This window comes from Rana temporaria, chromosome 2 (genome assembly GCF_905171775.1).
Source record: "Rana temporaria chromosome 2, aRanTem1.1, whole genome shotgun sequence".
NCBI classification, from domain to species: domain Eukaryota; kingdom Metazoa; phylum Chordata; class Amphibia; order Anura; family Ranidae; genus Rana; species Rana temporaria.
The window spans coordinates 204941994-205069824 of NC_053490.1; the positions used below are offsets into that span (position 1 = coordinate 204941994).

At 43.3% G+C, this 127831-nt stretch overlaps 1 protein-coding gene across 1 annotated transcript; it reads right to left on the reverse strand.

Moving 5' to 3' along the window:
- Window positions 1–6105: 6105 nt before the first annotated feature.
- Window positions 6106–104584, reverse strand: JADE3 (jade family PHD finger 3). The gene is made up of 11 exons (XM_040336293.1): window positions 104304–104584; window positions 69127–69186; window positions 55596–55681; window positions 34973–35130; window positions 33929–34119; window positions 31017–31228; window positions 30322–30489; window positions 23233–23349; window positions 21376–21849; window positions 18506–18623; window positions 6106–7791 (listed from the first exon to the last, which is right to left on the reverse strand). Exons 2-11 carry the CDS (start codon window positions 69173–69175, stop codon window positions 6914–6916), a joined length of 2451 nt encoding a protein of 816 aa, XP_040192227.1. The 5' UTR covers window positions 69176–69186; window positions 104304–104584; the 3' UTR covers window positions 6106–6913.
- Window positions 104585–127831: the final 23247 nt, after the last annotated feature.

A 127831-nucleotide genomic window follows, 5' to 3' on the forward strand; every position in this document is an offset into this window, starting at 1 on the left:
AAAGCTGATATTTTAAGCATCCCTGTAACTGCAAGAATTTGCTCAGTTGAAAAACAACACTTACAGGCAGAGGCGTAACTATAACCTTCAGGGCACCAGTGGTAGAAACTATAAAGGGCCCCCTGACCCCACAGTGGTGACACACCAAGGCTCGGTCGCAAGTGCAACCTTTGCGACCAAGGTAGTTCCACCACTGGCGTTGGCAGTGTTTTTTATTTTTGTTTTAATATTTCTTTAGGAGCCCTGTTGGGAAGTTTTGGTGAAATATCAGAGGTCTAAATGGAGACCGAGAAAGGAGATTAAGGACACAGCCCTCAATCTACATCTCTGCAGCCTCAGCTGCACAGAATGAATGGACAGAAATAGCTCTGTACAGAGCTTCCCGTTCATTCACAAACTGAAGCATAGTAAGTTAACTAAGCTTCAGTTATGAATGAACACAGAGTCAGTGATTGGTACAGATCACTATTAAGACAAGCAAGGGGCCGGTAAATTTAAAATTTCCCATCCTCCCACCCCGACAGATCCCCAGGGGATCACAGTGCGTCATGTAGAGGAACAAATCCCCTCTATTTTCCTCCTGCAGTCGCTGAAAAGATGCCGATCTGCTGCCCCTCCTATCCAATTGCGACCCCGGCACGTACTGCCCTGCTTACTGGCCAAATCACCAGATGAAAATAGAAGCATAAAAAAGCACCTAAGAATTGGTAAGATGCAATATTAGGGCTTAATAGCACTTAAAGGCAAAACTGTTTTTTACATTTTGGAGTAATGAAGGGTTATAGCCCCTGACATTTTTTTTCATCTGTGTCTCATTGGGGCAATTTTCATTCACTTCGGGTCCAATAAAAATCCCTGAAAAGTGAGAGAATGCCTGGTTGTCACTCCAATGGAAGACTTTTCATCTTTTACTGTTGTGGGGACAAGTAAATATGACAAATAGGGTACAAAGGTCCCCAACGGGGGTCAGACAGAAATAAAAACCTGATAGGTGTTCTAACCAATGTCTACTCTATCCGAAACAGTTTTGCCTCTAGTTATACTTTAAGTATGCCCAAATGACTATATTATCTCTTTTATGTCTAATGGAAGATACATCCACTACAATATGCTACTTAACACCTCAAAGTACATACAACAGAATGTCGCAAATGTTCCCGTCTGAGACATAGGGAACCATAAACAAAACATTTTGTTTCTAAAGATGGATTTTTTCTGCAACTCAACTGGGCTTTTTTATGTCAGTATAGATGCAAAGTTTATTTAAAGTGCAATTCTGGTCAATTGTATTTTCAACTCTAAATGAAGGAAGGGAGGAAGAGTTATTACTGTGAGAATCCCCGTTTGAGGTTTCCCTTAACATCCAATCACAGTTAGAATGTGATCACAGACAGAATGTAACAGGAAATCTCCCAAACAAGGTCTCAAACAGTAGTAAAAACCTTAGAAGCTGTAGGTAGGTGATGCAGGATCCAAAACGGATTTCGGTCCTCCGTAAACCAAACTATTAGGCCACAATGATTTTAGCTAGGCAATTCTCTAATACAAAGGCCTCAATAGCATCTCAGGCAACACCGGAAGTCCAATAAAAACATTTTTATCAAAGACATTCAAAAAAGTTAACAATTCAACATGTTGCAAATGCTATAAAAGGTCCTCTATTAGAGCGAAGGTTGCTGGTTTATTTGGAATCTTACTGGTTAATAAGGAAGTTAAATCCTTTTTTGATCTAAAAACACACTTCAACAGTTAGTTGAGAAAGGTCAATAAACCAGCGGCTGAAGCATGTTTTTAGATTATAGGAAACAGTCTTCATTTTATTCCCTATTATCTAGTAAGTGTCTAACAAACCAATGTAGGCCCTGATAAAAGGGGAGCCTTATAGCAAAGTGTGATGAAATATCTACACTGATCAGCCATAACTTTATGATCACCCAATATTGAGTAGGTTCCCCCTTTTACTGTTAAAACTGCTCTGACCCATCAAGGCAAGGACAACTCTAGAACTCACAAGGTATGCTATAGTATCAGGCACCAAGCCATCAGTAGTAGATCCTTTATGTCCTGGACATTATGAGGTTGGGTCTCAATGGACTGGACTTGTTTTTTCAGCACACCCAACAATGCTCAATTAGATTGATATCTGGGGGCCAAATTAACAGCTTGTGTTCCTCAAATTATTCTTGCAGTGTGGAAGGGAGCATTATTCTGCTGAGGGACGCCACTGCCATCAGAATAGTTTCCATGAAGAGGTGTACTTGGTCACATATTAAAGTAACACTCACATGAATGGCAGGACAGAGGTTTCCCAGCAGAACATTGCCCAAACCATCACCACACTGTTGGCTTGCATTCGTTCCATACTGCATCCTGGTGCCAGTCTTCCCTTAGGTAAAAGATGCACATGCACTCAGCCATCCCCATGATGTAAAAGAAAACTTAATCCATCAGACCAGGCCACCTTCTTCCATTGCTCCGTAGTCCAGTTCTGATGCTTATGTGCCCACTGTAGGCTCTTTTGGCTATGGACACAGGTCAGCATGGGCACCCTAGAGCAGGCTGTGACTATGCAGCCCCACACACACAAACAAAATGGGATGCCAATTTTTTCTGCTTTTAAACTATCTGCTTCACGGACAACAAGTTTACTTGCTGCCTGATACTTCCCCCTGACTTTGATGCCATTGTAATGATAATCACTGTTATTCACTTAACCTGTCAGGGGTCATAATGTTATGTCTTCCAATTTTTGACTCTTTTACTATACTTCCACCAAGAAATCCTAAAAAAAAAAAAATCTTTATGCATAGTGAAAAAGAAATAAACGTAGATGCAGCACACAAACTATCTAAATATAGGATAGAAACAAAAATAATGAACAAAAATATGTGTACTTCCAAAGCCCGGCATGTATAACTCAATGTGCCAACAAATAAAGGAAACTTCACCACTCATAATAAAATAAAGTAGTAATGCATATTAACCACTTCCAGGCCGTCCCATGCACATATACTGCGGCATTTGGGATTATTATTATTTTTTTAACCAAAAACTTAGTGGAATACATATTGGCTAAAATGGATGAAGCGATTCGTATTTTTACGATTGTTTTAATTGGTCAGTCCTTTTTTTTTTTAGCACAAAAAATTTAAACCGCAAAGGTGATCAAATACCACCAAAAGAAAGAACCATTGGTGGGAAAAAAGGACAATTTTATTTGGGTACAGTGTCACACGACTGCACAATTGGCAGTTAAAGTAATGCAGTGCCGTATAGCAAAAAAAATGGCCTGGTCATGAAGAGGTGTAAGCCTTCCGGAGCTGAAGTGGTAAAGAAATTTCAGTGCACATGCCAATATGTTTGAAAGATTATAAAAGTGAAAGTTGGTGACACTCTGTCATTGTGAATAAAACCGCATACAGATGACTTCTTCCTATGCTTTGCACAGGAACTGTACTTTGCACAGTACTGCAGCCGCTTACTAGAATAGCATGATCTCTGTACATTAAGAGATCATTAGTGCATATGATGTTAACAGGCCAACTGCTGTTCCAGTGGATTCAACATATGCCCCAACGACATTTCGCACAAATACAAGGCATGTCAGCACCAGACGAGCGAAATGTGAAAGCCAGCTATGACACGATAACCATAAACGCTATATTCTTTATTTGAAAAAGGAGGTACTGTATTTGCTGGCGTATAAGACTACCTTTTACACTTAAAAAAATGGCCAAAAAGCAGGGGTCGTCTTATATGCCGGGTTAACTGCTCGGATGCCTGCTGGATGTGCAGTAATACTGTATGTAGCTTCGGGTACATACAGTATATACCGCTTAGCCAATTCCAGTGAGCGACGTATTCAAATGAATACAGAGCCTGCTCGGATTGGAGTAACAACCTCTGCCAATCTGAACAGGCAACATACAGTAGCCGGCTCGGATTGGCTTTGAGAGTCAGAGAGGCGCAGGCTAATGATGTTACAGCCTCTGCCAATCCAAGCAGGCTTTGTATTCATTAATAGAATACATCGCTCGCTGTGTTTGGCTCCAGCAAGAAGGAAGAAGAATATGGCTCCAGAAAGAAGGAATATGAAGCGTCGGAAGTCTCGGAAGGGGGGTCGTCTTATACTGTGAGTACAGGCAAAACATCTTAAAAAACTGTAAAATTAGGGGGTCGTCTTATACGCCCGGTCGCCTTATACACCGGCAAATGTGGTACTTGCAATGTAAACTGAGAGACAAACATGTATTGCCTTCCGCAGGTGTGAGGACATGATTATGCCAAGCCCAGCGCATTTCATCTGGAGGACACAAGGTTTTGGAAGCACAGCTATTTTTGGCAATATTAAAAACTTCCTTCAACTTTCCCACTCTATCCACAACATGGCGGTAAAGATGTAAGTTTAAAAACAAGCATGTCCCAACACAAATAAAAAAAAATGCCAGAATGAGCCATATCTATGTAACTAGCTATTAAACACCTAACTACTAAAAATACAGCACCTTTGGCATTAAGTCTTTATGTTAAATATTTTTTTTTAAATAAACTAAATGAATGAAAAATTTAATATAGGAAAAAAAACATACTTTGCAAAAGTAAACAGTCTTTGCATCATTTTCAAACCTGGACTGCAGAAATGACAAAAGATGGCTGGTTGCTTTAAACTGAAATAGTTTTTTTTATAATATACTTTCTATAAAGAAAATTCGTAACCAGTTTGCTAATTAGATCATTGTAAAAATTTACAAACATTTAACATTTAGAACATGTTCACATGTATTATAAAGGAAGTTGCATAGCACTTCCTTTATGTTTCACTTTAAAAGTAAAATGGTGTACCTAAGCTGACAAAACTGATGCCGATGCTTTAGGGCAGTGATATTTATTCATTCTTTCTGGTGGGTCCCATTAGGAAAAAACCAAACTGCTCAAATGCAACATTGTAATGAGTAGCCCAACGATCTACAGTTTAGCAGACATCCGTTTTGATTTAAAGCGGAACTAAACCTAACTTGTAGAAAACTGCAGGCAGGCAACTCTTTATTACAGAAGAGACATGCTGTGTTTATTCTGCAAGAATACACACTTACCTGCCTGCTTGCAGTTTTCTATCAGATGCACACCGAGGTGCACTTTCCCAGCGCACTGTGGCTGGGCCAGAATGACTGACTTCCGAGTGCATGCGCAAGACGTCTTTCCCCACCAACTGATCAAGAGGCCAAAAACCAGGCACCCAAGGAGAAGAGAACATTGGCTGGCAAGTGATATAACCATTGCATTGCTGGAAAATTGAGGGGAGTATATTCCAAAGTTTAATTCTGCTTTAAAATGACTATACTTGCTGAGTGATGCATGAAAAATGAAAATATGGGCCAAAATGGACTAGTTTAACACACCAAATTTTTACTTGAATGAAGAAGGTATATGTAACAATACAAAAAGGAGTACTAAAGTAATAGTACTAAAGGTCTAAAGTTTTTACTTTAATGCAGGACAACCACAAGCTTTTGAATGAATGAATGACTTGTATAGCGCAACTCATGCGAACTGAATCGCCTCTGGGCGCTTTTTCCAGCCAGAGTCTGCTTGGCTGGTGCGGTCATATTACCCTGTAGGATCGTGACACGCTTGGGACACACAGTCATACACACAGAGTTGCATACTTCCTTAGCACCCTTTAGCCATCACTATGGGAGACAAGACTAGACAGAGTATTGTCATTTAAAGCAAAGACAAGTCCCCAGTGACCTTTGTGGAGAAGTCTGTGTCCTGGTAAAATATGGAGGAGAAGCAGAACTGAAGCAGTTAGTGGATGACTGCGGTAAAGACAGCATGACCCATTTTATTAAAAGTGGGTAATTATCTGCTCTTGGACTTGTTTTTTCCCTTCTTAGTGAAACTGACTGACACTTAAACTCTTTGCAAAAGTTCAGTGAGAGAAGAAAACCAGAAGCAAGGTATTTTTTGTATACCTTATGGAGTGGAGGGTGGGATAAAGTTGTACTCTAAGACCAGAGGGAAGAGGAGTGAGCTACATCGAAAAAGACTTTTGCTGTGCATCCTTCAAAGGCTCAGCCCTGAATTATAAACAGCTTATGGTTCACAGGTGGTTTTCAAACATGGCAATCATATTACACTCCTGACAAAAATTGTGAAACACTGTACTTTGGTAACATGAATTTGCAGGGAAAAGACTAGGCAAGGTAGTTAGGAGGCTGCAGGAACAGCAATCGGTCACACAATTTGATCAGGTCAGGCTCTTTCTGTAAACAATATTGTAGTGTTTAATGTTGTAAAGACTCAACAGTGTCTTTTTTTTTTAATCTTCATGATGATTTTCCATGCATCTGTTCCATGCTATGCTCCTGTCTTCTGTGTACCGGATGATGATGATGCATAATAGACAGCTACCCTTTATTTCTGTAAATAATAATTGGATGTTGGCCTCTGCTACTTGCCTGGGTAAAATATTTACAGGTTCATTGCACAACTAGCAATTTTTGTACATAGGCCTTAAAAACCACAAACTGAAAGCAAAGTATTTACAGAAGCACTTGATGCTTTTACCCACTGGCTAAGAGAACTAAAAAAAAAAACATGTTACAAATTATACAGGGCTTTTTAGCCACATAAATTAAGCAAAAAGTATGTATTCCTTATGAACATTTCACTGGTACAAAGAATATAAAAAAATCTTTAAGATATTTGTGCATATTATTAATCCAGTTGTACTGATAAAAAGGATGAGAATGCTCATTTTGACAATTAAAATTTTCAGGAAAAACAAACATTTTAAATAAAATTATTAAAAACATATGCTTTCTCTGTATTCCACTGGGGGGTTCACAGACCCACCTTTGGCATTTAGATATGCAATAGCACAAATTAATGTCTCTTCCCAACACGATTATCACCTCTGACCTGAACTGTGTGGAATCATGTTCTTTTTGATTCTACTGCGATTGCTTTTTTTTGAGTCTCTGCTAGGGCTTTCATGACTTGGGTTGCCTCTCCGTACTCGTATGTGGTCTTTATTCTCATCGCTTTCAGCTTCAGAGTCACTTAATTCAAGGTCAGGACAATAGCCATCATTATCTTGGTAAGGAGTCACAGATGATGGACATTCAAGAGGCTGTTTATTCCACAAGCGATCTTTTGTAGATTGTCTCCTTTGAGGTTTTTCACAACTTTGAATATCTTCCATGGTCCTAACTAAGCTATTTGTTGCTTCTTTGAATGATCTATTAAAATGGTCCAAACTGGATTTCCTAAAGCTACTCTGGCTAGTCAAATGACATAAAGACTCTTCACTGTGAAGAGTTTGGCTTGAGTTGTCTTTCTGGGATTTGTCTCCATGCAAAAGTCCATTCGATTTTTTTGACTTTGAAGGCTCATGCTGAACTTTCCCACCTCCGTTTGACGATTGTCCATGGATTACAGCTTGTAGGGACAAAGGTTTACCTGAGCTTCTAACTCGTGATGTTTGCTGTAAACCTGGGGCCTGAGTGTCTGTCCGAGAGTTATTTGTGCCGAGCAGCCCATTGCTTCTTTGCTCAGAGACATGCCTAGTATAGTATTTGGTACTAGGATCAGGTGACCCTTGCTGTAGTACTCTGCTGCTGCCATGAGAAGAACTTTTTTTCTTTACAAGAAGACCCGATCGGCTTCCAGTTTTCACAGAGCTGTTTTTACAGTCTGCTGGGGGGCATTTTGGCATTTTTAACTTTAATGTAATTCTAGGAGGAGGGTAGAACAGTGTATTTTCCAGTGCACTTGATAAAGGTTGCCCTAAAGATAAAAACATATATATATTAGACAAATGCTCTACTGAAATAGAAACAATACGAATGAGAAAAATTGTAGTGTTATAGATTAATAAGTATTGCCTGCAAAAGGCTACATCTGGCAAAATAAAGCACAGCTCAGTTATGGGTGGACCCTAGTAGTTTGTCTCACGTGAGGTCTCAAAAGCAAAGAAACCCAACCACAGCTTCAATACAACGTGGTTTATAATTTAAATGACAGAGATGGTTATAAACCCTTTTTATAAATCGTTCTAACTAAAAGCATCATTTAATTCAAGAGGTTCGAGAGCCGATAGATTGTGAATCCTCTGGATGGATTTGATCTAATAAAGATGCATTTCTTTGCTCTAGAGCAGGGGTGTCAAACTGGCGGCCCTCCAGCTGTTCCGAAACTACAAGTCCCATCATGCCTCTGCCTGTGAGAGTCATGCTTGTAACTGTTAGCCTTGCAATGCCTCATGGGACTTGTAGTTTTGCAACAGCTGGAGGGCCGCCAGTTTGACACCCCTGCTCTAGAGTAATTACCATTGAATGAGAGAGGAGGTGACAATGACAAGTTGCTTTTACAGCGAGAGGTACAGTGGATTTACAATCTATTGGCTCTCAAACCTTCTGGATTAAAATGATGCTTTTAATTATAAACCCTTTTTATAAAAAGAGTTCTCTCTCTGTCATTTAAATTCCTCCTTCCCACTCTCTTGATCTACTCCCCCCAAACAGGCCATTTGAACCCATCTCAGGTCTAAGGTGGGTCGCTTTAACAAATTCATTTAGCAATTTGAAAAATAAAATAAGCTGAGATGATGTGCCTTTTGTTTGGCTGAAAAATAAATTTGATGGAGGGGGGCGAGAGAAAGAGAAAGAGAAAGAGAGGGGGGCGAGAGAAAGAGAAAGAGAAAGAGAGGGGGGCGAGAGAAAGAGAAAGAGAAAGAGAAAGAGAGGGGGGCGAGAGAAAGAGAAAGAGAAAGAGAGGGGGGCGAGAGAAAGAGAAAGAGAAAGAGAGGGGGGCGAGAGAAAGAGAAAGAGAAAGAGAGGGGGGCGAGAGAAAGAGAAAGAGAAAGAGAGGGGGGCGAGAGAAAGAGAAAGAGAGGGGGGCGAGAGAAAGAGAAAGAGAGGGGGGCGAGAGAAAGAGAAAGAGAGGGGGGCGAGAGAAAGAGAAAGAGAGGGGGGCGAGAGAAAGAGAAAGAGAAAGAGAGGGGGGCGAGAGAAAGAGAAAGAGAGGGGGGCGAGAGAAAGAGAAAGAGAGGGGGGCGAGAGAAAGAGAAAGAGAGGGGGGCGAGAGAAAGAGAAAGAGAGGGGGGCGAGAGAAAGAGAAAGAGAGGGGGGCGAGAGAAAGAGAAAGAGAGGGGGGCGAGAGAAAGAGAAAGAGAGGGGGGAAGAGAAAGAGAGAAAGAGAGAAAGAAAGAAAAAGAAAGAAAGAAAGAAAGAAAGAAAGAAAGAAAGAAAGAAAGAAAGAAAGAAAGAAAGAAAGAAAGAAAGAAAGAAAGAAAGAAAGAAAGAAAGAAAGAAAGAGAGAGAAAGAAAGAAAGAAAGAAAGAGAGAGAAAGAGAGGAAGAGGGAGAGAGGAAGAGGGAGAGAGGGAGAGAGGGAGAGAGAGAGCAGAAGTGGCTGCATTGTTGTATGAACTATATGTCCTGTGAACATTTATTCATTCTTAAAGCGGAGTTCCGGCCACAATTTCACTTTTTAAATATAAATACCCCTGTAATATACAAGCTTAATGTATTCTAGTAAAGTGAGTATGTAAACTAAGGTCTGTTTTGTTAGGTTGTTACAGCATTTAGACACTTTATAAAATAGAAATTGACTGGGGCCATCTTAAGTGTGGGCATCATGAAGCCAGACTGTATCACTTCCTGGATTTCAGCCTTGCAGATCTCGCACATGCTCAGTGCTGCACAAGCAGTGTAATAGGTTTCAGATCAGGTTTCAGCACCTGTACTGTCCAAGTCACATGATTCTTTGAGACTGGGGAGTGCACAGACTCCTGGAAAGTTACACCCACTACATTCCCAGTCTGTGTGGTGTAGGTTAGGAAGCTTAAGCACCTAGGTGCAGGAAGTGGGAAGATTAACTATTCTGCCTAGCAACAACACTTTGAAGGCATCTAAAAAAAAGATTTTTTTTCTTAAAGGACTAATGACATTTTTTTTAAACTACTGATGTAATGTTATATTTATGGGTGGAACTCCACTTTAACCGCTTCCCGACCGGCTCCTGTGTGTGTGTGTGTGTATGTATATATATATATATATATATATATATATATATATATATATATATATATATATATATATATATATATATATACACACACACATACATTATATATATATATATATATATATATATATATATATATATATATATATATATATATATATATATATATATATATATATATATATATATATATATATATATATATATATATATATATATATATATATATATATACACACACACACACACACACACATATACACACACACACAAACACACACAGTGGGGATCGAAAGGTTGAGCACCCCGGGAAAAAAATTGTATTAATGTGCATAACGAAGCCAAGGAAAGATGGGAAATTCTCCAAAAGGCATCAAATTACAGATTAGACATTCTTATAATATGTAAAAAAAAGTTAGATGTTATTTCCATCATTTACACTTTCAAAATTACAGAAAACAAAAAAATGGCGTCTGCAAAAGATTGGGCACCCTGCAGAGTTAATATCTTGTACTGCCCCCTTTGGCAAATATCACAGCTTGTAAACGCTTTTTGTAGCCAGCCAATGGCGTCTGCAAAAGATTGGGCACCCTGCAGAGTTAATATCTTGTACTGCCCCCTCTGGCAAGTATCACAGCTTGTAAATGCTTTTTGTAGCCAGCCAAGAGTCTTTCAATTCTTGTTTGAGGCATCTTTGCCCATTCTTCCTTACAAAAGTCTTCCAGTTCTTTGAGATTTCTGGGCTGTCTGTCACGCACTGCTCTTTTAAGGTCTATCCATAGATTTTCAATTATGTTGAGGTCAGGAGATTGTGAAGGCCATGGCAAAACCTGCAGTTTACGCCTCTTGATGTAATCCCCCGTGGATTTTGAGGTGTGTTTAGGATCATTATCCATTTGTAGAAGCCATCCTCTCTTTAACTTCAGCTTTTTCACAGATGGCATCAAGTTACCATCCAAAATTTGCTGAAATTGTATTGAATTCATTTTTCCTTCTACTTGTGAAATGTTCCCTGTGCCAATGGCTGCAATACAACCCCAAAGCATGAATGATCCACCCTCATGCTTAACAGTTGGACAGAGGTTCTTTTCATTAACTTCTGTGCCCTTTCTTCTCCAAACGTACCTTTGCTCATTCCGGCCAAAAAGTTCTATTTTAACCTCATCGGTCCACAGAACTTGTTTCCAAAATGCATCAGGCTTGTCTATATGTTCATTTGCAAAGTTCAAACGCTGATTTTTGTGGTGAGGACGTAGAAGAGGTTTTCTTCTGATGACTCTTCTATGAAGACCATATTTGTACAAGTATCTCTTTATAGTGGAATAGTGTACCACAACTCCAGTGTCTGCCAGATCTTTGAGGGATCGTGCAGTCAAACGTGGGTTTTGAATTGCTTTTCTCACAATCCTGCGAGCTGTTCTGTCTGATATTTTTCTTGGTCTTCCAGATCTTGCTTTAACTTCCACTGTTCCTGATTACTGCCATTTCTTAACCACTTCCATACAGGGCAGTTATACACACATCCATACCAGGCCTATTCTGGCACTTCTTTCCTACATGTACAAATCATATTTTTTTTGCTAGAAAATTACACAGAACCCCCAAACAGTATATATGTTTTTTTAGCAGACACCCTAGGGAATAAAACGACGGTCATTGAAACGTTTTATCTTGCACGCCATTTGCGCAATAATTTTTCAAACGCCTTTTTTTTGGAAAAAAATTGTTTCATGAATTAAAAAAAATAACAAAACAGTAAAGTTAGCCCAATTTTTTTGTAAAATATGAAAGATGATGTTACACCGAGTAAATAGATACCTAACATGTCACGCTTTAAAATTGCGCACACTCATGGAATGGCGCCAAACTTCAGTACTTAAAAATCTCCATAGGCAACGCTTTGAATTTTTTTACAGGTTACCAGTTTAGATTTACAGAGGAGATCTAGTGCTAGAATTGTTGCTGGCACTCTAACGCACGCGGCGATACCTCACATATGTGGTTTTAACGGCGTTTACATATGTCAGCAGGACATGCGTGTGCGTTCGCTTCTGCGCGCGAGCTACTGGGGACAGGGGCGTTAAAAAAAATATATTTTTTTTTTTTTTTACATATTTATTTATTTTTTTACACTTTTTTTATTATCACTTTTATTCCTATTACAAGGAATGTAAACATCCCTTGTAATAGGAATGTGTGCGACAGGTACTCTTTATGGAGAGATGCGGGGTCAATAAGACCCCACATCTCTCCTCCAGGCTGGAAAGCATGAAATCGGTGAAAAAAAATTCACCAATCTCATGCTTGCTGTTGCTTAGTCGCAATCGCGGCTTTGTTTACTTACGGGGACCCGGGCGTGACGTCATAACATCGCGCCCGGGTCCTCCGACGGTCATAGAGATGACTGGTGACCATCTGGTCACCAGTCATCTCTATGCTTCCTGCGAGCGCCGGACGATTCGTTCTCCGGGCCCCCGATGGCACGGGAGAGCCCGGAGAAGCACCCGATGGCGGCGGGAGGGGGGGGGGATGTCCCCTCCCGCCGCCTGTAAGAACGATCTAGCGGCGGAATCGCCGCTATGATCGTTCTTACGTTGTGCAGAATCGCCGGCAGGAGAGAAGGATATCTGAATGATGCCTCTAGCTGCAGGCATCATTCAGATATCCACCCGGAAAGCCCAGGACGTCACATGATGTCCTCCTGGATCGAGGAGGGGTTCCTGCCGCCGTCATTTCACAATGACGCGGTAAGGAAGTGGTTAATTACATTCCGAACAGAGGATATTGACACCTGAAAATGCTTTGCTATCTTCTTATAGCCTTCTCCAGCTTTGCGAGCATCAACTATTTTCAGTTTTCTAGACAACTGCTTAGAAGAACCCATGGTGCCGATTGTTGGGGCAAGGTCAGATGAGTCTGGGCATTTAAAACCTTTGAGATTGACATCACCTGGTCTTCCCAGATGATGATTGAGAACAATCCATGACACTGGCAGGTCTCAGCTTTGCAAAGGGGGCAGTGCATGCTATAAATTCTGCAGGGTGCCCAAACTTTTGCAGATGCCATTTTTTGGTTTTCTGTAATTTTGAAAGTGTAAATGATGGAAAAAAATTCTAACTTTTTTTGACATATAAGAATGTCTAATCTGTAGATTTCCATTTTTCTTTCCTTGGCTTCGTTATGCACATTAATACAAATTTTTAAATGGGGCGCCCCAACTTTCAATCCCCACTGTATATACGGCGGCAGAATGGCTCTGCTGCGCGAATTGCCGTATATATACACTGCAGCTGCTTTAAGAGACATAGCAGGCGCACGCCCGCTGCCCGGCAGGGGGGGGGGGTGCGAAAACCGCCGGCCATCTGCAATTGTGGGCACGAGAACAGGAACAGGGATTTGTGTGTAGATACATCAATCTATCTTTGCTCCCAGTTAGTCCAATCTCCTCAGTTAGAACACACCTAAAGAACACACACACACACACACACACACACACCTAACCCCTTGATCTGTCCCTGGTGTTAACCCCTAACCTGCCAGTGACATTTATACAGTAATCGGTGGCTATTTTTAGCTCTTATCGCTGTATAAATGTCAATTGTCCCAAAAATAAGTGTCAGAGTTGTTCGCCGCAATATCACAGTGCCAATAAAAAAAAAAAAAAAATCATTGCTGATCGCCGCCATTACTAGTAAAAAAAAAAAAAAAAAAAAAAAAAAAAAAAAGCCTAAAATCTATCCCCTAATTTTGTAGATGCTACAACTTTTGCACAAACCACGCAATATATTGCGATTTTGGTAACCAAAAATACGCTGTTCGAAAAAATTAAAGGAACACTTTTGAATCAGAACTCCTAGAATATTGATCTGGTCAGTTAAGTAGCAGAGGGGAAGGGGTGTATACAGAGGGGGTTGTTAATTAGTTTTAGCTGCTTTGCTGTTGATTGAAATTAACAGGTGCACTAGATGGGCAACAATGAGACGACCTCCAAAAGGAATAGTTTTTCAGGTGGAGGTGTCCGACATTTTTTTCCCCCTACCCAACTTTTCGGTTTTTCACTAGTTTTGCATTTGGCTAGGGTCAGTGTCACTACTGGTAGCGCGAGGTAATACTTGGACCCTATAAAGGTTGCACAGGCAGTCCAACTCTTTCAGGATGGCACATCAATACGTGTCATTGCCAGAAGGTTTGCCACGTCTCCCAGCATAGTCTCAAGAAGAGCATGGAGGATTCTTGTTTATAGCGCAAAAAATGTAAAACGCAGAGGTGATCAAATACCACTAAAAGAAAGCTCTATTTGTGAAAAAAAAGGACGTAAATTTATGTTTTGGCACCTTTAAAGTCCTGATTTTTGCCATTGTTTCTATTTATCAAATGGAATGTGGTCCCCATTTGCGGTTTTTAACTGCCCTTACTTCGATTTAAATATTTAAACACAGACAAATTAAGTGTGAGTTTACTTTCACTTTAAGACAGTTGTATTACATCTGTTAATTCCTTAAATAAAATCATGAATAGGATTTTCCTTTTAAGAAGAAATGGCGAAACCTTTCCATTAGAGTGCTGATGCTGAACTAGGGCGTTAAGGGAGTCATTATGTTTGAATCCCTGCCAATTCCAATCCAAGGCTGCTGGAGTGCTCAGGACACCTTTTGGAATAGTAAAAGGATGAAAAGCTTCAAGCACCCTCTGGTGCCCGCTATTCTGCATCACTCTACTAAAAATTAAAACATTTCGGGCTTAAGACGCCCATAAATGGAGCAATTTTCTTTCCTGAAACTACGGGCTCCCTCCCACAGAGGGATTGTGTTCTCACAGGGGGGGGGGGGAAGAGACATCCTCGCTGGGAGAACACAGTGATTGCGGTTAGAGGCTACAATAGCCACTAGCAATAATGGCATGTAAAATCCAACAGGCTGGTTGTACCCAATCAATACATGCCCATACATGGTTCGAATCTCGATCAATCCCTGCTGAACCAGTCTATGGTCAGCTTTAGTTTACACATGCGATTGCCTTTGCCACCTAACTGCCCTTCTGACTGCAAGTGTAAACAAGCCCATAGACATATGAGCACAAAGGGTTGTACAAAAGGCAGCATCAAATTCATCACTTTCCCAACATCCTGACTTTAAAGCTGAAAACGATGACAACCATCCCGGTCTTCTGGGACTTGCCTGCTATAATCTGCCTTTACTTGCAAGCACAGCAGTTGTCGTTCTGCATCTCTCTATCTATATAGCACATTGAATGTACATACACGCACATGCACACACTAGTGATCTGCATGTAGAGTGAACCTAGGATTTGGGAGCAGACATTTTTAATCAAAGAAACGTGCAGGTGCTACTATTAGAGAGCTATGCAAACTATCAGGCCTGGTTCACACTAGTGCGTTGCTTTTTTGAGCTGCGTTGTCGTTGCAAATTTCTCTAGAGGGTGTTCTGCAGATCAACTGCGGTTTAGCTGCAGATCAGGTGCGAATTTGGAGACCTGGGAGAAGTTCCGGGTGAGAGGAGAGTGGGGGAGAATTGTATTGAGCTGAATGAGAGAAATTCCTGCAGAGAACTGAACACATGTGCGAATTAGATGCGTACCCATAGAAGATAATGGGACTGAATTTGCACCTGAGCCGCACCGCAAGACATAAAAACCGCATGCGGTTTGGAGGCAATACGCAGTGCGGATGCATCGCACATATGTGAACCAGCCTCATTGAAAACAATGTATTTTGAAATGTCCTGCGAATTAGATGCGGTTTAAACCGCACTCAATTCGCATAGGTGTGAACCTGGCCTCATGGTTGAACAGTGACAGATTTTATAACTCAGACACCCATGTGTATTAAAGTAAGGCAAGAAAAAAGTTAACCTGTACACATGCAAGCAATTTTAAAAGCTTTAGGAAAATGACAGAAATATAGGGAGTCAAAACAAAAGAAGTGTGTCTAGAAAACCAATAGAAGTTAATTTTCCCAATATTCAGCTAACAAAGTGACCTCATATAATGGCTTCTGTAACTGCAAATTTACATATCCTACCACAACCTTTACATAGAGCATCTGGCAGAGGTCTTAACAGAGCTAAACTTCTACTACAACCACACAACTCAAAGAAAAATGTCAACACACACACACACACACACAGCTGTGCTACACCTGAAATCATTACCACTTTCTGCTACAGCGGGCATCACTAAATGGAGGCCCGCGGTCCGCGTCCGGCCCGAGCTGCTGCTCTTTCCGGACCGCGGCGATCGCGCCATTTAGCCGCCGCTTTTGTCCCCAGCCTCCTCCGCTATTTGTTAGCAGAGAAGAGGAGCGGACGGCGGGACAATCCCGGACCGTGGGCGGGACCAGAGAGGTAGCTGCCTGTTAGATGGAGGTGATTGGTTGCTAGGAGGCGGTCCTAGCAGCCAATCACCAGTTCGCCGGAAAGTCAACCCGACAGCTCCCGCGCCTTCAGTCCACGACTGTCCCGCCTCCCGCCCTCCGCTCTGTGAAAGGTAGGAGTGGAGAGGGAAGGGAGGAAAATGTATGAAAATGTTAAGGATGGGGAGCGGGGCAGTGCTGTGTGTGTGGAGGGGGGTCATGTAAAAATGGCATCATGTAAAGGGGGCAGTACTGTGTGGGGGGGTATGTGATGGGGGCAGTACTGTGTGTGGGGGAAGGCATATGTGATGGGGCAATACTGTGTGGGGGGGGAATATGTGATGGGGTCACGTAAAGGGGCAATACTGTGGGGGGGATATGTGATGGGGCAATACTGTGTGGGGGATATGTGATGGGGTCATGTAAAGGGGGCAATACTGTGTGGGGGGATATGTGATGGGGTCATGTAAAAGGGGGCAATACTGTGTGGGGGTTATGTGATGGGGCAATACTGTGTGGGGGATATGTGATGGGGGTCATGTAAAGGGGACAATACTGTGTGTGGGGATATGTAATGGGGCAATACTGTGTGGGGGGGATATGTGATGGGGCAATACTGTGTGGGGGGGATATGTGATGGGGCAATACTGTGTGGGGGGGATATGTGATGGGGGTCATGTAAAGGGGGCAATACTGTGTGGGGGTTATGTGATGGGGCAATACTGTGTGGGGGATATGTGATGGGGGTCATGTAAAGGGGCAAAACTGTGTGGGGGATATGTGATGGGGGTCATGTAAAGGGGGCAATACTGTGTGGGGGGATATGTGATGTGGCAATACTGTGTGGGGGGATATGTGATGTGGCAATACTTTGTGGGGGATATGTGATGTGGCAATACTGTGTGGGGGGATATGTGATGGGGGTCATGTAAAGGGGGCAATACTGTGTGGGGGATATGTGATGTGGCAATACTGTGTGGGGGGATATGTGATGGGGGTCATGTAAAGGGGGCAATACTGTGTGGGGGTTATGTGATGGGGCAATACTGTGTGGGGGATATGTGATGGGGGTCATGTAAAGGGGCAAAACTGTGTGGGGGATATGTGATGGGGGTCATGTAAAGGGGGCAATACTGTGTGGGGGATATGTGATGTGGCAATACTGTGTGGGGGGATATGTGATGGGGCAATACTGTGTGGGGGGATATGTGATGGGGGTCATGTAAAGGGGGCAATACTGTGTGGGGGGATATGTGATGTGGCAATACTGTGTGGGGGGATATGTGATGGGGCAATACTGTGTGGGGGGGATATGTGATGGGGCAATACTGTGTGGGGGGGATATGTGAAGGGGGGTAATACTGTGTGGGGGGCATATGTGATGGGGTAATACTGTGTGGGGGGATATGTGAAGGGGGGTAATACTGTGTGGGGTGATATGTGAAGGGGGACAGGGCTGTGGTGGGGAAGATGTGAAGGGAACAAGCAGCTGCGCACAAAATGAGGTGCTGCACAGAAAACGTGAATGCACTAAAATGCAAAGTGCAATTTTCTGCACATGGAACTTGCATGGTACAAACGCATCATGCAGTTTCCATGTGGCTGCCTTTTTAAAAAGATGCCAGGACCTTTTCCCAGCAGAAACACAGGCGCAGCAGCCCATTCAAACAAATGGTGTGTCGTGCCTGCACCCCTGGGCTGCAATGTAAAGTATTGGGGTAATCGCACAAAACTGCGATGCGGACCTCGGCTGGAAGAAAATTTTACTAATCGGACCTCCATGAATTTTAATTCAATACCCCTGTGCTACAGTAATATGCTTTATATTTATAAAAAAAAAAAAAAAACAACAGATTAAGATTGCTAACCCAACCCTTGGCACTATACTTGAGCCCATTAGTCTCAACAAGGAGAACTGTTTGGACATGATGGATCTAACCTATGTAGACAGTAAATAGTTCTCGGTACGGATATGTTGCAGAAAACCTTCTATAATGCTCTGCAGGAAGTGTCAATTATCATCCAGTTTAATCAATTCACATTAAATTTCCACCCCACACTCATCTCATTTAGCCTCATTAATGAATAATGAAAAGTAGATCACCTCCAGCTAACTCTTTATTTACAAGTTGTACTTCAAGATTGAAGATTTGCTCATGGATTTTGCTGTGTGAGAGTTTCAGCTTCTCTCTTCTATTCACCATGTAGCACAGATTCCTAACCTGTGAATAGGAAAAAAATAAATAAAAATATGTGAAGCGTTTTTATACCATATGCTCTATATTATCACACAAGTAGTAGCAATTCCACTGAAACAGATCCACATATATAAATACACACTGTAAAGTCAGAAGACTAACTTAGCCTGCCCATCTGTGGATAGTGGTTTGAATGGAAAAAAGCCGAGCATGCAAAATATGTAGGCAGCTTGTTTTACCAGGGATGCAGCATAATGGTTTTCGGAAAAAAAAATTATGCTATATCGGTCCTCAATTGCAAGTCTTGGCAACTCAGAGTTGCGTGGCTTTGAGGCCTTCAAGTATAATGGATAGAGTGGAGAAAAAGGGGGGGGGGGGAAGCTTCCAATTGGGAAACTTGATCTTAAAATTGCAGGGATTTTCTCCAACTTCCTGTTTTGGCTATGGGACAGGAAATTAAGGCAAATCTCCCCAAATGAACACAGACGGCAAAAAAAAAAAAACACAACACATGCGCACACACACAAACAAAAACCTGACGGGTTATGAACCTCCCTTACTCTATCAAAAATGAGAAAAAATAAAAATATATGCCTATTGTTCCACTTCCAACCTTTGTGTGTTTTGGACATAGACACAGATTTATTTGCTGGCTTTTTTTATCCTTGTGATCTACTGTAGGAGGTTCAGACTATAAAATTAGCATATTAGCACAATTTGGAAATCTGCCTTCTTACATAACCTACCTCTTAAAGTGTACTCTTCTCAAGGGAGAATAAATTGAGTTTAGTTAATATTTCCTCCTAGCATAAGATCTCCGTGTTTCCAATTAGTTTAGTTGCCCTTCTCTGCACTAATTCCAGTACTACAACATCCTTTATGTGAACCGGCACCCAAAACTAAACATGTTTAAATGGTAACTCCACTTTAGTAAGAAAATAATATTAGCAAAAATAATATTATAGCATATACAAATGCGACAAAAGCCATATTGTAATTTAATGTTATTTAAAAATGATCTTTCTTTTTAAGTCTGCAAGTCTAAGGGCTCTATCACACTTTGCGGACCGTTTCTGGGTCCGCTCCGTGTGTCTCCGCCAAAGCTCAGCGGGGATCCCCGCTGAGCTGTCGGCGGATAGAGCGGTCTCCGCACACAGTGCAGAGACCGCCCTGTCTCTGCTCCGCTCTCCCCTATGGGGGATCGGATGCAGACGGACCGTCTGTCCGTCTGCATCCGATCCGTTCCGCCGAACGGAAGAAAAATAGGGTTTCTTCCGTTCGCAAAAGCGGATCCCGACGGATGCTCCGTCCGCTAACGGACGCGATTCCATAGGGATTCATTACAAGTCCGTTAACGGACTTGTAATGAACGGACGAACGGTCTGCTCGTGTGAAAGGACCCTAAGATGCAATGCAATATGGCAGCCTAGAGGGATTCTGTATCCAGATGGTATACAGAACGTGACCCAGAAATGTAATTTCCCGCTTGTATGATTGGCTTACTGATTTTCCCAGAAATCTGCACCAACATACAAACCACATTTTAAGCATCCCTCCGCAACAAAATGTCATTTTCGGAGTCGCACTCAAAAGGTAAATCATTTCCATTCTGCAAAGTAGAACTTTGGCCTCCCATGAAAAAAAAAAAGTCAACCTAATGCAATTGTGTGTAAAGGAGCAAAAATGCTGAATTAATACTGAATTCAGAGCAGAGTAGTCATCGTCATGTAGGCTGTGCCCGACTGAACTAGAGTGAAATAAAAAAAAATTGCAGGGGCATAGCCATCAGCATTGTCACGGTTGAATTATAAGCCTGCATCATGTCAAGCAACACATGCCAAAACCTTGCCCTGCCCACTGCTTTCGGGATGGGCAGAACCGCCTCTGTTGCTGAAGACCTGTAAGCTGCAGTGTAGAGTGGGGGAGAGGCAAATGTGACACAAAAGGAGGATTTGGCTCAGTTAGGGAAGGTTGTTGGTTGTTTACTTTAAGAGGTTTGTGCCTCACAAAGAAACTGGCCTTGGACTGTCAAACGGGAAGCTTTAGTAGTATTGTAATATAATCCCACTCTAGTATAAATCAGAAGAAGATCTGAGGCAGAGTGTAGCCTTGTAAGTGGAATAAAGCCCTTCTAAAGTTAAACACATGTTTACTTTGAACGTTAACCATTTTGCTACATAAGTTGCATCAATGTAATATTTTAATAAGCAGACTGTTATATTTTAGGGCAAATATATTGGTGTGCACAAAATTACATAAACGTTGCATTGGGAAAAATGACAGTAATGTTTCTCTTTTATTTTACTATTAGCAAATAAAAATAAATAAATAAAAAAGTGTATCCAAATTAAGGCTCCATCTGTATATATATATATAAAAAAAAAAAAAAACACACACCACACACATATTTTAGGTGCAACTTCAAAGCTAAAAGATAACGGGCAGAACCAGACCAGTAAAAAATGCTCTGTGACCCAAATGGCTAAAGATCAACACAAGCCAAAACTTATGGATAGAGTGGGTAAGGGTTAGAATGTACGCAAGGTCTTTGTCCATCTGCATAATTTTTAATTTACAGAAAGAAATTAGAGGAAGGAAAATCACTTGCACAGGAACACACAGACCGCTTTGAAAACCTGATGGGATTTTTAATCCTTCCCTGCTTTTTAAAAACTTTAAATATGAAACAGCATGCAATGTAAAGTGCGAAAGGAACATTTTCATAAGCTATTAACTTTAAAAAAAAAAAACTCATAGCTGTAAAAACTAGACTCACTCTCTCCAAGTCTTGTCTAAGGTGCATGAACATCCTCATTCTTGTATGGATGCTGTCCTCCTTGGGTTGTAACAAGCCATTCTGTTCCTCCTCTTTCGGAGGCACCAGTGGCTTGTTGAAGTTGCTTTTACGTTTCAGCAGCCAAAAAGAGTAAATCAAGTCCACAGTGAGTTTGGGAACTCCTAGTTCAGCTGCCACAGCATCCACGTTTACCATAGTGTAAAATTCTTCTTCTAACTCTTTTAGTTTCTGGGCACGGAGGCTGGTTTTCTCACTCTCGCTTTGTCTGTTGTCAATGACTGGTTTGTGAGAATCTTCCTGCTCCCCTTCTGAGCAAAGTTTGTTCTTGCTGTGCTTCAAACAGTAGGACTTGAACTTAACTTCGTCTCCTTCATCTAAAATGGTCTTCATGTCCAGAGTGTGTTCGAATGCACAAGTGACATGAAATGCTGTTATGCAGCTCTTAACTGAACACTAAAAGGAAAAAAACACAACTGATTAATTATAATGCAAGTAGCTTACAGGAGCATAAACTCAAGATACATTCAAATGAGACAAAAGTGCATGCGTGTGCTGAACAATTAAAGTAGATGTAAACCCACCTCTAAAATACCATGTAAGCTTTAACATGTACCGTAAATATACTGCAATTCCAAAATTAGTTTTCAATTTTTTTTAATGCACACTGAATTTGTTAATTAAAACCGTGCATGTTGGACTTGGATCATCCAAAGTTATTTCCGCTATTATCCATTTGAATGAAAAGTTTTCATTTTCAATAGAAATGCCTCCGTGAACATTTGTAGACGATATCTAAACTTTCAACTTCTACACACCAACTCAGGTATCAGGGCTAATCTTTCTCTGGATACAACAAAATATTTTGACTGTAGAGAGATCTGGGGGTAAATTCACCTAGCTATAATCTGGGGGCAACATTTTTACCCAGCTTTATTTTGTGCTCGCTTTATAGCGCAACTCCAGCCACAGAAACTTTCATTTTTTTTTATCTTAACGTGACACTAAACTAGATCATTCTCCAAAAAAAATACATAAATATGTATTGGCCTTGTAGCCTATTAATGAAATTGTTGCTTGCGTTGTTTTTTTTGCCTCCTTAAAATGTCCTATCTGAACTCCAAAATGTCATTCTCACATAGGCCAAAAATGCAGCACAAAAAAAATTCTCAATAAATGATATCAAATTATGAGCGAGCAGGCAGGGCAATGAGACTTGGTTTCGGATGAAGGTCTGATTTTATCATACAAACTTCAATAGAATACATTTTTTCACTTCAATGCAAACAATGCCATTCTTTTACAACTTTGGGAGCTCTCTAAGCTCCACTGATCAATTTTGATGTAAAGTGAGGAGCTGCACTTCTGCTTCTCACTGCAATGAAGTGGTGTTTAACATCGTCTCCAGTTCCCCACTACCCAACCTGTCCTGCCATTTATAGAGCATAGCACAGTGATGACTGTGCTTTGTGAACGGCGCAGCAAAGTGAGTAAGGTGGTAGCACATCACCAGAATTGGTTAGAACAATTTGAAAATATGATTTTAGCCAATGGTAATATTTTTGTTTGAATTTTGTCATCTTAGAGATTTGAATTGCACATTGTTTTAGTAACCAAGTGCAAAACGCAATATCCTACAGAAGTCAATAACTGTTTTTTACTGCAGGATATTGCTTTTTAGACCTTTTATTGGTCAATCGGCTGCAATATATTGTTACTTCTAATTTGTTTGCATCCTGTACATCTGATAAATATATGTATGGCAGATAAATTCATGAATTGTAACTTGAGGGCAGGGTTTACTCTGTGGCACAGCAATTACAGATACAAACATCTTACTTGTATGCATGCTCCAGTCTTCAGTTTACAGAGACTACAGACCAATGCCCAGCGACTGGGAGGGATGTGAGAAACCTTAGTTATTGGCTCCATCCTTTCAGGGCACGCAATGCTCACCTGGATAAAAGAATGAGTGTTATACCGCAAAGAACTACAGGCAGTACTAAATGATGCATATAAATTGAATCACCAAAACCATTCTGCAAGCGTATTATATACATGAATTATTCTATATTTCTCTATGGGAGTTTTTTTTTACGCGCGCAAACAAAAAAATTGGTAAAAAGTAAATGAACTTTAGGTTCACTGTTCACCCCTGCTGCTGCCATAGAAAAAAAACAGACTCCCCAAAAATGCCTAAATGCCTCCTGAGACAAGGTCCATCCAAGACCTACCAGCAGTTCTCTCAATCTCTTTTTCTTTGTGCTTTTTTGTTATAACAGAGGACAGGTACTGTGTCAGGAACAGACACCACTTGGCTGCCCCTTCCTAAACTGCAAATCTGCCCCCTCTGACTCACACAGAATCTGCCCAAAACTTGGTTTAACCGATTGCTGCACGACGATCTACGTTGGCAGATTGGCATGGCTGCGCAAAAGGGCGTACGTCCCTCCACCATCGGTGGATAGCGGGGCGCGCAGCAGATTTAGCAGGTCTGCTACTGCCATACTATGGAGTGTGGCAGTTGACCTCAGTTTTTCACTGCAAGGTGCATTTGAAGAAAGAAAATAGTTTTGTATGGGGGGGGGGGGAAGAGTACTTTTCATTCCAGGATCTATATAAAGAGCGTACTTATTTTTCACAGATATTAGTCTTTACCCTCATCTCTGGGGAAAAAAGACTGAACAAAGTACAGAAGAAAGGCTAAAGCCTATCTTAATTCAGATTAGTTTAATAAGGTAGCTTTCTTTGACGCTACTTCTGCAGCAGCGTTTAGTGTCGGTCAAACCTTGTGCATCTTTGCATTTATTTTTTTTGCAATAAAAATGGTATGAAAAAAAAATGCCTACATTCACATGTCCTCAATGAACACAAAGCTGTATGTACTAAAAAAAGAAAAAAAAATGAAAAATATATGCCGTGAGATTCCCGACAAGAAAATCTAAATATGTCTAAGTTCACAGGTCAAGTAAACTTTTGCTTTACAAAAGGACTTCCTCTGTGCTGTCAGAACTCTGAAGTACCAAAGCAGGTAGGTATTTGCAAACTCCCATTTCACCATAGTAGGTTTTTCTGGCAGAAGGCAATTATGTATATTCTTCCTATACATAGAACTGGAAAGTTTTCAGTGGGCTGCAGAGGCAACGTAGAGTGTCACTATGAAGGTACATAGGTTTCCTTTAAAGTGGTTGTAAACCATGTTACACCACTTGTACCTATAAGACAGACCTGTAGGTACTGTAAATATCTCATACTTGCATGGTTTAGGAGATATTTACCATATACGCAGTGCTTCATGACTGGCGAACTCCCGTGCGCATGCGTGGGAGTGACAGCGCGGATCTTGCCAAACAATGTCGGAGCCCGTAAATGTGGAAATAACTGCGGGAGACATGTTGCCGGTCAGCGTGTGCGGGGCTGCTGCAACAGCTTCGATCTAATGTAAATATTTCATAATGAGCGAATATGCAATGCATACTAGCTCATTATGCCTTTGTCTTAAAGGCTTCCCCCCCCCCCCCGTGTTTACAACCACTTCAAACGGTCGTAAAAGTAGGATTTTTGTACTCACCTTAAAATCATTTCTCTGAGTTCATGGACAGACACAGCAGCAATTTAACTTAGGGTATTATCCTCCTTTCTAGGAGATTGACTAGGCAGAAAAACAGCATGTTAAGTGTTAAACACTCCACAGAGTATAGTACCTCCCAGGGTGCGTTTCCCCTGGGTACATCCCCCATTCTCTGCTCTGCAGCCTCAGTTCGTAAACAAGCAGTACAAACAAAGGATGCAACGCAGCCTCTTTTGGATTCGCCGGCCGAGGACACAAGGATGGAAGAACAATGTCCTCATTAAGGTGAAAGGCCGAAACAACCTTAGGAAGGAACGACGGCTGCGGCCGCAGCACCAACTTATCCCTGTGGATGACCAAGTAAGGAGCCTTGCAAGACAAGGCCGCCAATTCAGACACCCGATGTAATTGCCCCCAGAAAAACCACCTTCTGGGAAAAAGGCAATAAAGGGATCTCCCTAATGCCCTCAAAGGGAGGCTTTTGAAGCACCGAGAGGACTAAATTCAAGTCCCACGGAGGCAGTGGAGGACGCACAGGAGGGGCCACATGCCAAACCCCCTGCACAAACGTACGCACCAGAGAGTGCGCCGCCAAGGGTCGCTGAAAGAAAACAGCCAAGGCCGAAATCTGACCCTTAAATCGTATTTAAGGCGAGAGCCTGATGCACTCCACGCTGTAAGAACAGCAGAATCCGGGACATCACGTACGCACGGGGGTGGATATTCATCTCCTCACACATAGAGATGTAAGCCTTCCACGTACGATGGTAAATCTTCCGGGAAGTAGGTCCCTCAGCACCTGGCTCTCAATAGTCACGCCGTTAAAGCCAACGACTAAAGCAGGATGAAAGATGGGACCCTGCGACAGAAGATCCTCTCGCAGTGGCAGGCGCCACGGAACTGCCACCAGACGCACCAGATCTGCGTACCAGGGATGGCGAGGCCAATCCAGAGCAATTAGGATTGTTGGTATGCCCTTGGCTTCCACTCTGCATAGCAGACGAGGAAGAAGCTTCAGATGAGGAAAGGCGTAGATTAGGCGATAGTGACCCCACGGTGCCACCAACACGTCCGACACGTCCGCCCACGGGTCTCTTGACCTGGCCACGAACCGTGACACCTTCCGATTGAGTCGGGACGCCAGAAGATCCACGTCTGGAGTGCCCCATTTTAGACACAGACTCTGAAACGCATCCGGGTGTAGCGACCATTATCCTTGGTCTAGCGTTTGCCGACTTAGGTAGTCCGCCTGCCAGTTCTTTACGCCCGGAATGTAAACGGTCGAAAGAGCCGGAACGTTCTTTTCGGCCCACCGGAGGACGTGAGCAACTTCCGTCGCTGCAGCCAAGCCCCTTGATGATTGACATACGCCACAGCCGTGGTGTTGTCCGACTGAAACCTGACCGGGCGGCCCTGCAGTCTCAGAGACCACTTGGAGAGGCACAGCCTGATCGCCCGGTGTTCCAGGACATTGATTGGCAGGCGGGACTCTTCCCGAGTCCAGCGGTCCTGGGCTAACTGAACACCCCAGACTGCCCCCCCCCCCCCCAGCCGGAGAGACTGGCATCCGTCGTGACCACCATCCAATGGCACGGCAGGAACGACTTCCCGGCCCGAAGTACTGGAGATGTCAGCCACCACACTAGGGAGGACCCGACCAGGCGACTCACCCGGACTTGGTAATCCAGAGACGAAGGGAGATTGTCCCAACGCGACAGAATTTCTCTCTAACACACGAGTGTGAAATTGAGCATATGGAACCGCCTCGAAGGAGGCCACCATCAGACCCAGAACTCACATGAAAAAGCGAAGCGACAACCACTTCTGGGTCGCCAACCGCTGCACCGCAGCTCGCAGTGTCTGTAGTTTCTCCGTGGGAAGAAAAAAACTCGCCTCCGAGGAATCCAGGACCAACCCCAGGTATTCCAGACACTGAGACGGTACCAACAACGACTTCTGAACATTTAGCAGCCAACCGAATTCCCGGAAGGTCTGGAAGGTGATAGACACATCCACCTCTAACTCTGAGCTTGAAGAAGCTCTCAGGAGAAGGTTGTCCAGGTATCCTACAATAGCGATCTCAGCAGGGCCAGAATCGGAGCGAGCACCTTGGTGAAAACCCTTGGCGCCGAAGCCAGGCCGAAAGGGAGGGCCACAAATTGAAAGTGGTCCTCCCCGACAGCAAAGTGCAGAAATCTCTGGTGCTTTGCACATATGGGCATATGCAAGTACGCGTCCTTGATTTTAAAGGACGCCAGGAAGTCCCCTTGATGGAGTGCCGCTATTACAGAGCGAACCGACTCCATCCTGAACTTTTGCACTCTGACAAAACAGTTGAGGGCCTTGAGATCCAGGATTGGACGGACCCCTTCCTTCTTGGGCACTACAAACAGATTGGAGTAAAACCCCTGAAACCGTTCCAGTAAAGGAACCGGCACGATCACCCCCTGACCAACAGATCCTGAACAGCCCCAAACAGGGCCTCCCGATGACCCGGAGGAAACTGCAGGTTGGAAGGAAAAAATTTGTTTGGCGGACAAGAGAGAAACTATCTTGTACCCAGAGGAAACTACTTCGCAAACCCACCGGTCAGAAAGAAGAGACATCCACCGAGCCGCAAATTCGCGAAGCCGGCCCCCCCACCCGAGACGGGCGGGGGAAAACCTTCATGCGGAAGCAGGTTTTTCCGCAGGCTTGTTGGGCTTGCGGAACCAGGGGCGCTTCTGCCCTTCAACGGGCGCCTTAGCACCCTGGGAACGTCTACCTGCCGCACCGGGCAGACGAAAAAAACGCTTGGAGGCGGTAAAGGAGGGCCCCGGCCTACGGCGAGGCTACTTATCTTTTCCAGATTGTGGGAGCAGAGTGCTCTTGCCTCCCGTGGCATCCTTTATGATGTCATCTAGTCCGAAGGGGCTTGATGCTGCTCCAACTCCTGAAGCAACAACTTTGCCCGTTCAGTAAGTGTCTGTGACACTAGAGCCCCGGCCAAGACCGGTCTCACTGCCGACCCCACTACTGTGAACATGGACCTCAGCTCTCCTATCTGCGGGGTCCTTGAAAGCGGTAGCCCCCTCCACAGGTAACGTGGTAGCTTTGTTCAGTCTGGACACAGGAGGGTCCACTGACAGAGGAGAGGTCCACTTTTTCAGGAAATCCTCCTCAAAAGGGCAACGGACCGCAAAGCATTTTAGAACAGAAAAAAACTTTTGCGGCCGATCCCATTCCTCGTACAAATTTTTTTCCAGATAAGGAACACAAGGAAACACTTTTGCAGTGCGGGCCAGCTTACGGAACTCAAAAGGGACCGACATCTCTGATGTCTCCGCCGAATCCTCCATTTTCTGAGTATCCCGCACCGCAGTGATAAGAGCTCCCACTAGCGCCCTATCATGTGCTGACCATGAAGCAGAGTCATCCTCCCTGTCCGTGTGGACTAGGCCCACATCCTCTGACACCTCGGAACCAGGGCTTGGAGCAGTAGCTGGGCCCGATTCCATGTCAGAAGCAATCCCATAAGAATGCGGAGGGGGGGGCGTTTTTACCCCCCCTCTGGCCACGCGCCTCTTCTAACCAGGCAACAAACGCCTCTAGGACTGCCGTCATAGCATCCACAGAGGCCACAGGGGCACTAAGGGTTAACTCTGGCATGTCTGGGGGAGAAGCATCCGGTTTGGACGCCATGCTGACCCACCCTTTTGCCACCCTTGGAATGCAAGGCAAGACCCACAGGCCACCGTCCCGGCTGCAGCAGAGAACAGGGGACCCCCCAGAGGACTCACCACCCGACCAGGCCTGTACTGCTGCTTTCTGCCCAAGAGCGCTGCTCCGTGCTGTGCCGTCCCTCAGGAAGTGTGCTGAAACCGTTCACGCCGTTATTTCAGCCGCTAGAGGCAAAAACCCCTTCCAAAATGGCTGCCGACATGCAAAAAGAGCATGTGGGCTACAAGAAAATGTCCGAGCTCCAATAAAGGAGCCCCCAAAATGGCAGCCGCGATTGTGCAGTAAAACAGCAGAAACATCAGCAAACACCCGGGACCCCCGGGCAGGCCCCCCCCTGCACACGGCAGCAAAGAATAGCACCCTTGATAGCAGACACAGCCCCCAGCCACAGGATGGAGCCCCCCAGGCAGGAATGCACCAGCCGCACCTCCCTGTATATAGCTCACCGACCACCCCTGGAGCAACGGGGCATGTCGTGGACAGCCCAACGCGTAGCTAAAGGCCGGCACACGCTCGATGGCTGAACTTGGGGGGACTACAAGAATCGAGGATCCAGCCTGTCACCCAGTCGGCAGTTGATTGTAGATCTCAGGATCCAAAAATGCAGGAAAACAAAAAAGAAAAGCAAGAAAATTGCAAAAAAATCCCCAGAGCACATGGGCCCAGAGGAGCCATGTTATTCTCCTTGATGGACAGAAAAAAACGGAGGCTGCAGAGCAGAGAATGAGGGATGTACCCGGGGGAACCGCCCCCTGGGAGGTACTATACTGTGTGGAGTGTTTAACACTTAACATGCTGTTTTTCTGCCTAGTCAATCTCCTAGAAAAGAGGATAATACCCTAAGGTTAATTGCTGCTGTGTCCGTCCATGAACGGAAGAGAAAGGCTAAAAGTTTAGCTTAATGCATTCTCAACATTAAAGATGAAAAATCTTTTATGTACAACACCCCCCCACATATCTGAGCCCGATCTCGATCCAGCGATGTGCCCAAGACCAGCAGCACTCCTCTCTCCCCTCAGATTCAGGAACAGCTACAGGAGCCACTGGATACTGCCAACCATTTAAAGTCAGTGAGCGGGGAGAAAACCCAGACATCTGCCCCCATAGCAAAGCCAATGCAAAGGGGCAAAAACTGAAGAAGAGGAGCACACAGCACTGGAGGGGCACCCCAGAAAAGAAGAATCAGGCTGCTCTGTGCGAAACAATTGCACAGAGCTGGTAAGTGAACCATGCTTGATATTTAACAGAACCTTTACAATCACTTTAAGGAGAAACAAATCATCATACATTTACTGTTAAAAAGGATATTTTGTATTTTCATTTATTTGATCAAGTGTCAGAGTGCTGTGCTTTTTAAATTATATAATTTACCGGTAATACAATTAATTCAAGCTTAAAATATATGCCTAATCAGGCTTTACACCCAATGAAGTAACCCATTTTTTTCAATAGCTTGCATTGCAAGATTTTTGAGCTTTCAAATAATTGGTCTTGTATAAACTCCAGGTCATCTGATATAATACACATTGGGGTGGGCAATTTCTAAAGCACCTAATATGAAGCAGGTCTGGCTATGTCTCTAGCAATGAAGAATGAGCTATATAAAACAATCCAGAAGAGAATGGGCAAGTTTTTACCTCTGGTATCCATAGAGCACAGCTTACATGTGCCCATTTTGTACCAGTTCTTGTAGCTTTCATGGCTCCACCGCTCTTTGGGCACAAAATACATTGTGGGTGAATACCTAAAACACACGTTCGACACAGCCAGCTTCCTTCTGGGACCTTTAGGATGCCATAACATGCCTTTGAACAAAGAAAAAAAAAAAAAGTATTGCATTCAAGCCCAGCATAAAACCTACATATTGTTGTAGCTCCCCCTGATTATGTGATGAATGAATGTATAGCCATACAAAGACACAACCCCCCCCCCCCCCCCCGTCCCATTCAAAATAAACATTACAGTAATCAAAGGAAAGTTGATATGACTTAACACGATACAAAAAAGTTCCCTCCTCTATCGCCACAATAATTTAGGAACATTAACATCTTTTACAAAGAAAGAAAAAAAAAAAAAGCATGTGCTCCAGTCCTGCCAACAATTTCTGTACACAGGTAGCTGAACCACATTGCAGAGACACTGATTACGCCAACTGCACATATGCGAGATCACCAGCAAAACATGATCCACTGATGGGACAAGTTTATGACACAGTGTTGTAGGGGTCTGGTATTTAGGTATTATAAATGTGTCAGTAAATTAACCAATATACAAGGTTCTAAACCATTACGCATAAGGTTTCCATGATTTTTAAAAGGCACCTCTGAATCACCTGGTGCACACAGATGTTGCAACTATCACAGAACACCATTTCATTGCCTTCCTCACTGTCTGGGGAGCGGCAAACATCACAGATGACATCCTCATCATATTCTATGCCCAGTCCCTCCTCTGTCTCTATTGCATGATTCATGTTTTCATGACAATGGCGTTCCAGCACTTCTAAAGTCTTCTCCATAGTGTTCTCATCCACTGGAGTGCAACCTGTAGTAAAAACAAAAAGAAATGATCAGTTCACTGCTCAACCAATAATAATTAAAAGCAGTAAAAAAGGAGAGATTACAATAAATCTAATTATAAGGAGCCTAAAGGAATGCATCTAATGGCACTTAAGAACAGTGCTGGATAATGCATAGCGCAGACCACCGTAGCCATCAGTCAACTGTACTATAAGATAGGTCCCATGTGTCCATATCGATTCTCAGGCTGATTACCTAAATTATTTATAGAGATGATCGGATTAGTGGCCTCACTAGTGAACTACCAGTTATGTTGTACCAAATGTTAACTGACAAAATCATATCTCTGGTGGCTACCACTAGTTAAAGCGGTGGTTGCCCTAAAAATAAAGTTTTGACATTGCATTTGCTATAATAATTACAGTTAGAATCGTCTGGTTTTATGTAAAAAATACCTCCGTACGTAGCGTTTGTATTATTCGTTCCCACCGCCACTTCCGGGTACGATGCTGGCGGTGGGCGTTCCTTATTGATGGACAGGCATCCGACCGACGCATCCATCGTGTCACGAGATGCCGAACGTCGTTGCGCATGCGCCGTATAGAGCCGCACCGACGTTCGGCTTCTTTCGGCATCTCGTGACACGATGGATGCGTCGGTCGGATGCCTGTCCATCAATAAGGAACACCCACCGCCAGCATCGTACCCGGAAGTGGCGGTGGGAACGAATAATACAAACGCTACGTACGGAGGTATTTTTTACATAAAACCAGCCGATTCTAACTGTAATTATTATAGCAAATGCAATGTCAAAACTTTATTTTTAGGGGAACCACCGCTTTAATGCCCAGTATTACGGTTACTCTCTTGCTGTGGGAATCCTAGACAGGTGACAAACTACCATGAACATGAATGCTCTTGATAACACCCATAAACGTGACCTAATCATAAAAATCAATGATCAGGAGTGGTATCCATAGGGAAGTTACAGCAGGGGAAACAGCTTCCCACAGAACTACTGGTCCAGTGTTAGCAGTGACAAGGTTTTAGTAGGGATGGACCAATATATCGGTCATTGAAAATTATTGGCCGAAAATAGGGTTAGTAGTGTGTTATGCCAATAATAATAAAAAAAATAAAAGTCTTGATAATGGCCACCGAAAAACGAATGCGTATTTTACCAAAATTTTCACTGCATCAAACACGCAAAACTGGTGCTTTTTGAGGCTTTTCCAAAGCATTTCAATGGGGATGTGCGTTACTCTGCAACTGAAACACAACGGACCAGTGTGAAGGCATACATAGAATTTAGAGGGAAGCATTTTTCTTTTTTTTTTATGCAAAATCGCTTCAAAAATGTAATTAAAAAGTCGAACACCATTACAAAAAAAAATGATTTTTTTTTTTTTAAAAACACTGCATTTCGGTTAAGCGCATCCTGAAATTTTGGTTTCGGTCCTAAATTTTCATTTCGGTGCACCACTGGGTGTTAGTTAATGTAAACTACCTTATGCGTGTGGTGTTTGTAAGTTGTATTTTTTTTTCCCAAACATTCTGTTCAGACAATGAAATATAGCAGTCAGTGCAAGGATACATGGAGGCTGTGGAGAGTAAAGCGCCTTAAAAGGAGTTGTAAAGGAATGGTAGACAGAATAGTGCAACGATTCTGTTAAACTAGTAAATACCTAATAAATTCCTTCATCTAGATCACCTCCGGCGTTCTAGTTTCTGTTCTCTCACTCACTTCCTGGTTTGCGGTGCTCGTTCATGTAAGAACTACATTTCCCACTATGCATTGCGACACGCCCAGTAATTCACACCTCCTTGAAGTCTCTAACACGTAGAGAGCGTCCTGCCACACAGATGTAGTTCCCAGGAGGGGGTGAGCACGTTACTGACCACCGCAGTAAAGCCTCCCATCACAGTGGTCAGTAAAATCAGACAAGCAGGAAGTGAACAGAACAAAGACGAAATAGAGCAACTTCTGAGTAAAAACGAACAATGAGGAAGTGAAAAGAGGAATGTCTGCAGGTAAAGGATGCTTATTATGAAAAAAAAATTCCTTTACAACCCCCTTTAAAGGAGTTGTAAAGGTTTGTATTTTATTTTCTAAAACGGTTCCTTTAAGCTAGTGCATTGTTGATTCACTTACCATTTCCTTCCATTTCCCCTCTAAATGTATTTTTTCTTTGTCTGAATTTCTCACTTCCTGTTCCTCCTCAGTAAGCTTGCCCCCATCATCCGAGCCGTTCTAGCTGGGGGTTAGTCAGCGTGCTTGCCCCCTCCCTTGGGACTACATCCCTGCGGGGAGATGTGTTCACAGCGTCTCCCCTAAGGGATGTAGTCCCAAGGGAGGGAGCACGCTGACTAACCCCCAGCCAGAGCGGCTTGGATGATGGGGGCAAGCTTACCGAGGAGGAACAGAAAGTGAGAAATTCAGACAAAGAAAAAAAACATTTAGAAGGGAAATCGAAGAAAAAAGGTAAATGAATCAACAATGTACTAGCTTAAAGGAACCGTTTTACGAAAAAACAAACAAACACCTTTACAACCCCTTTAACAAAATGTAAAAAAGGATATCCAACTTTTATGAGAAAAAAAAATCTACAGCAGAATTTCAGCATTCAAAGACATTGAAGGACAAACTAATCCTTGAGCTGCAGAATCCCAGACTGCTAAACAAGCGCACACACAAAAAAAAAAAACCTTTGTGTCCCATACATACCCATATCTACAAGTTCAAGGTTGCACTCTTGAAGCCAAAAGAGGTCCATATCATCAAGGTCATATCGGCACATGCTTTCTGCTAGTTCCAGAATGTTTACATATCCAGGTTCTGATGGCTCCTGCCCTGAGCAATGGATGTACTTTCGTGGACGCGAGTACAGCACCTCTTTTACCTTCTCAGCAATGACCCTGTAGATGAGATGCAAAAGTTCATACTATAGTATATTCAGACTATATTTACAAGAAAGTATTGATATTTTTAGCTAAAAAAATATGCAAATTACGCAAACTCTCACTTAAAGCACAACTTTACCTATACCAATTTGATAAATAGTTTTTTTTTTTTTAGCAAGGAACATACATTACGCATTAATTATGCTACCAATGAACAGTGCGTGCTGTAAATTTCCTCCAGCATTGCTTCAGGTACTTCTTGTCGGAGGCTGACATTTTGAAGAAACCCAGAGCCACTGAGCAGCAGTACATTTTTGGCTGTGCGTTTCAGCACAATGCCTAAAAATATAGAACTACTGAGGCTGTGCAGAGCAGGGTGATACAATGTATTACTGAATTATAAACAGATTAGGCACTTATTTTTAATGTTTTACATAGCTTCAACTGCAAATGGGGATAGCATGAAGTAAACTATCAAAAGTTCATATTATGACTACTTTTCCACTTTAACCACTTCCGGACCGCCCACCTCACATATACTGCGCCAGGGCGGCCCGAACTGTACATCAGTCCATGCATTAGATATAGCGGCCACTGCGTGAGCTCGTCCGTGGGTTAGGAGAGGCAGAACGGGGATCTGCCCATGTACACAAGGCAGGTCCCCGTTCTGACAGGGGAGGAGAGAGAGATCAGCTGTTCCTAGTGATCAGGAACAGCGATCTCTCTCTACTCCCAGTCAGTCCACTCCCCCCCCACAGTTAGAAAGCACCTATGAACACTTAACCCTTCAATCACCTTTAGTGTTAACTCCTTCCCTGCCAGTGCCATTTATACAGTGATCATTGCATTTTTATAGCATTGTTCTGACCTGAGAGAAGGTTGTGGGATAGTTTCTGGACTAGCTGGAACTTGAACACCTTTCTCCCACTCCTGCTTCCAAGTGTCCACAAAATTGTAATAGTCATCCTGGTTGACATGTTGAGAGTCTGGAATCTTCATTGCACTAATTAAGTCCTTTCTGAATACCTAAGACAAATAAAAGACAAAGGGTTATTAAGTGAACAGCAATACGACAGCATTATGTAACAGATGCATGAAATCAGAAGGGTAAAAAGCACTGGTGTTTCTAATGGCAGCCTTTTAAAACAGAAAGGTAATTTTCTAGTGACCGACTTATAGAAATATATACCTGGTTACAGGCCCTCCTTCAGTTTCCATATACCACCATTATTAATAGATTGACAGCCATGTACTTATGTGGCTTAGTACTTGAATTTACTACAGATTCTTTGCTTCCTATAGGATCGATAGAACAAATTGTTCCCAATTGGCAACAGCATTAATCAAGTTTAACAAAAAGTATTGATATCTAGAAACGTCAACTTTTTGTTAAAAGGAAACCTTAAAGAAAAAAAGAAAAATCAATAGACCAACTAACCAACCAAAGTAACAAGACTTATCCACTGACCCAAGAGATGGAAGTCAATCTTATGAGCCTGACTTTCCAACAGCTGCATGCTTGTTTGAGGCCAGAGACAACCAGGAAACTAATATTTTCAGGACCTAGTCAGCAATAGCATGTTAAAAACATCTTTAAAATTGATGTTTGTGAAGCATGGTGGCCTACAGCTTATTTCAGCGCTAGAACTTCATTATCCAGTTTTCACAAGAGACAATTTGCTTGTCGAGTCTATACACATATTTTTTGAATTGCTGCATGTGTATATTAAATTCACTGAAAGCTCCTTTTCTCAGAAAAGCCTGCCCCACCTCTACCTAGAATTGAAATTTTACCCCATCCAGTCATCCTTCCACAGTTACTATTTTGCCCCTGCCTTTTAGTTATAAGTTATCACATGCTAGTCCCTGTATCTTGCATAATTTGTAACTGTACTGTGCAAGTCCAGCCATAGATGGTTAGAATCTCGGCCCCTTCGGCAGGAACTGTATTGGGCAGTCTCAATGTGCCAAGTTGATCGATCGCCTTAGGCTGGCCATACATTATACAATTTTCTTGTACAATTTTCCTTTATATTTACCAAAACCATATAATATGAGGTCTAACCTAAACACTATCAATTTGTATGCAATCAAGCAGGTCATTGCACTACATAGTTCAAGGTAAATCTAAAGGAAATTGAAAAAAAAAAAATAAAAAATGTATAAAATGTATGGCCAACTTTAAGCACTGCTGGAAATGTCTGAGTGCAGGGACAGCCCTGGTAATCTGTACTGCAGCATTGGTCAATGGTAGAAGTGTTTCACAAAAAAGAAAATAAAAAACACACACACTCTTTATGTAACCATCTGCCAATACGTCACAAAGACATGCTGCATATAAAGCACTGAACACGGACGGATACAATGGGAAAATAAACCAAAGCATGAAAAGCACCTCAACAGCTATTCTGTAGGCAGAAATTTAATTAATATTTTTTGTAGAAAAAAAAAAAAACACAACAAAAAAACAATTACCAGTTCATACCAGCACAGTGGCAGATAAAAGGTAGACGTTTATTGGTTTCATTCTGGAGGAAGACAAGTGTGTCCTCTGAGATAGAACAGCTGCTCTTGGCAGATGTCCCAGACTTGGCAGAGTATGCACCAACATGTCTGACACTTGGCATGATGCACCACCAAGTGGGAATGGAATATTAAACATAGTCCTGAATGTACAGTATATGCTTTGAACATTCACGAGTATGCTGTAGCAGTTATTTAACAGCTTACAAGTAACAAGTCACTTGTAACCATAAAATTACTAAGAAAATGTGTGTCAACTCCATTTCCACCATGGTAAAAAGATCACAGGCTCTTAACCACTTAAGGACCATGCCTCTTTCTGAGATTTGGTGTTTAAAAGTAAAAAAAAAAGTTTTCTTTTTGCTAGAAGATTACTTGGAAGCCCCAAACATTATATATTTATTTTCTTCCAACACCCTAGAGAATAAAATGGCGGTCGTTGCAATACTTTGTCACACCGTATTTGTGCAGTGGTCTTACAAGTGCACTTTTTTGGGGGAAAAATACTTTTTTTTTAATAAAAAAAATAAGACAACAGTACAAAATTTTTTTTTATATACAGTATTGTGAAACATAATGTTACGCCGAGTAAATTGATACCCAACATGTCACGCTTCAAAATTGCGAATCTCGTGCTAACGATCGCGGCAATACCGCAGATGTGTGGTTTGAACAACGTTTTGGAATGGCCGGTCGTGGAATGGTGACAAACTTTTACCCTTAAAACTCTCCATAGGCGACCTTTAAAACAATTCTACAGGTTGCATGTTTTGAGTTACAGAGGAGGGCTAGAGCTAGAATTATTGCCCTCGCTCTAAAGCCTTGTACACACGATCGGATTTTCCGAGGGGAACTGTATGATGGCAGGCTGTTGGCAGAAAATCCGAACCGTTTGTATGTTCCCCCGGACAATTGTCAGATTTTCTGCCAACAAATGTTGGATAACATGCGTTAAAATTTTCCGACAACAAATGTGTCTTGTCGGATTTTCCGATTGTGTGGACACAAGTCCATCGGACAAAACCCCAAGGTACAAACACGCATGCTCAGAAGCAATGCTCACCATAACACAACATTAGCAGAAGTTTCCCAAAGCCGAAAAACCACATAGTTTTGTGTTTCTTGGCCAACAATTCCTTGCCGTTTGTATGCAATACAAGTTCATGGCCAACGCCCTTCGGACAAAAATCCTACGCTTTGTTCAATGGAAATCCGATCGTGTGTACGAGGTTTAACGGTCGCGGCGATACCTCACATGTGTAGTTTGAACACCGTTTTCATATGCAAGTGTTACTCACTTATGCAATCGCTTCTGCACGCAAGCTCGGCGGGACGGGTCGCGTTTAAAAAATAAATAAAAAATTCTTATTTTACCTTTTATACTTTTATTCCTATTACAAGGAATGTAAACAGGAATAGGAAAGAAAAAAAAAAAAAGAAAAAGCATGACAGGACCTCTTAAATATGAGATCCGGTGCTAAAAAGACAATAAAATGCAAAGTCCCTTTAAGAGCTATGGACGGAAGTGATGTTTTGATAGATGCATATCTATGGTCAACATAAAATTCCTGACAGTTCTTCTGGAGGAACTGCCCAAAGTTGATAAAATAGATTTTTATTTTTTTATCAAATTTTATTTTAATAAAATGCTTTTGGATCAAAAATTCTATCTAAAAAGATAGTTTTCTATTTAAGATACATTAATTTAGTTTTTTTCAGTATGAAATTGAACTTAGTTATGTAGCATAAGGCTTTATATGCTGCAATATTTACATTTTTGGTAAACTCATAAATGAATCCAAGCTCTGCAAGCTGAGATAACCTGCACTACCATGGATGCATTCACACAATTTCACAGTGAGATAAAACAAAGGGAATTTTCCTTTATCCCATTGTTGTGCAAATTTGTGTACACTACAAACTGTATGATTGAATCGGTTCCGATATCACCAATTTACTAACCTGACAGCTTATTCTAAATAGGAAACCTTAATTTTGTTTGCAAATATTAAAGATTCTAACAACCAGCAAGAATAAGTCCTTACATTTAAAGAGCACCTGTCATTTCAGATTTATCATAGCAGCGGCTGTTAACGGGCATCCACTTAGCTGCTGCTGCCACATCCCTCACCTTGTTGCGTCACTGCCGCATCACTAGCTGTCCCATTAAAGTGAATGGGACCGTCGTTGAGTCAACAGCAGTTTAGAAGAGCGACCGCTGCAGGACAGAGATAACAGTTGATCCTTGAATGGAAGAACTAAAAGGTGGGACTTTGATTGAAGCACACTACTGAATTATATGAACCAAATAATAGTAAAAATGATTTTATTAAAAACAAAGAGGGCATGACATATACATAGTAAGATAATGTGATAATACTCATGGGTTTCAATGATAACAATCTAGATATTACATAATAGTACATGATTAGTCCAACATAACACACATGGTAATGTATAGTGATTGTGGGTCTCAGTACATAAAGTCTAGAGCAGGGGTGGGCAATTATTTTTTCGATGGGGCCACATGAGAAACTAAAAATATTTTGGAGGGCCGGGCCAAAAGGCTAAACTCAATACTGCATAAAATCAATTGTATTTCTTTATAAAAAGCAGTAAATATCATTGTTGGACAACTGGTACGAGTACTTGTTATAGTTAAACAATAAAAAAGTGAGGTTGCCTTACAAGAAAACATTTTTAAAAACAATTATTTCCCAAAACAATGAAAATTTTTCACTATTTGTGACTCATATTAGTGAAAATTTCCAATCACGTTCACGCAAACACATTTTGAGTTTCATTTACTGTTGGAAAGAGGTTCTTAGCATTCTCAAGACATAATGCTGTAATAATACTGTACTTATACTTATATATACATTTTTTTTATACTGTACCGCTGTACCCTATTGCTATGTGTATATATAAAGTACAGTATTTAATACAGTACAGTATTAAAATATATATATATATTTTTTAATACTGTACTGTATTAAATACTGTACTTTATATATTCACATAGCAAGAGGGTACAGCGGTACAGTATAAAAAAATATGTATATACAAGTACAGTGTTCAATACAGTACAGTATTAAAAAGTAAAATATATATATATATATATATATACATACACACACACACACATAGCAATAGGGTACAGTGGTACAATATATATATATTACAAACCCTCTCTTTGAAGAAGCAACAAGATAAAGGAGATTCAAGTTGAAATTGATTGATATTCTTTACTAGCTAACAAAAGTTATTAGGCAAAATCAAATGTTAGGTTTCTTCAAAGAGAGGGTTTGTAATATATATATATTGTACCACTGTACCCGTACCCTATTGCTATATATATATATATATATATATATATATATATATATATATATATATATATATATATATATATATATATATATATATATATATATATATATATATTTTTTTTTACTTTTTAATACTGTACTGTTTTAAACACTGGGGCTTGTAGTTCCCCATCCTCTGAAGAGACACAGGTTGGCAGTTGCTGGGTGAACCCTGCCTCTTGGGTCTGTCTCCCTGTCCCTCAGCTGTCAGCAAAGGGGTTTTAGGGTTGTAATATACATGGCATGCCATGGGTGGACTCACCTGTGTATTACACCGGAATGACATCTCACACTCACAGCGTCTACTCCTCACATTCACGCCGCATGGATTGCTCCTCACTGGCGCGCGGAAAGGCAGCCGACGTCATCTGATGTGACGCCAACTCCCTGCCTGCGCCTGCACGTACGGCTCAATCCGTACTCTGCCTACGGCCCCGCCCCCCCCCCCCACTAGCTGCTGGCCGGCCCAGCCACTGACTAGCCAGGAGGAGGAGACGCTGTGAGATGTCACTAGGCCCAGCCACTACCGTAGCTAGCGATCCGCGGGCCAGATTAAAAGGTCCGCCGGGCCGTATACGGCCCGCGGGCCGTAGTTTGCCCAGTCCTGGTCTAGAGAGTACATAATAGTACATATTTGTCTCAGGTTAACAACCATAGTAATAAATCTTGGATATGTGGACCGGCTTTGTAGTGGTAACATATAGACAGAAAGGTAATAATATATTGGTTCATTAAAGTAGAATGTTGAAATATAGATATTAAGCATATACACTGTGACACATTATCATTTAACAGGTCTAAGCATTTCGTGTTCACTTTAACACTCGTCAGGAGCAGATACACAGTATGAAGGTATCTATAATAGAAAGAAATATGCCATAGTAATAAGGTAGTAAATGTTATAGAAAACATAGAAAAGAGGGGGAACAACCAAGGTCCTGATCACTCTCACCTAGTTGGTGAGGATGGTGTTGAAAGGAGGGGGCAGCTATGAAATGATGCCTTTCATAGCTGCCCCCTCCTTTCAATACCATCCTACTATCTTACCCATATACTACAACTAGATGAGAGTAATCGGGACCTTGGTTGTTCCCCCTCTTTTCTATGTTTTCTATAACGTTTACTACCTTATTACTATGGCATATTTCTTTCTATTATAGATACCTTCATACTGTGTATCTGCTCCTGACAAGTGTTAAAGTGAACACGAAACGCGTAGAGCCGTTAAATGATGATGTGTCACAGTGTATATGTTTAATATCTACATTTCAACTTTCTACTTTAATGAACCAATATATTACCTTTTTGTCTATATGTTACCACTACAAAGCCGGTCCACATATCCAAGATTTATTACTATGGTTGTTAACCCGAGAAAAATATGTATTATTATGTACTCTCTAGACTTTATGTACTGAGACCCACAATCACTATACATTACCATGTGTGTTATGTTGGACTAATCATGTACTATTATGTAATATCTAGATTGTTATCATTGAAACCCATGAGTATTATCACATTATCTTACTATGTATATGTCATGCCCTCTTTGTTTTAATAAAACTATTTTTACTATATTTTGGTTCATATAATTCAGTAGTGTGCTTCAATCAAAGTGCCACCTTTTAGTTCTTCCATCCCAATTATCTGGGATGGAGGCACACTAGCTATTGCCTCATTTTAAAAGTCCCAACCTTAGCCTTAGGCTCCTTTTTCAACAGTTGATCCTTAAAAAGTATTTAAATAGAGTTAATTTAAAACAAGCCTTTTTACTAGAAGTTTAAATCGAGTAAAAAACAAACAAACCTTTGCATATTATGGATGGAGGAGTTTACTTGGAAGAAAGGTATGCAGAGTGTTTCATAGCTGCTGCTGTACAATGCCATGTGGTAAGATATAAAACAAAACACAGTCGCACTATGGAAACGCACACTAGGGAAAACCTGCTTTCTGGAGCCTCATGTAAAACACTGGATAACCGTCATGCTCAATTACAACATCCCTCAAAGTGAACAACTTCTGAATAACACATGAAAAATACTTTTAAAATCAATTTAATTAGTACTTTATAGCAACCATGTGACCATGATTAAACTTGTCATAAGTACTAAACCAGGTATGTCTTGTTGGCTGCAAAGACAACAAATCCCAGTTGAGACTTCTCTTGTTCTAGTTAGAAAAGTAAAGGAACAGTCTGATTTACCACGCCTTGAAAAATGTCCTTCTCTGAAGAAGCTGCCTGGCAAAATGCATCAAGATGCAAAAACATGAGGATCATCCGAATAAGGCTTAGTTCATAAGCAAGTGTTAAAAAGCCCTACATCTTAAGTTCAGTGGTATGTTATCCAAGCAGGGTACCCTATTCTAGCTATTATATGTATGTATGCATGTGTATAGGAGTTTAGGTGTTCTTTAAACAGAGTGCACAGACATCTGAATTTTAAATGCAGGGAATTGGTCTAAATAGCACATAACGGCTATACAAGAAACCGATTAGTTCTCTGATAATCTGGTATGACTACTTGTAGCTCAAACCTATAGGTTATGTGGTTCATCAAATATAATATTTCTACTGCTTTGGAGGGTGTATTAAATCCTAGTTGCAAACTCCTTCTTTAAATCACTGAAGTTTTATTCATACAATGTGATAATGCGAGGTCTGTGGAATGTACTGTATGTACGATTCACCAACACACACAGTATTTGCTCCATCATTTTCCTGAACTCCAATGTAAAGAGCCCGCACTCTGATGTCAACCATAATGTTTATTCTGAAACCACCGGCTTCCGCACAGTCCCTACCCTTCGGTATGCCCCTCTGATGCGTTTCACCCGGATTGACTTAAATCTTAGAGATCATTTCCCTACAGTTGACCAGCCTGCAGACTGAATGGAAAAAGTCTAACAGAATCTTCCGTCCACGCTACACAACGGAGATAGACAAATCTTCTGCTGTGGCTATTGTATTTTGACAGCCAATCCCGAGGCCCTGAACAGTGAGTGCATGTGACTGGATATAGGTGCTCTTCAGACAATATTTTTCCCTGGGCTCCTTAAAGTGGATGTAAACCCAATTTTTTTTTTTTTTATGTCACAATGTAGAGTATAAGATTTCCTATCGTTTGTGCCCAGTCTTGCCACACAGAGTTAATCCAGCTCTGAGCAATCCTCTTATTGTTCAGTGAAAATTAACAGACTTCCAGATAAAACCCTGTCCAAATACAAAGTCCATTCCTCTCGCCTTGCTTTAAATGACATGTTATTTACATATCTAGCTTGGACATGTTTATCATATGTTAGTTATGCTATGTTTATCATAATATGAGGTGATCGACAGTTCATTGTATATTACCAGGATGTTTTATGTGGGGGAGGGGTGGATTTCTCACTTTTTATACTGTGGATCACCTCATATTATGATATGGTTTACATCCACTTTAAGATTTTCAATTAAGGGATAGCGGGTGGGAGGCAGGTGACAAGGACACCTACTGAGCAAATGTCACCTGGTTCATTAGGAAGGGCCAAAATTCATTTTGTGTATGGACAGTTTTAAAAGTGGTTTATACATAACTAGTACAGTAGTTATTAAACTGTGAGCCAGACTTGATTGTTCGACACAGTGGGAACTTTATTTACTATCACACTAGTTATTCCTGAGTATATAGGTGCAACTTGCTTGACTGTTGCATAGACAGGACAGGTATTTATAGATTACAGGGGAATATACATAACTTTTGTGCGCTATAACAAACATTTTAATTTCAAAGTATTTTATTTTGAGGTAACAGAAAATACATTCCAAAGCGACAGCAGGTGTAAAGCTAAGATCTAAAATGACTTCAGCCATACAGATGAAAGAGCAACGAGCGTACACAAACAGGATAAATAATGGAACATCTGAAAAGAGAGTACCATGGTGAGATTAATGTAAGGGAAGAGTTCCATGTGAGCCGGGCGATGGCATCTCCCGCCCCCCCCGATACCCCATATGGGAACTGTACCGGGTAAAGAGTCCCCAGCACCCAACCACACCAACTCTGTCTAGGAGGGCGAGAAAAATCGCCATGGTGAATATTATCCTTAAAATAGAAGAAAGAGAAAAAACAAAACAAAAACAATACTCTGTAATGGAGAGATACTATAAGGCAACATGTCGCTCTTGCCTGTAGACTGTCTTAACAAAAAGGAGGGGGTAAAAAGGGAGGGAAAGGGGAAAAGAGGAAAGGAGGGGATAAAAGCCAGAGTAAAGGGAAGAGATAGGGGGGGGAGAAAGAACGATAGGAGCATCAGACTGGGCGCACATAAAAGATTAAGCTGAGAGAGTGTTGGAGTTCAGTGGGGTACCCACATAATTAGCCCAGGATTCCCAGATAGATTCAAATTTACTGGACGTATCCAGTAGTATGCTGAAGAGCTTCTCCTGTGCCATTATCCAAGAGACCTTCCTGATTACCGCTGGGAAGGAGAGTTTCAGAGTTTTCCAGGCTTTTGCCACCGAGAGTTTAGCCCCTAGAAAAATGAAGTGTATTAGCCGGCGGGAGGCCTTCGATATTTTAGGGACATAGGCGTTGAGAAGGGCGACCATTGGGGTTCTGGGAATCTGGCATTCCACAAGCCTGTCAATCATATTGAATATTTTTTTCCATAAGGATCGTATTCTGGGGCACTCCCACCAGATGTGGGACATCGTGCCTATAAGCTGGCATCCTCTGAAACACAGAGGATCAGCTGTAGGAAAAAATGGAGGCAAATCTAGAGGGAGTATAATACCATCTGGATATAACTTTTAGACTTGCTTCCATTAAAGTAGTGTAAGATGCCTTTGAAGGAGTTGAAGCCTGCCGTCTGCCAGACCCCCAGGTCCCACTGAAATTGAAAATCGGATTCCCAGGATTGCATGTAGGATGACTTAGTAGATGTGGAGACAAGTGACGAATAGACCATCGAGATCCCTCCTATAACAAACATTTTATGATCCAATGTGCTTAAGAAGAATGAAGACTATTGTGATCAACTAAAGCATGTATTTAGCCATTAAATTTTCCAGGTCCCCAATTCAAAGCAACTTTAGAGCACTGCAAATTAAAACGCTGCTTAATTTCTTACATTCAAAGTAAATTTCACCCATCCATCCATGTCGCCATGCTTTATTTTATTGAGAAATTCGTTTGAGAAACACCCCCTAGCATTTCTAGCCATGGTGGTCATTTTAGTATGTCAGGGAAAGTAGGAGGCATAGACCACTATAGTATAATCCTTTTTCTATTGGTGTTTGACATCATGTCTCACTGTATACAGCTTTCTGAAGCAAATAGTTTATGTAAACCTAATGCAAAGTTTTACCTGGATTTCCAGCCAGCTAATAAAAAAACACACACACACACACACACACACACACACGAGGGATCCGCAGAACCCATATAGATCTACCTATCGATCTATATCACTATTTTCTAGTCCACCGATTTGATCCTTCCCAAAGCCTGTTTATCATCAACTACAATACAGCAACTCTACTAAATATATACAAACCAAAATTAACCTACTATTTGATACAATATTTTAAGTAGAAAGTTGTTGTCTCGTTTCTAACCTAGATTAAAAAGACTTTATCACCAACTTAAAGGGGGTTTGAAAGGTTTGTTTTTTATTTTCTAAATAGGTTCCTTTAGGCTAGTACATTGTTGGTTCACTTACGTTTTTCTTTCGATTTCCCTTCTAAATGTTTTTTTTTTGTCTGAATTTCTCACTTTCTGTTCCTCCTCAGTAAGCTGTTTTGGGTGACTAACCACACAGGCAGAACGGCTCGGATGATGGGGGCAAGCTTACTGAGGAGGAACAGGAAGTGAGAAAAAAACATTTAGAAGGGAAATCGAAGGAAAAGGGTAACTGAACCAACAATGCACTAGCTTAAAGTGGTTGTATAGTAATTTTTTCCACATTTACCTACAGGTAAGCCTATAATAAGGCTTACCTGCAGGTAAAAAAAAAAAAAATCTCCTAAACCTTTATGGTTTTGGAGACATTCCCCTTGCAATGAGCCGCTGACAGCAGGAATCGTATTCGCGCACAGGGGATTTTTGGTTTAAGGCCCGGCAGACGCCGGACCTTGCTGGAAAGAAATCTCCCACGCACATGCGCGGGAATGACGACATTGCGGCTCCAGCCACTCACAGTGCCGGAGCCGAGATACCCGGACGACACGCCAAGGCAACATGTCAGCTAACTCGGAGTGGACCAGGTAAGTTACCGAAGCCTCGTTCCAAGGTAAGTATTTCATAATGAGCTAGTATGCAGTGCATACTAGCTCATTATGCCTTTTGCCTTACAGGTGACCAAAAAGAAAAATTATAATTTGTTATCCGACTAAACAACCGCTTTAAAGGAACCCATTTAGAAAATAATAAACAAACCATTACAACCCCTTTAAAAATATTGGAGGTGAAAGTACAGAAAAATAAAGTACTGTATTTATTGGCGTATAACACTCACTTTTTTACCCTGAAAATGGAGGGTAAACTGTGCCTGCGTGTTATACACAGGGGGCTGTGGAAAGTTTTTTTCCTGAAACTTCCCTCTTAAAGTTAGGGTGCGTGTTATACGCCAATAAATACGGTAATTTAACCACTTGCTTTACTGGGCAATTAAACCCCCTTCCTGCCGAGACCAATTTTCAGCTTTCAGCGCTCTCACACTTTGGAGAAGAGAAGGGATCACCGCTCCAGGTGGGTCACTATGTAGAGATGGACTGACTCAGGATACCGTGGGTGCCGGCGATGCACTGGCCATGCATAAGATACAAAGAAAGAGGATGGATAGCCGCACTCCAATGACCAAGCGGTTGTCTTTTATTCAAAAAAACACAACAAGTACATCACTTCACAAGGTGCAACAAAGGAACAGGTAGATAGCCGACACGTTTCGCACTGAGCTAGTGCCTAATCATGGACTCTCACACTTTGAATGACAGTTGCGTGGTTATGCAACTCTGTACCCAAATTACATTTTTATAATTGTTTTCACACAAATATAGCTTTCTTTTGGTGGTATTTAATCACTGATGTTTTTTTTGTGGGGGGTGGTTGGGGAAACAAAAAAGGGTGAAAAAAAAAAAAGTTTTTTTTCTCCTTCATTGACGTGCACTGATAAGGCTGCAATGATGGGCACTGAAGGGCGGAACTGATGGGCAATTCTAGGCGGCACTGATAGGTGGAACTGTTGGGCTAAGGTAGGTGGCACTGTGGGCACAGATGAGGAAGCCACAGCTTCCTGTGTGAGGGGCCGATGTCCTTCTGACAGAAGCCGGTGATCGGCTTTTTTTTCCCCTTACGCTGACAGTGTGATAAAAAAAAAAAAAAAGGGTTAACGATCTTCTGTTTAGATCACGTGATCAGCTGTCATTAGACACTCGCTCCTTTCATTCATTAGATTACAGTTTTTGCAATCATTAAGATTTATATTAAGATTTCACACACACATTATCTAGGGCAGTCGCATGCTGGTGCAACCTGCCTAGGAGTGCCCACTCCATCAGATTGACATCCACCCATAAGGGCATTTAATTGAATCCCAAGAGTTAGTCCACTGAGCCATCAGAGTTGAGGGTGCTATACTGAGTACTAAAGCAGGGTGCTGTGATGTTTTAAGGAAGCTAGGTGGTACCTTGCCAGTCTCTCCCACAAGTCATAATCTGTTTGCATTACATATACCAGCACAGTAACCCAGGGATGGTGTAACTAAAATTAAAATAAGGCCTGCCCCCCCCCCCCCCCACATATTCCTGTCCTCTCCCCTCCTCTCCTTTTTCTTCTCGCCTCCCCTTCCTCCCTGTCTCCCTCCCCCCACCCTATCCCCTCTCTATACCTCCCCTCTTCCTTGATCTTCAGTTGTGTTACACGTTACTGATAGCATAAATAAGTACGAAACCACTGTGTAAGTCCAGATAGCTGGAATTTTGTACACCCTCTTTTCTAATGCATTTGAACTGCTGCTACGTTTTGTATTGACCTTTTATGAAAATAAAAAATTGTTATTTGAAAAAAAAAAAAAAATTTTTTTAAATAAGGCATCTAATAAAATAAAAGGTTTAAAAAATTCATTAGCATGCTAATAAAGGGGGAGGAGCCAGGAAAGGAAAATATAACAAGATTGAACTTCAACATTGTGGGTGTTTCAGGTTATTAGATTAGTGTTGCTTTCAGCCCTGGTTCCCACTGGTGCGTTTTGACATGCAATTTGACAGTAAAATTGGCAAACGGTGCGACTCCGAATCTGCAGCCCTGCACCGATTTCAAAAAGTAGTTTCTGTACTACTTTTTGCGATTTACATTGACATCTGCACAGATGTCTCTGAATTCAGCTGAACTTGCACGGCTGAATTCCCATAGCGCAGTGTGAACCTGGGCTGAAAGAGAATTAATTGCAGTAAGCGAAGAGGATCAACAAGTCACAACACTGTACATCACTAAAAAGAATAATAAATTGTGTACTTAAGCGCTGATATGAATCCAAAAATATTACAAAATGAACAAATGATTAAAGGTGAAGATATTCAAAAAGTGTTCCGATATCACCAAAGTGCTAAATTAATAAAGTAATATTGTGCTAAAACCAATCTTCCAATATTGCACAAAACCATATAAATTACCAATGGCATAAAAAACAGTAAATATGAGAATAAATACAATAATGATGAGTGATGAATAATAATGTAATATGCACTGAATATTAACTCCTGTGGTGTAAACCTTTAAACAACAATACAAATAGTGGTGCAATTATATATAGACAAAACCATAATAATAGTCCCAATAGGTGCTGGGTGTGTGCTCAATCACTGCACTCCCTGTGTAGTAAACCAAGCACAATGCTGTTTAAGACTTGAATAGTGTTGGGTGCGATCAACCTCCCTACTCTGTTAGCTGCCTCACATGCAGGTGTCAGATCTTCCACATAGTACAGCTCATGCAAGACAAAGAGAGAAAAAAAGATCCTCATAGAGCAATCATGTAAACCATTAGGAGACAGATGACATGCTTGAGATAAGGGCGCACTCATGAATCCCCCGGACACAACAGGCAACAACAATCCTCCTTTAGGCGCTCAGGATTAGATGTTCTCCTCATTCGGATGTGCAATCCGTCATTCCCGTCACTTAGTCATGGGTTACCCATGACTTAGTCACGTGTCTAGTGACGCAAAGTGTGGGGCAGGAGCTACGAACGGGAATGACGGATTGCACATCCGAATGAGGAGAACATCTAATCCTGCGCGCCTAAAGGAGGATTGTTGTTGCCTGTTGTGTCCGGGGGATTCATGAGTGCGCCCTTATCTCAAGCATGTCATCTGTCTCCTAATGGTTTACATGATTGCTCTATGAGGATCTCTTTTTCTCTCTTTGTCTTGCATGAGCTGTACTATGTGGAAGATCTGACACCTGCATGTGAGGCAGCTAACAGAGTAAGGAGGTTGATCGCACCCAACACTATTCAAGTCTTAAACAGCATTGTGCTTGGTTTACTACACAGGGAGTGCAGTGATTGAGCACACACCCAGCACCTATTGGGACTATTATTATGGTTTTGTCTATATATAATTGCACCACTATTTGTATTGTTGTTTAAAGGTTTACACCACAGGAGTTAATATTCAGTGCATATTACATTATTATTCATTCACATTTTTTTGGTTGGTCACCTACTCTATATGCTGCGATTATTATTTAGGGCCCTTTCACACGGAGCGGATCAGTAATGATCCGCTCCGTGTGTCCGCTTTGCTCAGCGGGGATCCTCCATAAAATCCCCGCTGAGCTGGCAGCTGACAGGACGGTCCCCGCACACTGTGCAGGGACCGCCCTGTGTTTCCTCCGCTCTCCCCTATGGGGGATCGGACGGACACGGACCGTAAGTCCGTGTTCATCCGATCCGGCAGACGGAAGAAAAATAGGATTTCTTCCGTCTGCAAATACAGATCTTTGCGGAGGCGGACAAATTACGGGTGTCAGCGGATGTTCATCCGCTGACACCCGTAATCACATAGGGACCCCCATGTAGGGTGCTCAGTCAGTGTCAGTTCAGTGAGGGAGTAGGACGCTTCCCGACGAGTCTGCTCTCTCCAGGGACCAGACAGATAGCCAGCTAGACACCGCAGACAGGCAGGTAGGCTCCTACAATCTTTGCTGCATGAATCAACTTGCAGCCCATAGGACCGGCTCCTTCCTTCCCCTCGTGGGCCCCTCTCTTCAGGTAAGACCCTGTCTTTCAGGGCCATCTTTCCACCCCCAGGAATCGCTAGTGACCGTCCTTTTCAGGACAGCCACTCCAGCGATCCAAATTGCGGCTTTTTCTTTTTCTTTAGAGACGCATGCACCCCAGTCACCCACAATCACCCCGGCCACTCGCCGCGCATAGCAGCGCTTTTTTCCGGCAATCTGCGGCTCTTTTCCGCATCCGCGCCAGACCAGGCCTGATTCGCGGCCGCCGCAATTAGGAAAGACCGCGGCTTCAGCCGCGGCCTAGCGGCACGCCGCAAAAAGGAGCACTGACAGCCTGAAAATTCTCCTGGAATTATCAGGGATCATCCCCCTATCCCTGGAGGATCCCATCCTCCCCTGGATTAACAACCAGGTCATACCCACCAAGCCAAACAGCCCCCAAACCTGAGGCCTGTGGCCCGGTCGGCGGCCATCTTGGTACTCCTCAGCTACAGTGACACCCTTCTTCCCCCCATTCCAAACAGTACTTGATCCAGGGTTTCGTCCGATCGCCTTTCAGGGATCAGGAAGGAATTTTTTTTCCCTGCGGCAGCACATTGGCTTAGCACTGCCAGGGTTTTTTTTGCCTTCCTCTGGACCAAGGCCCAAGCGAGAGGATTCAGCGAATCTTCCCTCTATTGCAATTAACCCCCCCCCCCCGGTGACTGGCAACAATGGTTAAACTGCGATACTCTGCAGAAACGATTTGGGGTCTGAGACAATTCGCAACAGTATTACCAGCCATCACCAAAAAGGCCTTAAAAATAGACCAACTTTTGAGATTCGATCGACCATCAAAAATTTCAACCATTTAACCCAGCTCAAGCACATATCATGTGCTTTGATCAACACAAGATCGGCAGTAAAACACCGATCAGAAATCCACGATTTCTTACTACAAAACGATCTAGACTGCCTCTTTATCACAGAAAGCTGGCTTTCAGACGACTGCAACACCATTCTTGGAGAATTGGTGCCAGAAAATTATCGAATCATAACGGAAAACAGAATAGGGCAAAGAGGAGGAGGCCTGGCGGTGATCCATAAGTTTCATATTGCAATCACTAAGCCGGTCCTTCAAAATCCTCTTCCATTTATGGAAACCCTTACTCTTCAACTTCAAACTAACCCCCAGGAGACTGTTCACATTCTCCTCTGCTATAGGCCACCTGGGCCAAAATCGCAGCTTCTACCATCATTAACGGAGTTCATATCCACTTATACCCTTAACAGCAAACATCTTTTGCTGCTCGGGGACTTCAATCTGTGGGCCAACTCCTCACAGGATCCCATTGCGGATGCCTGCATCGATCACCTGGAAGGATTAGGACTACAGCAACTTATATGCGGACCCACGCATGCTTCAGGTCACACACTCGACCTAATTTTCAGACAAAATCTGAAAATAAACATTTTGGGAAATGAACCTTTGCCATGGACAGACCACCATGCAATTAGTTTCATAATTTCCAAAATTCCACCAGTTATAAAAGCACCCAAGCCGGTGACAATACACTGGGCTAGATCACAGAAGAAGCTCCATTCGGAACTCTTCAAATCTACCTTGGGAAACCGAATCAAAACTATTCACCCTCAGTTAGCAGCCTCAGATACACTGGATGCCATAAATGCAGCTCTGCTACAGTCAGCCGACTTAGTAGCACCGAAACGCAAAGTCCGAATCCGGAAAAAAAAGACCGACTGGTTCAACAACCAGCTGTCCCTACTGAAACAAGAGCGCAGAAGGGCGGAAGCAGCCTGGAAAAGAAGCCCTTCGGAAGATCACCTCATCATCTACAAGGCAATAACAACACGATATCATAAAGAAATCTTCAAAGCCAAGAAACATCATTTTTCTATGACGATTAACAGCGCCATGAACCGCCCCCGAGAACTCTTCAAGATGGTCACCCAGACCATGAATCCGGGATGTCTTGAAGTCCCCAATTCAGACACCCAAGAGTTCTGTAATGAACTATCGGATTTCTTCATCGACAAAATCGAAAGAATCCGGGTAAGTATTCTGCAAAATACCCCCCTCAGCCCCCCCTTAAATCAACTACAAAATAATACCCCCCTCAGCCCCCCCTTCAATCAACTACAAAACACCAACAGAAACCTTCTACAATCAATTAAGTTCACTCTGGAACCCATCTCCATCGACACCACCAAAAATATCATTGGTGCGTTGAGGAACAGCACAGCACCCAATGACATCATTCCCACCAAGCTGCTGAAGGAATGTGCCGACATTCTGGCGCCTCCCATCACACAGCTTATAAATCAGTCATTTAAGGAAGGCATAGTGCCATCCCTGCTGAAAGAGGGCACAATCCAGCCCATCTTAAAAAAATCTTACTTGGATCCCAAGGACCCAACTCACCGCCGCCCCATAACAGGCCTAAACGTTCTCTAATGGAGAAAGTAGTGGTACAACAGCTGCAACAGCATCTGGATACCCACAACCTACTCGATCCATTTCAATCAGGTTTCCGTCCCGGTCACGGGACAGAAACGGCCTTACTTAAAATATGGGACGATGCTCTCGAGGCCGCAGACGAAGGAAAATCCTGTCTCCTGGTTCTTTTGGACCTAAGCGCAGCCTTCGACACAGTAGACCAAATTGTTACTGATGCGACTAGCCGAGGTAGCCAGAGTCGCAGAAGGTGATTTACCATGGTTTTCCTCCTTTCTTGGAAACCGATCACAAACAGTGAAACTGGGATCTTTCACGTCGGAAAAATGCACGGTGCCATGTGGAGTCCCCCAAGGATCCCCCGTCACCAGTGCTGTTCAACATCTATCTGCGTCCTCTCTTTGATATTATCAGTAGCCAAGAACTACTCTATCACTCCTATGTAGACGATACGCAACTGTATTTTCGGATCTGCAACAAAAAGAATCATCATCTCAGTTTAGAGAAATGTCTCTCTTCAATAGAAAACTGGATGACTAAGAGTTATCTTAAACTCAACAGTTCCAAAACAGAACTTCTTATGTTTCACGCCAGCCGAAAGAGTCAACTGGCAACAACTTGGACACCACCGCCCATTCTGGGCCAAATCATCTCCCCTAGCTCCAAAGTCAAAAGTCTAGGAGTCATTTTCGACACCTTCATGACAATGGACGCACAAATGGGGTCAGTAGTCAGCGGATCGCACCATCTGCTGCGCCTACTACGCAGACTTATTCCATTTATCCCCAAAGATGACGTAGCAGTCGTGGTGGGAACAATCGTGAATTCCAGACTGGACTATGCAAATGCCCTTTACCTCGGGCTCCCAAAGTACCAAATCGCTCGTCTGCAAGTCGTACAGAATACGGCCGCCAGACTTGTGACTGGGAAAAAAACATGGGAATCAATCTCACCTTCACTGAGAACCCTTCACTGGCTGCCAGTAAAGGACAGAATTGCATTCAAAGCACTCTGTCTGACACATAAGTGCATCCATGGGAAGGCTCCGCAATATCTTTGCGACAAGATAGAACCTCACAATTCCAACCGCATTCTGCGATCCACCGACCAAAATCTGGTCAAGGTTCCAAAAACTAAATACAAGTCCAAAGGAGAAAGAAGGTTTGCTTTTCAAGGTCCTAGACTGTGGAATGCTTTACCAACCAGCATTCGGCTGGAGGAAAACCACCTGACTTTCAGAGGACAGATCAAAACTCTGCTCTTCTGATGTCATGAGACACGAACAACTAGCGCCCAGGGGCGATTCAGTTCACATGTGCCGCGCTATATAAGTTATTCATTCATTCATTCATGTATGTCCCGTTTTCATCCGCAAACGGACGGATGAAAATGTGGACATACGGTCCGCTAGTGTGAAAGGGCCCTTTTTGGTGTCATATAATTAAGTATTTAGCAGCGCTGTAGTACAATTTATTTTGATTTCAATGATGAGTGATGGTCGTGGAAAAAAAAAAAAAAAAAGTTCCAATAAGTGAACAGATATTCACCTAAATATTGAGTTACTTCTCATCTAGTTTCTCCTCCCAGTAGCTTCCAGTCTCTGGTTCCAGGTAATGACTGAAGGCGAATACAAATTCCCAGGTAATGTCTGCAGTGACAGGGCGGACACACATTTGGCAGTTGACAAGCAGGAGTCCAGTAATAGGGGAGCTGCTGTTGTCTTTTCCCCTAAAACTGAGGTACAGTAGCTCACACTCCCACATCTTTATACTTAACAAGATCTTAATGCAGAGGCCCATGGCAATGTTTACATTACTCTGCTGGCTTCTTCTCCAAGTAAATAGATAGACGCCAATCAATCTGCTAGTCACAAAGATTTTTAAGGCCAAGATGCAATTGTCGTGTGGAGAAGACAGACAGGAATGTAAATATTGTCACAGGACTCGGCAGAAAGAGCCAAGTATAGAGATTTGAGGGGGGAGAGGATGGGCTACATTTGTTTAGGGGGAAAGGGGTAAGAAAACTTAGTATAAACATTTCCATACTCTGCAGGCTCCAAGACCAACAACCTTATTTTGGCTTCACTACTTAGTAACACAAAAAATGACAACTGGGTTCAGTCTCAGACATTACTAGATGCATACTTGTCCAGATCACTTGTAAAGAAGTCAGGGTATGGATAACAGTAAAAAAAATAAAAATAAAACAGAAGTATTGTTATTAGTCATATTTTTAGTCATCTGCCCAATAAATACCAAGGGAGAGCTGAGGTCTGTCTGAGGCATGAGCCCTTATTTTAAAATGTACAACACAGTAAAATGCTTTATCGTTACAAGAGGTTCTGCCTTCTTACACATTAAAGCAGAACTTCACTCTCTCAAACATGAACAAGTTTCAATCCCTATGCTGCATTAGTATATATGCATATGAAAGTATATAATTTGTAGTCGTTTTAAACCCGTTTCTTTTTTTTCAGTTACTGGGTTTCCATGCCTAGCCAAATTATGTCATACATCCCAGGAGTCTTCAGTAGGCAAGGAGGGGCCTTCTCAGTTAAGCACACCCTCTCCTGCTTGCATGCCTGAGCCAAGGGCAGGTGGATCCCAGAAAGCAAATGCTACACTAATCATCTGCCCTTACTCAAGACTGTCATGGTCAGAAATGCTAGGGGGTGTTTCTCAAAAAAATAAAAGCATTAAGACATGGATGGATGCGACAGCTTGCTCCGAGTATTAAAAATAAAATAGTATTTTTGGTGCTCAGATAGAGTGTAGTTCCACTTTAATTATACTCCTAAAACAGAACATGCATCTATGGCAATACTTAAACCACTGGTCAGTTTCAGAAAAGCAGATTTCAGAGAACACTGCACATTTCAGTTTCCTCTCTAATAGCCATTAATATACTATAGGCTGGTGTTTACCTCGGCAGATTTCTTCTCTTCCTCATTTGTATATGTACTCTTGTTCCTGTTCTCTTGGAAACAGGATGAAAAAGAAGTTGAAGGACCTAAAAACAAAGAAATAAATATTAATAATGCAAATGACAACAACTTTTTGTCAAACTAGACACTGAGATTATTTGGGGCTGCAGTCATGGGCTTTGGGCTTGTGTCAATGGCATCCGTTTGAAACTCAATAAATTGACAGGGGAATTAGACCTGCAGTTTACCGATTTGTGGACGCGTGTGGCCAGTGGCAGAGCCAATCAGCGGTTCCAGCGGACTCTATGTCCGCCGACGACCCGCAATCATTCTCCGCAGTGACAGAACAGGGATCTGCCAATGTAAACAAGGCAAATCTCCGTTCTGACAGGGGAGATCACACAGATCCTGTTGCAGGAAGATGGATCTGTGTCCCCCCCCCAGTCACAAAGTCCCCCGTACAGTTAGAACACACAGTAAGGGAACACATTAACCCCTTGATCGCCCATGATGTTAACCCCTTCCTTGCCAGTGTCAGTATAATCAGTGCTAAAAATATGCAGTTATTGCTGCAATAATGTCACTGGTTCCCCCAAAATAAGTGTCAATGTCACAGTCCCACTAAAAATCACCATTCGCTGTCATAAAAATAAATAAAAATGCCATAAATCTATCCCCTATTTAGTAGGCGCCATGTCATCTCTTGGTGTTAGTCCACTGTGTTTTATCAAGTCCAAAAAGTCAGCACAGCCCTCTATCAGGAAATTCTAGAGCTCTTTAGGCTTTCCTCTGCTTACCAGCTTTATGGAGATGCCGATTTCATTTCCCAGGAGGACTTGGCACCTGCCCACACTGCCAAAAGTACCAATATGTAGTTTAATGATCATGGAATCACTGTGCTTGATTGGCCAGCAAACTCGCCTGACCTAATCCCCATAGAGAATCTGTGGGATATTGTCAAGAGAAAGATTATACGCCAGATCCAACAATGCAGATGAGCTGAAGGCCGTTATCAAAACAACCTGGGCTTCCACAACACCTCAGAAGTGCCACATGCTGATCGTCTCTATGCCACATTGATGCAGTCATTTATGCAAAAGGAGCCCCGACCAAGTATTGCGTGCATGGACCTACATTTCAGTAAGCCAACATTTCTGTATTAAATTTTTTTATTGGTCTTATGTTATATTGCAATTTTCTGAGATACTGAATTTTGGGTTTTCACTAGCTGTAAGCCATAATCATCAAAATAAAAATAAAGAAATGCTATAAATATATCACTCTGTGTATCGCATCTAAATAAAATATACAAGTTTCCCTTTTGAATTGAATTACTGAAATAAATTAAACTTTTGATGATATTCTAATTTTAGGAGATGCACCTGTACAATATTTGTTTAGACAGGGAAACATTCAACATATGGTAAGGCTAGATTTATCTGAATAAAACGTCAGAATAAGTCATATGATAAAAGAATAAAATTATGGCCGACGACTTAAAGCGTTTGTAAAACCAATATTTTATATTCCCGATATGTGCCTGCTGTACCATGTACTTGTATATAAAAAATAAAATAAAACAAAAAAGAGTATCCTGCTCTCCATGTATTGCTTCCTTTGTATAAAATCCCTGTTCCTGCCAGTCCCTCTGCTTTCCTGTTAAACTGACCACACTAAGGAGAACACAGTGGTCAGTTCTCTAGCCATGCTGGGAACTCTGTGTGCTCTCCTTTAATGATCGGACTTGTCCTGACACTGCTCCCCTGCACAGCCATTCACTGGAAAGCTCAGTGAACTGCTGCTTCTCTCCCCCCCCCCCCCCCCCCCCCCAACTCTTATGCAGCTGAGAAGAGAGGGAACAGTGGAAAGGGAAAAAAGGTGTTTATAATAGGATTTTTTTTTTTAAATATACCTATTAAAGCCGCACAATTCTGGAAAAAATGAAAACCCGCAGATCACAATTCTTGGGGAACATCTTTCACATTATACAAAAAACCTTTACCGTTTATTTTTTTATTCATTAAAGTGTATTTTTTCCCCAAAAATTGCATTTAAAAAGGCCGCTGCGCAAATACAGTGTGACATAAAATATTGCAACAATCATCTCTTTTAGACCTGAGAAATGTTGATAAACATTTGCCAGAGGCTTTTTTTTGATGGCTGTGAGTGAGCAGAGAACCGCTCTGCACTGTTTACATAGAATCGTGGAAATGCTGGATTAAGATCATGGAGGGGGGTCAAATCGAAAACGCATTTTTTTTTTAACGATTAATTGTGCAGCTCTCCCATCTATACACAAATGTTGCCTTTCAATTACATTTTAAACTGCGTGGATTGTTTTAACAAGGCGATTGTTTACAATAATTTTAGGCTGATCATACACTATGCAAATTTCATCCAGTTTGGGATATTTGCTTAGTGGGTGGCCCCGTCACCACCCTTCCACCTGAGATCCTTCAACTGAAAAATAAAATCACCAGCTGAGGAAAACAAAAGCTGCAGTGGTAGAAAAAAAAATTATTTTTTGATCAGCCCACAGTCAGACTGTAAAAAAAATATCATCAGTATATGGCCAGCCTTATGGCTCATGTACACAGGGGCAGCTGAAATCCTTTTCTGAAAGCTGGAAACCGATGGAGAATAACGTCCGTTCTACAGCTCTTACATACCACCTGTATGTGAGTTTAGCAGCGGTTATGAGCATTTGAGGTTAAAAGCTTTTATTAAAGATAACTTCAGGAGACCTTTCTAAATGCCCACAATGCATGAAAAACCAAGTAAATTATTATTATCTATTTCAGCCATTCTGTGAGAGAAAAGAGAGTAGCAGCAGAGAGAGCAGTGTGCTTGTAGATAGTCTTATTTTTTGCGTTTTTACTATGGATCCCGTCATGAGAGCAAATGCTCCCGATGTTGGTGTGATGTCGCTACTGGACTCATCCATTTAATGCAGGCAACAGCATGGGGTGAAATGTGTTTTTTTTATATGTTCAAAAAATATCAGAAATGTTTTACCCCTTTAAAAATATTTATAACTGCAAATAAATGCAGTTTACCGCAGTTGCAAGCATTTGGCATTTAAATTTGTGGGCAGGCTACAGTCCTGAACACAATTTTTCTGCTTTCAAAGAAGTGCCAGTAACCTCAACTGCCTCTAAACTACTATAAAATGACAGAGTGTACATGTGTAGATAACAAAAGGAGAATTCAGGGGTAGCTGCAAAAAAAACACACACATCCCAAACTGCTCCTAAACTTCAGTTGTGTAGCTGTAGTGTACATACATGAGGCCTTACTCATTTCTGTCTGTAAATTGCATCCTCGGCTATAGTGGTATGTAGACAACAGTTTTATTTTAGGTCTTTTAAACAAGATGTGAGATAACATCTCAATGTGTGAAAAGTAACAAAGAACTGTGGCTGAATACTAAAAATATGCAATGTTTCATATTTACGCAACTTAAAGTCAGGCACCACCACTGCTTGCAGTGAAAAAAAAAATACATAAATAAATCATGATGCATTAAAGCAGAGTTCCAGCCTCAAAGTTTTTTTTAAAAGTCAGTAGTTACAAATACTGTAGCTGCTGACTTAAAATAAGGACACTTACCTATCCAGGGATCCCGGCCCCACAAAGCCGATTTGTCCATCGGCTCAGTAGCAGGTTAAGGGAAACCGGCAGTGGAGCCTTCAGGCTTCACAACTTGTTTCCTACTGCACGAGTCACATGGCTTTTTCCGAATGGCATTGTCGTTTTCTGGGACACGCACAGGTCCCAGAAAACAGGGGAAGGAGGAGGGCTCGAGGCAGAAGAGGAAATTGTGTACCTTGCCACGGAGAGGTTGGGACGGAAGTATACCTCAACTCAGTTATGTTATCTAAAGTTAAAATAAAGATGTTGTATGGCAGGCGTTTATACTGGAAATAAAGCAGGCAGGCTCCTTGCACGTTCTATGTTCCAAGCAATAAAGTAGCGTGCTTAATCAAACAGGTTGATAAAACCTTCAGTGATGTTAACTATGACACTAACGATTGGAATTTCAGATTTTGTACTAGGACTATTTGATCCTAAATTCCATTAATTTAAAGTAATGAATAAAATCAGAATGCAAGATTTTAGGGACTCGGGAAGATGGAAGTCTTTAGCCGATATTCAGTAAATGCCATCACCACCTCTTCTGATATGGCAGGCTACCCAACTATGACACTATCTTAAATCTTTACCACTTGATCCAACATTAATGGTTGGGCCTACTGCTTTTGTGTCTTTTTAGGACATATGCAGAATTGATAACCGGAATTGCATATTCCATCTTATATTACTGCATGGGAACGGGATTTGAACATTTTTAATTTTTATACATGAATCATCTATTTTGTCTAGAATGCAAGAATCAGGATATAAAATTACCAGAGAAATTACATTGTATGTTCCCAATCGCAGATCCTACTTGCTGGCGCTGCTGGGAAGATAGGGGGAACGCTTTTTCATATATTCTGGCTATGTCCTCGAAGACAGCCTTATTGGCTAAATGTATGCAAGTTGATCAACGACCTTACTGGTCTATCCCTTGATCAGAATCCAGGAGGTTGCCCAATTCATCTTAGTCCCCTCTCTAAAAAACAAAATGATCAATGGTAAGGCATTTGTTAACCCCTTAACGCCCGCAACATGGGAAGGACAGGCAGATGGGCGTATATATACGTCCTTGCCTTCTAGCGAGTGGGGGGTCCGATCGGGACCCCCTCCGCTGCGTTCGGCGGGCGGATCCCCTCGGGTCGCAATCCGGGACGACGGCGCGGCTATTCGTTTATAGCCGCTCCGTCGCGATCGCTCCCCGGAGCTGAAGCACGGGGAGAGCCGTATGTAAACATGACTTCCCTGTGCTTCACTGTGGCGGTGTATCGATCGAGTGATCCCTTTTATAAGGGAGACTCGATCGATGACGTCAGTCCTACAGCCACACCCCCCTACAGTTGTAAACACACACAAAGTGAACACCAACTCCTACAGCGCCCCCTGTGGTTAACTCCCAAACTGCAACTGTCATTTTCACAATAAACAATGCAATTTAAATGCATTTTTTGCTGTGAAAATGACAATGGTCCCAAAAATGTGTCAAAATTGTCCGAAGTGTCCGCCATAATGTCGCAGTCACGAAAAAAATCGCTGATCGCCGCCAATAGTAGTAAAAAAAAAAATTTATAAAAATGCAATTAAACTATCCCCTATTTTGTAAACGCTATAAATTTTGCGCAAACCAATCGATAAACGCTTATTGCGATTTTTTTTTACCAAAAATAGGTAGAAGAATACGTATCTGTATTTATTATAGCAAAAAGTAAAAAATATTGCATTTTTTTCAAAATTGTCGCTCTATTCTTGTTTATAGCGCAAAAAATAAAAACCGCAGAGGTGATCAAATACCACCAAAAGAAAGCTCTATTTGTGGGAAAAAAAAGGACGCCAATTTTGTTTGGGAGCCACGTCGCACGACCGCACAATTGTCTGTTAAAGCGACGCAGTGCCAAATCGCAAAACCTGGCCTGGGCATTTAGCTGCAAAATGGTCCGGGGCTTAAGGGGTTAAATGTGGCCAGGGCTTGCGAGTCAGTACATTGGAAATCCTAATCTCCACCTGCTATAATTCAATGTATTAGAGTAAAAAGTAATACTGTGGGATATGACAATTCAGTGGTAAATGTACTTGGGGAGTGAGAGGGGTGTTTTTTTTACTTATTTAATTTTTCCATCAGGGGATGGCTGGTGATGTGATATGGCTGGTGATGTGATATGACTTCTCCGAAAGCCTAGAATCGAGAAGACCCATGGATAGCTCCTCATCATCATCCATCCCCAGGTTATGGGCATCATAGGTCAACTAGGGTAAGCGACGTTTAATAAATATGGGAAAATGTAAAGTGTAACCCAAGAGGAAATGGGGATGAGGGGGAAAGAGAAGGATGGAAAGGGAAAGGGATGCACTTTTGCACCATCGGTTTAAAACGAGAGGAGAAAGAATAAAAAGGAAGAATTAAGTAGAGAAGCATGTGCTATATCCAGAAAATGGGGCATGTGTGGATGTGTAGTGGGGTTCTACATGGCCTCTTGAAGTGGCCGGTTAGCCCTGTGGCAGGTCTGAGAGAATGTGTCCAGTCCAAATACAAGATAAAATAAAAGGTATTTATTTATTAATGTTGGTTAAATAGGTTGTATTAAATAAGATGCCAGGTTTGTTTATGTATAGCATTGGGCCAAGGGGTGCCCGTTTTGCATTTGAAATTTTTCTTAGAAACTTAAAAAAGTTTTCAAAGCGGAGTTACACCCAAAAATGGAACTTCCGACTTTTTTTTTTATCACATTTTTTTTATTATTATTATTATTATTATTATTATTAAACATTTCATACAAACAAATTTAAGTCATAGTGATAAATAATCCCCCCAACAAAGAAGAGAAAAATACACTCAATTACATAGATTATATCAAAGTATCAAAAATAGAAAAAAAAACACAAAACAAACCTAGCACCTCTCAGACCAAGTTAGCTTAGCATACAGTAAGCAAAATTTAGTATTACATGGAGACATAGATACATTTTACACGTTAGATTAATCACCCCTGATATCAAACATCAGTCTATGGCAACCTCCACTAGGCAGCATGAAATTATCTCTTTTACACACCCACTTCTCTTCTACACCCCCCACCCTCTACTCTTTGCTCCCATCTACCTTCACTCCTCTCCACTAGGGACACTGTCATAATGGGTTACTGGAGTCTATCCAGCATGGCCATATTCAAACTTTTGGGGTGTAGCTCTATGTATGTTAATTTTTTTCTTTTAAGTATATAATTAAGTTTCTCACTCCATTGTTTATGGGTTGGAGCAACAGAAGAGGATTATTTTTATAAAATAACTTTACGTGCTAAATATAGGAATCTTATCTACATTGTGTGCATCTCTCCTGGTAACGCTCCTTTAGGGATTATTCCCAATAATGCAAGTTTGGGCACCCCTCTTAACTTAGTGGAGCATAATAAATTTAAGGTTATAAATATTTTTTCCCCAGTAACAATGAAGCTTTGGACATCGCCACAGCATGTGGATAAGAGATCCATTAAATAAGGAGCAACGGGGGCATAGCGGTGTTATATATTTTCCCCAAGCATGGAGTTTTTGTGGGGTATAATGAGCCCTGTGTAAAATAAAAAACTGATATAGCCTGTGGGAAGGCAAAAGGAATCTCTTGGGTAATGTTTCCAGGGCCCGTACCCAGTCCTCCTCATCCAGATCTTCTATGTCCCTTTGCCAACGAAAAAAAACTAAATGTATCGGTTTTCTCTATTGCTTGTAAATTAGAATAAAGTTCTTGTATTAGTGCAAGTTACAAAAGTTGCCTTTGATAATATTTTAGAGCATTTATACTGTAATTGAAGTTTAAAGGTTTGGCTTTGTAATGCATGACGTAATTGGAGTTATTGGTTGAAATTATTATTCGTGAATATATTATTATAATTTTAATATATTAAAAAGGTAGTAGAACATCCCCTTCATATAACTGATACAAAAATATTATATCAGCTTTTTTCCAATTTACCAATTCCAGGAAGTCTATTCAATTCAAAAAGAAAATAATATTCCCATATAGGCATATGTTTCGTATAGCCCTTATGCGGAGTAATAGTTTGCACCGCTTCCCATAACCTATGAATTAAATAAAAAGTAGGGAATTTCCTTTTATTATAAAAGTGGTGAGCTACCATTAAATGAACTAAAGGGTACACTTGAAATTGGGATATTATCTTCTGTATGGGATATTGCATTTCCACTACCTCCCAGCCGTGCCAATGCTGCAATTGTGATGCAATAAAGTACAATCTTGAATTAGGCATCGCAATTCTCCCCTTATCTATGGCCCGTTGTAATGTTTCAACTCTAATTCTGGGTTTTCCACCCTTCCATATGAAAACCCTAAAAACTGAAAAGCGATAGCTCTAAACAACAGCAGCCATACAGGCATACGTATAACATTTGGGGCATTCAAACCATCTTCACCAAATTTGCTCTCCCTATCACAGTCAACAAGAATTTACTCCAGGTTTTACTCAATTGTCTAAATTTGACAATAAGAGGGAGTAGGTTCTTATTTGGACATAACCCTTTTTTTTTTTTTTTTTTTTTTACAGGCACCCAGCTCTCACTTCCTATCCTGGCACCAGAAGGAAGATCGCCTCTCCCCCTCCCTGCAATTTATCGGCCATTCACAGCACGGCTTGCATATGTACAGTGCAGGCCTACAGTAAGAATGTCGGCGCCACAGAGAGGAAAAAGGCTTCCTGCACCCGCATCGCTGGACCGTGGGACAGGTGAGGGATTATTAAAAGTCAGCAGCTACACTTTTTGTAGCTGCTGACTTTTAAAATAGGTGGAACTCCACTTTAATGACAAAAAATAAAATAAGTCAGTTGGGTATCCGATTTGTCTGCCGCAATATTGCAGTCCTGCTATAAGTCGCGGATCGCCGCCATTACTAGTAAAAAAGAGAAATAAAAAAATAGTATAGTTTGTAGACACCAACTTTTGAGCAAACCAATCAATATATACGTATTGAGATTTTTATTACCAAAAAATATGTAGCAGAATACACAGTGGTCTAAATTGATGAAGAAATTTGATTTTTTAGGTAATGTTTTATAGCAGAGTGTAAAAAATATTGTAAAACCGCAGAGGTGATTAAATACCACCAAAATAAATCTCTATTTGTGGACACTTTTTGGGTACAGCAATTGTCAGTTAAATTGTTTTTCATAGGTCATGCAACTCAAAAACTGCATCAAAAACGTAACACGGGTGCGTTATTGATGTATTCTCACTGCATTTCAACCAGGTATGTGTTTTTTTTTTTTTTTACTGACCAAAAATGCAGCAAGAAGGATTTTTAACACCACAATGGAAGCACAATGGACCAGTGTGATACATAGAATTTAAAGCGCTAAAAAGATGCCAATAATGTCCGACAATTCATATTCATTTAAAATTCATGATATTAATTAAAAAGTTGAATAATATATAAATAACATTTATATTTTTTTATAAACTCATTTTTGATTTTCGGCCAAGTGCATTCGTCCTGCATTTTCAGTACCAAAATTGTAATTCGGGGCACCTCTACAGGGAACTCTGTACTCTCTTCCAATGATCAGACTTGTCCTGACACAGCCTTTCAATGGGAAGCTCAGTGTGCCGCTACTTCTCCTCCCCCCAGCTCTTAGGCCCGGTACGCACAATGAGATTATCGGACGAATGACCGTCAATTTTTTTATTTTTTTTTGCATGTAAATTTTAGATCGAATATGAGGAGTTTACTAAAGTCACGAAAATTCTCGTACGATTTTATTTCATGTGTTGTAGTTGGAGGTCGACCGATATGGGTTTTTCTCTGGCGGATGCCGATATTTTTGCGGCCGATATTTTAAGCCGATTTTTATTTCATTTTTGGCTGGTGGCACTATTAGGTGGCACTAGCAGGTTTCACACTTGGGTCAGTTTCACACAGTTACACTATATCAGCTATGTAACTGAATGCAGAGAGAGACCAGCTGTTAAAGTTCAGCGGTCAGGGTGGGCGGGACCCAGCAACTATCAAACACCAGCCAATGATTTGGGCTGCTTAAGAAAGGGGGCGGGCCACATACATGTAGCAGCCCACCCATATTCCATCCCACTGGCTTGTCTGATAGCCGCTGGGTCTCGTCCACCCCTGGCATCAACCTGAATTTTTACAGCTCTTCTCTCTCTGCAGAGCAGTTTCACACACTCGGTGGCTCTGGCAATGTAGTATGGGGAGAAACACTTGTGGGTCGACTGGCAAGGCTCAATTAAATCAGCCGGATGTGCATAAAAATCATCCGATGCCGATTTCTTAAAAATGTCCAAAATATCCGCCAGATTTATCGGTCGGCCTCTAGTTCTAGTGCATTTGTATTGCATTTTCGAATGACAGCTGTACTGATTAAATTGTACGATCTGGCATTGTCCGAAAAATATTTTCATGCTTGTCCGATCAAATATCGGATGAACTATCCCGATTGGCTCTCGAAAGCTCTGTACCAACGATCAGATTATTGTCTGATCGCTTCAAAAGCAGTATTTTTCGTACGATTTTCTGATCATGTGTACCGGGCATTTTGCAGCTGAGAACAGAGGGAAAACCAAAGGGCAACTCCAGAAAACATTGATAGTCAGCCAGATCAACCATGCATATTGAAGGGACAGATGGATATATTCTCTGTAACCGTTGAGAACTAAAAAATATTCTAATTTTAAATTGTATTGGGGGGTATCTAGACGGGACCAAAAACATCATAGGGTACTGCCATACATCTGGAATATCTCCTGGAATATCTCCTTTCAAAGTGGACTTGCACTGATTTCTGAATCCTATTCCGCGGTAGTCTTCATTCTTCTCCTCCTCGCATTGTCTTCTAGGAAATCTGGCACGCTGTCTTTTGGGTCCTGTGTGTGTCCCAGAAGACAGCCAAACATTCACAAAGTGCCACACGACTCACGCATGCGCAGTTTTAAATGGGTAGTGAAGCCGTAACGCTCCACTGCCTGTTTCCCTTTAAAAAAAAATTTTTTTAGCTGGAACACCGCTTTAAAATTAATAGTTAAACCTTTTGTCAGTTTTTATCCTAGATATGGTATCTGCTTAGTGCTGTCCTAGTTTAGAAATAACAATATGGACCAATGTAGGGTTGTTTGGTCTCTGACTATTCAGCTCTACTCAGAAAGCATAGGCGGTTGATTGAGTTAAAGTAAACTCTAATCTAAATTTTAAACCTGCTCCCACCTCCATTGTAAGTGGTATACCGACTAGCCTGTACAGGAAAGATGTCTATACGTACCAATTCTAAAGGCGCTCGGGTCTGTTTAAGCAATCGACTCCAAGCGCCAGTTTCAGGGGATAGGGGGGACAGGCAACAATGGATGCCCCATATTAGGCCTATGGGTAATTTTATGGCCCAGGCAATGGATCTTTTGTCAGCGATCGCTCCTCTCCCCTGAAGCCGGTGTAGTGTCACAGTCTGCTGCCTATCGTTAAATGCTGCGGAAGCGACGTGGCGGCCAACCTCGCATGCGCAATGCGTTCCAAACGCAAGTGCGATGCGTTCCAATAGATTTATGACAGTACACACCAGCGAACCTGGCATTCAGGGCGACGTGGATTTAGAGGAAAGTGGCCAGTCGCTTCGCTCGGACTCCTCGCTCCGCTCGCTCGGCCTCCTGGCTCTTTTTTTAACATCCTCCAATCCACGGGGATGTTAAGGAAAGAGCCTGGATGCGGACTGAGGTTTCACTGGTGTGTACTGTCGTGAATCCATTGGAACGCATCACACTTGCGCAGTTGGCCGCCGGGTGACTTCCACAGCATTCTACGATAGGCAGCAGAATGTGACAATACACCGGCAATGGGACACATATGGGCAATTTGGAATCAAAAGGCAGAATTGCTGCAGTTCTGGCACAATTCCAAATCTGCACGACATGCGTTTGGGTGTCATTAAGTCGCAATTCTCATGAAAGAATTGCAACGCAAGTGTAAAATCACTCCTGGCTCAAGCCAAAATTTGGTCTCTGAACGTCCTTGAACAATCACGCATAGGGCAGACTTTTGAAGTGAATGGGCTGCTCTATGCAGGACACGTTTCCACATAAGAATCACGCAAACAAAAAACCGAGCCAAGTGTAATGTGAATGTGGCCGGCCATACACAGTTCTAATCTCAATTGGTTTAACAGGAGCCAGCTGAGGTTAATTGGCAGGCTGACGTTACCAAGTTGATTGATTAACTTAGGTTGTCCCCGGCCAGATTTTTCTTGTGATTATCACTAGCAACGGCTATAGTCGCTAGCGATAATCACCATCTTCTCCCGGCAGGGGAAATAGTTTCACTATTTTGCTAAAGACTTGAATTCAACACCACTTTTCACCAACTTACAGCCCCCCCTCTACGGTTTTTTTTCCCCTTTTGCCTCGACATATGCTTTTAAAAAAAAAAGGGGGGGGACATAAAGGTGTTAAATTTGCCAAAACTGGAGAGGGCAAAAATCGGGTGCAGCTCTGCATAGGAACCAATTACATTCCAAGTTTTGTCAAAGCTTAAAGCGGAGGTTCACCCGTATATATTACTTTTTCCCCTTAGATTCCTGCTCGTTTTCTCTAGGGGAATCGGCTAGATGTTTTAAAATATGAGCCGTACTTACCGTTTACGAGATGCATCTTCTCCGTCGCTTCCGGGTATGGGCTGCGGGACTGGGCGTTCCTATGTTGATTGACAGTCTTCCGAGAGGCTTCCGACGGTCGCATCCATCGCGTCACGATTTTCCGAAAGAAGCCGAACGTCGGTGCGCAGACGCAGTATAGAGCCGCACCAACATTCGGCTTCTTTCGGCTAATAGTGACGCGATGGATGCGACCGTCGGAAGCCTCTCGGAAGACTGTGAATCAAGAAGGAACGCCCGCTTCCGAAGACCCATACCCGGAAGCCGACGGAGAAGATGCATCTCGAAAACGGTAAGTACGGCTCATATTTTAAAACAATTAGCCGATTCCCCTAGACAAAACGAGCAGGAATCTAAGGGGAAAAGATCAAACAATAAATAAATGGGTGAACTCCCGCTTTAATTAAACAAGCTGGAAGCGGATTGGCTACCATGCACAGCTGCACAAGATTTTGCACTCTCCAGTTTTAGTAACCACCCCCCCCCCCCCCACCCAAAAAAGTGTTTTAGGTTAAAGTGGATCTCCGCTTAAAAAAAAAACGATTAAAAGCCAGCAGCTACAAATACTGCAGCTGCTGACTTTTAATATCAGCACACTTACCTGTCCTGGAGTCCAGCGCCATCAGCAGCAGAGGACGAGCGATCGCTCGTCACTCTGCTGCGCCCCCCCCGCCATCCTCGGTGATGGAACCAGGAAGTGAAGCGCTCCGGCTTCACTGCCCGGTTCCCCGCGGTCGCGCTGCGCCGTGCTGACTGGCTCCTGCTGTGTTCTGGGAGCCAAGTGTTTCCCAGAACTCAACGGGGGAGGGGGGGGGGTTTTGGGACGGGATCTGACGTCCTTCCCGCAGTCTGTGTGGCCGGAAGTAGGTGCAAATACCAGGTATCTGCACCCCCCTCCCCCTGAAAGGTGTCAAATGTGACACCGGAGAGGGGGGGGGGGGGGGGGAAGGGTTCCGATGAGCGGGAGTTACACTTTAGGGTGGAGCTCCACTTTAATAACTGCAGTTGGGAAGAAATGTTTTGTCACTTTGGACCTTTTGTAAATGTTTACACCTTTCATATTTTTGTTATTGAACTTCACATTGCAATTTGTAACTCACTTTGTAGGTGACACATTGCAGTTACTCTGTCTAATAAGCTTTAAAGATAAATAACAGTGTAGCACTGCAAAGTACAAAACAGAGCTTGCACATGTAATATGGCTGCTCCCAAGTATCACTTTACTGATTAGGAGAGATACTCACTTTCATTGTCTGAGCTGTCACTGCTGCTGAGATGCCTGTGTCGCTTCATCCTAACGCATCCTAAAAAACAAATAAAAAAATTAGTGTTATTGCTAATCTGAAATACGACTTCCATGGCATTTACAGTTTTACTTGCTTGGCATTTAATATTTCACATCTACGGTACACCTAAAAATGTTAGAACAGGGGTTGTCCCAAACAGTTTTCCAAAGTTTGGTACTATTGGCTAGATGATGCAACTACAGCTACATGGTAATGGAAATGGGGGAGGAATTCTAGATCCTTATTGTATCAGCTCTTTTGTGCTTGAGCTACATACCATCCGATTCCTAAGGAATTGCAATGTGTGCACGCACGTATTATGTGTGCGTATATACATGGTGCATTCAGTTTTCCAGAAACGTGCCACTCCAGACTGAGTTAGGGCATGGCAGTCCACTTTTATTTAAAAAGGTAATAAAAATGTTCTAAAAACAGTAGAGCTGCACGATTCTGGCCAAAATGAGAATCAACATTTTTTTGCTTGGAATGAAGAAGATCACGATTCTCACAGCGTAAAATCTTTTTTTTTTTTTTTTTTTTCGTATAAATGTAAAAATGGGCTAACTTTACTGGCTAGTTTTTTTTTTAATTCATTAAAGTAATTTTTTCCCAAAAAATTGCATTTAAAAAGACTGCTGCGCAAATACAGTGCAACATAAAATATTGCAACAACCGCCATTTTGTTCTCTAGGGTCTCTACTAAAAAAAAATATATATAATGTTTGGGGGTTCCAAGTAATTTTCTAGCAAAAAAATAAATAAAAAATAAGGATTTTAACTTGAAAAGAGCTGTCAAAAAAAAGGTTTGGTGTTTAAGTGGTTAAACTTTACCTAATTTACAAACAGAAGTTTATTCCTTTGATGTGATACAATGTTTAGACTTAACTTTCCACTGATAAAGAATGTTTTCAAAACTTGGCAGGCTGCCCAGACTTGGCAGATTGCCCAGACTTTGAAATTTGGCTGAGAGCAGAGAGGAAATTCTTTGCATACCAAAGTGCAGAGAGAAAATTATTTTCATGTCAAAGATCGTGAAACCCTGTGTCAAGAATCGAAACAGGAAAAAGATTGCGATAACGATTGACAATTAATTGTGCAGCTCTAACAGACAGTAATCTTCCCTCGCGCAGGGGGGGTTCCACCATCACTTTATAAACACAAACTTCAGCCTCCTGGCTTACTGTCAGCTTCGTGCTGTTCAGTCGCAGGCCATATCTGTAACAGTTCATGCATGTAATAAAGTCTATGAAATAGTAAAAAAAAAAAAAAGGAAAGTATATAAGTGCTGCAAGGCTGGGACACTGAAGGCTGCTATCTTCAGAGATGAACTGACTCTGCAGAGGTATAGGAGGTGGCGCTTCTCTTTCTTCAATATCGAAGGCAAGATGCAAGGTAAATTTAGGGGGCAATCAAAATGTTTCCCGATTAGCAGTTTGAGTTGATCTATCATATGTGGCCACCCGATTTTGTATTTTTAATCCCTATTGATGCCAAAGTACAAGTAGGGCGCAAGAGGTTACCATTGCCCCACAACCTTCAAATGCCCAGGTTTGGAAAGACAATGGGGCATTTTGTTTTCTCAATTCATAAAATGCATTAGGGAAAAAACCCTTAAAAACTTTAGAAACACTTTAATCCTTTTTATAATGTTGGGTTTCACGGAATGGGCCACAAATTAGTGATACAAACTGGATAAAGCATCATCACTCTGTGTAAGGCTAGCCATGCACGCTTTGACCTGCTAATCCTGCTAATGCTGGCCATACATGTAAACTGTAGATTATTGGTTGCCTGTAAAATTTCAAGAAACAAACAAACATAAAAATGCATTTTAATTATTTTTTTAAAATTATTTTTTTCTCTCAAACAAAATAATTGTATTGAGCAGAAGAAATGAAACCTACACGATCCAAAGTAAAAAGGGTATACACAGACCCAAAGTGGCAACATTCGCACATTTAAGGCAATGGGCACCAAGCTACAAACATTAACATTCACCATACATGTAAATACGACTAGTCTCTTAATAATAGAAGTATTAAATATTTAAAAAGAAATCTCATATATATATTTTTTTTCCATGACAAACAGTTTACATATCATAATGAACCATATATAGCATAATAGTCTTTTTGAGGGTCTCATAATTGATTATTTTCCCCATTTTCTTTTTTTTTCCTATATATTTTAGTCTAGTGTAAAAGAAGGGTGGTCCAGTTTTCATACTATAGTCTTTTTATATTTTTATTTAAGAGATGGTACCCTAATCCATGAACAGGGTCCAGCAGTCCTTGTGTTATAGACCTCACCATTTTCTTGGACATAATCAAACTAAGAGAAAGAGTGCTCTAGCAAAAAACAGCTTTTAAATGCACATAATAAATTTTGCTCATGTGGAAAATGATGCATTGATTCTAAATAAGATTGTTTTAGGTTGCGGTGGTATAAAATCCCTGAAGATATCTGCTGACAGTCAGCTCTTTGCTCAGGAATCTGTGAGAACCGAGCAATCACTCTGTTCTTAGTGTCAGAGTCGGCGGACCGAGGCTGCATCCAGGTAGGCAAGTATGATTAAAAAAAAAACACACACACACACACACACACACACACACACACACACACAGTAAACTTGTCTTTGAAGGAATAATATGAGAGCATCGGCTGAACCTTGCTGCCAGAATACCCAGGAGGGTTGTTTCCTATGAGAATGCTATGACTTTTGTGTTGAACAAGCATAAAGTCACTTTGATCGGGTGAGTGTGGAAGCACAGCATTTGCATGGAGCACAATGAAGCATTTTAGAATGGAGGAATACAGTTTGTGATGGACTTTTTTTTTTTTAATATGGGACTGGTCGTTTTATAATAATATTCGTAACAAATTCACTGCACTGAATAATATTTTACTATATTTGGTTTGATTTTATGACAGCGCTGAGGTATAGGTCATTTATGGGGCCAACATGTCTGTCCACTGTACAGACTCAGACACTTGCATGCAGACTGCAGCAATAATTTGTGCATGTACCACAAGGTTTGCAGCCGATGCTGGGAAAAACAGCAACAATTTAAGGATTAAGAATGGGCAATTGAAGTTTGTGGAACAATGGTAAAAGTTTCTGCCATATTTATTGACTTCAAATGTGCTTTAAGGAATATCCATCATAATCTTTTTGTTATTGTTATGTCCCCTGTAGGACAAGGTGCAGGTAAGTACTTTTTTCCCCCCATGTTACCAATGGCTTTTTAACCATGGTTATAACATTTGACCTGCCCCCTTGCCGCAGGCAATCTGACAACAGTTCAGATGGAGATGGCCAATTCATAGCCGCAGCTATTGTGCATCTGAATTCTACAAAGAACCAATCCAGAGGACAAAACTAAGATAAAGTAAGCTGCCCCCCCCCCCCCCCCCAAAATGTACAAATCATTTACCAAAGTTCTAACTTAACCACTTAAGGACCCCCCACTGTATATATACGTCCTCTTTTTAAACATGGATATCTCAGTAACTGCAGCAGCTGCTGCCACAACTGAGATATCCATGTTTTCAGCTGGCGGCCGTGTAAACGATAACGGCGGTCTCCGCGGCGGATTCGCCGCGAGATCGCCGTTATCGGTGGCGGGAGAGGGGCCCCCCCCCTCCCGCCGCTTTTCCGCGCCCTCCGCCGCTTACCGGAGCCGTCGGTAGCGGCGGAGGAGATCCGATGCTGCCGCCAGGAGAGTGAGGACTTGAGTGAGGGCAAGATGGCCCCCACCCGTCCTCATAGCTCTGCTGGGCGGAAGTGACGTCAAAACGTCAGTCCCGCCCAGCCTCTTAAAGAGACAATTTTTTTTCTGTCATTTTTTTAAATGACAAATTTTCCTTTTTTTTTTTTTTTTTGCATTTAAGCCTAAATATGAGATCTGAGGTCTTTTTGACCCCAGATCTCATATTTAAGAGGACCTGTCATGCTTTTTTCTATTACAAGGGATGTTTACATTCCTTGTAATAGGAATAAAAGTGATCATTTTTTTTTTTTTTTTATATGTTAGTGTAAAAAATAATAAAATCAATAAAATTAAATAAGAAAACAAAAAAAATTTTTTTTTAAAGCGCCCCGTCCTGACGAGCTTGCGCGCAGAAGCGAACGCATACGTGAGTAGCGCCCGCATATGAAAACGGTGTTCAAATCACACAAGTGAGGTATCGCCGCGATCGTTAGAGCGAGAGCAATAATTATAGCCCTAGAGCTACTCTGTAGCTCAAAAAATGCAACTTATAGAATTTTTTAAACGTCGCCTATCTAGATTTTTAAGGGTAAAAGTTTGACGCCATGCCACGAGCGGGCGCAATTTTAAAGCGTGACATGTTGGGTATCATTTTACTCGGCGTAACATTATCTTTCACAATATATAAAAAAATTGGGCCAAATTTATTGTTGTCTTATTTTTTAATTCAAAAAAGTGAATTTTTTCCAAAAAAAGTGCGCTTGTAAGACTGCTGCGCAAATACGGTGTGACAAAAAGTATTGCAATGACCGCCATTTTATTCTCTAGGGTGTTAGAAAAAAAAATATATATAATGTTTGGGGGTTTTAAGTAATTTTCTAGCAGAAAAAAATGTTTTAGTCTTGCAAACACCAAATCTGAAAAACACCTGAGGTCTTTAAGTGGTTAACTATACCAGTGTCTTGTATTACCATATTACACCAAAATGCTATTCCTAATGGGTTTACGCGTCAAATAAAACAATTATCCTTGTGTAATTTTATTACAGATCAATCTGTGTTTGTTGCAATCATCTGTTCATGAACCATATTGTTAAGAACCTCCATCCCCACCTACCGCCATACAACTTCACTTGAGCGTGTTGTGCTTCGTCTCCAGTTTACAGCTATTCAATTTTATTGATAGAATTGCCACTAGTTTTGTGATTTGTTTTCAATAATACGCACTGTGCTTATTCAACCGATCACAACACAATGGCCAGACTTAAAGGAGTTGCTTATTTAAATGAAAAATGTACATTTTGATAATACAGTACTCTTGCCATGGTGACTAGAACAATAGGAACAAATACATCTCTCTCTGGTTGTGGTGGAGGCTCTCGGCCTGACCTCGCGGACCCCTTCCATTTCTATTCTTCGCTCCTTCCATTTTCTTCATTTTTTTACTTATTTTTTATTTTCTGGTAATAATTAGAATTTTTATGATTTGAAGCTCCTGTTTTTTTAATTATATGATAATCTGAATCAGCCCTCAAAATTTCCACTCGCCTACTAGCATTTGGCGAGTGGATTTAAGCTGGGGGCGAGTGATGACAGGGCTACATGACCAATCTCCCTCCAATCTGTGCCTACACTTAGAGTCCCGATGAGATTGGTGGCCGAAGAGGAAAGGTGCATGCTCGGGAAAAGTATACTGGTGAGCCGCGCACAGGCAGAGCAGTACACAGGTGCTCTCCTTACAATTCTCATTAAGCCATGGGACCCAACAGTATGACCTCTCTGAGCCTGTCCCCCTCCCCCCTCCCCCGACCAATGTAGCTGGAGAGCAGAAAGTAATGAGTGAGGTGGAGGATTGCAAAAATTACCACTCCGGTGCAGCGCTCACTGAAAGTTGCCCTGACATGAGAGCGGCAGCCTTCTAGTTTGTGCAGTTTTCTTCTCCTTGTGCTCTATGTAAGTGTCCAGCAGTTCAGCCTGAGCACTGTGAACAGACTGGTCTCAATGTGTGCTGTGCGCTGTCAGTGTGCGCTGTGCTATGGTGTCAATGGCTGTGCAGTTGTGTGGATCTCAGCGCTGGATTGTACTCCCTCCCGCTGTGCTGCAGCTCCTCTCCTCACTGCCAGCCTGAATAAAAGGGGGAAGTGGGGACATGCAAGCGCGGAGCCGCACACACAGGCTCCTGATGATGAGATGAATGGGAAAGAGAGAGAGGATGGATGGGAGTTGCAGAGGAGACAGCAAGAGAATGGGGAAGAGACCCAGTTCTAGTGCCCTGTCCCTCTGGTCTGCCCCCAGTGCCCTGTCCCATTTTGTTAAAGTTGTTGTTGGTAATATTTAATTTTGTAACTTGATTCTGCATAAAACATTTAACAGTGTCATTCCATGAGATAATCTACGAGGGCGTGTTTACGGGTGCAATTAGGCGCAGGGCAGTGTATGAATTAGGTGGGGCAACTGGTGGCGAGTAACTCTTGAGGCCTGGCTAGTAGCTCAGGACTTGAAATTTTGAGCCCTGATCTGAATTACTCAAGAACGCAAATAAAAAAGTTACTCTTACAATACCTCTAGGCTTGACACCTTTTGAAGAACTGTACATACCTTCTAAAGTTTTAATCGATCTTGTTTCAATATTATTTAATAGTTATTATTACATTCTCAATTAATTAACATTGAGCTTCTCACCCCTGACTGTATGATATTGTATTTACTTTATGAAATTTGTACACTACTTCTGTACTATTCAATAAAATATTTTGACAAGGAAAAATGTACATTTATAGTCTTATGGTTATTTATTACTTACAATTGAACATGCAGCCTGGAACTGGACAGTTGACAAGTCTACACCCTTTGTGATTGAACCCTTCATGCTCAGAGATCAGAGTACTGCCAACCACAATAGCAAACTGCAGGATACCAATATCGTGTGGAATGTGCTGATGTGCGATTCACAAACCAAGAGGCATCCAGCAGTAACTGATGATACATAAAAGCCAGCGTATCCAACTTCTGTTAGCATCATACTTACTTAACCTACAGTGGGTATAGAAAGTATTCAGACCCCCTTAAAATTTCTCACTGTTATATTGCAGCCATTTGCTAAAATGTTTTAAAGCGGTTGTATACCCGCTGTCTTTTTTTTTTTTAAACCTGAAAAGCAAAAGCCATAATCTGCTAGTATGCACCGCATACTAGCCGGTTATGAATTACTTACCTTGGAACGAGGTGAGAGGAACTTGCCTGGTCCATGCCGAGGGAGATGTCATCTTTCCTCGGCGTGTCTTCTGGGTATCGCCGCTCCAGCACTGTGATTGACTGGAGCGGCGATGTCGTTACTCCCGCGCGGTAGACTTTTCTCCGGCAAGGTCCGGCGGCTGCCGGCCCTTTAGCCGAGGATCCCCGCTGCGCATGCGCCGCTGCAGTCAGCGGCGCATTGCGGGGGGAATATCTCCTAAACCTTACAGTTTTGTGAAGAACTACCTAAATCAGACATGCCTTTCTACCGCAAAGTTGAAGGTAGATCAAGGTCATGGGAGCGTCTCCATAGGATAAGCAGAATTTGTAGAGCTTTGGTCACATAACATGTATCATCTGTGACTAAACTGGCCCTTTGCCCCAATTCGTGCTGCTATGACAATTCTCTTAATGTAGATCTTTACCTAAATACAAAAAATAAAATAAAAAATCTGCTCCAAGAAAAAAAGCTTTTTATCTGCCTGCATGCAAACTTGTTTAGAATGTACACTGACCTGTGCATGCGCAGCCCAGTGTACATTCTCGGCATGTTTTGGAGCCAAGATGAATTAACTCCAGTGCACATGTGCAGGAGCTGTCAATAAGATGGCCAAAGATGTCATTGCAGATGAGGGAGCTCACATATTCCACATCACTGAAGGTGGCAAGTATAGCAGACTTTTATTTTGCTTCAAGATTAAACTTGTATGTGGTAAACTAAAAAAACAAGCAAATTCAAATCTATCCTGACAACCAACAGGTTTACAACTGTTTTTCACTCAAACTACTGCATGTTGTGATGCCCTGTGTTAGTAACAAATAATGCAGGTCCAGTTTTGGTTGGTTGTGGTGCATTGGTGTCCCAGTCATATTATCAGGCTCTAAGATTTCAAAATTACAAGTTACATCAAAAAGAAAATGTTTGCCATCCATAACGGCCACTGCCTAAAAAGTTGTAAAATGTCAATGCAATACGTCTTTCAAAGTTCCGAATGTCCGCATTGCGAAAGCTAGAATACTGCTCAACATTAAATGAAAGGAGCAGCTATAATAGGTAAAACGCAGGTACCTTTGCAGAATATGATCGTATAAATACCCAAGTGACAAAATGTTCTGGTAAGAAAAAGATAATTACGGAGAGCACCTGACCCAGATCTGATCACATAACATGTAGCCCTTCCATGGTTTAAGTCAGTAGAGCCAAAACGAACATCAATCATTTGTACCAGGCAAATGCAGCTTGCTTTTTACATTGGTTTAAGATGCTTCAGATGTCATTCACAATTCATTGACAGGTGCATTTAGCCTTCTTCTGACATGCATTCGACCTGCTTCAAGCCGTTTTTGCATTGCCATAGACTTGGATAAGAAGAGTTCTGATACACAGGGCCTTAGCATTCAATATTATGGAAATTTGGTTATTGCATCGATACGCAGTAGGTGTAAAACAAAGGTTTTATTACAAAACAGAAAGCTTTGTTTGCTTACAAAGCTGAACAGTCATTAGCTGCCTCCACCCTAGGTTAAGACTAGCGCGATCTCAGACAGTGCATGTAATTCGCACCCGCACCGCATGTGCCGATCACATGCAATGTCTGAGCAATGAGAGTTCAGCCATACAGTTGTATGGCGGGAACTTGCACTGGATTTGCAAGAAAAAAAAAGTGCAGAGGACTTGTTTTTCCCCGCGCTGAAATCAGATCACATGGGTGTTCTTACCTATGCAATCCGATTCCTGTACAAATCCACAGTTTGCACTGCGAACTGTTCTGGGGGCGTCATTAACAGCGCATTGACACTCGCATCGGTTAGCAGTGTGAACTGCCTGCCGAAGAGAAGCAATGCGGGAACAGACGCCCTTTCTTGAGGCCAAAAAAAGAGATTTTTAATACAGCTTACCTGTAAAATCTTTTTCTTGGAGTACATCACGGGACACAGAGCGGCATTCATTACTATATGGGTTATATGGAGTACCTTCAGGTGTAGACACTGGCAATCTCAAACAGGAAATGCCCCTCCCTATATAACCCCCTCCCATAGGAGGAGTACCTCAGTTTTGTAGCAAGCAGTATGCCTCCCAAAATGGTCCTCAAAAGAGGGGTGGGAGCTCTGTGTCCCGTGATGTACTCCAAGAAAAAGATTTTACAGGTAAGCTGTATTAAAAATCTCTTTTTCTTTATCGTTACATCACGGGACACAGAGCGGCATTCATTACTATATGGGATGTCCCAAAGCAATGCTTACAATGAGGGGAGGGAGAACATCTCCAAGACAAAAGGATCTAATTTAGAGATATACTCAAATCATAATAAATCCAATTTATTTGAGAAAAATAATCTTAAATTTTAAATTTAACTCAAAAAAAGAGGAGCCCCCGGAATCCGAGGGTCTCAAACTGCAGCCTGCAGCACTGCCTGCCCGAAGGCAGTATCAGTATTCCTTCTTACGTCCAACTTGTAGAATTTTGTAAATGTGTGGACAGAAGACCAGGTTGCCGCCTTGCAAACTTGAGCCATAGAGATCTGGTGGTGTGCTGCCCAGGAGGCGCCCATGGCTCTAGTAGAATGAGCCCTTAATGATACTGGAGGAGGCAACCCTTTCAAGCCGTAGGCCTGAGTGATCAATTGCTTAATCCACCTAGAAATGGTGGACTTTGCAGCTGCCTGCCCCTTCTTGGGCCCATCCGGTAGAATAAACAGCACATCTGTTTTCCGGATCTTCTCTGTAGCTTTAAGATAGGCCTTCATGGCCCTGACAATATCCAAGGTATGCAGCAACCCTTCCTTTCTGGAAGTAGGTTTAGGGAAGAAGGATGGTAATACCAAATCCTGGTTCAAATGAAAACTGGATATGACCTTCGGTAAGAAGGAAGGATGAGGGCGGAGAACGACCTTGTCCTTATGAAATATAAGATATGGTTCCTTACAGGATAAGGCTGCCAGTTCCGAAACTCTTCTTGCGGAAACTATGGCAACCAAAAACACCAACTTCCTTGTCAGTAGAACCAAAGGAACTTCAGCCAACGGCTCAAACGGTTGTTTCTGTAAACTCGACAGAACAAGATTTAAATCCCACGGACAAAGCGGGGATTTAACTGGAGGTTTAATACGTAAGACCCCTTGAAGGAAGGTCTTAACCAGCGAGTGGGTGGCCAGCGGCCGCTGAAACCACACTGACAGGGCAGAAATCTGTCCTTTGATTGTGCTTAATGCCAATCCTTTATCCACTCCTAGCTGGAGAAAACTTAAAACTCTATCGATGGTGAACTTGCGAGGAAGCCATAGCTTGGACTCGCACCAGCCTATATAGGCCTTCCAGACCCTGTGATAAATCACCCTAGAGACCGGTTTCCTGGCTCTGATTAGGGTAGAGATTACTTTCTGAGACAGACCTCTACCCCTGAGAATCAAGGATTCAGCTTCCAGGCCGTCAAATTTAGATGCCGTAAGGCAGGGTGGAGGATCGGACCTTGCGATAGCAGGTCTGGCCTTAGAGGCAGAGTCCAAGGGTTTCCCACTACCATCCTTAGGATTAGTGAGTACCAAGCCCTTCTGGGCCATGCTGGAGCTACCAGGATAACTGGTATGTGCTCCACCCGGATCCTGCGCAGCAGGCGGGGTAGTAACTGGAGCGGGGGAAACGCATAAAGAAGCCTGAACTGATGCCAAGGGCAAACCAGAGCATCGGTTCCGCAGGCCATCGGATCCCTTGAGCGGGACATGAACCTGTCTAGCTTTTTGTTGAGTCTCGATGCCATGATATCCACGTCCGGCACTCCCCATCTTTGGCAGAGTGCTTGAAAGACTTGTGGATGCAGAGACCATTCCCCCGGCCATAGAGTCTGGCGGCTTAAGAAGTCCGCCTGAAAGTTGTCCACTCCGGGAATGAATATTGCCGATATGCAGGGCACATGAGCCTCTGCCCATAGGAGAATCAAGCTCACTTCTCTCTGAGCGGCCTGACTCCTGGTCCCCCCTTGGTGATTTATGTATGCCACTGCCGTGGCATTGTCTGATTGAATTCTCACCGGGAGCCCCTGCAATTTCGACGTCCAAGCCCTGAGGGCTAGTCGAACAGCTCTGAGCTCCAAGATGTTGATGGGTAAAAGCTTCTCTGGCTTTGCCCAAATACCTTGGCGAGTGGAACCATCCACAATCGCTCCCCAGCCCGTCAGGCTGGCGTCTGTGGTCACTATCTTCCAAGCCACTGGGCTGAAAGATTTTCCCTTCAGTAGATTCTGAGGGTCTAACCACCAACACAGACTTTGCCGGACTCTTGATGAGAGAGGCAACGGGATATCCAAGGCCTGTGGCCTTCTGCTCCATGCTGACAGGATGGCTGCCTGCAGGATGCGAGTGTGGCTTTGGGCGTATGGCACCGCCTCGAAAGTAGCCACCATCTTGCCTAGTAATCTCATACATAGGCGAATAGTCGGTTCTTTCTTGCTTAGAACCAGTAGGATTAATTCCTTGATGGCTTTGACCTTCCTCAGAGGTAGGAACACCCCTTGTTGTTCCGTGTCTAATCTCATGCCGAGATATTCCAACTGCCTTGTGGGCTGGAATGCTGACTTTTCTCGATTTAGGACCCAGCCGAACCTCTCGAGGTATTGGACCGTGAGGGCCACTGCTCGTTCCAAGCCGGGAGACGAGTGGTCTATGACTAGGAGGTCGTCCAGGTATGCTAGGATCGTGACCCCTTGGATCCTTAGCTTGGCTAGGATTGGAGCTAGAACCTTCGTGAACACCCGGGGGGCCGTAGCCAACCCGAAGGGAAGCGCCACGAATTGGAAATGACGCGAAGCCACCATAAAGCGTAGATATCTTTGATGTGGCTGATAAATTGGAACATGAAGGTAGGCATCCTTTATGTCTATGGACGCCATGAAGTCGTCCTTTTGGAGTGTGGCAGCTGCTGACCGCACGGATTCCATCCGAAATGAGCGGACTTTTAAGTATGCATTTACCATCTTTAGGTCCAAAATTGGCCTGACATCTCCATTGGGCTTTAGGATGATGAATAGGTTGGAGTAGAAACCCAGCCCCTGTTCCAGGACTGGTACCTCTACTATTACTTCCTGGGAAAGTAGATGATCTAGAGCCGACCTTAATGCGGCTCCTTTCTCCAGATCGTTTGGAATCCTCGACTCCTGGAAATGAGGAGGAGAAAACCTTAGGAATTCTAGCTTGTAGCCTGTGGCCACGGAAGACCGTACCCACTCGTCGGGAATGCTGGCTTCCCAAATCTCCGAAAAGAGTCGCAGCCTTCCCCCCACCTTCGTGGGTGGGGGCGCCCCTTCATGAGGTAGACTTGGGGGCTGGTTTGGCTGGCTTGCCCTGCAGAAGTGAAGGAGTTCTTAAGTAGGGCTTCCAAGCGTCTATCAACTGGATCTTTAAAAACCTGTACGTTTTCTACAGGACATGTTAACGATTTGTTAACACATGAGATGGCTGCGTCTACTGCAGGAGAAGCCCATCTCTTGGAAAACTTTTCTTCCATAGGATATAAGACAGAAAATTTCTTAGGTGGAAAGAAAACCTTGTCTGGTTTGTTCCACTCTTGGAACAAGACTCCCTCCAATAGAGGATGGATCGGAAACACAGCACTGCTTTGAGGCGCCCTCAGTGAGCCCAAAGCTGAAACCGTCGATACCTGGAGATCTGGTACAGGCAGGTTGAATGCCTTATGGACCAAGTCCGTCAGGCCCTGAATCCACCAGCTCTCCCTCAGGGAGACTGCCCCAGACTCCTCTGTATCCGGATCTTCGATCCCTGAACCTACTTGGTCTCTGTCCAAGAGGTCGTCCAATTCCCGAGAGGAAAGGACCTCCTCTTCCGAGGGTCCGCGCACGGGTGACGGAGATCTATTCCGCTTACTACCCCGCATGGCTGCGGCTATCATTTCTCCCATGCTTCTCCGCATCTCATTTAAAGAGGCGAGTAACACCTCCTCCGTGACCACCTTAGGGTTGGGTTGACTCGCGTCAGCTCTAGCCCCAGACCCCGATGGCCCAAAGGCTCCCTGTGGGGAAAGCAGCGGCATAGCTCTATCCGAGACCTCAGATTCTGCGGGGGAATCCCCACCTTTTGTACCCTCTGATCTTGATGCCATGGTACAATACCGAGGTACACCTGCTACTTATTGGTACCTGGGACTTATAATAGTTAAATGCCCAAACACCTGTTTGGGGAATAAAAAATGTTTCCTCTACCCTAGATGACACTTTTTTTTTTTTTTTTTTTCAAAGAAAAACTTTTCTTCCTTTTTTTTTTTTTTTTTTTCAATCTAGGCAAGAAAAAACATTCTATCCCCCTGAGTAGTATTGCCAAAGAAAAGACTATGAGATGGAAAAGAAAACCAGCCTATTCCTAGGCTAAACCACGATCTTCTGAAGACTGTAGTATTCTTTCTGGCCACTGTGTGTCCTCAGCGCCCCGTGCTTCACTCCAGTCCTTCCTCCCTTAAGCCAGAGAAATGAATGAGCTGTGGCATCTAAGGAAGGGCCGCCCCTTCCTTTAAACCACTGACCCGCCCTTCCCCCCCAGCTAAAACGGCGCCAAATGCGTCTATAACACGTGCACGCGCACCGCGCGCGCGCCCGCCGACGGGGGGGGGGGGTTGGGAGGAAGGGCCTCTCTGTTTCTGCAGCCGCAGGCCTGGAACACACGAGGAGGTCAGCGTTTTGCCTGCCTTGCAGGCATGAGGGAGAGGACTGGATAGAGCATCGCCTGGAGGCTTGCAGGTAAGCATAGCTCTCTGACACACACATACACTTGTACATAAAAGGCCCCACTCACAGCTTTTCCAACACTACCAGGGAGGTCACTTCTTATGGGGAAATATAACATATAGAGCCATCCTATCTTCATGATATGTGACTGGTTTGCCAGATGCAATGCATAACCTTAGGCATGTCCCCTGTGACCTCCCAGAAAAAACTTGCTAAGAGCCAAGCCCCGCAGGTTTTTTCCCCTTACTTACCTGCTCCATGCCGCAGGACTTTGCCAAGCAAGAGGTCCAATCTTCCCCCATCTCCGTGGGGATGTCTAGACCTTCAGGCCCTGGGAACCTTCTTCTTCCATGAAGGATCCACTGTCCTGGGCCCATACAGCACCCTGGCAAACAGAAAACATTAGGCGCCCCAAAGGTTTTCTAAGTTCTGGGCCCAGGGTCCAGCTCTCTTAAAAAGACAGCATTATGGGCTATACCCCAAGGGTTTGGGGTCCGGTTACTGACCACTTTAGCGCGCAGGCTTTTTTGGACAGAACCGGTAGCTCACCTAATCCCAAGGATGCGGAGGCAAGCTAAACCATGACTAACACCTAAGACACTGGCGTAAAAACTGAGGTACTCCTCCTATGGGAGGGGGTTATATAGGGAGGGGCATTTCCTGTTTGAAGATTGCCAGTGTCTACACCTGAAGGTACTCCATATAACCCATATAGTAATGAATGCCGCTCTGTGTCCCGTGATGTAACGATAAAGAAAATGCTAACACAGTACCAGTGTCACCAGACCATCTCATCACCATCACAGCGTGACTATAGCAGTGTAAGGCAGCAACAGTATCCCTGATTCTTGGCACACCAGTTTCAATGTAAGTCAGCAGCAGTGTTCCTGATCTCCACCACACCACTGCAGTCTTGCTTCTCTCTACTGCTGCTTGAAATAAGCCTGGCCCGTTTTCACCTGTCGCCTGGGCCAATTCTTTGCCTGCTTTGTGGAAAAAAAACACACCACCACACACAAAACACCTTAACCACTTTCCCGCCCGGCCTATAGCAGATTGACGGGTGGGAGGTGGTTCTGTTATCCTGACTAGGCGTCATATGACGTCCAGCAGGATAACATGCTGGCAGGGCGCCTGCAGCGCATCTGTCGTGAGTGCAGCATGTCAGTCTGACATGCCGCATCTCCGATCGTTGTCAGAAGCCTCCGATAGAGGCTTCTTACCACGTGATCAGCTGTGACCAATCACAGCCGATCATCGTGTGAACCAGGAAGTGCCGGTAAACGGCATTCCTTTGTTCACGCTGACAAGGAGAGCCTGTGCCGATAATCAGCACATTGATTATCAGCACAGCCCCATCAGGTGTGCCACCAGTTACCCAAAAGGTACTCATCTGCCAGTCAGTGCCCCTCAGGATCACCCGTCAGTGCCCAAAAAAGAGGCAGTGCCCAACAGTGCCAGTCAGTGTCCATCACATTGCCAATCAGTGCCCTACAGGAACACCTGTCAGAACCTCATCAGTACCACCTGCCAGTGCCAATCAGTACTGCCCACCACTGCCGCCTGTCAGTGCCCATCAATTATACACATCAGTGCCACCTCATCAGTGAAGGAGAAAACAACATTTTATAACAGAGGCTAAACAACTTTTTTGTTTTCAAAAATGTTGGTCTTTTTTAGTTTAGCAAAAAATAAAAACCCCAGTGGTGATCAAATACCACTAAAAGAAAGCCATTTGTGGGAAGAAAATAGTAACAATTTTGTTTGGCTACACTGTTGCATTACCACGCAATTGTCATTCAAAGTGCGACAGCGCTGCAAGCCGAAAATTGTCCTGGGCAGGAAAGGACGAAAGTGCATGGTATTGAAGTAGTTAAAATGTTTGCTTTCCAAAATGGGGTCATTGTGTGGGTGTTTCCACTGTCCTGGTGCTTCAGGGCCTGCAAAAATGTGATAGTCTGTAAAATAGATGTGCAATTCATGAGTAATGTATGCTCCTTGAAAGCCCAAAAGGTGCTCCTTGGATTTTGGGACACTCTATGCATCTAGGCTGTGAAAAAGCCTCACATGTAGTATGCCCATAATCGGGAGGCATAGCAGAATGTGTTTTGGGGTGTAATTCTAAACATGCCTCTGCTTTGTCTGAAAAAAAAAATTGTATCGGATTTCTTAAAGTGGATGTAAACCCAATTTTGATGTCACAATGTAGAGTATAAGATTTCCTATCATCTGTGCCCAGTCTTGCCACACAGAGTTAATCCAGATCTGAGCAATCATCTTTTATTGTTCAGTGAAATACAACAGTAAAAGTGAAATACAACAGACTTCCAGATAAAAACCAAAGTCCTTGCTTCTGAAAAAAAGTGCACAATTCACATGCCCCTCCCCTGTGTTTTGATTAAATGTTTTCAAAATATGGGGTGAGTCAAAGTTCAGTGCCATGAGAAAATGCAAACAGCCATCAGAATATACATAGAGCTGGAGGGAAGAGGGGAGGGGGATGTGAATTAAGCACTTTTTACAAAAGCTGTGTATGTCTGCAAGCAGTGCAAGAGATATGTAAATAACCTGTCACTCAAGCAAGGACTTTGGTTTTTATCTGGAAGACTGTTTTATTTCACTGAACAATAAAAAAAGGATTGCTCAGCGCTGGATTAACTTTGTGTGGCAAGATTGGGCACAGATGATAGTAAAAATTATTCTCTACATTGTGACATTGTTTACATCCACTTTAATTTTCCCAAAAATGTCTGAAATTTAAAATTCAAAAAACCAACCATGCCTTCTGTTAAATACCTTGGACTGTCTACTTTCCAAAAAGTAATTGTACTGTCCTGGAATTCCAGAGCCTCAATAAATGATAAGCAGTCATTGCATCAGGACTGATCAATTTTCAAATACACGCACACTGCATCTGGAAAGTATTCACAGCACTTTATTATGTTACAGCCTTATTCAAATATGGATGGTTTTCCTCAGAATTATACAAATCCCACTACATTGTTGACAACATGAAAGAAGTTAGTTTGAAATCTTTGCAAATTTTTTTTTTTTTTATAAATCACATGTACAATAGTATTCAAAGCCTTTGCCAAATACTTTGCTGAAGCACCTTTGGCACCAATTACAGCCTCCATTCTTTTTGAGTACTATGCTAAAAGCTTAGCACACCTATTTTTGGGCAGTTTCTCCCATTCTTCTTTGCAGGACCTCTTAATCTCCGTCATGTTTGATGGGGAGCGTCAGTGCACAGCCATTTTCAGATGTCTCTAGAGATGTTCAATCTGGTTCAAGTCTGGGCTCTGGCTAGGCCACTTAAAGCGGTGGTTCCCCCTTAAAACACATTTCTAACAATACATTTGGAAGACTGCTTACACTGCGGGTTGGCTGGCTTTTTTTTTTTTCGTACATACCTCGATATCGCCGTTTCATCCCTCGACTTCCGGGTATGAGTCTTGTAGCGGTAGGCGTTCCTAGTTGATTGATGTTCCTCCGACCGGCGCATACTGCGCGTCACGACTTTCCGAAAGAAGCCGAACGTCGCTGCGCAGGCGCCGTATAGAGCCGACTCTATACGGCGCCTGCGCAATGACGTTCGGCTTCTGTCGGAAAGTCGTGACGCGCAGTATGCACCGGTCGGAGGAACGTCAATCAACTAGGTCCAGCAAGACTCATATCCGGAAGCCGAGGGATGAAACTGCGATATGATCGAGGTATGTACGAAAAAAAAAAAAAAAAAAGCCAGCCTACCCGCAGTGTAAGCAGTCTTCCGAATGTATTGTTAGAAATTTGTTTTAGGGGGAACCACCCCTTTAAGGACATTCACTTGTCCTGTAGCCACTCATTTGTTATCTTGGCTGTTTGCTTAGGGTCGTTGTCCCGTTGGAAGATGAACCTTCACCCAAGTCTGCCGTCTGGAGCACTCTGGAGCAGGTTTTCATTAAGGATGTTTCTGTACATTGCTGCATTCATCTTTCCCTCAATCCTGACTAGTCTCCCAGTTCCTGCCGCTGAGAAACGTCCCCACAGCATGAAGCTGCCACCACCATGCTTCAGTGTAGGGATGGTATTGGCCAGGTGATGAGCAGTGCCTGGTTTCCTCCAGACATTACACTTGCCATTAAGGCCAGAAAGAGTTCAATCTTTGTTTTATCAGACCAGAGAATTTTGTTTGGTCCGAGAGTCCTTCAGGTGCCTTTTGGCAAACTCCAGGCAGGCTGCCTTGTGCTTTTTACCAAGGAGTAGCTTCTGTCTGGCCACTCTACCATAGAGGCCCATTTGGTGAAGCGCTGCAGAGATGGTTGTTCTTCTGGAAGGTTCTCCTCTCCCCAGAGAAACGCTGGAGCTCAGTCAGAGCGAACATTGGGTTCTTGATCACCTCCTTGTCCAAGGCCCTTCTCCCCCGATCGCTCAGTTTGACCAGGTGGCACGCCCAAGGAAGAGTCCTGGTGGTTCCAAACTTCATTTATGGATGGAGGCCACTGTGCTCATTGGGACCTTCAATGCTGCAGGAACGTTTCTGTACCCTTCCCCAGATCTGTGCTTCGATAAAATCCTGTCTCAGAGGCTTGGTTAGTGCTCCGACATGCACTGTTAATTGTGGGACCTAATATAGACAGGTGTCCACTGAATTTACCACAGGTAGACTCCAATCAATTTGTAGAAACATCTCAAGGATGATCAGTGGAAACGGGATGCACCTGAGCTCAAATTTTGAGTGTCATGGCAAAAGGCTATAAATACTTATGTACATGCGAGTTTTTATTTTTAATAAATTTGTAAAGATTTCAAACCAACTTTTTTCACGTTATTATTGGGTATTGTTTGTAGAATTTTGAGGAAAACAATGAATTGAATCCATTTTGGAATAAGGCTATAACAAAATGTGGAAAAAGTTAAGCGCTGTGAATACTTTCCGGATGCTGTGGGTGTGAGATTATACAAAACAAATTATAGATATTAAAAAAAAAAAAAAAAAAAAACACACAAAAAATATACACTGATTTGAAAGATTATCGATTTGCAAAAATGTTTAACAAAAAAGAAAAGAAAAAAATTATTTAAAATTTTATTTTTTTGCTTATATAGCAAACAAATAACCCAATGTTCATTAAAAAGATCACTAAACAAAAAAAAAACAAAAAAATGTAATTTGGGTAAAGTGTTGTCCGAGTAATTGTCACTCAAATCGTGACAGCACTGAAAGATCTAAAATAGCCTGGGCAGGAAGGGGGTGAAAGTGTCCAGTCTTGAGGTGGTTACGCTGTCTGTATTCTGTACGCATGTTTGTATGCATCCATTGGTACAGCACACACTGGTTGCCAGAACACAGGTGGCTCCTGCCGACTAACATCCTAGGTTAGTTGGACACGGGTGGCACCTGCTGCCTAGTATCTTTGATTGATAGGACGCAGGTGGCCATTTAAGGCCAATATGTAAACATCAATAACGTGTAATCAGCTGCGGCAGCCAACAGGTTGCATCAATGTCATACACATGTACACGTCACATAAACGTGCACAAATTCTGGAATTTACACCCCGGAACCCAGCCGTGTGTTTTTTTTTCCCACACTGCTGATTGCAGTGCATCCTTACAGCCCAGCTGCATGAATGGGCTCACAGACTTGTATACTGCTGTGTACAAATAAGTACAAAACTATGCACGGTACACAGTGTTTTATTCCCCCCCATGTGAATGAGCACTGAAACCCAACTTTAGTGTCATGATTTTTGAGGACTATTTGCTACCTTAACGGTACATCTATAGATTTTCAGAAACTTCACTCATTTGGGCTGGATAAGACATTAAACCACCCAACATGTTTTTCAAAAGGAAAACTATATTCTATAAACACAACCATATACTCAGTTAACAAAAATAAAAACATAACCTGAATTTTACTTATGAATTATTTTATTACACAGTAATGTACAATCAGGCAAGGTAAAGTCTGAATTCTCCAATAACTCACTATACAAATCCTGATATTTGCATGAATACCCTTTAGCTGTACAGATGGTACAAGTCTGCCTCAAAACTATTTAGATATGTAATGCTAAATACCATTTCAGAAACTGTGAAACCCAGAGATTTGCTTCATTATATGAAAAGATGAAAGAATACCACATGTATTGTTAGAAAAAAAGGTCAAAAGTTAAGATATTCTAGAATGCTGAGCTACAAATCTCACTCATACCAAAACCATGGCAATATCCCTGCACAGTATATAGTGTATAACAAATGCATATATCCATGAATGGAATGATGACTATCACTATACCTTAAAAGGAAACCTGCACTAATGTGTGGGAAAGGGAGTTGTCAATGCTTGATGTGTGGCTGTCTCTAGCATTAGTACTTTTTGAATCACTGAACTGAAGCAAACATACTGATAATTAAAATCAGAGAATCAAAGCATCACTCGCGGCCGCTTTCCAGGTCCGATAGACGTCTTCTGTGGGAGGGGCTATAATCTCTCTCTGATGTCAGAGGGAAATCAAGTGGCTGCTCGTCTCATCCACAGAAGCCACCCATCGGAGCTGGAAAGCGGCCGCGAGTCACGTGAACGGCCTGAAGACGGACGATATTCAGAATTTACAGTGCTCATTTTAAATACAACTTACACAGTGTGCCATGCCAGCCTCTAAAGTGCTTGTTTAGTCCAGGGTAGAGGAGAAACTCTTAGAACTTATCCGAACCTCCTCTCACCCAGCAAACGGCGCTCCCCCATGGTCCAGCAGCGGACATGTTCCCGATGGCCTCATGTCCAGAGCACAGTTATTGACACTGCTCTGAGCTTGATGAGGTCAGTAATTAAGATGGTTAGGCCCCTTTCACACAGGGCGGATCAGTAATGATCCGCCCCGTGAACCTCCGCTTGCTCAGCGGGGATTGCTCCGTTGATCCCCGCTGGGCCGGCGGATGACAGGGCGGTCCCCGCACACTGTGCAGGGACCGCCCTGTCTTTTCTCCACTCTCCCCTATGGGTGGATCGGATGAACACGGACCGTCTGTCTGTGTTCACCCGATCCGATCGACGGATGGAAAAGTAGGTTTTTCCTCCGTAACACTTTGACGGATCGGAGCGGGTCGGATGTCAGCGGGCATGTCACCGCTGACATCCGTGGCTCCATAGAGGAGCACAGAGCGCCCGTTCAGGTCTGCCTAAAAAAACTGTGTGAAAGAGCCCTTAGGGTGAAAGAGCCACAGGGACCAGTCCTGTGTGGAGAGGGGCAAAGGATCGGGCAAGTACATCTCCTTTCATCCTTTCCCTGGAATAGGACGTAGGTAGAAATATAGATACATAAAATAATGCAAATTTGTCAATGTATCTTGCACTTTGTTCCCTTAAAAGGGGGGCGCAGAGGAATTTTCCTTCTGAAAAGGTGGCCATAGGCCAAACAAGTTTAAAGCGGAGGTTCACCCTTTAAAACATTTTTTGACATCACACAAAGTCGCGCCATCCTACCGACACAGTGCCGGTGTTTTTTTTTTTGTCAGCACATACCTCTTAATCCCGATTTTCACCTCACGGCGATCCCGCGGGAGTGGGCGTTTCCAAGCACTGCCTGTGATTGACAGGCTTCCGAACGGCGCATACTGCGCGTCACAGGTTGCTGGAAAAACCCGAACGTCGGTGCGGCTCTATACGGCGCCTGCGCACCGACGTTCGGGTTCTGTCGGCAACCTGTGACGCGCAGTATGCAACGTTCGGAAGCCTGTCAATCACAAAATAAAAAACATAAAATCCTGGTCATAAACCAAAATTAAAATCTTCACCTCCAGCCCTCACAGAAAATAATTATACATCTTGATTGCCGCAGGCACAAATGATTTCCCGTGTCGCTCTGTGGTGCATCATGGGTGTAACAATCTAACTGTTGGAACTCCACAGACTGTCCAACATATTGTGGAGTCGTTGGGAGGAGTTGTCCAAGATTGAATGTAACTTGAACAACATTCTCCTCTCCAACACTGATGCAAAAGACTCCAATTCCAACCCAACATCCCTGGCCTCGCGAATCAGTTTGTTGAGTCTGTTTATGTCGGACACCAGAGTCCTATACTCTTCCACATCCCAGATACATCCCACTACTGCAGTCATCAGAAAACTGAAGATTGCAAGACTCCCCAAACCCCACCCAGTCTTGGCTGGTATGCAAACTGCAAAGGGTCTAAACATTTACTAACCATGGGTAGTAACTGAACAAGTCTCTCCATGATGGGGGAGGTCAAAGCCACTGTTCTAAAATCCTTGGGGCACAAGGACTTGGTATCTTTGGCACAGAGACAAGACAGGACATCTTCCACAATGCAGGAACCCTTCGTAAACACAGGCTCAAGACCTGTTAAAGAACAATCCCCAGCTGGACTGCACATGACCTAAGCACCCCAGAGCTTAACTCCATTAGGGCCTGCTGATTTTACTGCCTCAAAAGGGGTTGTAAAGGTAAAAGTTTTTTCACCTTAATGCATTCTATGCATTAAGGTGAAAAAAATTCTGACTATACCGCCCCCCCCCCCCCCCCCCCTCGTTATACTTACCTGACCCCTCGAAAGTCCCGCGCTCGGCCCAGACATCCTCTTCGCGGCTCAGCCTGGCCATCGTATCACGGGAGCGCGCCCGCAAGGACTCCACACAATGCGAGCTAGTCCCTCCACCAATCTGCTTAAAGCGGAGGTTCACCCTATCGACGGGAAAATTTTATTTTTTTTATTTTACCTTAAAATCAGGCATTGTAGCGCGAGCTACAGTATGCCTGTCCCGAATTTTTTACCGCCGTACTCACCTTGTAGTCGTCCATCGAAGATTCCGGGGAATGGGCGTGCCTATGGAGACGGAGGATGATTGACGGCCGGCTCTGGCGCGTCGCGCTTCTCCGGAAATAGCCGAAATAGGCTTGGTCTTCACGACGCGTGCGCATAGCCTGTGCGCAGGCGCCGTGAAGAGCCGAGACCTACTCCGGCTGTCTTCGGGGAGAGTGACGTGCCAGGGCCGGCCGTCAATCATCCTCCCTCTCCATAGGCACGCCCATTCCCCGCGGGAGCCGGAATCTACGATGGACGACTACAAGGTGAGTACGGGGTTAAAAAAATCGGGACAGGCATACTGTAGCTCGCGCTACAATGCCTGTCTCGATGGTAAAATGTGTCGGGGGGGGGGGGGTGAACTACCGCTTTAAGACCTGTAATGGTTCTCATGCCACTCCAGACCTCTCTTTGTTTTGCTGGAGTTTCCAATTTTTAACTCCTCCCTATTACCTACTCTAAAAGCCCAGTCCAACAGATTTGCACAGTACTTGTGCTAGGCAGCTAGCATTTAACCGCTTAAGGGCTGCCTCACGTACACAAGTGATTAATTTATTCGGGTCTCGAGCACGCACGCCGGAGACTTGCTCCCGCTGTGATTGGCACAGTGGGAGCCAACCAGCGGGACCGGTGGACCCGATGTCCGCCGGAAACCGCCGATAGCTTCCGAGGCAAACAGAAAGGCAGTCTGCCTATGTAAACAAGGCAGATTGCCATTCTGTCAGAGGGGAAGATGGAGATATTGTGTTTCTGCTAAACTGGAACATAGATCTCTGTCTTGACCCAGTCAAAGCATGCCCCACCCCCCAGTTAGGCCTTTTTCACACTCGTGTGACTTTTCCTGTGACTTTGGACATCAGAGTCGCATGAAAAGTTGTAACCCATAATTCTCAACCACCATTTATCCCTGTACTACTTTGGTGCGACTTGAATGTGAGTTGAGGTCCATAGACCTCAAGTTTACACAGGCATTCCCTGAAATCGCAGAAAAATCGCGCGACTTTCAAGTAACGGCAGTGTCAAAGGGCTCTTAGAAAGCACTCTCAGGGAACACATTTAACCCTTTTATCACCCGTTAACCTCTTTCCTACCAGTGTCGTTGCTACCACGACAGTGCATTTTCTTTAGCACTGCTCACTGTATTGGTGTCACTGGTCCCCAAATAGTGTCACTTGGTGTCAGATTTGTCCACCGCAATTTCGCAGTCCTGCTAAAAATTACTAGTAAAAAAAATTTAAAGTCCAAAAATATATACCATAGTTTGTGGACGCTATAAATTTTGCACAAAAAATCCATCAATATTTGCTTATTCTGATTTTTTTTTTTACCAAAAATATCTAACAGAATACATATTGGCCTAAATTGATGAATTTGATTTTTTACCTTTTTTTTTTTTTTTATCGGATATGTTTTATAGCAGGAAGTAAATGATTTATTTGTTTTTTGGTTTACAGGCAGTCCCCAAGTTATAAACACAATAAGGACTGTAGGTTTGTTCGTAAGTCGCAACTTCTGGTCGAAACACAAGCGGAGCACAAGTGGCTGGCATTAGAGGCTGCTCGTAACTCGGGGACTGCCTGTATAGTGCAATAAAAACGGCAGAAGCGATCAAATACCACCAAAAGAAAGCAATTTGCAAAAAATAAAAAAGGACATCCATTTAATTTGGATACAGCAGTGCACGACAGCACAATTGTCAGTTAAAGGAAACAGTGTTGCATCGCAAAACAGATACTGTGCAGACAACTTGGCGAGGTGTCGAAAACCCTATGGACATGACAGCCAAAGACTACAGGCATGCTACAAGAGGCGGTCAAAGATTGCAGGCCGCTTTATAAAATCTGTCGAAAAAACATATTCTTCGCCATGCACTCCATCATGAATCTAGAACAGGGCTTGACAAATTTGCTTGGAATCTAGGAGCCAGCTAAAAAGTTAGGAGCCAGGTTTTTTTTTTTTTTTTTTTTTTTTTTTAACGACGACAAAGCTGATTATGGTATATATACTGGAGTTTATCTTTATTTAATTTGTTAATACTAGTAATGGTGGCGATCAGCAACTTAGAGTGGGACTGTGATAGAGCAGCATACAATCTGTCACTGGGTCGGAACTGCTACGGACATCTCAAGTGACACCAATACAGTGATCAGTGATAATAATATACACCGTTTTTATTTCCTGCCTTGCAGGGACACAAGACCGCCACATCCCTGCTTAGGCCCCTTCCACATGGGGACGGATCCACTTGCAGCGGTCCGCCAGCTCAGTGGGAGATCCCTCTGCTGAGCCGGCGGATGACAGGTCCCTCTCTGCACACTGAGCGGGGAGGGGCTTGTCCAGCACTGCTGTCTCCTATGGAGAGATCGGACGAAAACAGACAGCATGTCCGTTTTCATCAGATCTCACCTGATCCGATCCGCTATAGACAGATGGCGACGTATCGCCATCTGTCTGATTTTAGCGGATCGGATGTCAGCGCACATATCACCGCTGACATCCGACGCCCCATAGAGAAGATGAAATAAGGCTCCTTAAACGGTCTAAGAGGATCTCTCTATGCCAAGTCTGGTATATCCCTCCGTGGATTTTTTGGTCTAAGATCTATGCTGCATGTCTGTTTCATCCTGTGCTGTGACTACATTTCCCTGGATATCCTACTCTGGAATAATAGATAACGCTGTTATTTATTTACTTTCTGGTAAGCCTTAGTCCATGTGGTGGTGGCTCACGCAATCATCAGTGCACCAGGTGTTGTCTGTTCCAGAACTTCATTTGATTTTTGGACTTTTATTATCACACATAATTTTGTGTATTCACAAGGACTTGATTGTCATTTAATAGTTGGCGCGATTTTTTCTTTTTCTTATATGCTCCATAGAGAAGCATTGAGTGCCCGTTCAGGTCCGCCGGAAAAACTGACAGGGGAACCTGATCAGACAGCCCGTGTGAAAGAGGCCAAGCAGAGAGATAAATAATAAAATCATTTTACTTAAAAAAAAAAAAAAAAAGGCTATATGAAGCTATTTAAACCAGCTCCCCCCCACACTCACCCGTTAGGCAAAAGGCGCCAGATAACGGCCACAATCACTTCCTTCTCCACTCCACTTTGGGAAGGAGATGGGTGGGCAGTAAATGCAGGCAGAAATCCCCATTAGTATTGCTGGTTGTCTTTAATCATACTTCTCCACTCCACTTTGGGAAGGAGATGGGTGGGCAGTAAATGCAGGCAGAAATCCCCATTAGTATTGCTGGTTGTCTTTAATCATACCAGCGGCGACCACAAGATGACGCCAGACTACAGAATGAATCATAGGCCTGCAGAAGGCGGCAAAGCCGCGGCCTCAATTACCAGCTGGAGCGGCGCTCTGCAATCGCGCAAGGGGGGGGGGGGACGCAGGTTACCCCAGGTCGCTAATTATAGTCGACCTGCGACCTGGAATTGTCGAACCCTGATCTCATATCTTGGCAGCAGAATATGACAGGCTAGAGCAGATATAGGCAACTATTTGAGCACAGTGTGCCGAAAAATGTTTTCAAAGAAATGGAGTGTGCTGATTTTATACCAAAAAATAAAATTTAACTTTACACTCTCAATCACGAAAAGGATTTTTTATAAAGTAAATGCTGTAAACTACTTTAGTAGTGAGAAATTAACATCCTGCACTCACGCCTCAGATCAGCCCCAATTCATGCAACGCCACACCCCAGATCAGCTCCAATTCATACACCTTTACACCTCAGATCACTGTCCCTCCTGCAAAATCGGTTTCATCACTGTAACCACCCTGAACATCTGCCCCACCACTGTACCTTCCTACACATCTGCTCTACCGCCGTACCCCCATCACAAAAGCTGACAATTGCAGCTACAGCAATGTTAGAGAACCAAACAATGTTTCACATCTTTTACTATGTATGGGGGCACAGTGCCTTCCCCTGTGCGGGTGCGGCATGGGGAAATCTGAAATTGGAATGCATTAGTGTTTCACTGACACTTCCCTGCTCTGCTGATGGGAAGGAGTCGAGTGTCAGTAAAAGAGGCTTTGTGTGCCGCTTGCGGCACCAGTGCCGGGGGGGGGGGGGTTGCCTACCCCTGGGCTAGAGCAACACACAACTAAACTAACTGTGCATCTTGGACTTTATTCTGCTACAAAATATAACATCATAAATAAACAGTAAGAGCCGGTTCACACTGGGGCGACTCGTCAGGCGGCTCAGCCGCCTGACGAGTCGCGTCCCGTTCAATGCAATGGAACCGTTCTAATAGGAGCTCCGACTTAGAAAAAGGTTCTTGCACGACTTCGGGGGCGGCTCAGGGCGACCTGCATTGACTTCTATACAGGACGACTTGCAGAGTCGCCCCCGAAGTCATGCCGCGGAAGTGTGAACCGGCTCCAAGAGTTGGTTTACACAGGGACAACACGACTTCCAGCACGACTTTGGAAGGCAATTTGGACACGACTTGAGTATGAATCAGGCAACTTCAAGTTGCCTCCAGGACAGTACAAGGCAACTTCAAGGTCACCTCCAGGACAGGAGGCTTTCCAGTGGCCAATCAAACAACAATCAGCTCTGTGGGAGGGAGGGGTTTGCCTGAGAAATGTATGTTATCTTCCTCTATTGTTGCTTCAGTTAAGACAGTGATCCGACTTCTGAGGCAACTTCCATTGAAATCAATGGGTACAAGTTGCCTACAAGTCAGATTGAATTAGTACAGGAACCTTTTCTGAAGTCAGAGCGACTTCAGTAATGTGTATTAAGACGGCTCCATTCACTTCCATTGATTTTCTCAACCGCGCGACTTGGGGCAACTTCAAGTCGGATCCCAGGTCGCCCTTGTGTGAACCGCTCTTATTCCTCATCATCCTGTTCATGGTGGAACTATTTTCCAATCCCCTCCTTCCTGAACCTCTGTTTCTCCTTCTCACCCCAACTTTCCCATTAAGGCCACTTCCCCAAACTACTTTTTAATCTTTATAAATAATTTTACCTCCATACATCTTGATTCATATCTATATGCCTTCTATACAGTACAAAAACTCTACAGGGTACACCACTGACTTTAAAAACCATTGTTATCGTTTCTTTTGTATGAAAACTAAGGCTGAGACATAGAAAGTGAAAAGGATTTAGTAGCACTGAAAAAAAAAAAAAAAGAAGAAGATAGTGGGAAAGAAATAAAACAACCTTTTTACCAATAAAAGCCAGTCTAAATAAAACGTGTCCTTCACTGGCCTGAGCAAACACAAGGTATAACAGACAACTGTCTGCAGGGGCCCTGAGGGATGCAGGTTGGGCACAAGGGCACTAAGTGATCCTAATTATAGACATGACCGACAGTGATTTTTGAACCTTAACATCTTGTGTCTATTAGAGATAGATAGATGGATAGATAGATAGATAGATAGATAGATAGATAGATAGATAGATAGGTGTTGATTAAAACTTCCACTGCAATGGTTTTTGGGCTCCTGGGTACATCAACACAATTCAGAGATTTTTTTTGCCATTTAGGGCAACAAAAAAGCAAAAACATTACTCCCTATTAAATCCTATGTTCACACTGCTGGTGTACTGTGTTTTGAAAAGTCCTGCAGGCTGCATCTTTGGTGCCATTTTTCAAAAGCACCAAAAAAGATGCAATTTATTGGAATTCAAGGGAAATGCATGAAAAGTGCATCAGTGTGCAAGGGCCTTAATCAGCAAACATGTTAAAAAGGAGCATTATGCATGGAGAATTTTTGATTGCTATATGTCAGTACACTTTGTATAAATCTTTATATTACTGAGAATTGTGATACAATTTTTGTTTCCATTTATTTTTTGAGGGGATTAATGCGGCAGCACACTTTGGCTCGGTTGACACTGCCATGACTTGGGATGCAACTTGTGAGACCACAAATCACAAACATTTATCTCATCACTCCAGAGTACAGAGTCCCAGTAGAAGTCGTCTTTTTCAGCAATGGGCCCTGGCATATTCTAGGCAGGCTTTTTTGTGCATAGGATTCCTTTGTGGAGGGCATTCCTCTGCAGTGTAGGCTGTATTGTATCATAGGAAACAATCACCCCAGTTTGACTCTTTACTAGGGTTGTCCCGATACCACTTTTTTTAAGACCGAGTACGAGTACCGATACTTTTTTTCAAGTACTCGCTGATACCGAATACCGATACTTTTTTTTATCTCATGTGACAGCGGCACATGTGTCGGTATGTTTTTTTTATCTTTAACAATTTGTTTTTAAATTTTTTAAATTTTTTTTTTACAATTTGTTTTATTTTTAATGATTTCTTTTTTTTTTAAGGGGGGGGGTGGACCGTGTCAGTGTGTTTTTTCTTTCATTTTTTTATTTTCTACAATAATTTTTTTTATTCTTTTGTTTTTTTATTCTTTATTTTTTTATTTTATTTTTTAGCCCTGTGGGGGGGGGGGGGGCTTTGGTGAGATATCAGGGGTCTTAACAGACCTCTGACATCTTCCCTTTGAGACAGAGAAAGGGACTAGGGACACATGTTCCCCTGTCCCTTTCTCAGCAGCATTAGCTGCGCTGAAATTGAATGGAGTGAAGACAGCGTCTTCTCTTCATTCATAAACTGAAACATTTGTAAACACAGGTTACAATGTTTCAGTTATGTGAATGGACACTGACTCTGTCCATTCGGAGCAGTAAGGAGCCAGATTTACCAACTCCTACCCCGCTCTCCATCCTGACATTTCCAGGGGGTGGAGGAGGAGCACGAAAGGGGAGAAAAACACGGCGGGATACACGGCGGCATTCGGCTGCTTTAAAATCAGCGGTGATCGGTGCTTGTAACTTCCCCACGCACTGATCACCGCCGACAGTACAAGTATCGGGTGAAGCATCGGGAGCATTTGCCTGAGTACAAGTACTCGGGCAAATGCTTGGTATCGGTCCCGATACTAGTATCGGTATCGGGACAACCCTACTTTTTACTACATTAGCCAACTACAGTGAACTTGCTTGGCAATTTTCTTCAACCCTTCTCATCAGAAAACGCTCCTGTTGAGGTGTTACCTCCATGGATGGCGCTGTGAGATGGATGTAGCTCCAGTAAAGCTTTACTGATATTCTTCTAGCCTTCACCTTTGTGTAAAAAAATGTTTTTTCTCTTTCTCAGGCGACATGTGACATTTCTCTTCCAAGTGGTTCCATTGCTGACAGTGTAAAATAGGAGGTTTTCTTTGATAAGAAAAGCCCTTTTAAGGGCCCTTTCACACGGGGCGGATCAGTAATGATCCGCCTCCGTCAAGCTCAGCGGGGATCCTCTGTAAAATCCCTGCTGAGCCATAGGCTGACAGGGCGGTCCCCGCATACTGTGCAGGGACCGCCTTGTCTTTCCTCCGCTCTCCCCTATGGGGCGGAACGGATGAACACGGACCGTATGTCCGTATTCACCCGATCCAATCCGCCAGACGGAAGAAAAATAGGATTTTCTGCTGTCCGAAAAATCGGATCTTTGCGGAGGCGGGTGATTACGGGTGTCAGCGGATGGTCCACCCATGTGAAAGAGCCCTAAGGCTCGTAACACACTATAGGAAAAAAATCTGAATTTTCATACGATGTTCATATAATGTGTACACAACTTTCATAAGCCGATTACGAATTTTCGTATGAAAATTCCGAAAGTGACAAACTCCAAAAAATTTCCAGTATGGGAACAGAACAATTTTCTATCAAGAAAAATCTGAAGAGAGACTACGCATGATTGTAAATAAAACCACCTTTGTCGTATGAGAATTTTCGTACAAAACGTTCATCGGTTCCGATTTGCTGTGAAACAATGTGGAAAATAAGATGATCTTTCACCCGATTTCCTTTGGTGTGTACCCCACATTTGCATGGTGTTTTTTTTTTTTTTTTTTTTTTTTATGACCCAAACTGCCTGTGCATGAGGTGTAATAAACAAAGAAAGTCAAAGACCATTTGGTTTTATGCAGATAGACACATGTACATTTGAAACAAAGGAGAAATGGATCTGAGAAGCAAAGTTTGTCCATACTGACCAAATCAGTTTCTCCTGCATTAAACACAAGAGGCCTCTGAGCAAGAGGTCTCGCACTAGCCTTTTGCGTTCAGTTTATTTAAAACGCAAGAGAAATTATCCGGGAGAGAAACAAACTTTATGCTTGCCACTTTCCCAGATCTGTTCTCCTGCATATAATCATACATGCATGTACGCATGTTTAGATTATTAAAGCGGGGTTCCAGCCACAATTAGCATTTTTTAAAATGTATGTCCTTTTATCATGCGTTTTTATAATATAAATCCGGTCACTTACTATTTTAAAATCCACCGCCGCTCCGCATAGTTATTCAAAAAAGATAGTTTATAAAACCACACCGTTGTCATTTTGCTTGTGGGCATTGTGAAGTCCACAAGCACTTACTTCCTGGAAGTCTTGGATGGGGAGTGATAATTGGGTAGCGCCTTGCATCCTGGGAAATGACGACACACATTTCCCAGGAGCATTAGAGGGAGATGATATCAGGATCCTAGGTGATTCCAAAGGCAGATTTCGTGGGACTGCATAGCAACAGGCATTTCCAGATGAGTAAAAAAAAATGTTTTTTTCTTTTTTTAGGTCTAATTAACACAATAATGAAAAAAAAAAAAAAAATGGGATGGAAACTCCACTTTAAGGGCCAATTCACACTGACTTGTGCGAAAATGCATGTACATTTACATCCACTTTAGTCGTGTTATAACGTGCACTGACATTCGCCGACATACACTTTGCATTTTATTGCATTTTATAGCAATGCAACATTATAGTGTAAATAGGACACATTGGCCCTTAATCTGCACCTAAACGCACAGACTTCTATTTTCTGTGACTAAGGCTAAACAAAAAGCACCTAAACCCAAGCAAACACATTGGGGTTGATTTACTAAAAGAAAATCCACTCTGTACTACAAGTGCACTTGGAAGCTCTAATGATTTTATCATCCAATTGTGTACAAGCAAAAAAGCTGTAATTTTCCATGTATGTCCCCATCGTATCTACAGCGACTGTACTTCCAAGTGTGCTTGCAGTGCACAGTGGATTTGCCTTTAGTAAATAAACCCTATAGCAGTGGTCTCAAAGTACCGGCCCGTGGACCGGTTATAAATGGCCCGCAGGCAGGGCGGAGGGTGCCACGGAAGTGGGGGGAATTGATTTCCTTCACATGAAGAGTAGCGCAGGAAGCGTCTCTGTCATAAGTTCACTTCTGTCTCACGCTGCGGCTGCTCCCCGCTCTCTTCTGTCCATTCCTATTTGCTTGTGATATCACCTGGGATGGACGAGAAGAGAGGGGGGCGGGGAGCAGCCGCAGCGTGAGACAGAGAAGTGAACTTATGACAGAGACGCTTCCTGCGCTACTCTGCATGTGAAAAAAAAAAAAAAGACAACAAGTAAACGCTGACCTGTACCCCGATTGTGCCCCATGTACCCCGATTGTGCCCCCACTTTTTCCCCCCCGATTGTGCCCCATGTACCCCGATTGTGCCCTCATGTGCCCCATGTACCCTGAATGTGCCCCATGTACCCTGAATGTGCCTTAATGCGCCCCATGTACCCTGATGTGCTGGGCTTTGTACCCTGATGTGCCATGTGCCCTGTCCTGATGTGCTATGCCTTGTCCTGATGTGCCATGTGCCTTGTCCTGATGTGCCGTGCCCTGTACCCTGATGTGGCCTGTTGTGCTGTGCTCTGCCCTGTACCCTGATGTGCTGTGCCCTGTACCCCGATGTGCTGTGCTCTGATGTGCTGTGCCCTGTACCCTAATGTGCTGGGCTCTGTGACCTGCTGTGCCCTGATGGTGAGTGGTCACTGTGTAGTGGTCAGTGGGGGGGGGAGTAGTCATGCAGTGCAGTGGTCATCGTGTAGTGGTCAGTGTGCAGTGTAGTGGTCGGTGAGCAGTGTAGTGGTCAGGGTTAATAATGCATCCACTGACACCAGTGCTGGGGGTAAAAATGCGTCCGCTTACACCAGTGCTGGGGGTTAATAATGTGTTCGCTGACACCAGTACTGTTGTTTTTGAAGTTTGAAAGTTTGCATGCGGCCCCCCATGGGATATGAAAACTTGTCTTGTGGCCCTCAGGTAATTTGAGTTTGAGACCTCTGCCCTATAGTATTACTAATACCATTTGAAAATAATAAGCACATATAAAAAACGCACGTATACCATGCCAGTGGGAGAGCTTGCTCACAATGACCAGCAGGGTAAAACTCAGGGTTTTACTGTACAGACAGTTGTAGTATAAGTTCTGCGAGGGGGTGGTGTGATGTGCATTCGAGCACACTCCAACCGGGTAGCTTTTTTTCTCCCAAACTTTTCATCCATTTCTATGCACTGCAGCTCAGCTTTGGTAAATAGAAGCAGAGAGCATACAGAGCTCTGGTCTAGTGTGCAAAAATGTAGAGAATGCACTTTTCCGCTTTGGCTAGTGTACATCAAATGCTGGCCTTTTCTGGAGGCACAAGTGCTGTGTCTGGCCCCTTTGCCAGCAGCCTGTCACCATCTACAACAGGCTGAAATATGCAGCAGCTGCATGCTATTCCAAATGGCACTCATGTTTAAAGGATAGGTTCACCTTTGGAAACATGTTACATGTTCCACCTGTTTTTGGGGTGAAACATGTTTCCACTCTCCCCGATCCCCTTTCTAGTTGTGACAGCAGGCCAGGGATCTTCTCCCTTCACTTGCTGTCAAATCTGAAAAGAATGCAGCCACGTCGTTCATTCACAGAGTTCTGTGAATGAACTACAGTTCAACAAATTAGTAGTTCATGGATTCTCCCCGTCATTCAGTAACTGCCTGCCCATACTAGGTATGGTCAGACAGCTACACAGACAGTCTGCACACATGATTTATCTGGTGAACGTGGGTGCAATGCTTTACAGGTTCCTAAAAATGCCTAAAACCTTCAACCTGGACGCCGAGAAGGCCTTTGACCGACTTGGGTGGCCCTTCATATTCGCCACATTGCATCACGTGGGAATCCGGGGCCCATTTATGAGAGCGATCCGCCACCTCTACTCCAATCCCTCCACCCAGGTCAAAACACCCTTTGCCTCATCTTCCTCCTTTACCATCACCAACGGGACTCGGCAGGGGTGCCCACTTTCGCCCCTTCTATTTGCTCTTTGTGTTGAACCCTTAGCGGCCACTATACGGGGCAACCCGTCTATCCAGGGGGTGCCTGTTAGGCCTCGTACAGACGGCCGAACATGTCTACTGAAACTGGTCCGCTGACCAGTTTCAGCAGACATGTTCGGTCGTGTGTACGGCCGCCCGGACAGGTTTGCAGCGGACATTTGTCCACCTGACCGTTTTCGAGCGGACAAATGTTTCTTAGCATGCTAAGAAACATGTCCGCTGGAATCCTGTTCGTCGGACATGTTCGGTCGTCTGTACAGACTCACCGTACATGTCCGAGCGACCGCCATCCCTCGCATGCGTCGAATCACTTTACCGGCGCGGACACGTCACCGCGCTGTCTGTCCGCGCGGGTTTCTGTCTGATGGTGTGTACAACCAGACAGAAATCTCAGAGGGGACATGTCCGCTGAAAACGGTCCGGCGGACCGTTTTCAGCGGACTTTCCCCTCGTCTGTACGAGGCCTTAGGGGCAGGGAATTTAAAATTTCCCTGTTCGCAGACGTCATCCTCTCCCTGACCCAACCCAGAATTTCCCTCCCGAACCTTCATGCAGAACTAGCCCGGTATGGGGCCCTGTCGGGACTATAAAATCAACACGTCTAAATCGGAGGCCCTCCCAATTAATATTACTGGGGCGGAGGACTGCTCACTTACAAGCCAACTTCTCCTACCATTGGAAAACGACCTCCCTGAAACTATCTGGGGATACACATCACTCCAAGCTTCACCACCCTGTACCAGGAAAACGTCCCTCCTCTATTCCGCTCAATAAGATCCCTACTGGCACAATGGAAAAAACACCATATTTCCCTGCTCGGTCGGATCGCCTCAGTTAAAATGACGATACTCCCAAAGCTCCTCTACCTTTTTCAAATGTTACCCATCCCTGTCCCCTACAAACACCTGAGAAAGCTCCAATCTGACCTAATTAAATTTACATGCAGCTTTTCTCGTCCGAAAAATTGGAATCGGCTGTCGAAAGCACCATACCAACGATCCAAAAAGCAGAAGATTGCGCGGACAAAATTTTATTTCTGATTTTCGTATCGTGTGTACCTTAAGTATGTGGCATTAGGAGGATGGAGAAGGTGACACTGTAGTAGTGTGAAGTAAATACACAGCAGTGTAGCACTATGTGTGTAAACACATACATAGCCATCGTTTTCTCAGCTTCAATGCAAAGAAACAAGCTGAGGTAATAGTAGGTTTGTGAGGTAATAGTAGGTTTGTGAGGTAGCAGTGGTGGTCAGGCTGCAGACAGCTGTGTTGGCGCCAATTTGCAGTGAGGGGAGTGTGAGGGGAGTAGAGGTGACACACAGTGCCCGGACAGGCCAAAGGGAGGAGGGGGGTCTGCTGACATAAGGTCACCTTTCCATGGACACACAAAGCCGGCTCTCCAAGCACTGTCCCCCGTCTATGAGCCCCGTAGCGGTCAGCAGGCAGAGTGCCGGGCCGGATGGACGGGAGGAGCGGGGATCTCACCTTGTGTGGAGCTCCTCTGCCTTCCTTGAGCCGCGGTGTTCAGTGTGTGTACATTCCCGATGGTGGAGGGTCCAGGCTGGCAGCACTGTCCCGGGAAGGCCGGCGGTATGGATCGGGCTCTCCTGAGTGTTTCCTCCCTGGTTACAGCCTCTCAGCAGGCGCACACATCCACACACAAGAAGCCTATTGTATTGACACTGCTCGCTGCCTTCCCATGCTCCTCCTCTTCCACTTCCTCCCTGTTCTCATCCCTTCCTCCCCTGTCTGCATTCCCTCACACGGCGGCGGTGACACCATGGTGACATGTGTGGCCTGTCCTGTCCTCCCTCATGTCACCTCTAACACGTGTCTTTCCTCTTTCTAGTACTGAGGGCCAGGTGCTTCCTTCACACAGCACACTCAGCTCGTCTGCTTTTCTTCTTTCTGATTACCATTACAAATCTACACAGCTTTGTGCTTTTATGTGCGCTTTGTAACTTGTGTGTGTATGACACAAAAATACATAGGCCTCATTCACACGAGCAGGTGTGTTTTTCAGGAGGGAACGCAGGTTAAGACGCGTTTTAGACCCCTTTCACACTTGTGCAACCTAGAATTGCAACACAACTTGAAGCATAGCCTGTGTAATCTTGAGGTCTATGGACCTAAAGTCGCACCAAAGTTGTGCGGGGATTACTTTGAAGTCGCACAGATATGAATGGTTCTCATTGGATATCATGGGGTATGACTTGTCATGTGACTTTGCAGTCCCAAGTCACACAAATGTGAAAAGAGCCTAATCACTGATACATTAAATAGGTTTAGGCTGGGTTCACACCTATGCGAATTGGATGAGTTTCCCTGCATCCAATTCTCATGCCAGGAGATTTTAACTGGCTCTCTATGGAGCCGGTACACATATCTTCGTTGTGGCTTGTGCAGGAACGCTGTGCGTCTTTGGCTCCATTTCAGTGCCAAATTCAGGCAAAAATTTGTCCCTGAAACGGAGAACGCACTGGACCCCTTCTGAAAGCCACATCCATTGGAGGTGTGAACCCAGCCTTATATGTGTTAACATCTGTTGCATTAAATGCATTTAAGTGAGTTTACTGCAGAGGCGGCGGGTCCATAAGGTGCGCCGCGCCGTCCCCCTAATCTCAATGCGGGGAACTAGACGCATAGTGTTCTACAAGACCAGAGGCTACAATTGCCTTCAAAAAAGGTTGGGCTCGGTCACAGAGCACTGCGCCCTGAGCCCACCCACTTGTGACAGCAGATCAACATTCGCTATCGTCTTCCTGCTTCTCCAGGAGGAGAAACATCCAGATTTGCCGGGAGGGGAAGCCGCCCGCGACCTGGATGGGGTAGGTTGGGGCTTGTGAGTGGGTGGGGGGAAAAATGGAGCACCAGCCACCACTGGTTTACAGCACTAAGGCTCAGTTCACACTGGTGTAATGTGAGAACATGTACGAATCCAGCACGGATTACTGCATCGCTCTATGCAATGGTTCTGGACACAGTGGCCCGAGCCTCCTCTACTGGGGTCCCTCACTGGTGAACTTGCCTCCTCTTCTTCTTGTTCCCCCATCGTAAGCCGCTTGCTATGGGGGCACACGGTGTGTGCTTGCTCCTGAGCTGTGTGTATCTATAGAGCCAAGCTCAGAGTGCCTACAAGTCATCACCTTGTAATTCTATGTGTTAGGATCCACCTTTTGTCAATCCCTGAAAACTCATCACTTCAAGGAAGCCTATCACACCTCCTAACTAACAACTGGACTTTTAACTCCTCCATCAGCTCATCCCCCATAGTTATTACCTTTTGTACCACTTGCCCTGCCTTATTAGATTGTAAGCTGTTATGAGCAGGGCTCTCTTAGGCCAGCCATAAATTAATCAAATCTTGGCTGGTTTAGGAGGGACCTGCCGGGATTTGATCCATCTACAGCAGGGGTTTCCAAACTTTTGAAACAAAGGGCCAGTTTACTGTCCTTCAGACTTTAGGAGGGCCAAATTGTGGCCAGCGGGGGGTAGAAAATGTTCCAGGTCCAGCATCAATGAGAATAAATATGGCCTCAGGGTTGGTGGTCAGTAAGAGGAGGAGGAGGAGTAGTACTACTAATAGGGGAGGAATAGTATCCCATCATTAGTATTAATGAAAGAAATAGTGACCCATTGTTGGTGTAAGTGTGAGGATTCCTGATTCATTTTGTTGGGAGTAATAGTGTCCCAAGGGCCGGATAAAGCCTAGCAAAGGGCCACAGTTTGGAGACCCCTGATCTACAGTATGGGTCAACTTGGGTACAATCAGCCTGTCAGGTTTTATACATGCAATTACTGCCAGAGGCTATAACAGGAAGGCTCCCCACCAGCAGAACACAATAGCGCTGCAGGATGGATTCCCCCATCAGCACTTGTGTTGATGAGGGAATCAAGCAAATTTCTTTCCATCCACCTGTGGTGGATGGAAAGAAAATCATTTTATCTATAGCTTGCCTTAACCCTCATGTATTTTATTGTATTATAACTGTACTGTCTCTCTTTAAATTGTAAAGAGCTGCACAAACTGTATAATCCTGTAGAATAATGATCATAATGATAATAATGTATTCATACACAAACAAACAAAAAAAAACGTTCTGGTTTCAAAATATGCAGTCTGGTTTCTAAACATTTCTATTTACATACGCAAAATTTGTTAGAAGCAACATAAGTAAGGGCCCTTTCAGACGTGCGAACCGTATGTCCGATTTTTCATCCATCAGTTTGCGGATGAAAAAAGGGACATACATTGGTCCCTATGTGATTGCGGGTGTCAGCGGATAAACATCCGCTGACACCCGTAATCACCCGCCTCTGCAAAGATCCGATTTTGCAAACGGAAGAATGTCCTATTTTTTCTTCCGTCTGCTGATCGAATCGGATGAACACGGACATACGGTCCATGTTCATCCGATCCCCCCTATAGGGGAGAGCGAAGAAAAAACAGGGTGGTCCCTGCACAGTGTGCAGAGACCACCCTGTCCTTCGACGGCTCAGTGGGGATCTACGGAGCGATCCCCGCTGAGCTTACGGGCACACAGAGGCGGGTCATTACTGATCCGCCCCGTGTGAAAGGGCCCTAAAACTTTTGCCAGCTAAAGCTGAACTCCAAACAAGCAACCAAATACACAATTGAAAAACAAAAATGCACCATACGTCCAATAAAAACAGTCATTCGCTATTGTTGTTCATTATGTTGTGCAGCCTGAATTCAATGCATATGCGATTGATGCGATTGCCTTGGAAATGCATGGCACTACAACATAATGCACATAACCTGTGTGTTGCTAATGTACGTAAATGGGTCCTTACTGTTTTACATATAAAATTTATCATTTTCTAATTCTGCACAGCCAATCGTGTGTAGAGTAATGGTCCTGGCTATGCACGCGTGAGAATGTTGAACATAATTAACTTCAACAACTCCAGGCTCAGGATCCACCTGCTTGTATATCACCATTGGAGCATCCTGTGACCTTTCTGTTGAATGCATATGTAGCACCCTGGTGTTTAGGCAGGGTTGCTCCTAAATTGACCTACCAGGTAAGAGCTACATTGGCTAATTGTTGAGGAGCAATTGATTTCACTCTAAAGCCCCATACACACTATCAGTTTTCCTGCAGGCTTTTCTCTTCAGGTTTACCAAAACCATGTAGTGCAAGGGCCTGCCTGATTGCATACAAATTGAAACTCTTTAAGGTTTGACCTCATATTAGATAGTTTTGGTAAACCTGAAGAGAAAAAACTGCAGGAAAACTGATAGTGTGTATGGGGCTTAAGTCTGTAATTGCTGCACTTCTCTCTTTTGCCGCTGGGTGGCCGGGTGCCTGGTGGCATTAGATATGAGAAGGGCAATGCAAGGTGAGATTATGGGTATATGGGGTACCCCAACCAAAGGGCAATTTTCTTAAATCCCTTGGCCTGTTGGGAGAACCTATATATTTGTGTGGAGTCAGGTGATCACTGTTCTGTGCCACCTGGACAGCTGTCTGGGTGGACGTGTGTTATACTGCCCAGGCTGCCAGGCCGGAGTTTGGGCCTATCTTGGGCACATCTGGCTTCTAGGCTGTCTGAGGGCCTATCAAGAAGCAAGAGCAGTGCAGGGTTGGGATTGCGGCTTACTGTCCAACCAAAAGTGATGGATCTGCCAGCCGGAGAACCTGACGCGGTCAGAGGTAGTGGGGAAAATGTCGCCACTAAGAGACCATCCACCTTATTACCAGGGACCACAATGAGTAGCTGAAGCAAGTACCGGATCAGTATTCTCACCAACCGGGGACGGATAAGAATCTAGAAATTTCAGCGGGTATCAAGTCATGGACCCAGCCAGAGGAGGTGACGCTTGCAGAGCAGCCTTTTGTGTCAAGCCAGGGACAGAGCAGGCCAGTGGGGTGAAGCTTGAGAAGTATCTTGAGTGCCAAGCTAGGGACCCAGCAGAAATGTTGGGGTGATACTTGAGGAATATACCACCGTGAAGATTGGAGAAGCTTAAGGGATTCAGTGGCAGTAAATCATGTTCAGTGAGAGACTGGGAGCTCAGTGGGCTGAAGAACTACAAGAAGTGATTTTAGTGGAAGTGAAGGAACTGTTCAACTTTGTGTAAGGAACTGTTCAAGACTGTTACCATAGGAGACAGCATACCTACACATGCTGATGTGGCATCTAAGTTGGACGCCTTTCCCTGCATGGCTGTCCTGTTGAAGTCTCGGAGTCTACTAATTAATCTTGCAACTGTCTAAGGTGGTCCTGGCCCTAACCCTCTTTCCCAAAGTTCTATCAAGAGAAATAAAATCTCTTTTGCATTCAAGAAGTGTCTGGCACCCAATCAGTCTACCTTGCATTACACCGACTATGCATTGCATCCCACATATACAGAAAGATGTCAGCTATCTCTGGCCCTGGAGGTTCTCATTAGACCGAAGAAGGCCTGGGACCTTGCTACACATAGAATGCAAAGGTAAAAAAAAACTTCTGCATGTGAATTGATGGTGTAAAAAGTGAGGTTTGAATAAAATTGCACTTTTGTGGCCAAAACAACCAGTGTGTTGGTAACACTCTGTATCCGTTATAAAAAATAAAAAAAATACCCTTTTTTTTTAACTTATTTGCTAATACTGTAAACAGTGGAGGAAGAGAGTAGGTGTTTTAGAAGAGATCATTTTATTCTTGCAGTAAATGCTAATACAAAAGCAAAATTGTTCTCTTTTTAGGTAGAAACTTTGTATAAGCTTTCAGCATTCATGAGTGTCCATAGCAGGTATACCCCATTGTAATTGCCTTTTATCAATGTAGCGCTACCCCCTCAGGAGCCGATGATTGATTTGGGATCGGCGTATTAAGTTACCTCTATGTAGTGTCTAGAGGTGAAGGTAGTGAGTAGAGCAGTATTCGAATGTCCAATCTGTAGATTAAGTTTTCTGAATGCTTTATTTCTTGGTCCAACACGACCAACACATCAACTTGAGGTAGACAGGATAGGTTGATGAGAATAGAATAACTTTGCAGTATCAGGCTTTGGATAAAGAAAGCAGTCCTGCCATCTGTAGTTGCATCAGTACGTCGCCACTCTAGTCGGAGTGGGTGAAGTGCCTCTGGACAGACCCCTGCCACAGGCCTGGCAGCTAGAGCTTTACTCGAAGGTTCTGGGAGGAACAAGTCTCTGCCACAGACTTGGCTCTGATTAAGTGTAGAGACCTCTGCCACAGGCCTAGTGAAAGATTAAATTGAATAGTAGAGCGAACCCTCCCAGCAAATCACTTTGGGGTCACCGGTTGACAGTGTAAGTGTACCTGTCAATGCCCGGTCACCAGATCCCTGATGGTTCGTTCAAGCCCTTTTGGATAACCTGCCTCCGGGTTCTCCTCAAGCCGATCCCCCACCGAACAGCATACAGCATGGGATCTTCTCAAAAGAAGCGGGGACCCAGTAAGTCACTGGGGCCCCTTTGGTAGCATCAGTCGCTCCAGGCCAGAAGGTCCCAGAGTCAGGAACTCCGCGTAGCACGCGACCCCAGGCCAGGAAGGCCATAGTGGTGGGGCCCAGTGATGTGCGCACACCCTAAAGGTGGGAACAACGGCCTCCGCCACAGGAATACCCTTCCCCAGCATGCCCCGCGAGCTGGGAAGAAGCGGCTCCGCCTGGACCTCTCTGGCGCCACCTGCCGCCCAGAGATGAAACTGCATCCCTGGAAGGCAGGCTGACCCACAGAACAATCCAGATTTGGCGACAGCCAAATTTGACAATAAATCAAGAATGAGAGCACATAGCGTCCTTTCTGAAAGTAAAGGGGCGCTACATCAACATAGTTGAACAGACATACATTAACTCTTGATTCAAATCGTGCCTACAGATAAAGGTGATAATGCGCCACCCCTATATATACACTAAATACATAAACAATAATATATGTGTGAATTTTCAAATCCATCAAATATGTAATAAACTCAACATGTAATCCCGCCATTCCAGAAGAACAAACTCAACTGTTCAGAAGTAAGCTTAAAGCGGAGTTCCACCCTAAAAATGAACTTTCTTTTAACAGCTTGCCTTTAATGTAAAAATAAATAAATAAATGAAAACATTTTTTTTTTTACTCACTTTTATCTGGCTGTTACTAGGCAGATTTCGCAATCTGCCTAGTTCTTGGTCCTAGGTGGTTCAACTTCCTGTCCTAAGACCCCATTGCCTCCTGGGAAATGATGACAATCATTTCCCAGGAGTCTCTGGGCATTACTGTGCCTAAAAATCACCCAGCGGGGGTGTGGCCTGGAGCGGCATGGAATAGGACGCAAGTGAGCTGAGCTCCACCGGCCGAAAATCCTGTACGACTATCCTCGGAACATACCGCTTTACAAACTACATCTGTGGACACCCCCCAGACCGGGCACCCCAGGGGACCATGTCACCACCAAAAAAATCCTCCGGAGCGATCGCTAAACTGTCGCAATACCGCCATGCGGAGGCTAACCCTGTGGACCAAGATGGCGCAGATGCACGTGGGGAGGAGGTAGCTCATGGCTCAGATATGACCAGACTTCTCCAGGCCATAACAGCCTGCCAGGAAGCAGTCATGTCCTGCCAGACCACTCTTACAGCAAGGATTGAAGAGGTGAGGGTGGACATATCCTTGGTCAGGCAGGACTTCAAAAGCTTAGAGAGAGAGTCACAGAGGCTGAGACTAGAATCAGCACAGTGGAGGACTCCCTCCCCCCTCTACAGGTTTCCACAGAGGCCATGCAGTTGCAGGTGAATCAACTCCTCCAGAAGCAGGATGACATTGAGAACAGGCTGCGCAGGTGTAACCTCCGCTTTATTGGCCTGCCGGAGGGGTGAGACCCCCCAACGTTTTTGGAGACATTACTTTCTGACGTATATGGCAGGGAGCCGTTTTCACCCACGTTTGTCGTGGAATGTGCGCACCGCATGTCGGGCAGACCACCGCCTGCTGGTGCACCCCCCCGCACCTTCATAGCCAAATTCCTGAACTTCAGGGACCGTGATGCCATTCTCCGCCTTAGCAGGGAAAAAGGCAACATCCCTTTTGGAAATAAGATGGTCGTGGTCTTCCCGGACTTCTCAGCGGAGGTACAAAGAAAACGCAAAACCTTTATTGAGGCGAAGTGTCGTCTGCGAATCAAGAATGTAAAATATGCCATGCTGTTCCCAGCCCGCCTTCGTGTAGAGGGAGAAGACAGAGCGCACTTTTTTGAGGATCCAGAGGCAGCTATAGCGTGGCTTGAGCAGCGCGATGCACACTGATAAGTATACCTGCTTCTCCACATGTTCTTACACCCCCTTTGCTCCCATATGTTTTACCCCCCCTGAGAGATCCTATAAGTATGTGGCTGGAGAGAGGGCAGAGAACTGCATACTGATATTGCTCACTCTTTCTACTACCCCTTTGCCTGGGGCTCTGGGATACCTCTCTCATAGGGGCAATGATGTTTATGTGTTCTCACTCTTACAGCTCACACCAGTCTGTGCACATATTGCTCCATTGCTCCTGTGTATCCTATGCAGAGAGGGGTGGGCACATAACTGCACAAGAACGTTGCTCACTGATACTTTTGCCCCCCCTTCTGCTTGGAGTGTCAGTGCCCAAACCGCTGGAGTTAGACTGAACTGGCCCGCACTGGCTGCACAGGTTTGAGTCTGCTCCTTCAACTACCTACTGAGACTCACAACCTGCTGGGCGGCCCCCTCTGACACACTCAGGGTGGTGCACTGTGCACAGCGCCTTTGAAACAGCGCTTTCCCTCTAATTCACCAGAGTATGCTACTATGATTTCTGGTCCTTTTGGGGGGCTCTATTTGTACTTATATTTTTCCCCTATATATTTTTTTTTCTTTTGTTGTTCGCAATTTTTTTCTTTGAATTTGTCTATATGTTTTGTTCTTATGTGTTCTTAAAACTGCTACTTGCGGTTCTCTCTGGCCGGCGGAGAGTACTACTCAGTGGGTGAGCTCATGCTGATCAGTGAGCACAATCCTACAATGTGTCACGTAGCACAGCGAAGTTTCGCATTGTGCTTAGATGTGTGCACCCTGGGTTGGAATGTGTGGCCAATGGTCGGATTTCTGACTACTAGAGCCTATATATATGTTTTAATACTGTTTTGTTTCTCCTTCACAAGGTGCACACTGTTTATGCCATGTTGGCAGTTAGGGGTTGGTGCCCGCACCAGTTGGGGGCAGTGCAGGGCGGGGAGGGGGGGGTTAAGGGGTTTACTTTGTTGAGAGATGGTCTTTTTTTTCTTGTATTACTTGGTTTACATAGGTACTGCATAAATGTATTGGTGTTCCTGGAGATCGCGCCCGCATGGGTGCGGCCCTCTCGGTTGCAAACTCGGGGGGGTCCCAAGTCCTGGAGTTCCACCTTGGTTTCATTTCTGCCCATGGCCACGTTAAAAGTTCTTACTTGGAATGTGAGGGGGGTGAGAGAGCCCATTAAGAGATCTGCAGTATTTGGGCAACTAAAAAAGCTAAGAGCAGATGTGGTGGCCCTGGTGGAGACACACGTGGAGGGCTCAGTATTGAGAGCACTCAAACGGCCTTGGATAGGATGGGCTTATCACTCTGTCCACACTACACATTCCAGAGGAGTGTCACTTCTAATTGCTAAAACCACCCATTTCGAGCTCCAGGACTTGGTGTTAGATCCAATGGGTAGATTTGTTTTTGTAAGGGCAAAGCTACACGGGGATGAAGTCCTCCTATTGGCTTTTTACTTACCACCCCCGTTTCAATTTAATGTACTGACTCAGGGATTCAATTTTATGGCATTGCATTCTGCTGTACCAGCTTTTAATGTGTTAGATGGGGCCCTTGACAGACTGACCAAGCCCTCACAACCTATGACGCACTCACGCCTGACAAGATTTGCGCGTCTCCTTGGTGATTTTAATTTGATAGATACATTGAGATATAAGCGTCCTACCTCTCAAGCCTATTCATGCTTTTCTGCGTCCCATTACTCTATGTCCCAGATTAACCTTATACTTTTGTCCAGATCACTTCTCCCTAGGTTGATGGATGTAGGGTTCTCGTCCAGGTCGCTGTCTGATCATTGCCCCTACTGGGTTAGCCTGTCTCTACCCCATGCACGTCCACCAACGTCATGGCGACTAAACCCCTTTTGGTTGATTTTATTACCAGAGGATGACGATCTTAGGACCGACTGGGAACACTTCTTCACGACTAATGAGGGCTCAGCACAACCGCAGATAGTATGGGAGGCGTTTAAGATAAATGCTCGATTGACCCTTACAGCTCGCATTAACCAAATCAAACAAACTTCAGCGATGGCGGTGGACACTGCAACGTGTGACTTAGAGATAGCGGAGGGGGAATTTCTTGACGATCCCACGGAGACTAGGGCGGCGGGTCTCAAGTTGCGATCTAGGGCCCTGGACCAGTTGCTTTATGAGAAATCCAAGCGTAAGATGTTCTCTCTTAGACAGAGGTCATTTGAGCATGGTGAAAGAGCTGGGAAGTTACTGGCTTACCTCGTGCATAGCGAGGAGAGACCCCCGGTAGTGATCTCCCTGCTTTCCCCTCAAGGTACCCTGGTGATTGCACCTGTTCAGGTTGCGGGAATGTTTTGCGATTTCTTTGCCTCGCTCTATGCTACCACGGTTTCGGATGACCTCTCTCTGATAGTCCTTTTTGGCCGAAACACAAATCCCACAGCTGACCAAGGCCCAGACTGGGGAATTAGAGGAACCTTTGACACTAGAGGAGATAGCTAAGGCCATAGCGGTGTTCCCTGCGTTCAAGGCCCCGGGCTGCGACGGCTTTTACTCCTCATACTCGGACCTGTTGTTGCCTAGGTTACTGGCGCTGTACAACTCCATTTTTGAGACCTCCGATGTGCCAGTTTCCATGCGGGAGGCTACCATTGTTATAATACCTAAGCCAGGTAAAGATCCACACCTCCCGGAGTCTTATCGTCCCATTTCCCTGCTTCAGGTGGATGTCCAGATACTTGCAAAGGTGCTTGCCATCCGCCTTAACAAGGTTATCCTTTCATTGGTGCACGGAGACAAGGCGGGGTTCATGCCAGGCAGAAACACATCTTTCAACCTCAGGAGGTTATTTATTAATCTTCAGACTCCCCATGATAATTCCGGATCCAGGATGGTTGTTGCCTTGGACACTGCCAAGGCATTCGACTCTGTCGAGTGGCGCTACCTCTGGACTTGCTTGGGCAGGTTTGGGCCCAGATTCATTAAATGGGTACAGCTCCTTTATCAAAGCCCGATGGCCAATGTTCTGGCTAATGGCTGGCCCTCGGATCAATTCTCTCTCCACAGGGGTACTAGATAGGGATGTCCCCTGTCGCCACTGCTGTATGCACTGGCGGCGGAGCCACTCGCCATAGCAATTCGCACTCACACAGGGATTGTGGGTTTACAGAGAGGTGATGGAGAAAATTAGCACATATGCGGATGATACTCTTTTGTACCTAGACAATTCAGACAGCTCATTGCCTTTGGCGCTAGCCCTTATAGAAAGATTTGGCACATTTTCTGGTCTACGGATGAATTGGGACAAGTCTCAGATGCTTCCGCTTGATAGCTATCCACCTACCAAAGAAAGGTCCTCACTCCCCCTACAGAGAGTCAGTGTTGTCAAGTACCTGGGTATCAAGGTGTCTAGAGACCCTGGGGATTACGTCCCACTTAATATAACCCCGCTGTTTGAGGTGCTTAAGCAAAAGACACAGATCTGGGCTTGCCTTCAATTGGGGGTCACGGGCCGTGTAAATCTCATTAAAATGGTCCTGTTACCCAAAATTCTCTATATGCTCTGGCACTCCCCTGTTTACCTTGTTCTCAGGCATTTCATGGCGATTGAGACTCTTTTGAAACCTTTTGTGTGGGGCAATAACAGGCACAAACTCCCGTGGCACAAACTTAAAAACCCTACAGACCTGGCTGGTCTCGCTTTGCCCGATTTCAACCTATACTATCTCGCAGCTCAGCTCTCACAAATATTCCATGTGGACAAAACGGACAGAGACAGATTCCTACACTTCTTATGCCCGGGGTGGGCTGGCCCGACCTTAGACCCCTTGGTGGCGATTGCGGGTGGGATGGAGAGGGGAGGTGGGTCGATGGACCGTGAGGCCCTTCTTTACCACTACAAAGTGTGGTCCATAGCCTCAACAAAACTGCGCATACCAACCATGCACACCTTTACCCCCTTGTGGCATAACTCAGCCCTTCCTGAATTCACTCAGATTCCAGATGCCAGGTGGTGAAGTTCAAGGGGTATTTTTTATCTGTCCCACATAGTCACAAACGGGAGGCTGAAATCCCTGCCTGACTTGCAGTTAGAGTTTTCACTACCTAGCCAGATGCACTTTAGATATATACAGCTGAGGCATGCCTTCCAGACACAATTTTCTGCTGATGATCTTTCTCTAGGTGATAGCCCACTGATGGCAGCCATAAAGTACCCTGATCCCAAGAAACTTATCTCACAGTTCTACACCATGCTGTCGCTCCCCTCGGCGACCGTGGGGGCATATGCATTGAAGGCCAGGTGGGAGGATGAGTTGGGCCCAATCGTGGAGTGATGCTTTAGACACATGCAAGCTGGTTTCCCCCAGGCTATCGGACCGGCTAACCCAGATCTTTATAACACATAGATCATACCTCACGCCACTCAGGCTCTCGAAATATAAACGTAACTATTCCGCTGCATGCCCCATGTGCGCTCAGGCATCGGCCAACTTTTTCCATCTTTTGTGGAAATGTCCCAAGATACAGATATTCTGTTCACAGTTGGTGAGATTCTTGCATGACAAGATGGGCTCCCCTGTAACACTCCAACCAAAACTATGTCTTTTGGGATTTTTCCCAAATCCAGATTGTAATAAGTTTGTTAAACTATTCCTGCATGAGACACTTTTTTTCAGCCCGAAAGGTAATTGCCAGAGTGTGGATGAGAACAGATCCATCTGTGTTCTCGCACTGGATTGCGGAGATTAATGCGGTTTTGCCATATAAGAAACTTATATATACTCACAGGGGATGTCCATCCAAATACGAAAAAATTTGGGACAGATGGCTTAAAGGGGTTGTAAAGGGAACATTTTTTTTTCATAATAAGCATCCTTTACCTGCAGACATTCCTCTTTTCACTTCCTCATTGTTCGTTTTTGCTAAGAAGTTGCTCTATTTCTTCTCTGTTCTGTTCACTTCCTGCTTGTCTGATTTTACTGACCACCGTGATGGGAGGCCTTACTGCGGTGGTCAGTAAAATGCTCACCCCCTCCTGGGAACTACATCTGTGTGGCAGGATGCTCTCTACGTGTTAGAGACTTCAAGGAGGTGTGAATTACTGGGCGTGCCGCTATTTGTACTGGGAAATGTAGTTCTTACATGAACGAACGATGCAAACCAGGAAGTGAATGAGAGAACAGAAACTAGAACGCCGGAGGTGATATAGATGAAGAAATTTAATAGGTATTTACTCGTTTTTTAACAGAATCATTACACTTTTCTGTCTGTCTACCTTGCAGACATTAATTTTAGGCAAAACATTTTTTTCCTTTAGTGACCCTTTAAGGCTCCTGATACCTGTATCTAGAATGTGTCTCTCTCCCTTTTTATACATTTCATTAGTCTCTCATTGCGTTCTTCCTTTTATTTTTCTTATGTTGCCCAGGTGGGGGAGGTTAGTGGGTGGGATGGAGAGAAGGGGCCCTCTGGCAGTACGGCATGTAATGATAATACCAATAATACTGTTCCCTATGTATGTATGTGACCTAATGTACTATTGTGGGATGATTTTGTTAGAAGAATTCCTTGACTGGATGTACCACTGTTTGATTATATTTTTTTTTGTATGTACCATCTCTTGTATTCAATAAAAAAGACTTTGATTAAAAAAAAAATCGCCCAACATGCAACTCTCCCTGAAAACCAGGAAGAAAAAGGAACTTCACATGCCCACACATATGATGGATACGGCCACAACATGAGCTGGAGGATATAAGGCAAATGTTTCCAATGATTTGTGGAACGATTGGGGAGCTATTAATATGTTTTAGGGACTATTTAATGTGATTCATTTTAGCTAGCAAAAAAATTATGCCTGAAACCCCGCTTTAAAAAATGTCAAGAAACAAAACTGAATTAAAATTGACAGGAGTCCACATACTCTGAAGAAGCCACGCCGTGGCGTAAAGCATAGGGGGCATAGCTGACAACGTAAGATGTTCATCTATATGTCACATTAACAAGCTACAGAAGGTATCTGACACTGCACGTGGAGGTAGACTGTAATCTTAAAGGGGCGGTTTCCAACTATCCATTCACAAGCTGCAGCTTTCGGCAGTGGCATAATTTGGTGGTTTCCTCTTATTGCCTGTGGTGCACCAGCTTTTAGTGCATTCCAAAACATGAGTTTATTGTATGTAGTCTTTTAATAAATACAGATGTTTTTATGGAAAGCTCTATGATGGCCTATATATTTTATTTCTGAACTTCCAATTGCAATATTGGCTGAGCGTCATTTAGTGAAAACAGACCAGGAGGAGACAAAAGGAGGATCAGACCCATCCAGATTTTGCCCTTAAAGGGACAAGCACTTTAGACCAATTAATCATAGGTCAATATAGGAGGTGAGTGGCCAATGGTGGTGGTTACGCATGGTGTGAAGATCATTTTAAAGCACATGTTAGTAGATTGTAGCCATTAATGGCATATCATTCCTGTTAGTTTTAACTCAGTTTTGTTTTTTCTTTTTTGATATATTTTTTTAAAGTTTATTTCTTCATTTGCTTCTGGACTGCTGGGTTTGTTCTTCTGGAATGCTGGGATTACATGTTGTGTTTACTATATATTTGATGGATTTGTAAATCCACACATATATCATTGTTTGTGTAGCTATATATGGGGGGGGGGGGTGCTGAATCACCTTTATTAATATTTTAACACGTAGGGGAGAGTGGTACACTTATAGATTTCAGCAGCAGCACTTCCATTGATTTATCACACTGCATATAGTGGGTGTGTGCAGGGGTATTTGTTTTGAAACTTTAACAAAGGGCACATAAAATTGAGATGGTGTATTCATTTTCATGATCTTAATCAGCCTTTCCAACACAGGGGAACCCTTGAATTAACTTTCCAATCTCAGGGAACCCCTGTTAAAATTATACAGCTGGGTTCTGGGATCCAGAGATGAACCAACAGCGCTTATGCTGACCTTCTTCCACCAGAGATGGGCTTTTGATGTCCCTGTTTTTCAAATTTCTACAAATCTGAGTTGCCTACATTACTCTTTTTATTAATTAAACAGCAAAAAGTCTGCACTTAGAGGCACTTCTGTATTCTCTTCTTTTGCATGTACTTTGGAGACTGCTTCTCCTCCTATCAAGAGGCTTGCCCTGAGTTGCTGATTCTTTGATTCTTATGTGCTCCCTGTCCCCATCTATCCCTGTATGGTCTTATTTATTTAGTTTTTGTTTTTATTTACCGGATTTCTCCATATGGACTGCTCCTTCGCAGGTGAACATGTAATTTGCACCTAAATTTTACCTTAGTCGTTCTACATATAGTGCCAGCGAGTAGAACCTCCTCAGAGAGTGTATGTAAGTTTTGTTAAACGTGAGACATCTAGGGTCTGGTGTTCTCTGCTATTGCACATGTGTGGTGTTATTTGGCCAAGATCAATAGAGCTCACTAAGGCCCTCAAAAATAATTTTGTGGAAGCCTATGAGTGTGGCAAGGAATTTTAAGGTTTCAATTGTATTGATTTTTTTAATAACAAAATAAACAAATAAACATAACAAGCAGATACCAAGTCCATCCTGCTACATTGAAGAGAAGGGTATTATAGTGCAGGCTAAATGGACATCCGTAGGCACTGCTTTCGTCAGAAAAGACAAAAACATACACTTAAACTAAGGGCTGGTAGAAACACTGACTCCACATATGAAAACCCAAAAACGTAAACACATTCCCAATGTAGGATGACTAGGGCACAAATGGAAAAGAGGAAGAAGGGATAGGGAAGGAGAGTGATTGATTTAAAGAGAGTATGAGAGCAGAAAGAGGAAAGAAAAAAGGCTAGGTAAAAGTATAAGAAAAAAGGGGAGGAGAGGACTTGTTCCGTGTTAAAGAATGTTGTGCGGGACAGAGCCAATAAGAATAGGGGTCATGGGCCCTACAAAAAGGGATAAACAGAATTTGACAATGTATCTATCTCTGGTATGGAAAAGTTGGAGAATAAGGGAAAGGAATTTTAAAAAGATCAAAAAATTATTTAAAATCAATTATTCAATCCCCTGTAAAGAAATGTATCTACAAATGGTGTAGATTTCAAACAACTTCTTGCCCAGTACGGTCTGTCTCAGCAAATTCAGAGCAAGAGATGACTGATGCTAAAAAAAAGTCCCCACTTTTGTTTTTTCAGGTAACTCTTACACCATTTGGGTCAATGCATGCATTTACAATCAGGAGGAGATTGCAAAGTAAAGGTATCCATAGGTGTGGCCAATGTAAATTCTGTCCTTGGGTCCACACAGGTAGTCAATTTACCCTTACCAATGGGGAAAGTTTTTGCCCCAAATTCAGAGCTGACTGTAGTACACGGGGGGGGTCGTCTACTTAATGTCCTGTGTATACGGTGCCTTTTATGTCGGCAAAACGGCTCGCCATGTTTGGCAACGTATCAAGGACCATGTTTACCTTTCTAGGAATGGAAAAATGCTAGCTCCTGTTAGTAAGCACTTGGACCTTTATCATAGGTTTGACACTCCTACTACTCCTTCATTGTATTAGCTGTAATTCCCAAAGATCCACGAGGGTGGAATTGGGACAAATATATTTTACAAAAAGAAACCCTATGGATAGAGAGACTTAATGCTATTAATGCCTATCAGGGAACTCTATATTAACCTTTGCACTGCAAGCCAGCCATGCTGATTAACATTGTTTGTTAGCTATTGTGTTTGGTTTCCTGTTTGCCGTGTGCTCTACGTCTCTGTTTTACCAATCTTGGCTTGTTCTCGACTATCCCTGCCTGCTTGTGACCCTGACCATTGGCGTGTTCTATGTTTATCCCTGTCTGCTAGTCGCCCTGACCTTTGGCTTATTCCCTTACTATCTCTTGTTATCCTGAGCTGCTGCTTCACCTCTATCCTCTTGTAGCCTACTGGGAGCGTGAGCTGAGAGACTCTGGGAGGCCGCGACCTGAAGCCAGTTGCAGCCCAGTCCATCCTCACCACTAGAGGCTCAGGTGAACACCTGCTGGCTCTTAGACTCCGCTCCCTGGGGAATCTTATTCTCTAGCTCCCAGTGGGATCCGTGTTGGTGCTCCAGTGGACCCACCTTCCTTAACCACCCAGAGTTCCATCCGCAGGTGGCAGTCGTAGGGTCCACTACCTTAGCGGTGCACTCCTGACCCTAACGGTGTGTATCTGTCACCTGGCCTCAGGTGACCTGACAAACTAAGAAACTGTATAAGCAAAGGCATGCGCACAGGGTATGCCAGGTGTGCCTGGGCACACCCTAATCACCCCATTGGACGCAGATTACCACTGTTTAGACCCCTGATATTTGACCAAAGCCTCCTAACAGGTCTCCTAAAACAAACTTCGTAAAAAAATGATAAATAAAATAAAAACGACTGACACTGTCCATTGCCCTACTAACACCGTCAGTATTTACTGTATACAAATGCACACACACGCATAATAGTTTGAGCTTTAGGGTGCACACCCTAATGCAATGGGCTGTGCACACCAATGTGTATAGGCAGAGACAAGGCCTTCTGGAATCACGTGCTGAAGACTAGTCAAAGAAATAGAAAATTGTGTGGTCACAGTAACAGAAGACAAGATTCCTGGAAACCAAATAGTATTTTTGAAGAATTTCATACCAGTCATGAAGCATTGTAGTGTAAATGTTATAGTTTGGGGTTGCTTTCCTGTTTCAGGAGCTGGGCAGCTTAAAGTCAACTACGCATTCTGCATCTTATCAAAGTGTGGTTGATGAGAATGTGAGGCCATCTGTGCAAAAGTTGAAGTGGAAATAGGTCTTTCAACTGATTTGATTACCACTGAAATTTTGTACTGGGATTTTGACATGAACAGTTTATTCAAGAAAACCCACAAACATTTTGCAACTGAAGACATTTTGCAACGAGAAGTGATCACTATATCAATGCCAGAGACTAATAGGCAGTTATATTGAGTGCCTATAAGAAGTAATTTCTGCTAAAGGGGCATAACAAGTTTCTGATGTCAAGGGCATATTTACTTTTTCCCACAGTAAACCATTACATCTATTTATATATTTTTTTTTAATGGCTTGCCAACCAGCCGTCATCAGTACACTGCTGCAGGTTGGCACAACTGCGTGAATCGCTGTATGTGTACATCGGCCGCTCAGGCGTTGTGTCGCTGGAGCCAATGCGCTTGACCAGCAGTTGCGATGTCCACCGGCGACCCGCGAAAGCCAGAATAGGGATCTGTCAATGTTCTGTCAGGGAAGTAGAGAGAGATCTACTGTTCCTAGTGATTATTAGCAAAAAGTAAAAAATAGTTTTTTTTCAAAATTGTCACAATTTTGGGTTTATAGTGCAAAAAATAAAAACAGCAGAGGTGATCAAATACTACCAAAAGAAAGCTCTATTTGTAGGAAAGGACATAAATGTTGTTGGTGTACAATATCGCATGACCGTGCAATTGTTAAAGTGACGCAGTGCCGTATATCAATGGTCCTAAAAAAAAGTGTCAACAGTGTCCGATCTGTCCGCCACATTGTGGTAGTCACGCTGATCTCCGCCATTACTAGTAAAAAAAATTCATTAATAATAAAAATGCCATAAATATATCCCCTATTTTAAGCAAACCAATCAATATATGCTTATTGCATTTTTTTTTTACCAAAAATATGTAGAATACATATTGGTCTAAACTGATGAAGACTTTTTTTTGGATATTTATTATAGCAAAAAGTAAAAAATATTGGGCCAGATCCACAAAGAAATTACGCCGGCGTATCTATTGATACGCTGCGTAATTTGAAAGTTCCCGCGTCGTATCTTTGTTTTGTATCTACAAAACAAGATACGACTGCATCTGGGCTCGATCCGACAGGCATACGTCTTAGTACGCCGTCGGATCTTAGGTGCATTTTTCCGCTGGCCGCTAGGTGGCGTTTCCGTCGAATTCCGCGTCGAGTATGCAAATTAGCTAGATACGGTGATCCACGAACGTACGTCCGGCGCATTTTTTTACGTCGTTTGCGTTCGGCTTTTTCCGGCGTATAGTTACCCCTGCTATATGAGGCGCAATTCCCGCGTCGAATTTTGAATTTTTTACGTTGTTTGCGTAAGTCGTTCGCGAATAGGGATTTGCGTAGACTGACGTCACCGTCGTAAGCATTGGCTTGTTCCGGTTTAATTTCAAACATGCGCACTGGGATACCCCCACGGACGTCGCATGCGCAGTTGAAAAAAAACGTCATTTACATCGGGTCAAGACTTATTTACATAAAACACGCCCCCATCACATCCTTTTGAATTGCGCGCCAAAGATACACTACGCCGCCGTAGCTTAGCATTCTTTGAGGATACCAAAAAATAAGTTACGGCGGCGTAGTGTATCAGAGATACGCTACGCCCAAAGGAAATATGCGCCAAGTTACGTGGATCTGGCCCTAAGTGTTTTTTCAAAATTGTTGCACTTTTGGTTTTATAGCGCAAAAAAATAACCGAAGGTTAACTGACCGATGGGGCCCACACACGATCGGTTTGGACTGATGAAAACGTCCTTCAGTCCGTTTTCATCGGTTTTGACCGATCGTGTGTACGCGGCCTTACACATTTTGCTGACATATCAGGTCTCTGAGTAAACTTTGCTAAATCCACAGCCATTAATATCTCCCCTACCCCAGACTCCAATCCTATTTTCCATGCCGCTGGGCGACGTCATCCCTCAACTAGGTGGGCATGAAATTGACCCTCACTACAAATCTTTGTTTGTGGCAAACTACTGTCCCCTTCTTTGTTCCCTGTCACTCCTTCTACAATATTGGCAGTTTCCTTCCCTGTCCTGGGTCGGCCACACCAATGCTGTCAAAATTAAAATTCTGGCGAAAGTTTTATACTTTTTCTAAACCTTACTGATTCCATTCCCTCCGACTACCCTTGCTTCCTCCAGCACAGGATCCTCTCCTTCATTTGGGCCTATAAACCCAGGGTCCCCAATCCACTCTTTTCATTTACAGGTTACAAGGGGACATGAGTGTACCTAATTAAACAAAATATTATCAAGCAGCTCAAATCTTACAGTTGTTATATGCTACCTTTGACGTTCCTTTATGAGTACTTCCTGAAATCTCAAACAGTAACCCGATCTCCATCATTACCTTATAATGGCATCCACACAAACTCTGTTTATCCTTTCTTAGTCCTCTAATGTTACATGGCCTAAAGCTTTAGGACTCAGTCTGATACATGGACAAATGAATGTCTCCCTTTCTGCTTCTTTTGCCACTCCAGAATAATTCTTTATTCCCCCAGGAATAGAACATGGTGCCTTTACATGGTGGTCCTCCAATGTTTGTATTTCCCCCTCTGGACTACTTTTACAGAACACCATGATGCACCTGAATTATAGATATTTACAAAATCTGACACTGGATTATGTCCTTGTGTCATACCTCTAACTTCCCCTTTTGGAAAACAAGCTTTGAACATAACCGATTACATTCTCCGGGGTCCTCTAAACTAAATATCCACTACATACTCCACCCTGAATGATTGTGGCCCAATATCAACACTTTCCTATGTTAACCACTGGGAGTGAGTAACTGAAGCAAGTACTGGAGCAGTATTCTCACTGAGCGGGCACAGTGGAGAATCGGGAAACTTCAGGCAGTGATCAAGTCAGGGACCCAGCCAGCGGAGGTGAAGCTTGCAGAGTAGCCTTGTGTGTCAATCAAGGGAAAGAGGAGACCAATGGGGTGAAGCTTGAGATGTATCCGAGTGCCAAGATAGAGACCCAGCATAGAGGTGGGGGTGATTCCTGAGGAAAATACCACCGTGAAGTTTGGAGGAGCGCAAGGTATTCAGTGGCAGTGAATCAGACGGTCTAGTGAGAGACCGGGAGCTCAGTGTGCTGAAGAACTACCAGGAGATGTTGTAATGAAAGTGAAGGAACTGTTACGCTTTGTGTTAGGAACTGTTAAAGACTACTGCCATAAGAAACAGCATCCCTGCAGATGTGGCCTCTTGCTGAAGGCCTTTGCCTGCACGACTGTCTTCCTATTGACGTCTCAGAGTCTGCTAATTGAACTTGCAACTACTTAAGGGTGTCCTGGCCCTAAACCTCTTTCCCCCATAAAAGTTTGTACAATAAACAAACATCTCTTTTAAATTCAAGAAGTGTCTGGCGCCCAATAACTTTATTCACCTTGCACCCACTATGCCTCACAACCCACCATATACAGAAGCATGTCAGTTATCTCTGGCCCTGGGTGTTCTCATTAGACTGAAGGAGGCCAGAGACCTTGCTATACTAGAAAGGAAAATTTGTTCTTATAATGGCCTCCAATGCCGAGGGTATTTCTTCTAGTAGGAGGAGGACCAGGGCAGAATGTGCCTTTACTTTATCTCTGCTGTCCTTCAAGACGCACACGCTGTGTGTGTGTTCTGGTGATGTGCAAGTCTGATCCTGGTTTATCCCTTTAATTTCACAGTGCAGGGCATCATCCAAGGCTTTTGCCCAGTTATTCTAGATCCACCTTAGTGGCTAGTGATGCTAGAGGCTTGGGTTTGTTGGTCATTGATCCGAGTATATCACATAGTTAAAGTGATTGTAAACTCGTATTTTTTTCCTCTAAAAATAACAAACATGTTATACTTACCTACTTTATGCAATTGTTTTGCACAGAGCAGCCCAGATCTTCTTCTCGGATTCCCATCCAGCTCTCCTAGCAAACAGCTTGTTATGGGGGCACCAGAGCCGAGTCACAGCTCCAGATTCAGCCCTCCTCCTTTCCCGATTGGCTGTCAATTAAAGTCAGTTAACTAATCAGGAGGAGAGTCTTGGATGGCCAAGGAACTCATGCTGAAAATAGATAGGGCTCAGGTAAGTATTAGGGGGTGCTGGGGTGGCTGCTGCACACAGAAGGTTTTTTATCTTGGGAAAAAAAAAAAAAAAAAAAAAAAAAAAACTTCTGGACTTTACAACCCTTTTAAAGAGGAAGTAAACCCTCTTAAAAAAAATATATATATTAGGGGAAAAAAAAAAGCCGAATGAGCTAGTATGCATAGCATACTAGCTCATTATGTATTACTTACATGAGATCAAAGCCCCCACAGTGGTGCTTGTTCCTCTCCTCCATCACCGCCATCTTTCCGTAGACATCAGTGCATGTCTTTTGGAAATATCTCCTAAATCGTGTAGGTTTAGGAGATATTTCTTGCACCTACAGGTAAGCCTTACCTGTAGATCGAAGTGGTCTGTAAGGGTTTACAACCACTTTAAGAGTCAAAACATAATAATTTTAACAAACATCAGATTTAACCATCACTTGCTAAAGGGCAGCAGAGAAAGATTGTGTGCATAACTGCTATCATACATACATACTGAAACCTTATGACTTTCAGTTATTTTATATGATGCTGTGCATCAGAAACAAACATTTTATAGAAATACATCATTTACATGAAGTTTGTTCACAGAAGTTACTGTTGCACAGTAAAAAGGACAAATTTATTTCAAGAGCATTTAAAAATATTAAAAAGTATAAAGCGATATCTATTTTTTTTAATAAGCATTAAAAATACATAGTTTAGAAATAATTCCAGACATGGTATAGTTTGACTTCGAGGTTGATTTACTAAAGGCAAATATACTGTGCACTGCAAGTGCACTTTAAGTGCAGTTACTCTAGATCTGAGGGGAAGCTCTGCTGATTTCTATCATCCAATCATGTGCAAACAAAAATTCATTTTTTATTTGTTTTCCTTGCATGTGATTAAGCATTCTTTTCAAAGAAAAACTTCACCTCATTTACCAAGCTCTGGAGCAAGTGCACTTGTAGTGCACAGTAGATTTTCCTTTAGTAAATCATCCCCATAGTTACATTGGTCCAGTATGGAACAATATAACCATGTATTGTATATACCATAACTGGCCAATGCCCCAGGATGCTAGAAAATCACTAAAGTAGGCACCGCTACTTTGTTAAACTCCACTTGCTTCGGAGCCCCATGCTGAACAGCCTGATGAATTGTGAACACAAAAGATCAGTCGTTCACTACAGGTGCCATTTGGAGAATGGTTTGCATTTCCTGAATGATTACAAAGCATTGAACGAGGTGGAGAGCGTGATGTCACCACCACTTATCCGCTCTGTCCAATCAGAGAACACTGCATGCAAAGCATTCTCTGAATGGTGCCCGTGTTGTGCGACCAACGTCCTGTGTTCACAATGCATCAGGCCAGCCATTCCGCATGGGACCTGGAAGAGAGAAGATCAATGTAACTATGTAAAAATGTACCATGCTTGACATTTCTTCTTTTGTTTCTAATTTCTTTTATCAATACCACAAAAACAACTTCATGGAACGTTTCTGAATGTAAGTTGGTTTTATGCAATATTTATCATCTTACCAAACTACTCCTACTCAACTATGAATACAATTAAAGTATTATACAAGTCAACAAAGTGCAACTTTTGCCTTATCACATTTGCCATTAGCATTACAGTAACCATTTTTTTTCAGACATCTATAAAAAAGTAAACAAAAAGAAAAATGTTTTTGTATTTAAGAGAATGACTAGTGTGTGCTAGAGACATAAAGCTGGCTGATCTGAATTGTGTTTATTTGTTGTGGTAGAAAGTCCCATAGAATCCTTTTTTTTTTTTTACTTTACAACAAAAATCATAAATATTAAGTTATGTCCATTTTATTTATATTTGTTTAAAAATGTGGGGTTCAAAAGAGCAGGTCCTTGGTGGCATTTGCCATCAATGTTT

Bases quoted from the DNA above. Each gene is read 5' to 3' on its own strand.
- JADE3 (XM_040336293.1), bottom strand. From the start codon at position 69,175: ATGAAGCGACACAGGCATCTCAGCAGCAGTGACAGCTCAGACAATGAA. The intron at 55,682-69,126 runs GTGAGTATCTCT...CTTTGTTTTTAG, and splicing joins TGACAGCTCAGACAATGAAA to GTCCTTCAACTTCTTTTTCA. The intron at 31,229-33,928 runs GTATGTATGGGA...TTTTTACTACAG, and splicing joins CCTTGAACTTGTAGATATGG to GTTGCACTCCAGTGGATGAG.